The following is a 144,179-nucleotide window of genomic DNA, read 5'->3' on the forward strand; positions in this document are numbered from 1 at the left end:
TTGATCAAATGCTGCACTTGTTATTATCTGTTTACTTTGAATGATGTACTAATCAGTAGAAGATTTGTTTTTTCTCCTGTGTGTAGATAAAATATCTCCAGCCAAAAGAAAAGTTGAGAAATCAACTCAGGGTCATAGAGATAATAAAAAAGCTAGAGGGCAATCATCATTAGAGAATCTTGCTGATTTAGCAAAATCTATTGTTGAATCAGCAAATATAGAGGACAAAGACAGCCAAACTGACAATCAATCCTCAGAAAGAGAAGAAGTACAGAGCCAAGAAGGAGTAGATACAAATGAACAAAGTGAAGAAGAGTTAGAAGCTGAAGAAACTGCTGATGGAGTAGATGGATTGGATAAAGATGATGAAAAGGGCAGTGCTTCCGAAAATACAGTTCAATTGTCGACGTTCATAGCTGAATTAAGAACAAAGAAGAGAAATACTGTGAATGCCAATTTAATTGCAGAATCTTCTAGTAGATTGGACATAGATCATAACAGACCTTCCATTGCTGAGGTCATCAAGGTTTTCAGTATTGACAAGTATGCCGTGAGGATGCCATTGAATGAAAATAATGATTTGACCATTGATCTTACGGTCAAATCAGGCATGGGCAAGAACTTTGATGTGTTTAGGCTAATTCTTAAAAAGCAGGGGTTGGAGGATTTCTTTAGGAAAAGCTGTTTTGGGGTGTATTTGGATCTGCCTGAAGAGACCGGTGCACGGTTTCAAATGAAAATGGTATATGGGCTTATGAAGCGTAGAATTCTTTCGGATGCAAAGGATGAGCTTTGGATTAATTACTGTGGCATGCCGGTGTGCTTTGGCTTGAAAGAGTTTGCCATAGTTACTGGCCTTAGATGTTATCCTTGTGAGCTTCCTATTGTTGTATTGAATAAGCCAGCCCGGACTACCAAGACTGCCAAAGAAGCCAAGAAAGTAGGAAAGGGTGGAAAAGATAAGAATGAAACTGGTTTGGTGGAGTTAGTTGGAAAAAGCTACAAAGGAGATAAGTTGCTTGTAGATTTGCAGTCCAAAACCATGTCAAAAAAGCATAAGCAGTCCTTGTGTTTAGTTTGGTTTGTGCACTGTGTTCTTATGGCAAAAGATACAAGTCTGAACATACCACTTGGTTTGCTTAAACTTGCGGAGGACTATGTGGCATTCAACAACCATGGATGGGGCCGGGAAAGCTTCAAGTTGACTGTTGACTATTTATCGAAAGAGCTTAAGCCAACAGTGAAGACAGTCAATTTATATGGCTTCCCTTGGGCTTTCATGGTAAAGCATTTGCAATGTCAATTTCTTGTACTTTTTGTATTTATATCATCATTCTGATTTTGATGGTATCTTGTTTTCTAGGCTTGGGCATTTGAAGCCATTCCTCACCTCCGACAACAAGTGAAGGACTACCCTTCAGAAGTGTTTTTTCCAAGAATGCTTAGATGGCTGACTGCAAAGAGCAACACAAGATTGAGTGTTGATCTTTTTAACCCTCCTTTGGAAGTTACGCCTTAAGACATATATATAGAATAAACTTGATCATCTATTGGATAATGTCCAACAAGTATGACACTTGTTGCAACAAGTTACTAATCTGTTGGACAATGTCCAACAAGTATGACACCTGTTGCAACAAGTTACTAATCTGTTGAAAAATGTACAACAAGTATGACACTTGTTGCCGAGATTGACACCGAAATATCCGGTTGAGGACGGATATTTCGGTCTCCCGCTGATGGCAGTCAATCGCCCTTCCTTTATCGCCTCATCCCTGCCCGAACTCGAAGCCTCGTTCCCGGTGAGACGGTCGTATCGTGACCGAGCATAACCATAACAACGGGAAACCGAGCGTGCTTGTATCCTTGGTTTTATCCGTATACATGTATGTTAATGTAATTTGACTTAAGCAACAAACGAATGGCCCCGTCAATTTTTAGATTTAAGTCCCATAAATACAAAAATACAGTGAAAAATAAATTGTACAAAATTATACCCCAAACCCCTAGCAATTTCAAGGCAAATCAGTCCTTTTTCTGGAGCAACGACTTGACTTTTATGAGTTTGGGTTGCAATAATAATCAATATAAAATTTGGCTGAAGTTATGAAGGTTAACGTGGAGTTCTTATTCAAAATCATAAGTGCATATTAAATTAGTCAAGAAGAACTACAAAAGTACAAGTTTCTGTTTTATTCGCAATTTATAATCGATATTCCATTTGTTCATGCTAATAAAAGATATTTTTCATATAGATAAATGTTGATTCAGATCAATTTTGCGTTAATTTATTCAGATTATTATTGCACCCGCTATAATTTTTCTATCCTTTAGAAGAGCCAGTAAGAGGCACCTTCGTCGTCCGTCTGTAGGCCCAAAAAAATTTTGGGCCCACATATTTTTTAATCACCCGCTTTTTAAATAAACCCACTTCAGCTGTTTTCACTTCTAAAGGGTAGAATATTATAATACCTGCAAAATCAATCCAGAAACTTCTCAACCCACTTCAGCTGCTTTCACTTCTAAAGGATAGAAAAAAATCAAGAAGCTTCTCATCAATTTATACCACCAAAAATATAGTATAATTTTGCTCAGGCTGGTGCTGCTATTTTCAGATATCAGGTATTAATTTTTGAACTCTTCTAATTTGAGCATCGTTTCTTCTTTTGATAGCATTTTTTAAAGTTTCTTCAAGCTTCTTCACGATTTTTTGAAGCTTCTTCAACTTTCTAAGCTTCAACTTTCTAATGTAATAAAAACGAAATTATGAAAAAGAAATGATAGGGTACTTACAGTTACAGCTGAAGAGTTTGTTGGATTAATTTCTGAAGAAAAGAAAGTTTTAGGGCAGAAAGGAGATAAAGTAAAAATATAGATAAATCCAGCAGCTCCAAAAAGAAGAGAAAAAACTGCAATAGTAGATATAGAGTTCTTGGTCTATATATCCATTTTCATTTCTTTGGGAATATTGTTAGTTTAGTGGATTTTGAATCTTTCGCAAAAGTCCAATTTTTTTGGGGTTTTGCCTTTTTGTTGTTGATACAGGAGATTTGGGGGTGTGGTAGGTGAGGAAATTTTTTCTTCTATTTTGTTTTGTTTTATCTTTCGGACTTAGGAAGGTCATGTAATGGAAATGAAGTGGGAAAGATAAAAGGAACTAAGAGCCTGTTTGGAAAGCCGCCCAGGTAATTATAATTGGGTATAATTACATAGTTTGGCCTATTTTTTTTACTAAATAATTATACAGTTAGGTGGGAATTGAGTTTAATTAAGAGGGTGTAATTACACTCTTTAATACTCAAGGGGTGGTTGAGAATTTGGTGTGATTACACCATGTAATTATAGGGTTAAGAGCAAGGGTAGGGAAGACTAAGAGGGCTGCAGCATTTAAAGTGCCCACAAAACAGCAAAGTTGAAACAAAAAAAATGAACTCAATCGAATGAAAATTTGACAAAAGGCTGGAAATTGAAACGAAATCAAAGAGGAAAAGCAAGTAAGAAAGAAAAGAGATAGTGGGTACTTTATATAGCTTAGATTTCACTTCAGCCTTCCATGAAAAATGATAATAAAACAAAGCTCATTTTACAGAGCACCTTTTTTAGAAGCATTTAGATAGGGAATATGGGTAGAGAATAGAATCGAAGAAAGATTGAACAGTGATGAAACATAATAGTGTTAATGTTGTTTCAAGTACATAATAGTTTTAATGTTGTCTGATTTCTGCCATTACTATAAAGTTGGAACTTTCTTTATGTTATTGACAGAGTTGGTTGAATGTGTTGGTGAAATTTCTTGGTTGGATTTTAGGTAAATTTTTCATCTTAAGTTCTTTCTGCCTTTTAGAAAATAACAATAAGTTTTATATATTACTAATAGTTGGATTGCTATATTTTGTTTGATCTTATTTGCTGTAGGTTTAACTTTGTGTTGCGGTGATTGTGTACATATGTGTGTTCAGCCTCTTTAATTTAAGTAAGTGTCACTCTTCTGCATTGTTAGATTATTGTCAAATTGCTTCTTCAATTTATTTTGTCGTTACAGGATTTCAGTGTCTCTTTATTTGTTGTTTATCCAAATGCAGCCACAGGTACATTTTGTTTAAAACTTTAACACGCGGTGCAAAACTTTTACGGCTTTGACTGCAATTGCTTAAGATATTTATTTTCGTATGCCTTTTTCCTTCAGTTCTCAAAAGTGACAATTCTAAAGAAATTTGAGCCTGTCATTTTCTTGATTATGAAATATAGGAAGGAGAACATAATCTCTTCAAGTAAATGAATATGTACAATTTGCATACCCACTACTCCTTTGTATCACTTAACATATATAATACTGAAGCTTTCTAATCATGAAATGTGAAGGCGCCTTGTGCAAACACATATTTCTGTGTATGCACAGTGAGTGGCAGATGGTTTTCCATAGATCCCTGATCGAGCTGAATATATGGTCATCAACACTATTATATTTGTTTGGTTAACCACAGTTCGAAACTCAGCGGATAATAGGCCCAGGCCTTTACCCTTTTCCACTTAAATACCCGGGTTTTGTCTTGGCATGGTTTGAACCATGTCATGCGTCTACCCCTACATCATGCACTGCACTGTTAGAGCTACAACAAAGCCCCGAGGGCGGTCATCAACACTATATTGAAGCTAAACGCTCCAAATTCCAGCCTATCCTGCATAGCAGCTGATAATAACACATAACAATCTTCCAGCCTTTTTTATTTTTCAATGTAACTTTTGAGTTGCATTCTCAATAAATGCTTTTGCATCATATTTAGGTAAACGGCAGGCACATGTTTGCCTTAGTTGACATCTGTAACTGCAGAAAACCAGTCCAAGTTGGATTGTTGCAAGAACTTATTCTTTAGTCCTATATGTGTATTATTAGGGAGTCCAGGAGTTTTTTTAGCTTTCTAGAATGCTACATTGGAAAGTTCAAGTGGCTAATAAACCTTCTCCAACTTTATCTTCTTTACTTCTTCATGTATGTGACTGGGTGTTTGATGTTTGAGATTATGCTTAAAAGTTTCTAACATAGCTAAATCAATTTGTATAAAATAGTAGTGAAGTTCTTTGCAACTATTTTTTCACTCAACAAAAACTAAATCAATTTGTTAATTTACAGGGACAAATATTCTATATTGACGGTCAACTTTCACTGATAAATGAAGACCAACATTTCTGCTCCATGGTGTGCTCAGATTGTAAATTGCCATTTTTAAGAACTACTACACCAAGGCCAATCTACTGCATCCAGTGCGAAAGATCCATCCAACTTATTCCCAGGTATTACTGATAAACATTGTTGACACCTAATTTTGGCTCGACGTGCTTAAAATTAACATTTTGGGGGGCCCTGATTCGTTAAAGAGCACGAAATACATTTTTTACACATTTTTACACTTTTTCAACAATTTATTGATGATTATCATTATTTTAGGAATTTTCTCAATTTATTGTCATTTTTTTCAAGAATCATTATTTTGCACATGTACAGTGTAATATTACCATTTTTGTGCAATTAATAATTATTTCTTAATTTTATATATCAATACATTTTCATATCATAGACATTAATATTTATATTTTATTCTTGCGTTATTATTTATACATGTATTAATTGACTATATTTTAATATAGTCCGACAGTGCAGAGAAAATCGGAGTAATTAATTTTTTAAACGCAGAGTAAAATTTGGTCAAGTCAAGATCTCATCACTTTTTTTTTTTTTTAATTGAGATGATGGGTTGGGGACAAAGGGGTATGGTTTCATTATTTTTGGGCATAAAAAGGGGTGTTTGTTTATATTATAAGAAAAGGGGGGTTAATTTAATGATGGGGATCCAACACATATTTGCACAATACACAAGCATATTTTCAGATTTTTTCTCTCCCCTAAAACCCTAAAACATTTTCTTTCTCCCCTCACTTCTCTCTTAGCCGCCATCCTTCCACGTCGGAGCTCGGAGCTCCGGCGAACTCTTCGTCTCCCTCCCTCTCTTCCCGTCACTGATCAGCGCCACCACCGGCGAACCAAGAACGACCATCGCCGCCCCACCACTTCATCTTCCCCTCTCTCCATTAACGCCACCCCCACAACGTCGGAGCAGTCGACGAACCGCCATGAAACACTAGCCCACAACACCATTGTTTCCTTCTCTTCCCCCTGTTTTCTTGTCCATACTCTGTACCTAAGAAATGGGATTGTTGAAACCCAAAAACACTCACCATTCTCAACAATCTCTTGATGTGTTCAGTTCTCATTATTTTCGTCAGAATTTGGACCCCCATATTGCTTTTAATGTTATTCAACATATTAATACTAATTTGAATAACCCCAGATTGGCATTTCGTTTTTTTTTTTTTGAGTATTCCAGGATTAATTTGAATCTTATTCATGCTATTGGAATTTTTAATTTGCTTTTAAGGTCACTTTGTCAAATGGGGTTTCATGATTTGGCGGTATTAGTGTTCAAGTATATGAAAACTGATGGGTATTTATTGGAAAGTTCGATCTTGGAAAGTGTAGTTTTAGCACTTGCAAATTCGGGTAAGTTTGGGTTTGCTAAAGAAATTTTGATTTCTCAAGGTGGGTTAGGTAGTGAGGAAGATAATATTGTTAGGCCTTTTGTACATAATAGTCTTTTGAATTTGTTAATGAAGCGAAGTATGGTAGATGAGGCAGTTGATTTTTTTTAAAGATCATATTTTGTGGCCGATGAAGAAATTTCCGTCGATTTTCAAGGCCTTCCATGTATAAAGACGGATTTTTATTTTAAGTTTATTTATTATTTTTTAATTCATCCGATAATTATTTATTTTCTTACTAACATTTTTTATTAAGTCTCATGCAGGTATCTGAAGTTATTTTTTGGAAGATGACACTCAAAGAAGTTCAAATAGCTTCTTAAATTCTTTGTTTATATATATATATATATTTTTTTTTACATTCTTAAATTATGCAAGCATAAAATATAGTGAAACTTTACTTTTTAGGGTGTAGGCTAGTGATATTTATTTATGATCTGCTTAGGTGATTTAAATTTTATGTGTTTTAGATAAATTAATATTAGACAGTTATTATTTTTGTAGTTAATATTCTGATAGTTATCATGTTTCGCTAGAGTTTTAATTCAATAGCTTAGCACACTTAAGTGAATAAATAGGGTGATTTGCCTCAATATTTAGGCTTTAGAATGTACTCTCATAATTAATTGATTAGGCGTACATACTTAACTAGTTAAATTAGTTAACTCACTTCGAGTGCAAAATAATTTCATGTCCATTTTCTTTTTATACCTTTGTCACATACCCAAGTTTCTAAGTTGCACATAACCTTTTTTAAAAAAAGTAATTATTATATCACATATGTAAAAAATACATATTGCACGATTATTTATGTGAATAGTCATATTAGTTATTCTTTAGTCTAAATTCTACTAATTTTTGTAAGTAATAATCAAGCCTTTTTACACATCCCTCGAATAGTTAAATTGGTCCAGCCGGGAACCACATTTGTGGATTCTGAAGGATGCATAACACCTTCCCTTCGGAATAATTTGAACCCTTACCTAGAATCTCACTTATTTTCGTAGACCATGTTAAGCTGCATATATTAATAATTTATAGGTACCCTAGTATACCTTAAATGCTAGGTGGCGACTCTGTACATAATTAATTATTTTCAGAGCTCCATAAGTTGTGCTTTGTTTAGCCTTGGTAAAAATGAGGTGCAACAACATGGCGACTCCGCTGGGGACACTTAGGTTCTAACCATATGGACTCAATTTGTTATTCGAGGTATGTTGTCTTTATTTGAATTTTTCTTTATTTTACTTGCCTGTATTTATTCGTCATGTATATCTTTTCCCTTGTTCCCTTATTTGTTTACGTACATATCTGCTTTTAATTTCATACATTGTATTATTGCCTTTTTTACTAGCAAGTTTTATTACCATACTCATTTTTTACTTTATTGTAAATTATGCATCTTGCTTTTACTGTTTCTCTTTGATTGCTATTTTTTGGTGGTTTTATATTAATATTCATATGTGTTATCGGTTTATATAAAATGGCATGCCGTTCAAATTTCCTCCACTTCTGGAAAATTCACACTATCACACGTACACGCGAGGTGTGTTTTGCGCACCCGCGAATTTTTTTCATAGAATCCAAATTTTAGGAGAGTTGGCGTATGCGCGGGGTGCCCGAGTAACGGGGACCGCGTAACCTTCTCACTCGAGTAGTCCGCTCGGGAGCCTTGTGTCATAGGAAAACTAACTCTTAGAATTCCTAGGTTACTGTACATCCCATTTTTGCAGTTATTTTTAGCTAGGTTGAATTTTATCTTTTATTTCGAACATTTTTTTCATTTTTCACATACTCTTTATTTGTTACATGTTTTGTTTTTAAATAAATATTGTTGTTATTTGCTTTGCACTACCTTAGCACTTTATCTAACTATTTTTTAGTTGACTTGCGTTGAACCCTGCATTTTGTAAAATGTTTTTTCTTCAATCATGCATTTTATACCCTATTTGCAAGAACTACGCACACCTGATTCTCTTCTTTGATGAGATACGTAGGCAGCCCTTTTGGGTTCGGTATTCATTATTCATTATTCATTATTCAAAAAATCGCAAAAAAAAATTCTTTATTTTGAAAAATCACAAAAAATATTTTTTTTTCTCTTTCTATCCTATCTGAACGAACTACGCGCACCTGATTCTCATCAAAGATGAGATACGTAGGCAATCCTTTTTGGGTTCGGTACCCCTATTCAAAAAATACAAAAATATTTTTTTAGATTCATATCTTTAACTTGGTTGGTACCAACATAGTTAGGGTTGTGTATATGAAAGAAAGAAGTGATAATCAATATAATGGAGAGGACTGACTTCGTGGTAAAACTATAGATTCTTTTGGTACCTCTCATTCACACTTTAAGGGACACTTGAAAAATTCTCTTGCATGCTTGTAAGACAAGAACAAAACAAACCTCATTGTTTCATGTGCATTGTGTGGTGAGCTTTATATAGCGTTCAATTGCATTGCATTGTGATCTAGAACTTGGCCTGAATGTCTGTTGAGGCGAAATTATGAGTAACACTCAGCATAGAAAAGGATCGTAGGCCTTCCTTGACCCGTTTGAGCCTTTCTAGCCTACCAAATGACATTATCCTTAGCATTCCCCCTTTGAGCCTAAAGCCTTTTCTTTGACAACCACATCATAAGCCTATACCATTTCTGAGTGCTTACATGCACTATCTCTCTCTTGGCCCAACCTCCCTGAGCGCACTAAAAACGTGCAACCGCGGATAGAAATCTGAGCTGAAGCTTCCAAAAAAAAGGATTCGACCGTCCCAGAAAAACAAAGGCTAAGAACGACCTCCAAAGCAAGAAGGAGCCCACACAAAAAAAAACAAAAAAAACAAAAAAAAAAAACTCAGTCATTCGGGATCTCAGACATACAACCCGTTATTTCTTTTTATTTTCACACTCAGGCATACAACCCGAAATTAGTATCAAGACCTCGGGCATACAACCCAGGTCAATTCTCTTAATCCCCACAGAGTCTCGGGCATGTAACCCTAAACTCAAAAAAAAAAAAAAAAAAAAAAAAAAACGAAAAAAGGGCTTTAACTTGCAAAAGAGGTCGCACAAGTACAAAAGAAAGGGACAATAAAACAAAGTGTCAGAGCACACAAATACTGAGCACAGACATAGTGCAACGCTTAGGGAAGGATTAGTCACTCCTTACCCAAATAATATCCTACCCTTTTCCCAAGCCTACATTACAACACCATAACAAGCCCTACGTGATTCTATGCTAAGGTTTCTCTCATTAGTGGATACTTACATGACGGCCAAGCTTATGGTATTACAATTGCAAGCATTGAACATCTTTCTAAGTTTGAGTGTACTTCTCTAGATGTCCCAAAGTTCAAAAATACTGAATATGTGTGAAAAGTGACTTTCTTTCTGGTGAGGGCACTTGAAACATGAGACTAGGTATAGTTCATAATCCTTGTTTGAAGCAAAATGAACCAATCTTGTCGATCCTTAGATATGTCTGAGGTACCACTTGAAGCTATAGGAATTACCAATAAGTCGATCTTGGTTTGTTGGACGATAAATAATGGTGAATTCTTATGCAATACTAATTGTTGGTACCAACTGAAGTCGGGGCATGTTATATCAATCATTGTTATTATTAAAAAAAAAATTGCTGGATTTTTTTTTTTTTTCTTAATTTTGTTTTTTATCGTTGCACAGTAAATATAGTTCAATGTTGTTGTGTTGTTACTAACTCTACGAGGTATCGACATCTGGTCTTACCATGAAAGATCCTCGTATTTCTCCGCTGAAGCATGAAATTGGGAGAACATTTTTGAGTAGCTTAAAAAAAAAAAAAAAAAAAAAAAAAAAAAGCAAGTGCACATCACTTTCCGCTGGAAGTATGCGAATTTTTGTTTGTTTAAACTGGGACAGAATTTTTGAGGGGGCCCTCAAAAATTCCACCAATGGCACATTTTGAGAGAAAAGGCACGGGCTCATCCGGCCCCACAGTAGGACACTGCATTGGCTCGTCCAGCTCCACAATAGGACATCGAGGGCATCATAGTCTAAAGGCATCATTCTCATCGCCTAAAGGCACCATTTCATGGCCCAAGGACCTTACCTTCTGCACTTCATTCTCGCCGAAGCAAAGGCGTTACCCTCCACACCAGCATTGCTTTATTGTCTTTAAATGCCTCTGCGTATGCTCGCAGCCGCATTGCATTGCACCTGCATTGCTCACCGCCTTTTATTACTGCTTGGGCCATGCACCGCCCTTTTAAATTTCTGCATAAGGCTGTGCACCGCCTTTCATATGATGCATGGGCTGCGCACCGCCCTTTGCATCGCTTTCATATATTACATGGGCCATGCACCGCCCTTTGTAATTTCTGCATAAGGCAGAGCACCGCCTTTCATATATTACATGGGCCATGCACCGCCCTTTGTAATTTCTGCATAAGGCTGAGCATCGCCTTTCATGTTGTATGGGTTGCGCACCGTGATAAGTTGGTATTTTACCAATTTATCTCTTCTTTAATCTTATATTTTTGCTATATTTGCTTGATAAAATTGTGCATTTAGTATCCTTTACATCTATTTTACAGGTTTTATTTGATTTAGAAGTGATCGGAAGAAACCAAGTGAAAATTAAGTCAAAAAGAGGCCAAATGGGACAGTTTTGCAAAATTGTCCAAACTGGACAGTTTTGCAAAAACGGGCCAGATCTGCAATTCCGAAATTCAGTGGGTATTTGTCATTCTTTCAACTTGAAAGAATGAGGTTACTATAAGATGAAAACTAGGGCAAAACATTAATCATCTTTGGCTCTACACAAGTTCTTGGAGGCTAGGGTTTCACACCAACACATTGGAGGAGAAGATTGGAAGCACTTTAATGAGATATTCTTAATCCTTTCTTCAATTTCTTGTTTGGTATTGAATATTTATGTGTGTAGTATTTCATTTCAATACTTGAACCTTGTTTATGGAAGTATATATTGTTTAAGTTTGGATTGAATCTCTTGTTTTGCTTATGTGTTGAATGATTTTATTCCTAATGAAGCGAGTTATTGTTTCTTTAATTAATCTCATTTTGAATGATTCTTAAGGGAGTAGCTAACCCTAAGACTTGCCAATTTATTTCGGTTTAAACTTGAAAGAGGCAAACTCGGGATTGAGAAAGATTAATTAACAAGAATTTGGGGCGTTAACCCTCATCTAATGGAAATCGACCTAGGGATAGGCGACACCACTTGTAGCCATATTCGGGTGTTCTTAATGCTCCTAATTTCTTTAGGGATATTCAATTAGGTAGTCTAGTTAGTCTTCGGAAGAAGCTAATCTAGAGTCATTATCCGAGGCTAAGTAATATAAACTCACCATTATTTGTAAATCATGAAATACATTGGATCGTTACTTGAGCGTAGTTTCCCTTGTATCCATGCTTGTGGCCATTGATCATTTTACTTGCTTTCTAGGTTAGTTTACATTTTTGCATTAGCTATAATTTTCTCTCAAACAAAACCAAAATATTATCCATCGTTTGACTTAGCGTAGTTGGTGAAAATTCCTACTTTTCCTACTCGCCTACATATTGTTCTCTGTGGGATTCGACCCCGACTCATAGTTGGGTAAATATATTTGCATACGACCGTGCCCATTCTAATTAATAGGGTGGATTTGGACGTTATCAAAAATGGCGCCGTTGCCGGGGAACAATTTGGCGTATTTGGGTTAGTTTGGGATTTAATCTAATTTGCTTTGGTCCAAACTTTCTTTGCTTTATAACAACAAAAAAAAAAAAAAAAAAAAAAAAAAAAAAACTGTCCAGTTTCTGAAAAACTGTCCAGTTTCTGAAAAACTGTCCAGTTTTTGCACTTGCAGAAACTGTCCAGTTCTGAAAAACTGTCCAGTTTTTGCTTCTGCAAAACTGTCCAGTTTTTGTTTCTACAAAACTGTCCAGTTCTGAAAAACTGTCCAGTTTTTGCTTCTGCAAAACTGTCCAGTTTCTGAAAAACTGTCCAGTTTTTGTTTCTACAAAACTGTCCAGTTTTTGCTTTTGCTAAAAACAAAATGACATCATATAATGAAAATTGGTTGGATGGTAGTTGTTCATACTTTGATGACCCATGTCCATATTGTGGAGGACCTCACTTTTGGCAAGATTGTGTAAATGCTCCCGGGAGAGAGATGTGTGCACCGTCTCAATCCTATGATGGGAATATTTGTAATATATGTGGTGGTCAAAATGGACATTGGAGTGATTGTCCTAATTATTTTCCTTCCCCTCCCCCAAGTTATTCTAATGAAAATATTAGTTGTGTTTTTGAGTTTGATAGGAACAATGATATGGCAAACGAAGGGCAAAGTACCGGCTATGAAGGTATCATGGAATTGCTCCAAGCATACTTTGACCGGGAAAGGGAGGAGGAGCGAGAACTCGTCGGGCAATCCATTTTAGAAATGAACAAATCACTTGAGGATGAAAATTTTTCAATTTCCATGAATGTGCCTATTCCTCAAAATGAAGTAGTTAAAGAAGAGATTTCAAATTTACAAGATGAGCCCGAAAATTCTTGTGACCCCAACAAGAGTTGTGAAATTGAAGAAGTGGTTCAACTTGAAGAAAATGAGCCAAGTCATAAAGAAGAAATCTCCGATACTCGAAAAGAGGAAATTGAGGAAATGTTGAGTGGCATTATGGGGAGAAATGAAAAATATGGAAAAATTGTGGCCAAATGGTGGGAAGTAGTTCAATATGGAGATGATGAAATTATCCAAAACATGGATTTCACCACGTTAGGATTTTTACAAGCTTTGGACGATTCTCACCATGAAGACAAACTTGACAAAGTGGATATTGTGAGCCAAGATTGGCTAATGAATCAAGCTCAAAAACTTGAAATCTATGGGGATCACCGTGAAGGCTTTTCACGGATGATGAAAGAATATCTAAAAATGCATGTTGAGCAAAGTCAAGAAGTGGAGTTACTTGAAATTGCTATCAAAAAATTGGAGGCCGAATTGAATGCAAAGATTGAGGCATGTGACGCTCAACATCAAAAGGCCATGGATAGTAGTTTTAAGTTGATTTCCAATGAAGAAGTGGTCACTATTGATTTTCAAGAGCTAATGATCAATTACCAACCAACAAATCCAAAAATAGTGAATGATGTCGAGATTGAAGAAATGATACTAGAGTTGCATAAAAAAGTTCATGAAATCGTTTTTGAAGACTCTAGTTCATTTATGGGTAAGGATGTCAAAATTCATGCAAATTTGAAATTTGAGCGCGTTGGACCACATTCGAAACATTTTTCAACATTGTGCTTGGTTGATGATATGGAAGTTGAACCAAACAAGCCAATGGAGAATTTTGGATATGAAGAAGAAAACGTTTTTATTTTGAAGTTTGCTATGCCAAGAAGACAAAATGGCATGCCTCACTTAAGGGCCAAGAAGTGCAAAATGCGACACCCGAGAGTTGGCCTCTTTGCTTTCCTACCACCGCCTCATGAGCATCACCAGAATCTTGATTCAAAGTTGGGGCGCAAATTCATATCTTCCAAATGGAGGGAAGAGTGGTAAAAGGTAACCGTCGTGCCGCGACGTTAACTTAAGCGCTTGGTGGGAGGCAACCCATCGTTTTAAAAAATTTAAATTATTTTTGAAATTTGATTTTTTAGAATAGTTTTGTTTATGGTTTTTGACTAATCTGCAAAGTTTCAGAATTTTTGGAGTTGTTTTGAGCAGGTCGAATTTTCGGACAGCCCCAAACCAGTAGCTGCTGAAAATTGCAGAAATTGTTCAGTTTTTGCAAAACTGTCCAGTTTTTGCAAAACTGTCCAGTTCTGAAAAACTGTCCAGTTTTTGCTACTGCAAAACTGTCCAGTTTTTGCAAAACTGTCCAGTTTTTGCTTGTGCAGTGAGGACACTGCAATGTTTTTAGTTGGGGGTGGCATGTGGTAGCACGCTATATTTTGGTTATGCTTGATTGTGTGCCCTTGTCGGGCTTATTTTGTGACTGTTGGTGTGGCTGTGGATAAACGTTACAAATGGAACTTGCTCAAATTCTTGAAAATTTCGTTCGTTTTGCATGTTGTGAATTAGTCACTTTTGTTATTTTATTTCTGTTCTTAGTTAGGTAGTTTAGGAGTAAAAATGGTGTTGGGATGTGATTTTTTACCCCTTGGCTAATTTTTGGCTTGCTTGGTACTAACTTATTTAAACCTTAACATATGAACTCTTGATTGTTGAAAAAGAAAAATGATTGAAGTAAGGTTTCTTGTTGTGACTTTTAGATTTAATTTTTGGCTCTTACTTTCACTAATTAGTCTCTTTAGGCTATGAGTGACTTTTTGAGTTCATTTGTTTCAATTGGTTCTTGGATACATATTCTACTTGAGTTTTCATGTGCCATGTGTGATGAGGTTTATTTGTGAGTTCTTTTGCATTATTTGTGGTCTAGAACTTGCCCGGAATGTGTTTCAAGGCGAAATCCTAGACTACACTTGGTTTGAAAAATGATGTTAGGCCTTCCTTGAACCGCTTTTGTGCCTTAAATATCCTACCTTTGCATATTTTCCCTAGTCAACCCCTTTTGAGCCTTTAACCTTTTCTTTGGCAACCATGTTACAAGCTTTAACCTTTTGTTCTTCATTGATCCATCTTTTGGTACCCTACCTCCTTAAGTGCGTTGAAAGTGCAAACATAGGCGAAAAGCCTAAGTTTGGGGGTGATGGTTGGAAAAAGTTGTTATGTGGGAGTTACTTTAAAGGCGGAAAAAAAAATTGAACTGTTAAATGGTTCCGTCGTTCAGTGTTACGGACCGTAACGTGTGTTACGGACCGTAACACCCATCGCAACATCATTAAATTTCCAAGTAAACTCTCTGGAAATTTGGATGACGTTACGGTGAGGTGTTACGGACCGTAACGTGTGTTACGGACCGTAACACCCATCGTAACACCATTGATTTCCATGTAAAACTTTCTGGAAATTTGGGTGGTGTTACGGTGAGGTGTTACGGTCCGTCGAATGAGTTACGGTTCCTGTGCTATAAATGAATAACTTGAGTTACGGTTGGAGATATGGCCCGTAACACGATCGACGGTCCGTCGACGGTGTTACGGTGCACTGAAAAAAAAAAACTAGTGTGTGAATAATGGGAAGACTAAGTGGTGAAAGGAAAAATGAAGAAAGGGGTGGAAAAATTTGAAAGGAAGTATGCTTTGATTGTTGAAAATTGTAGTGCTTAGGGAGGTTTTTGAGTCACTATTTCCAAATTATGTTCCTACCTTAACCAAAAGCCTACATTACAACCCTTTAAGTCCTAATTGATTTTGAACCAAGTGTGTCTATATTAGTGGAGAAATACATGAAGGGCAAACTTATGGTACTACTTGTGCAATTGAACATCTTTGTGAGAGAAGAGAGTTAATTCTTTCTATTTAAATATCCCATTTGTGTTTTGAATTACATTTTCTAAGTGTGGGATTCTCTCTTGAGTGTGAGGGCACATGAGAATTTAAGTTGTGAACTTGTTCCATTTTCCAATTGAGAGGAATGAACAAAAGAAAGTTGTTTTGTGATAAGGAGACAAATTTTGAAGCTTTATTGTCATGACTTGATTGCTACTTTGATTAACTTGGTGTTTGAGCACTTGAAAAGAAAATGAAGTTTTTAAGAAGAAGTTGGTGATTCATATGTTTTGAATTAATTGTTGGTACCAATCAAAGTCATGTTTTTGTGCTTAAAGTAGACTTCTTAACTTGGTATGATGTTGGTGCACTATTGAGTAAATTCCTTAGAAAGAGATTTTATGTTTTGAATTGCTTGAGGACAAGCAATAGTTTAAGTTTGGGGGTTTGATAAGTTGTTATTTTACCAATTTATCTCTTCTTTAATCTTATATTTTTGCTATATTTGCTTGATAAAATTGTGCATTTAGTATCCTTTACATCTATTTTACAGGTTTTATTTGATTTAGAAGTGATCGGAAGAAACCAAGTGAAAATTAAGTCAAAAAGAGGCCAAATGGGACAGTTTTGCAAACTTGTCCAAACTGGACAATTTTGCAAAAACGGGCCAGATCTGCAATTCCGAAATTCAGTGGGTATTTGTCATTCTTTCAACTTGAAAGAATGAGGTTACTATAAGATGAAAACTAGGGCAAAACATTAATCATCTTTGGCTCTACACAAGTTCTTGGAGGCTAGGGTTTCACACCAACACATTGGAGGAGAAGATTGGAAGCACTTTAATGAGATATTCTTAATCCTTTCTTCAATTTCTTGTTTGGTATTGAATATTTATGTGTGTAGTATTTCATTTCAATACTTGAACCTTGTTTATGGAAGTATATATTGTTTAAGTTTGGATTGAATCTCTTGTTTTGCTTATGTGTTGAATGATTTTATTCCTAATGAAGCGAGTTATTGTTTCTTTAATTAATCTCATTTTGAATGATTCTTAAGGGAGTAGCTAACCCTAAGACTTGCCAATTTATTTCGGTTTAAACTTGGAAGAGGCAAACTCGGGATTGGGAAAGATTAATTAACAAGAATTTGGGGCGTTAACCCTCATCTAATGGAAATCGACCTAGGGATAGGCGACACCACTTGTAGCCATATTCGGGTGTTCTTAATGCTCCTAATTTCTTTAGGGATATTCAATTAGGTAGTCTAGTTAGTCTTCGGAAGAAGCTAATCTAGAGTCATTATCCGAGGCTAAGTAATATAAACTCACCATTATTTGTAAATCATGAAATACATTGGATCGTTACTTGAGCGTAGTTTCCCTTGTATCCATGCTTGTGGCCATTGATCATTTTACTTGCTTTCTAGGTTAGTTTACATTTTTGCATTAGCTATAATTTTCTCTCAAACAAAACCAAAATATTATCCATCGTTTGACTTAGCGTAGTTGGTGAAAATTCCTACTTTTCCTACTCGCCTACATATTGTTCTCTGTGGGATTCGACCCCGACTCATAGTTGGGTAAATATATTTGCATACGACCGTGCCCATTCTAATTAATAGGGTGGATTTGGACGTTATCACACCGCCCATTTAAATTTCTGCATAAGGTTGCTCACCGCCTTTCATATGTTACATGGGCCATGCACCGCCCTTTGTAATTTCTGCATAAGGCTGAGCACCGCCTTTCATATGATGCATGGGCTGCGCACCGCCCTTTTCATCGCTTTCATATATTACATGGGCCATGCACCGCCCTTTGTAATTTCTGCATAAGGCTGAGCACCGCCTTTCATGTTGCATGGGCTGCGCACCGCCCATTTAAATTTCTGCATAAGGTTGCTCACCGCCTTTCATATGTTACATGGGCCATGCACCGCCCTTTGTAATTTCTGCATAAGGCTGAGCACCGCCTTTCATATGATGCATGGGCTGCGCACCGCCCTTTGCATCGCTTTCATATGTTACATGGGCCATGCACCGCCCTTTGTAATTTCTGCATAAGGCTGAGCACCGCCTTTCATGTTGCATGGGTTGCGCACCGCCCATTTAAATTTCTGCATAAGGCTGAGCACCGCCTTTCATATGTTATATGGGCCATGCACCGCCCTTTGTAATTTCTGCATAAGGCTGAGCACCGCCTTTCATGTTGCATGGGTTGCGCACCGCCCATTTAAATTTCTGCATAAGGCTGAGCACCGCCTTTCATATGTTACATGGGTCATGCACCGCCCTTTGTAATTTCTGCATAAGGCTGAGCACCGCCTTTCACATGATGCATGGGCTGCGCACCGCCCTTTGCATCCCTTTCATATGTTACATGGGCCATGCACCGCCCTTTGTAATTTGCACCGCCTTTCATATGATGCACGGGTTGCGCACCGCCCTTCGCATCGCTTTCATATGTTACATGGGCCATGCACCGCCCTTTGTAATTTCTGCATAAGGCTGCGCACCGCCTTTTGCATCCCTTTCATATGTTACATGGGCCATGCACCGCCCTTTGTAATTTGCACCGCCTTTCATATATTACATGGGCCATGCACCGCCCTTTGTGATTTCTGCATAAGGCTGAGCACCGCCTTTCATGTTGCATGGGCTATGCACCGCCCTTTTAAGTTTCTGCATAAGGCTGAGCACCGTCTTTCATATATTACATGGGCCATGCACCGCCCTTTGTAATCTCTGTATAAAGGTGAGACCGTCTTTCATATGCTGCCTGGGCTGCGCACCGCCCTTTCAATTTTCTGCATAAGGCTGAGCACCGCCTTTCATATGTTGCATGGGCTGTGCACCGCCCTTTTGTAATTTTTGCATGGGCTGCGCACCGCCCTTTTGTAATTTCTGCATAAGGCTGAGCACCGCCTTTCATATGTTGCACGGGCCGCGCACCACCCCTTGAAAATTTCTGCATAAGGCATCGCGCTGCACCTGCATTGCTTTGTTATTGTCTTCAAATGCTCTGCGTAGGCTCGCAGACGCATTGCTCTGTACCTGCATTCTTCGCCGAAGCAAAGGCGTTACATAGCACGACCGTTCTTCGTCCTACACATGCTAGGACCATTCTAACAACACTGGGGCAAAATTTTGATTGGACGATCAAAATTTGCCACAACATCCATTAGTTATCACCATTTCGAACTACATTGACCTGATTCTCGTGATTGACGAGATATGTAGGAAGCTCTATGCAGAGTTCGGTCATATCGGGACGAGAATCATTCTTTCCCCATCAAGTATACAATCCTTCCCTTTTTATCATTTTTCTTTCTATCGCAACCCTGTCGACGGACTAAGAGTATTGTCAAAGCTCTACCAACGTCTGGCCTCTTTCCCCGTACATATCCTTTTAGCAATTTTTTGTCGAGCCAAAATAGGCTAAATGTCAACGTCTTCGTCCGAAAACTCTTTCATCGTCTCCGGTCGAAGAGGGACAAGTTGTTGACACCTAATTTTGGCTCGACGTGCTTAAAATTAACATTTTGGGGGGCCCTGATTCGTTAAAGAGCACGAAATACATTTTTTACACATTTTTACACTTTTTCAACAATTTATTGATGATTATCATTATTTTAGGAATTTTCTCAATTTATTGTCATTTTTTTCAAGAATCATTATTTTGCACATGTACAGTGTAATATTACCATTTTTGTGCAATTAATAATTATTTCTTAATTTTATATATCAATACATTTTCATATCATAGACATTAATATTTATATTTTATTCTTGCGTTATTATTTATACATGTATTAATTGACTATATTTTAATATAGTCCGACAGTGCAGAGAAAATCGGAGTAATTAATTTTTTAAACGCAGAGTAAAATTTGGTCAAGTCAAGATCTCATCACTTTTTTTTTTTTTTTAATTGAGATGATGGGTTGGGGACAAAGGGGTATGGTTTCATTATTTTTGGGCATAAAAAGGGGTGTTTGTTTATATTATAAGAAAAGGGGGGTTAATTTAATGATGGGGATCCAACACATATTTGCACAATACACAAGCATATTTTCAGATTTTTTCTCTCCCCTAAAACCCTAAAACATTTTCTTTCTCCCCTCACTTCTCTCTTAGCCGCCATCCTTCCACGTCGGAGCTCGGAGCTCCGGCGAACTCTTCGTCTCCCTCCCTCTCTTCCCGTCACTGATCAGCGCCACCACCGGCGAACCAAGAACGACCATCGCCGCCCCACCACTTCATCTTCCCCTCTCTCCATTAACGCCACCCCCACAACGTCGGAGCTGTCGACGAACCTCCATGAAACACTAGCCCACAACACCATTGTTTCTTTCTCTTCCCCCTGTTTTCTTGTCCATACTCTGTACCTAAGAAATGGGATTGTTGAAACCCAAAAACACTCACCATTCTCAACAATCTCTTGATGTGTTCAGTTCTCATTATTTTCGTCAGAATTTGGACCCCCATATTGCTTTTAATGTTATTCAACATATTAATACTAATTTGAATAACCCCAGATTGGCATTTCGTTTTTTTTTTTTTTTTGAGTATTCCAGGATTAATTTGAATCTTATTCATGCTATTGGAATTTTTAATTTGCTTTTAAGGTCACTTTGTCAAATGGGGTTTCATGATTTTGCGGTATTAGTGTTCAAGTATATGAAAACTGATGGGTATTTATTGGAAAGTTCGATCTTGGAAAGTGTAGTTTTAGCACTTGCAAATTCGGGTAAGTTTGGGTTTGCTAAAGAAATTTTGATTTCTCAAGGTGGGTTAGGTAGTGAGGAAGATAATATTGTTAGGCCTTTTGTACATAATAGTCTTTTGAATTTGTTAATGAAGCGAAGTATGGTAGATGAGGCAGTTGATTTTTTTAAAAGATCATATTTTGTGGCCGATGAAGAAATTTCCGTCGATTTCCAAGGCCTTCCATGTACAAAGACGGATTTTTATTTTAAGTTTATTTATTATTTTTTAATTCATCCGATAATTATTTATTTTCTTACTAACATTTTTTATTAAGTCTCATGCAGGTATCTGAAGTTATTTTTTGGAAGATGACACTCAAAGAAGTTCAAATAGCTTCTTAAATTCTTTGTTTATATATATATATATATTTGTTTTTACATTCTTAAATTATGCAAGCATAAAATATAGTGAAACTTTACTTTTTAGGGTGTAGGCTAGTGATATTTATTTATGATCTGCTTAGGTGATTTAAATTTTATGTGTTTTAGATAAATTAATATTAGACAGTTATTATTTTTGTAGTTAATATTCTGATAGTTATCATGCTTCGCTAGAGTTTTAATTCAATAGCTTAGCACACTTAAGTGAATAAATAGGGTGATTTGCCTCAATATTTAGGCTTTAGAATGTACTCTCATAATTAATTGATTAGGCGTACATACTTAACTAGTTAAATTAGTTAACTCACTTCGAGTGCAAAATAATTTCATGTCCATTTTCTTTTTATACCTTTGTCACATACCCAAGTTTCTAAGTTGCACATAACCTTTTTTAAAAAAAGTAATTATTATATCACATATGTAAAAAATACATATTGCACGATTATTTATGTGAATAGTCATATTAGTTATTCTTTAGTCTAAATTCTACTAATTTTTGTAAGTAATAATCAAGCCTTTTTACACATCCCTCGAATAGTTAAATTGGTCCAGCCGGGAACCACATTTGTGGATTCTGAAGGATGCATAACACCTTCCCTTCGGAATAATTTGAACCCTTACCTAGAATCTCACTTATTTTCGTAGACCATGTTAAGCTGCATATATTAATAATTTATAGGTACCCTAGTATACCTTAAATGCTAGGTGGCGACTCTGTACATAATTAATTATTTTCAGAGCTCCATAAGTTGTGCTTTGTTTAGCCTTGGTAAAAATGAGGTGCAACAAACATACCATCAACAAATATTCAACCTTTAAAGAAATAATAAAAGACGTTTACACTTACATTACTCAACTCAACTGGTGAAACTACTATAAAACTACTTTGTTCGCGTAAAAATAAAATAGGAGGAGCATCTTATGCCATAGATTATATCATACAATAAAGACATATCATTACCATTTATATATATGAAATTTTAAACACTATACTACTCTACGAACATTTTCCGAACTTCATTTATTATTTCCTAGAAATATTTTTAAGTTTATATATCTAAAGTTGTAAAGATTATCACGTTTTAGGCTTGGAATATGATCGTTCAAATGATGTTTACGCATGTTCGAAAAGTCTTATTAGTGCATAAAAATAAAATGATTAACATATTTTGGGCCCGTGGTGCCACTTATTAAACTTGAAATTGTTTTTTTAACTTTATGACAGAATCCAATTTGAAGTTATGGTCATGGATCACACTGGTAGCACAGTGGCCTCCATCTCAGATCAATCAGCAACGAAGATGTTGAACCTCAATGTACAAGAGATTTATGACATCTGCCATGCACAAGTATTTTATATCATCGAATTTATAAACTTATGACAATCATCATGACTAACTAAATTTTTCTCGCTGTAGAGAAAAGCACTACTTCTTGACAATGCACATAAACAATTAGGACGAAAGACTTTCAGAATCCAAATGAAAAGATTATTTTCCAAAAATCAAGATAGGTTAGCTATCATGAATTATGAGGAAAAAGAACCTACAAACCAACCATCACCGATTGCACCAATGACCAGCACTGCTGAAACAAGCAAGCACAAGGCTATGAAGATTAGCTTCGACCGAACAAATCAGCAGAACCTGCCCAAAGACAAACCTTCCAGCACTAGATAGAAAACAGAAACCAAGACTCCTCTCAAAAGGGAGTGAAAGCTACTAGAAATGTAAGTCTTAGAATTTCACACACAACTGAATCTTCTCCTTACTTATTACCATTATTAAAGTTACTATTATTAACATATGCTTTTCATTCACTAAAAAAAACACTCTAATTTAAAGCTGCAATTTGATGTGTTGATGCATATCTATGGTACATCTGGAACATATGTGCAAGATAGAAAACCTGTGGATAAGGAGCGATACTTTGTGTTGTTGTAGCTGCCATGTCGTTTATCTGGGTAATTAGTGTTGGCTCAAAAGGTTTTAGTATAAGGGCAGTGTACCATACATTTGCCATTTTTGAATTCCATATATTTTTATGAAAAACACACTGATATAAGTTCTGAATAGACGTAAAGAGACGTTCTTACACTATTGTTAAAACAACAACGTTTCTTCTAAGAAAAAAAATACTTTCTTTACATCCCTAAACCACTTTTGTATAATGCTGATCTATCAATTGTTCCTCTGCAGCTAGCTTTTACAATTTCAAGATCCTTTCTCTTAATATTTGCCCAAATTTCTTCCACTTCTCTTCATCTTCATTTTTTTTTTGTTCTTTCTAAATCTCTGTGTTAATTTGAGTTATGTTGTATCAGTTTGTTAACATTAGAAAGTTTGATGGATATATATTTGTTTTTTTTCTTCTTCTTCTTCTTCTTCTTCTTCTTCTTCTTCTTCTTCTTCTTCTTCTAATTATTTTTTACTCAATTAAGGTTCAAACTACCATGTTTTGCATTCTGATTCTCTTGATTGTTTTTTCTCCAAAGGTGCATGGACAAGATTCTCACTTTAAATTTTAAGGGATGTTTATGGTATCACAAGTAAATATGTCAGAAAAACAAGTTACACATGTACTGATCTAGCTGTGAGGTATAGGAATAGTGAGCTTAGAGTAAGTCCATTTCCAAAGATTCCATTTTTTTTTAGTTTAGTTGGATGTTGGTTTTGGTTTTTTGGGTACTTTTAGTTTGGTCCATATTTGCAAAGATTTCATTTTTAGTGTTAGAATATGCTTAGAGTTTGATTGGATTTTGGTTTCTTGCTTATTGGATACTTTGTTCAGTTTTGCTGAGTTTGGGGGTTGATTATGTCCATTTCCAAAGATTTGGTATTTGTAGTTTAGTCCATATTTGCAAAGATTCCATTTTTAGTGTTAGATTATGCTTAGAGTTCAATTGGATATTGGTTTTTTGGTTGTTAGTTACTTTGTTTAGTTTCTGATTTTGGGGGTTGATTATTGTGTAATACTGACTGGTTATTCTTTGCTTGGAGTTTAGTTGGATTTTGTTTTTTGTTTTTTGGGGTACTGTTATTTTGATCTATATTTGCAAAGATTGCATTTTTAGTGTGAAAGTTTGATGGATTTTGGTTTCTTTGTTGTATACTTTTTTCATTTTTGCTTAGTTTGGGGCTTGATTATGAGGATAATACTGATTGGTTATTCATTTTGGTGTCTGTTTGGTGGAAAAATATGATCTTGCAGTTGGTTTTTGGTGTCTGGTGGGATACATTTTTCTGTTGGACTAGAATAAGCCACTAGGTCAGCAATGTTGCATAATTGTCATAATTTACATATGATTATCCCAATTGATTGAGATACGATCAAGAATAATGTGAAACACATTGGCCTTATTTGTCTAGAGTGCAAGTATCAAATGTTACTCGTGTATTATTTACACTGGTTTCTGTGGGTAGAGTAGAGTGGCTGCATGTGAATTTATATACCTTAAGAATCACACCAGTCAGTTTTTTTTTTTTTACTTATAACATCTTCTAAAAGTTGAATCTTCATATTCATAGAAATGTTTGCTGCCATTGTTAACTTTGACGGTTTCTAGCTAAATCTCTTTGGATTCTAGCACTTCTCTTTTCTATGTTTTTTCTTTACCCTTTTCTATATTTGAAGGTGTAGCTGGCGTATTAAATTTCTCATAGGATCTTTAGCGAGTTAACTGTAATTGGTAGTTTTTTTTGGAGAAATGATGTTTCACTTTTTGAACTTTTAGGTTACTTTGAGTACATGGGTAATTTGTATACTTTCAACATCTACATTCCTAACCAAAGCTAGCATCATTTTGTTATCAGGTTTTGCCAACAAGTTTTTGGAGCACATCTTTTTGCCAATGCACTGTCAAGCTACTATCTTTTTGCCACAAGACTGCCTTTTTGAAAAGCTACATTACAATCATATGTGATGCCCCCTGCTTTAAAAAGGTACTACAACTACCTCTCTACATCCATCACTTGAAAACGTGTATTAATTTTAACAACAAATTTCTACAGGTATTTTGTCAACCATGGCGTTGCACAACTACAACTTGCAGGATTACTACTAAGAAAATGCTTTTTCTGTAAATATGTAGTATAAATGATGTATATATGACAATGCAATCATCAATGTAATAGACAAATGTATATATGCATAAACAGTGGAAACTTATTTTAGTTGTCTTATACTATCTTACCTCATTACTTACAATAATCTTCTTACTGTTGGATATTTTAAATCATCCCTAAATATTGTCAAAGTGAACGATTTTTACGTTGGTTTTGGGAAGAGCATAAATTGATCAAAGATTCGCTTGAACTTCTCATTTCTTTAAAAGATATCTTAAACCCGCTAAAAAAGTTTGTCCGAAGAACCTTGATTGGTGAGTTTGGCTGTAATATTATGTTTATCTAACTATCATTTCTCATTACATGCTTTACCTTCATATTTATTCACTTTCATCTTTTAGGATATCGTGTATCGAATTATGCATCACTGATGCATTAGTAAACCACTAGATATTCTCTTTTTCAGGATTTATTGTTACTTACAATATTGCCCGCGCTGCGCACGGATGCAACATTTATAAATGTGATACTAATTAATGTAGCTACCCTTTACTTGCACAATTTCATTCACCTAAGATGTGACTTAAATCCTAAATGGTAATAACTACTTCAACATTAACCATAATAACACTACCCAATAATAACACTATTCAATACATAAATTTTTATAATTGTACGCAATTACATATATATAAATACATTATAATTCAAAGTGTTGGGCCCGTGCGCAGCACGGGCATACACCCTCTAGTTATGACAATAACATTCTACACGACTACTTGTCAACCCAACGACTTCGTCGCGTTGGCTTTTTATTTTACTTCTTAAATATTAGTTGAAGAATTTATTCACTGTCGATCTCAACTATGCCCTAAGACATAAAAAATATCATAAACTGGAGATTGTAGGACCAAGTGAGGTGACATAGAAAGAATATTCCATGAGATACTGGGTCATCTTTTTCTCCCCTCCGATAGTAGAACTTATTAAGTGTCGCTAAGGGTACCATAAAATTCAATTATCAATGTGTCACTGGATTATGATATGAATTGATTGCCGAGTTCGACTTTGACTAGTAATTTTTTTAAATATAAAAATGTGATGCACGAATGTTTACACTAAATCAATAAATAGAAAATGTGTCCTTCATGTGTATTTGTAATTTAATCGTAGTTAAGTAATGTATGCTTACTTCATTTTCAAGTATTAAAATTAAATTTATTGATTTAGAGTAACTAGCGGGTAATAAAATTCTCGAACTTTCAACAAACAGAATTTTCATGCATGCAGTTAGGGGTGTACATGAACCGGTTTGGTTCGAATTTTTTAAACATCAAACCAAACCAATTGCGTCAGGTTTTAAAATTTATACACCAAATCAAACCAATAAAATTCGGGTTTTTCAACCTCGGGTTTTTCGGGTTTTTTTTGGAATAATCTTGATACAAAACATATAACTTTTACTTTAAATATTTCTTTAGTCCTAGTAAGATACAACTATATAATTAAGGTGTTTCTTAAGAAAATAATACAAAATGTGAGAAGAGTGATGACATTGTATTAAAATATTCAACAAAAGCTAATAAAATCGGTTAAAATAAATATTGCTAATTAACAAGCCATAAAGAAAATGACCATAATCTAAAAATACTAAGTCATGCTAAAATAAGTACGGCTAATAATTATTAATTACATGACAAAGAAAAAAAAAACTCAAGTCATGTATTTTCACTCTACAAATCAATTATGCAAAACTAAAGAATAGTATCCAAAATTATTGTCATTCCTAGTGGTAAATTGAATTTCTTTTGTTAGCATTAGTGTTGAGTTGGTTTTGGTTTGTACTTTATTTGAGTTACTAACATCCATAGGGTATAAAACTTATTGACATTCAAAATTCTAAGTTCAAGCTTGAATAATATGATAATAGATAAAAAAACTACTAAAAAATTTAAGAAATATTTATAAATTACATTACAAATAAATATTTTAAAAATTGAATACATGTAATGTCAGATTAGTTTGGTTCGGTTTAACTTTTTTTAGTTAAAACCAAACGAAACCAACTATGGTCGGGTTTTTTTTCAACACCAAATCAAGTCAAACCAAACCACTAGTCGGATTTTTTTCTCTGTTTATCGGTTTGGTGCGGTTTGTCGGTTTACTTTGTACACCCCTACATGCAGTCTTTCTCCTCCTCTCACAGCCTTCAACCATACTTTTTTTTTTTTTTATTTGGCGGTTTTTGTTAGGCATTTAGACTGTGTTTGGTACGAAGGAACATGCTTTCTTGAAAAATGTTTTTTAGGAAAATAAGTGGTTTCTTAATTATTTTTTTGTGTTTGTTGCGTAAATAAAAAAATTATCCTAAAAATATTTATATATAATTTAGACAAATACTATGAGAGGGGTGGAAGTGAGGTGAGTTCGAGGGTGTGGGGGCCACTTGTGGGGCTTGTTTTTCTTACTTTCATTAGAGAAGTCATTTTTCTCATTTTTAAGAAACTTAATTTAAAAAAAAAAAGTATTTTCTATAAATTTTAACCAGCGAACACAAAAAAATCCATACCGAACACACACTTAACCTCATCTTAGGTGCTAAGTGGTGTGTAAGGTTGGTTTTGCTATAGTGATATGGTCATGGAATTTTCTCAAATACGACATCATTTTTCAGTTATCAATCAACGTCAAACAAATAAGGGTGATCAATTACCATTCACCAGGCCCACTGGCATTGTTTAAATTTGTTGCATGATGCTGTATTGCTTTTAATGTCAAGATCTGATGCTCCTAATCCAAATAATGCTTTATCACAAACAATTAAAATAGGCATTTTTTATTTTTTTTTATATATTTCAGGTTTAATAGTCATGATCAAGTGACTAGTTCATCTTATTCTGTATAAAGCCTTAAAAAATCTATTTCGATTATTAAAAAAGTATTTGTCCATGTAAATATTTTACACTGGCAACATTCATCCGCCATAGTATAAAATTTAGAATTTTTGCTTGACATATATATGTATATTTAGCTTAATATATTGAAGTGACTAATAATGGACAATAGCTCCAAAGTCTATGGCTTCTTTTAGTTCATTTTCTGATCTTGAGTTAGTTTTCGCAAATGAATGAGTATATATTTTAAATGAGTTAATGTAACGCTTTTGATCGCTCAGTAATTAGTAAATTCTGATCTAGTACTTGTGATATCTGATTAAGCACATAACCTTCAATTTATTGAAATATAAACTTTGATCCCTTTATTTCTAATATTCGCAAATTTGCTATAGTTGTTAAGTATTTCATAACTTTATTATATAGTATATCCTACATTAAGTTTGTGTTACTCCGCATTTGGTAATATAACTCCAAGAATAATTTAAATATAACCTATTCTCTACACAAAATGACTGAAAACATAAAGTATAATAATTAATGATCAAATATGCCAAATCATATATCACAAGGACCAAATCAGAATTACCGAGCCATCAAAAGTAGATTATCCATAATTTAAATTGTCTGAACTAGACAGGCCTAAATTGATCAGATGAAATAACTGGGCCGAGCTTACGAGGCCCAAATTTATCAGTCCATCGTAGCCAAGAAGTTACTTTTTTTTTTTTGCGCAGATTGGCCTTCATTTGGGGTGGTCTTTAATTTTTGTCCTTCAAATTGGTGGTCTTTAATTTTTAGCCTTCGCCTAATATCCCGAGTTTCTGGGATCGAATCCCAGCTTAGTAAAAAATAAAAAAAATCGCAAGACAGATGTTTGGATTCGCAACTCTGCAAAACTTTGTCTCAAGGCAGAATTTTGGGCTGAAGGTAAAATTCAGCCTTAAGGCAGAGTGTTGAAGGCAAAACTCTGCCTTGCGAATTTTTTTAAAATTTTTGATTAAGGGTTCGAAACTGAAACCAAATTTTTTTTAACGAAGGCCAAAAATTAGAGACCACTCCCAGCGAAGGTTAATCCTGCAAATTGCCCCAGAAGTTACAGGATCGGCCCATTTTCCACAAAAGATTTGAAATTTTCCTATATAAACCCAGACTAGTCTCCCGCTGGATTATCAACGCAGATCACACCTTCCAACTGCTGAAAGTAACTTCAAAGCGCTCTGAGTAATTCAAATAAATTTACAAATCTGATTGATATTTTCATCAGTTAGGGTTCCAAATCGAAGCTTTTAAATTCTCGAAAATGAAGTTGAAGATGAACAAAGCATCGGATCTCAGCTCTATATCTGTTCTTCCTCCTCATGCAAGGTTTGATTCTATTTCTATTCTTTGCATTTTATATCAGTAAATTGCCTATCTCTTTCTGTTTCTGCGTTTTCTTCTCATGCATTATAATTTGAATGTTTTGTGTGCGATACACACATTGAGATAGAGAGAAAATTTCTGTTCTTCGTGAAAATTTCCTCTTTGAGAGAAATTTTCTGCAATATTTGAATGTTTTTGTGTTCTATAAACACATATGTATGCATGTATGTTGTGTAGATAAATAGATAGGTAGGAAATTTACCGTAATATTGATTTTTCTTATTGAGATGATATGAGAAGAAGGCCAGGTGCTGAGCCGATCCGTGTTTCTGCTTTTTTCCTCATACATTACAGCTATTTCAATGTTTATTATGTCTGATATACAGCATATATACACATACATTATGAGATTTTACCATAAATATTGAGCCTATTTTGATGATATGAGAAGGAAGCCAAGATTGGTACCGAGTGCAGCAGAGTCTTCCGTCTTCGGGAAAAGCCAAACGTCACAGATTCGGTCACAGCAGCAATCACAACAATCCTTATCACAGGGATTTTCGTCTCAGCAACCAATCTACTCTCAGCTATCACAGAGCTCTCTCGATGAATTTATCCCTAATGAGCAAGTAATTCCTCCATCTCGCTCCTATCTTTCACTTATACGAATAATAATTGTTAGTGAGATGACATTTTACTACACTTAGACTGCTAAATAATGGTAGTATACCAAGGAACTGATTCATTCGGTGTGGATATGACAATGATTGACTTCGCAAGCTGGCACGTATACCACGGTTATCAAAAAAAAAAAAAAGATACGATAATGATTGACTATAAAAACCATTTTGGTTAGCAACTTCTAAAGAATGCTTTAGATTTGTCTAAAATGTGTGTTGATGCTTAGCAAGACTTGAGTCTGTTATATTGCTTAGGTTACTTATTGACTGTAACTTTGCATTGGTATGCTTTGTGATTCTTGAAATAGATGAAGTTAGCTTCTGACTATGATTTACTTTGTTAGATGCTGTATCAATACACGACACTCACTTTATATGCCGTATTTGATTCAAGTATGATATTAGTGATAGTTGAAAAAATATTAGAGTTAAGTTTTAAATTTGAACAGCTTTGGAGGTTCTGAAAGTTGCATTAAAAATGAATGATGTCAATATTTTGGAAGGTGCTTAAATGGAAAAAGTGTAGGGATGGAGGGAGAAGTAGATATTATTTACAATCCTTACTGTATTGAACAATGAAATCATAAATTCTGTTGCCGCGTCTGTCAGAATGTTTCTTATTACTACATGACAGCACAGGGGATTGTCACAGTGCACTTTGAAGTGGTTGTCCACAATTAGGCTGTAGAGCTTCTCAGAGTTTATATGTTAATTGATGGAGTCTTGTCTTTTAAATTGAGCATATGCCTTCTTGGTTTCAATGCTGCCCAGGACACAGTTCTACAAAACTTTCTACTTTATACATGGGAAATTTTACTCATCTCATAGCAAACAAAATGCTGTTATGGGAATTTTACATCTTAAAGCAAACAAAATGCTGTAACTATTAATAAATTTTGTGCAGAGATTATGTTCTCAAGAAAGAGAAAATTCAGCAAAGAGGATGAGCTGTATGCCTCAGATCAACTACACACGAGAAGAAAGTAAACTGCAGTTATCAAAACCTTTGACCAATTATATGCGCAACTGGTCAGGTCCTGAAAATAAATGTAAGTCACAATTCTACCACCAGAAAATAAATGCTCTCAACTTCTGTTTAATATCTAAGGAAAATGTACTCCAGTTTGGCGGACCATTTGCAGCTTAATCATTGGATTAAACATGTTTATGAATTCTAATTTTTCTGAACAGGCGAGATTACTGAAGAACTTGAACACAAAATTGGAATGGTAGAGACTTCATTGAGCAGGCAAGGAATGATCTTAGATTCTATTCAGAATGATATTATGCAAGTTAACCGGGGAACAAAAGAGATTCTGATGGAGAGTAAGTATTCACTGCCCTTTTAATTTACAACGATGCGGCTAAATAATTAGGAACTCCAAAGAGCCCATCTCATCAGTTGAAGAGTGTGGAATTTTGTTCAGAGATGCCTGCTGGTCCTATTAAAATTTTCTTGCAAATATTTCTGGTGGATGTCCACAAAAAAAAAAAAAAAGGGCAGCAAAAACTAACACATTAGTTTTTCTTCTAAATTTTCTTTCAGTGGAAAGCTTACGGCCAAAGTTAGTTTCTCATGATGAACTGTTGCAATTACTGGTAACTATAGCTTAGCTGCTTGCTCAAGTCCAGAACTTAAGTTTCTGTTTGTTTTATAATACTTCCTAATCCATGTGGCATGCAATATCCAGAGCAAGGGGAGGGAAGATCTGAAAGCTAGCCTGGAGAGGACCTTCAAATCCATGTTTGAAGAGCTGAGGGAGAGTAAATATCAAGAGAACATCAGGGACCTTTTATCACTAGTTAGAGCTATGCCCAACAAAATTGACATGTCCATTTTGCAACTTCAAACTGATTTGAGCAAGACCTTGGCTAAAGAGGCATGTTGCATATTACAACTGCTTTTCTAGTTCATATTTAGGCTACCCTTTTAGTTGGGTTAATGCTGCTTCATCTATATTCCTATTGCTTGCAGATAATTGCCCTCCGCCCAGATTGTCAAGGACAAAAACATGAAACTGCTCCGGTTGATCCACCAAAAGTACGTTTACAAGAACTTTTTGCTCCTAATTCCATAAGATTTTTATGAGTATTGAGTGTAATGAAGAATGCAATCAGAAATCTTAGTGCATTTGAACATTTGTAGGGCATCAATGGTTGTATCCCTCCCCATGAAGTGAAGTTTCTAAAGAAGTAAGTTCTCAAACTCCCGTCATATGATCTTCCTTCCCATCGCCATCACTGCAGCCTTATTTTAAATCTTTAATTAGCAATGATTAATCAGTAGCTCTCCAGTATGAAAAATTCATAATCACTTGATGGTTTCTCTTACTATTTTCATCATTTCTTTGCAATATGCATAAGCTGTAGTCATTTCACAATCCCCCTTGAGATGTGTGTATTGACACTAGAGAACACTTCCGGCTGGGATACACTCTCTGTCATTATGAACTACTAGGTTATGAAGATTCACGGCATAGTCTTTTGATCCATATCATAGCCAGAAAGTGAGTATCCCCATTTCTCACATTAGCTATATGAAGGAAAAGGAAAGCAATCCCTTTCATCCTCAAAAGCTTTAATGCAAGTTAGCATTCATGATAAACCAAATGAAATAAGAAAAATTCTAAGAACTTTGCTATAGCTTCAAAAGAAATCTTAAAGATATTTTGTTTGCAAAATTTTTGCTGATATTTCTAACATTGAGGGACTTAATTCCTAATGGCTGTGCAATTGCAAGTCGCCAAGCATTTCTTTTCCCTTCTGGTTCAACAATGAATCTCAGAGATCAGAAAACAACTTTGCTGCCGAAGATTGAAAGGGGAAGCTGGACTACAGTAAAAAATACCCAAACTTGTATGAAGCAGAAAATTCCCAGCAGAAGTCACAAACAGAATGAAGCATTTCAACAGGTAATTTTCTCATTGCCCTTATGCAAACAAATGTTTGTTGAGTTCTGAGCAATAGTCGCTTCCTTTGTGTCATGAAAACATCCAAAATAGAAACAATGGGGTTTTAGATGTTATATTTATGATATGTCATAGTCCACTATCTCTGACGCTTTCATGTTGAAGTTCACAAAAAATGCTTTGTTCAGCACACCACATTTTTTATAACTTGAAACTGTATCACTCTATATTCTCAGAGCTGACACTGGCTATCCATTTCAGGAAAGGGAATGTAGAGTTACCATTGAATCTGATGAGGATATTGGCGCAGGCTTTTCCTGCTTGCTTGAAGAAAATGGAACAGGTAATTTGCACTTCTTTCCTGCTTCATTCATTTTGGAGGATTTCGCCATAATGCAGTTTGACAAGCAGTGATTTCTACATCCTGTAATTGATCATTGTGTTTATTGACCTAAAGGGAACATATCTATGTTGAACTTATCTAATGAACTTAGACAGATCTATTTAGATGTATATCAAATTATATCCTATAGCTCAAGACTCAGCACTGACAAGAATGACCTTCCCGTACTTTTAATCACGCAGAACGCCTAAGATTTATAATATGAATTATGAAATCAATAATCAAAGTAACAAGAAAGAACATGTTTAAAAGCCTGAAGCATCTTTGTCACACCCTATATTATTAAGTATTTCACAAACCAAAGAGAAACTGTTAACCATCTCTTCCCCTTGTCAGTTGGGGTACGGTAGGGAATTTGAACCTCTGAGGTTTTATTGTCCCAAGGAGTCGTTTTCATTTGATCTGAAATAATCACATTTCGAGTCTGTCCTGAAATAAGAAATGTTGAGCAATAACTGCAGCGACAGTGTTTTCTCAGACTGAAACAATACAATTTTTTGGGGTCGTTTGCTATAGATTTGAGTGCTTAAACTGTCCTTCCCTTAAAAGACACAGGAATTCATCCACTAGATGATGCAAAGGAAGAGACTGCACGCATATTGAGGAAAGCAAGGAGGCGGAAGAGAAAGCATTTTAACACTATCATTATAGATTGAAGGTACACTGTGACAATTTATAATCCGCTGAATTAAGGTCCTGTGATTTGATAAGCAGTAAAAAATGTATTATTGTTTCTTCTGTCTTTCCTTAGCCGATATAGGACATGTAGTTTGCAATTCGATGTTTCATTATTGTAAGAAAATCCCCGACTGGTTATTACATAGCAAGCAAAATCTGTGATGTTGCTGCAATATGCAGTCTTGAGGTGATTGTTACCTTTCCAAGGGGATATCAGCAGACTCATCACCCTTTATAATATGTGATGCACCGGGATTACGTAAGTAATTACTAGCAAAATGAGTATGATGTTTTCATTTTTGACTTGCATAAAGTTGGCTGGTTAGGTCGTCGCATCTTCTGCATTCGATGTTTTATTAGCTATTGAGAGTAAATATTATGCTAGGAGCAAAGTTTGAGTGGTATAGGTGCTTAACAGGAACAAATTTAAGTTAAAGTGTCAAAGTGAATTATTCCGACAAGTTTAGGGGGCTCCATATGTATTCACCCGATATTATAACATGATAAAAGTAGATAATATGGAAAAAAAGAATCATATCTCTACTGGTGGTGGTGAACTTAGAAACACCAAAGTCATTACTTTAATGCGAGAATGAAAGCATATTAAGCAGGGAGAAAAAGGAAGAATTCAAAGAGTCTTTACTAATTCTTGGATTTGGAGGGTCAGTTCTTTTTTGTTTACATCTTGTACTACACTTTATCAAGATCCTAAAGCCTAAATAAGAACCATTGGCCCCCGGTGAATCTATTCACAAAATTTTCTTTAGAGCATAAATATTGTGTAGAATTTGTGCTTGTTCTCTCTTAAGAATCTATACATCATCCGCCATGTTCCCTGCCTGTTGCTTTTGGTGTGTTAGGTTCCTTATTGACTTAGTAGAAGTTTAGCCTTAAAAAAATCAAAAACAAAAAAATGGCTTTAGTAGAAGTAGCAGGCAATTACTAGCCTCATTCGTGGTGTGTTTTTATATGATAAGAAGCGTGCTCACTCTTCTGCACAAATCCTCTAGAAGGGATGGATGCGTGCGTTGGTGGGTTTCTTCTCCTTTTTGAATATCATCCAATAGTCCGAACAAACTTTCACAGAAATTTCCTTCCTGCAATCACCTACTATGCTTCCATACATGGCTGTATAACTCCTTAAGTCCAAAACAGTCACTTTGTAAGTTGAACTTTTCTTTCAGGACCCACATTTTAATTGAGACAGATGAAGCTTTTAACTTTTAAGCATCACTAATTGTAGTTATACTAAAATAACAGTTAATGTAGTAATATAGTGAAGTTACTTTCTTACTCCTTCAGTTCCAACTTATGTGACATACTTTGAAGAGACACTAAATTTAAAAAGAAATATAGAATTTTGAAATGAGACCTAAAAAACTTCTCTCTCTGTGGCACCATTAGCGTATACAAGGCTTTAGCAGGTCTATTGATATTGTGGTCTTAAACATACCATAATATTTGTGCAACTTTAAAACTTTTGAAATTTGTGGCCTTCAACCATAATATTTGTACGACTATAGTTTTTCATTAAGGGTAAAATGGAGTTTTTCATTAAGGGTAAAATGAAAAGTGTAAAAGTTAATTGTTTTCAAATATAAAATTGTATCATTTTTTTTAGCATACTAATTACAAAATAGTGTCACGTAAACTGGAATTGGTGGAGTATATGGTTATTTATTAGTGCTTCATTTATTCTACTTTCTCTACTCTCATTTATCTAACTTGTGATGTGACTTGGATAGGCAAACAGCGGACTTTGAGTTAGATTACTTCCATTTTGAATAATAATATCTTTTTCATGAAAGGCTTAGGCTTTGCCAGTATTTATGCTGACTTTTCGACCATCTTGCCTAAATTCTTCGCTCGTTAGCCAGCCCATTATACTGGGGAGTCATGGCTCTTGCCAACTTTTCCTTTTTCCCAATCTAGTTAGTTTCCAATTGAATAATTGTTGGTTGAAATATTTGTTTTTTCCAATTGGTCAATCCCCGTCTTCTCATTGCTGTCACATGACAAACGACTAGGACTTGCTAGTCTTTTACATCTGTTACACATTAAAACTAAACGTTTTGATCTAAAAAAAAAAAAAAAAAAAAAAAGAAAACCAAATGAGGGAACAATGGTTTCCTTGTGGCGTGCAGAAAGGGAAAGTATAAGAGATGAGAATTTTTTATGATATCAGAACGCACGATGAACTTGTCGAAGCAATTCACTGCAGAAACTTTTCATTTTCCAAAATGCATGCTTAAATATTTTTTACACTGTACTGAAACTTTGTTAGGAACAGTAAAAACTTGAATAATTGAGGGGGGGAAAATAGATGAAGTGAGATGTTTTGTTAGTATTAGAACTCTAGATGTCCTCCAGTTTAGTAAGTAATAACATTGGCAGAAAACGAAAAAAATAAATTAAAAGAAGCATCTTTAAAAAAGAAAGGTTTAGGTCCAGAAGGACTGATCCTTTCACTTTTCTAAAGAATTGGATGCTTTTGATCTGTTCTACTGCATCATGCACTTTTTTGCCATATATATATATCTGCACATGCTTTGCTCCCCATGTGTAATATCTTTAGCGTGGTGAAATGATAAGTTTTTCTAAACTAGTCACATTTTAATCTTCATTTTTCTTAGCCAAAAGCCTAACCTTTTTGACATTTACATTGAATTTACCCCTTCTTAGATCCGTAAAACTCATTTTTAGGTCTAGAAAGTGTAAAGAAAAGAATAATTTTGTTGGCTTTGGGATATATATGGCCACTATGTAGGGTTGGTTAGTGGTGCGTTCCTGTGTTTGTCCTATTTTGTCCTCGTAGTGATGAGTTACGCAATGTCTCACTTCAAGTTCTCCATTCCCCATTATACACACTCTGTCAAATTAATGTAGGTACGCATAAATTGGTTCAAACACTACCATTCTTAAAAAAATACTCCATCCTATTTCAAATATTAATAGTTTTGGTTAATTAAATTTATCTCAAAAGTATTTGGCTTTATTTGTTTTGAATAGTAAAGTGTTAATTAAGTGAGATGTTTAAGAAGAAATAAAGGGTAATTTAGATACATACTCCTTAATTAAATGTCTTACTAAGGGGCGTACAAGAATTTTATTAAAAGACATATTATATTAGGGCATTAAAAGATTAAAATCTTGAACTACTTTATCCGTCGACTCCATGTTTTGGATGCTTGCTTTTTTCAATTTTTCTTTTTTTGCTATCGTTCGTGTATTTATAAATCCAAGTAGATACTCTAATCATTAATCAATGAAAATACAGGACAAATGATCACATTAGAAGAATTTGATTCTGGTGATTTTTTTAATTCCATCGATTCGCAACTACCATGTCCTACAAGCACACACAGGTACACACTTGTATTTCTATCATTTAACAACTTTGATTTGTCAATATTATCATCAAACCCTATATGGATAAAGAAACAAAAATCGAGGGTTTTTTATTGATTGTTTAATGACGTTACTTTGTCTTGTGTCCTTTTTATTTGTCAAATAACTCACACTTTGATCACTACTTTAACCTTGGATTCCTTTGCTTCGGAATATGTATTATAAGTTGATTTAATTTAAAATGTAAACATATCCGAACAGTAAAAGAATTTTTCTTAAATAGCCCCATTGATTAAGTTCTATTGACCTTCTCAAGATGTTGAGACGAAAATCAAAGATAAAAAGATGACATGAAGGCAAACACTTTGTGGGTGGCAGTTGTTAGGCTAATTAAGTTGATTTATTTTAAAAGAAATCATCATTCCATTGCATCTTTATACTTCCAACTCATAATATCTAATAAACTATTTTGATCAAGATTACACTTCAGAATCTTGCCCACTTTAGACGGTTTGACTGTTCTTCTTACGCACATGTCTCAATTGCCGTAGGATTGGAGTTAATAGTTTAAATCTCGCAACTTTAAACAAATCGGTTTTATTGCTTAAATAATCACTGAACTACTCGAATAGATCGAATATAATTACTATGATATTTTATCAGAAAAGTCCGTTATCTTTTATCTTTTACTATTTCGCTCAAGAAGTCACTTAAATAGAAAAATAATAGTATATCAAGCATTTTTTAATTATGTGTCACATAATTTCTTAAATCAAAAAATTAAAAACATTAAATTCAATACACCTAAAACCTTTAATCCGAATCGTAAAATTCTCATTCTTTTATATGCTAAACAATTGCCGAAAAGGTACAAATGCAAAAAGAATAAATTACGGTAAACAGTGGACTCAAATAGTAAAACTCAACATGAAATAGTTTGGATTTACTTATGTTGTCCATGGCATGGAACAACCCCACCTCAAAAGTATTTTAAGATAAAGTCTCAAATACGATGATATCATTAGATAGGGCCAATACCTTAGAAAATCGACTAAATGAGAATATCCGACAAAATTTTGAATAAAATGAAAACTCCAAAACATTTCTCCTTGGAAGAATTAGCCATCCACCCACCCACCTACAAGTCAAGACAAAGTTAAATAAATTATAAAAATAACTAGTTTGGTTTGTCACAAAGTTATTTATTATGATAGTAGTTCCCACAACATAAACTATGATTTCTTTTCGTGGAAAACCATAAAAAATTGGTTGGGAAATAACAGTACCAAGCAATTCTTTATAACATCATTTGAACAGCTTCCCAACGAAGAATCTGATGCTGCATTATATTAAATATTTTCCTTCTCACAATAAATAATTTGGCTACATCAATAAATAATCATAATAACGTCAAAAAACATGAAACTAACCAAAACATGATGCTGCACCTCTCTTATTCAATTGATTTCGGTATTAATTAGTTATTTCACCCAATCTGGTAAGCCACGGGACAATTTAGCCAGTAATCAACATCAATTAGTGTTTATCTATTTTGTTGGCATTTGTCTATTAGGTAAATCCACTACATTTTACTATCGAAAAATTCACATGCAAGTCATTTCTAAAATGTCAAACTCTTTAAAATTGCCATGAATTATAAATAGAAGAACTTATTTAACTGATCTTTTGGCAATTAGATAAAGTATTACAATGTCGTTGACCTATGGCTTGTATCTTTAATTTGATATAGTGGAACATTAATAAGGAAAGAATATATGAAACAAATTCGAACCTAGATTAATACCTATCTTGAACAAAATCATTTATCCAATTGAAAAGGGCTTGTTAGATGCCGATTTGGTAAGTTCAATAATTAGTCGCACCAAATTAATCATTTGTTGTAACAAAGTATTGGTTAGAGATGGAAGTGTTGAACCAACTGAAAGAATGTCCCGGTGCAGTTCAACATTGAAAGTTATAATGGCACGTTTTTGGATTAACAAGCTATGTATGGATTAACATATAGTACTATTAATTAAACTGATAAACTCACAACTAGTAGCACCAAAATGCTCAACATGTGTGCTTGTTACTTGTGGATGAAAAAGTTGGTGTGGAATCATTGAATTGGACAACGGGTACGTGAATAGGAATGAGTAGTTTTTGTTGTGGTCCTCTCAATTCCACTATTTGGCCTCACTTTAATTATGTTGAGTCTCTTCTAGGCCAAGCAACACACATCTCATTCTATCTAGGCATATATTGGCATGCCAAAAATATTCACCCCTCCCTCTTTTACCTGATAAAATCTTATCCGCACCTAATATTTATAAATCAATGTATTTTACCCATTACTAAGTATACGAGAATTTTTGACTGATCACATTCCCTACAAATTCGATCGGAAATCCGTCGAAACCAATATCAATGAGTTAAATTTCGTCATATCATTGGACGTCTATTGAAAATTACAGTTTTTAGTAGTGGTCATGTTTAAGTAATAGATTAAGTGAGAGTACACGTCGCTTAATCATTATTAGATGATAAAAGAATATATTGAAGATACAGATCATGCTATTATTTATTTGATGTAAATACTGAGTCTGAATTTTTTTTTATTCTCTTTACACCCCCGCGATGCTCCTCCAATTGCACCTTTAATGTGTCAAAATGAAGGAGGGACCAATATTAGGATCTCAAAAGGAGTTAAGTAAAAGTAAGGGTCACGATTCAATCTGTCTAAAATTTATTTTACTTATTAAAAGTTAGATATCTATAACTTGATTTCTTGTTACAATCGGATCAAAAAGATTTTTCTTTGCCATCTCACTTTTGTTTTTGTAGCTACACTACCTTAGTCCAAAATAATTGGTTAAGAATCAAATGTCTGTATTTTCAGCTCAAAAATTTAGCTGGCCGGTCAATTTAAGTTCATCAACTCATTTTAATCCGTTTAATTACATCGCTCTTCCAAGTCCCAGCTTATCAAATTTAAAGTAGTACTTAAGTAATATTTTAATATCTTTACGCTCCTTTATACATACTCAAATTAGAAATTTCAAAATTAATTGCATTTAAGTACAATCAAGAGTCACCAAGACTTTAAGTTGATTAAAACCTTTATCTTAGTCCATACTCAGGCTTAATTCTACAGTGTTATTTATATTTAATAAATTTAAGTCTAGATAGATCAAGAAGCAACCGCTGGCAATTTCTTAGCTAGAGATGTGACAACTGACAATTAAGTCAAAAAGGAGAAAGGGACGGAATAATTGAAAACATAGGCCATATCCAGTCAGTCCCCTACAGGTTTGCTAATTAATACTCATTGATTGGATGTAATTTAACCTAAGATGTCTATATTTGGATTCTGTTGATGGTCCCTCTTTGGTGTCGGACAAGGATTTATTTGCTAATTTCGAGTTAAAAATACTACTCCCTACCTTTTAATTAAGAGAAAGAGACCCATATTCATTTTACCGTAACAGATTCTCTTATATATTCTTTTTTTCTTTAAACAAAATGGACATGTAATTAAGAGGGAAATTAACTTGAAAAACTAGCTGTGCTGTGGATGTTTTGAATATGAACACGTAATACAAACGAGTTAGATTTTAATACCTCTTGGCAACCGAGTAATATATTGATTCTTCTTCTTTTTCCTGATTAAAAAAATAATATGTATATTATATAGTACTATTACATACTATTATATTGTTTGAAATTCCTTGAGTATGTTATAAATTGTCAGATGTATAAGTTTCGAATCATAAGAATAAAAAAAAATCCTTATAGGTAGCGCTTCTTCCAATTTGAATTAATCGGCATCAACCGAATACCAAATGTGAAAATAAAATAAAAATGTAATTTAGAAAATGTCAATGTTTGACCTCAACGGAAGGCATGAAACTTTAATTAATTAGAATTTCCATTCTTATTTTCCAATGTTTTGAGAGATAAATTAATTGAATAAAGGCTTCGGATTATAATTTTCTTCCTGTACGAAAATGTCAAGTCAAAATATGAATTTCTTTAATCGAGCACTCTACTTCAAGAATTTTCCTGGCATACCTTCATTTATTTTCTCTGGTAACTTGAATGTTTCATTTCCATTTGCAATTATTTTCTTTTTACGAATAAATTACAGATTGAAAAAGAGAAAAATTGTATAATCTTTTAATTTAGTGCGTGTACCTTGCACTTTAGAATGTACGATTGCAACTATCTTATAGAAATAATTAAGGAGTTGCTATACGATTCTATATATTAATACTAACAAAATTCAAAAACAAACTATAATAACAACTCGTATTAGGTAAGCCTCTAGATTCAAATCTCAACTTTCTAGTTTTTTCGAACATCAGCATGAGGGGAACAATCATAATTATTACCACCGTTATAAGTTATGATCTCCTGATTAATTTATCCAAAATTGTACTAAGTGTAAGTCAGAAATATCCAGTCCAAAAAACAAAAAAAGTGAATTAGAAAAAGTAGAGAGGTGGGGCTAGGGGGGAAACCAGAAAGAGGGGGGGGGGGGGGGGGGGGGTGAGAAATAAGCTGTTTGTCTCATATGGGCCTTCAAGTTTAGACAATTAAATTTACATCACTGTGGAAGTTGGAAGTAGGGAAATCATGGGGTCCAAACTGTTCAATTAATGTTTTGTGGGGCATTTCTGTAATATTGAATACTCACGTAACATCACTTCTGAATTAAGGTAACTGGTTTTGCACTATTAGTTGACACATGTTAGTTAGGACCATCCAGTTGTGATGTTTACATTCTTAATTAGAATTTTCGGACTCAAATTGTGGAATTAATTTATTTTTTTTAACTGTAAAGGGCATTTTATTCTCTCGTTAGTGAGCTTATCCAGTGCAAATTTGAATAATTCACGCTCAATAAATTTTGAATATGATTATATGAATGCTTAAAATGCTATACATAGAGTATCTACGTAGTTCAAAATTGTATTTTAATTTGCAACAAAGAAAAAAATCGTATCTTGTTATGAAATGATAGTGGATGTCCATGTAGTGGAGATAGTGGAGGAAGATAGTGGATGATCAATGTTATGATGACAAAGTCATGATGATGTTGCCATGTGAGCCCATATGACCATCATTATAGTAATATATCATTCTCAAGTAATGAGGTTATATATATCCATTCATTCTGTTCATGGATGGCAGAACAAAAATTAATAAAATAAAGTATTCTTCGTTTCTCTCTCTGTGTGTGAGTCATACTACTTACTTATTTTAGTGTTTAGTTTTATTTTATAACACGTTATCAGCACGAGACTCTACCGTCCCAAGGAATTTTTGAAGGTTAAGGTAATATTTTTATTCTCTCTATTTTATGGCTAACCTTACAAAACTCGAGTTCGTTGCCCTTGATATTTCGGGCAAGAACTACCTATCATGGGTGTTAGATGCTGAAATCCATCTTGATGCTATAGGTCTTGCAGACACCATTAAAGAAAATAATAAAGCATCCAACCAAGAAAATGATAAGGCTATGATATTCTTGCGTCATCATCTTGATGAGGACCTGAAAATTGAATATCTTACTATTAAGAATCCACTCGTTTTATGGATAAACTTGAAAGAAAGGTATGACCACCTGAAGATGGTCTTCCTCCCAAAAGCACGACATGAATGGATCAATCTAAGCCCTAAGGCTACAAGATTTCAAATCAGTTATGAAGTATAACTCTGAGATGTTCATAATTACTTCTATATTGACACTATGTGGAGAAAAGATTAGTGATTATGATAAGCTGGAAAAGACGTTCTCCACTTTTCATGCCTCGAATGTGCTCCTGCAGCAGCAATATCGAGAGAAAGGTTTCACAAAGTATTGTGATTTGATTGCTCATCTTCTTGTGGCTGAACAAAATAATGATTTGCTGATGAAAAATCACGAGAATCGACCTACTTGCGCTGCACCACTCCCCGAAGTAAATGAGGTGTATACCCACTACTCCAGGCGTGGAAAAGGTTGTGGCCCCGGTCGTGGTCATGATAATAGTCGTGGTCGTTATAACGGTCAAAGAAGAAATTATTTTCCTGGTGTTAATCACTCTTCAAAGAAAAATCACCACCAAAAGGGGAAAAAGAAGGATGATAGGCATGAAGTGCCAGAAGCACGTGGCTCATAAAACAAATGCTATCGATATGGTGGAAGTGGACACTGGTCACGTACCTGTCGTACGGCAAAGCACTTGGTTGAGCTTTATCAGGCATCAATTAAAGAAAAGAGAAAAATCTCGAAGCTAATTTTATCTCTGAAAATCAAATTAACATCACACACTTGGATGTAGCAGATTTCTTTGAGCACCCTGAAGGAAAGATAAATCACTTGATTGGTCATGGTTCTGTGGTTAGAGATGATTGAGTTGTTTATTTTAATCTTTACTAGTCGTAGTAGTTGATGAATAAAAGACCATGTGACAGTAGCTGTTTACATGAGTACTATTTTTAATTGGTTTAGATTTAGTCAGTTTGTTATAGTTAGTTATTAATAAAATTTTAATCTGATTTGTCGTGAGTAAATCATTAATGAAGGTGCAAATTCTATAACCAATTTGGTTAAACATTATAACTGCAACTGCATTGAGTTCTATTATATACATATAACTATTTAATTTCCATTTTTTTACTTGATATATATGGAAACGGAAGAATAGAGAAGTGGTTACAAAGTGATTGGGTTGGATTAAAAGTCAACCATGTTTTTCACCGCATATTGTTACTTCTTTACACCACAATATTTGTCGCAATTGTGATATGATGTCAATAGGAATTTAGTTTACAGTGAAAGAGATCCAAGGCAAATATAATTGATTAGCAAAGCAATATGTAGAAAGCTTTACAAATGATGTCAAGAGAGAGTGAGAGAAAAGAGGCTGAATGCGAACAGATTATTTTTGATAGTAGAAGAATTTAATATTTGTTATTCCCGTCTCTGCATATTGCTTTACGATTGATTCTCACGTGATTAAGGAATAGCATGTGTAATTTTTTTTTATTTTATGTACTTGCTTTACACCTCGTAAATGCTTATTTTTCCTAACTAAAGAAAAGGAAATTATGGGTACAGTACTATTTATAGCGATTGTTTACAGCAACTCTGTTAATCATAATTTTTAATTTCGAGTCCTTGTTTCGGTATAAGAAATTTTTGGTTATCCACAGAAATGTGTTATTAAATTAGTCTGTTGACTTAATAAGTTAAGTAAATATCCTAAATGATATATTGGCTTGGATTATTATATTGGAACGTTGTATTGGTATGTAGTTTCATTTGTTTGTACAACTTTGGTTTGTATTTAGTTTACTCGAATTTCTAATACTTAGTATTTATTTTGCTTTGTTTGTGTCATTTCATTCGAAGATATGGATAACTCTCAAAGTAAGTTTGGATTAAAATCCAATTATGAAGACATATGTTTGATTGATTCTGCTACCACACACACGATCTTCAAGGACAAGAAATATTTTTCTCATTTACTTATGGGTAAGGCAAATGTTAATACCATTTCTGCTAGTACTAATTTGATTGAAGGCTCTAGAAGAGCCGCCATAATTTTGCCTAAGGGAACAAAACTCATTATAAAGGATGCCATGTTCTCTCCTAAGTCCAGAAGGAACTTATTAAGTTTTAAAGATATCCGTCAAAATGGATACCATATTAAAACAATGGATGAGATGAATCTTGAATATATTGGTATCACCAAGTATGTCTCTGGCTAGAAAGTTGTTATAGAAAAGTTTCCTATTTTGTCTTCTGGCTTATAGTGGACAAAAATTGGAGTAATTGAGGCACATTCTGTCGTAAACCAGAAGTTTATGGACTCCAATACGTTTGTACTTTGGCATGATCGATTGGGACACCCTGGATCTATAATGATGAGACGAATTATAGAAAATTCAAATGGGCATCCATTAATGAACCTGAAGATTCTTTTAAACAATGAATTTTCTTGCCCTTCTTGTTATCAAGGCAAGTTAATTATTAGGCCATCACCTACAAAGGTTGAGTTTGAATCCCCTGAATTTTTGGAACGTATACATGGGGATATTTGTGGACCAATTCACCCCCCGAGTGGGTCATTTAGATATTTTATGGTCCTAATAGATGCTTCTTCTAGATGGTCTCATGTATGCCTACTGTCATCTCGCAACCTGGCGTTTGCGAAATTATTGGCACAAATAATTCGATTACGGGCACAATTTCCTGATAATCCGATAAAGTCTATTCGCCTTGATAATGCTGCAGAGTTTTCATCCCAAACATTTAATGATTATTGTTTATCAATTGGGATAAGAGTTGAACATCCTGTAGCTCATGTTCACACTCAAAATGGCCTTGCAGAGTCATTAATTAAACGTTTGCAGTGATTGCAAGACCATCACTCATGAAAACGAAGTTTCCCACGACTGTCTGGGTCACGCTATTTTGCATGCAGCAACACTCGTTCGTCTCAGACCAACAAACTATCATAAATTTCTCCATTGCAATTGGTTTTGGGTCAAGAACCTAATATATTCCATCTAAGAACTTTTGGATGTGCCGTATATGTGCCTGTAGCACCACCACATCGCACCAAGATGGGTCCCCAAAGAAGATTAGGAATACATGTTGGGTTTGAATAGCCCTCCATTATTCGCTACCTTGAACCATTAACCGGAGATTTGTTCACTGCTCGATTTGCAGATTGTCAATTTGATGAGACAATTTTCCCAAAATTAGGGGGAGAGAATAATGAAATAAAAAGGGAAATTTTGTGGAATAATTCATCATTGTCTCATCTTGATCCACGTGCTTCTATTTGTGAGCAAGAGGTTCAAAAGATTATTCACTTACAGAAAATAGCAAATCAAATGCCAGACACATTTACAGATTTGAAAAGGATTACCAAATCACATATCCCAGCAGAGAATGTCCCGATTCGGATTGATGTCCCTGTAGGACCATCTACTAGTGTCATAGCAAACGAGTCCAAAGCACGCCAGAAGCGTGGTATACCATTGGGTTCTAAGGATCGAAATCCTAGAAAAAGAAAAAGAAATGGTCAAGATGACACTACGAAAGAACCTCACAAAGAAATTCGAGATTTGAGCAATAGTGATATTCTTGAAGAAATCAATGAGCCTGAGACTCAAGAAAATGAGGAAATATCAATTAATCCAATTAATGTTGGGACTAATTTGAATAGATTGGAAATAAATGTGGATTATGTCTTTGCCTATAATGTTGCAACAAGAATTATGCAAGATAGTGAGGATCTTGAACCCCAATCTGTTAAAGAATGCCAAGAAAGACGTGATTGGCCAAAGTGGCAAGAGGCAATTCAATCAGAGTTAAACTCACTTACCAAACGGAAAGTTTTTGGACCTGTAGTCCAAACACCTAATGGCATTAAACCTGTTGGTTATAAATGGGTTTTTGTGCGAAAAAGAAATGAGAAAAATGAGATACAAAGATATAAGGTACGCCTTGTTGCACAAGGATTTTCACAAAGGCCTGGTGTTGATTATGAAGAGACATACTCCCCTGTTATGGATGCAATAACATTACGTTATCTCATTAGTTTCGTTGTCCATGAGAGACTTGAGATGCATTTGATGGATGTGGTTACAGCTTATCTATATGGATCACTTGAAAATGAAATATACATGAAAATCGCTGAAGGATTTAAGATGCCTGAAGCATGTAGTTCAAAGTCTCGGGAAATGTATTCAATCAGATTACAAAGATCATTGTATGGTTTGAAGCAATCCGGGCGCATGTGGTATAACCGCCTTAGTGAATATTTGTTAAAGGAAGGCTATACAAATGATGCAATTTGCCCATGTGTTTTTATAAAGAAAGTAATATCGGAGTTTGTTGTACTTGCTGTATATGTTGACGACATAAACCTTATTGGAACTCCTGCAGAGCTCAAAAAGGCAATTGATTATTTAAAGAAGAAATTTGAGATGAAAGATCTTGGAAAGACAAAATTATGTCTTGGTTTGCAAATTGAACATTTGACAAATGACATTTTTGTCCATCAATCTGCCTATACAGAGAAAGTGTTGAAACGATTTTATATGGATGAAGCACATCCATTAAGTACTCCGATGGTTGTTCGATCACTTGATGCGAATAAAGATCCGTTCCGACCTCAAGAAAAGAATGAGGAAATTCTTGGTCCAGAAGTACCATATCTTAGTGCAATTGGTGCACTAATGTATCTTGCCAATACCACAAGGCCTGACATAGCATTTTCAGTTAATGTGTTAGCGAGACATAGTTGTGCTCCTACAAGGAGACACTGGAACGGAATTAAACACATATTGAGGTATCTAAAGGGGACTATCGATTTGGGCTTATTTAATTGCAGTCCCGATCTTGTTGGTTATGCCGATGCAGGGTATTTATCTGACCCACATAAAGCTAGATCTCAAACAGGCTATGTATTTATTTGTGGGGGCGCTGCCATATCTTGGCGATCTACAAAGCAGTCTATTGTGGCTACCTCATCAAATCATGCTGAGCTAATAGCTATTCATGAAGCCAGCCGTGAAGTTGTGTGGCTGAGGTCAATGATACACCTCATTCGAGAAAAGTGTGATTTGAAATATGATAAAATACCCACAATCTTATATGAAGATAATGCAGCATGCATTGCCCAATTGAAATGAGGTTTCATAAAAGGAGATAGAACGAAGCATATTTCACCAAAGTTATTCTTCACACATGATCTTCAGAAGAATGGTGATATTGATGTGCAACAAATCCGTTCAAGTGACAATCCTGCAAATTTGTTCACCAAATCTTTACCAACTTCAACTCTTGAGAAGATGATATTCAAGATTGGAATGCGAAGACTCCGATATCTGAATTTTGGTCTTCGTCAGGGGAAGTGAAATACGTGTTGTACTTTTTTTCCCTTAACCAAGGTTTTGTCCCATTGGATTTTTCTTGGTAAGGTTTTTAATGAAGCAGCTCTCAAAGCGTATTACTAGATATGTGTACTTTTTTTCCTTCACTAGGACTTTTCCCACAGGTTTTTTTTTTCCTAATAAGGTTTTAACGAGGCACGTCATCTAATTAATGGACATCCAAGGGGGAGTGTTATGAAATGATAGTGGATGTCCATATAGTGGAGATAGTGGAGGGAGATAGTGGATGACCAATGTTATGATGACAAAGTCATGATGATGTTGCCAATGAAGCCCATATGACCATCATTGTAGTAATATATCATTCTCAAGTAATGAGGCTATATATATCCATTCATTCTGTTGATGGATGGCAGAACAAAAATTAGTAAAACAAAGTATTCTTCGTTTCTCTCTCTGTGTGTGAGTCATACTACTTACTTATTTTAGTGCTTAGTTTTATTTTATAACATATCTACTTTATAATATATTATGTCTATTGAATAAGAATAATAATAATGATGTCGTCATTTAGGAAGATATAGTGGAAATATGTATTACACTCAGAACTTTCTATGTTCTTTGCTTTTAAAAAAATAGGCGCATGCCTGTTTTTGGTAGATAATATATTGTACTCATGTTTGACTTTTGAATTTTAGATATTGGTCAAATGCTATCCATTTTTTTCCTTTTACTTACTTTGCTTAATTTGAGATCATAAAATGTTCTGTTGAAATTACGTTTCAACTCAAATTAATGAGATCGGATACATGAACTTTAAATATATGTTGTGTTCCATGTAAGTTGCTTATTGATCACATTCTTTCTTATTAAAAAATGTGATAGATAAAATGTATTTACTTTCTAAATGTAAAGGATCGATATGATTAATCAGAAAGCTTGCCAATTTTAAAGCAGAAAAATGGACTTTTTGTTACACTTAAAAATGAGGACGAATCATAAGTTAAATTTAGACTTCAAGGTGTAACTAATAACATTAAATTATTGAAGTTGATGTTCTAAACTTTGTTAATTGCTATGTGTTACAATAAAATTGTTTACATTTGCAATATATTTGTCCCTCCCTATTAACAATTACTTTGGTTTTTTTCTTTAACTCGACTCGGCTATTTCTTGGGTAGATGAAATTCTGATACATAGTCTTACGATTTTGTGGAAATTTGTATTTTTTGTTAAGAATTGTTGACTTTTTTCATTATGACTTTCTTTGTAAAAAACACTTTTTTTTTAAATTACGGACTATTTAACTGAGGTTCTCATAGAGTTATCTCGGCTCATGGTTGTACTCTACATAATATTTGATCCACTAAACTGACATCTCTAATCATTTTAAAATTTCTAGTTTTGTAATTTATCATTTTAAGAAAATCAAAATCTTACTCTTGTGTTCATACTGTTTTGGATTATAAAGACTTTCTTTTTCTCCAGATAATAAAGAAAATTTATTAAGTTAACATTTTTCTATTAAATTTTTACCGTGTTTACTCCCCCGAAAAAAAGTGTTCTAAACATATAAGACTATGTTCATTGCCTCCACAAGCTGGGTAAATCAGTTTGAATTCTAAGTTACTCATTCAACGTAATTATCATTATCATCATTGTCATCTCTAAATCAACTTTTTATAACAACTTTTTTCTTCCCTTTTCCTAACAAAATGATAATAAAGGTTGAAAAATTAAACAAAGTAGTATTCTTATCTTTGTTTCATGAAGATCTCTCTTCCTAGTTACGTTTCTTACTTTACTTCTCTCTAATGCAAAGTGAAATCTCTAAATTTGTTAGGATTTTGATAGTGATTTTCCTATCATATTTGAGTTTTACTTTTTTCTTGAAGGAAATTCAAAATATAACCATAATTGCTTTATTTTTCTGAAATTCTATTTCATATTTGGCTAGTCATTTTCTTGGAGGAAAATGTTTTGGACCTCTACTCATATAACAATAACACATAAAAGTAGTCCTTTGGAGAGTTTCGCTTGAGGGGAGATTTATTCTCTCAATAGTTCTAGAATATTTTTTTTTATTTGTTTTATCGGTCAATTGGCCAAACCAATATCATATTATCAAAGTCATTTTTATAAATTTTTTCATTGTTGTTTGATTCATTGTAGGTTTGTTTTGATAGCTTTCACATTACACCCTGTTATTTCGATCCCAACAGGTCTTTGTTTGGTAGATCTCCCTACTAATTTGAATGAAATATAGAGACTGTAACAACTCTAGAAAAGAATTTATGAAGTGACAAAATTAAATTATGAAAAATCTACTAGAAATAATTTCATTGTATTAATGAAATCCAGTACTAACTCTAATGGCTAAGGGTATTTAAATTAAACTGCAAAACCGAATTAAATTGATAAATCAAATAAAATTGGTAAGAAAAAGAAAATAAGTGTATAAAAAACGCTCATCCAAATTCTTACGTAACCACGGTACAAAAAGTCGCAGTTACTCTATTATATTCCCTCGGTCTCATACTTGTGGCTTTTCTCTTTTAGACAATCTGATAATCTTCGGAGTTAAATTGACTTAGATAATTTAATATTTTAAAGTTAAAATTTAAAAATATGTGAAAAATACTAGACATTGTAATTTTTTTTCATATTAATATGATGAAAAATAAATATTAATCAAAGTTTCTGTGATCTAACTCTTGAAGCGGAATGTGACAAATATTTCGAGACCAAGGAAATATTAGCTTAATAACGCTTGGATCAGATTTTTTATTTTATTTTATTTTGCTTAAAAGGAAAATATAACTATTTGCTGCTCAACAGTCAACACTATATTCCAGTGTTATCCTATTAGTTTTCACATAATTCCACATATATCCCCCTTTTGGCCTATGCCTATCATCTACAGCTACTACTATAGTACATGAAAACAGAACACAACAAGAAGTCAATTTCTACCAAAAAAAAGTGTAAAAAACGCTCACAATTTCTCTTTCTTTTTCTCAACGCGTATGTATCCAATGCTCATACATTTTTGTCTGATTATCCCATAATTTCTTTAAAAAAAAAAAAAAAAAAAAACCATTTTTTTGCATAGAAAGCTTGTGGGGGGTAAGCTGTCATAGTGACAGTGATGATGAAATCTATAAGTTGATGAACGTGGTGTACAAAATCTGATTTGAGAAAAAGATAGATTGAAAAAGAGAGAAAAAAAAAAAAAAAGAACCAACAAAATAAAAATGAAAAAATTCAAGAAGCAGAGAACTTTTTCCTTAGTGGGAAAAAGCTCCATTTGTGTTTGGGGTTGATTGGTCCACCATTAGAATCCCAGGTGTCGAGAACTCTTCTTTTTTTCTTTCTTCTTCTTTACTATATACATTATGGCATCATCAGCTAAATTAAACATCTCTTTCTTACATACACAAAGAAAAAAAAAAAGATAGCATCTTTACTTTCAAGTGACAACATTGTTTTTTTTTTTTTTGGCTACTTTGATTGGTCTTTAATGGCTGCCCTACAGACCACAGCTAATTTTCTTTGTGTAAGTACATGGGTCGGTGTTTTATTCATCTGGGGTTCTCTCTTTTAGTCTTTTTGGTCGGTATGGAATACTCTTATAGCTAAAGTAAAAAAAAAAAAAAAAAGTGAAAAAAGAAGAGTTCTAAGTATTGAATTATTTGTTAGGTGCTTCCTTTTTTTGACCCTCTCTGCTTGATAATACTGTTATTTAATATAAAAATGATTTTTTATTCTCTTCAAACGTGCCAAAGGGGAAGAGTTTTGTGTTTCTGATTGTTACCTGTTTAGTTTTGCTGTTAATTGCAAGATTCATGTGACAAGAAAGTTTTAATCTTGGTGAAGATCCCTCTTGTGGGTGCCTCTTAATTGATAAAAAAAGGTGTTTTTTTAATTTCATTAAATAAAAAAAAAGTGATTTTGGTTTTTCCTGTTTCTGCCGACAAAAAAAAGTCCAATGATGACTTGCTGATGCCACATTATGTGTCTGAAACAGTTTTCTCAATAGTTGAAGGGCCATTTTGTTGACAAAGTTGTTGGTTGGAGAAAAGTTGGATTTTTTTGGTCTTTGTATAGAAGGAAGTATTGGAGTTCTTTCTTCGTGAAAAACAAGGTTAAAAAAAGTTGATCCCTTTGAAGAATGGCTTAGTGGAGCTAAATTGCTTTTCTATGTAGTGTGTTTTTGGGGGAATTGCACTGTCCTTATTGGAAGTAGTGTTAAAGATTGTTCTTGAAAAGGGAAAAAGCCAATTTTTTGATTCGTTACCAACTAGGTAAGTCTTAACAGTTCCTTTAGCTTTACTCTGTTAGGAAACTTGTGGAGTTAAAGAAGAGGAAAAATGGTTTTCTTGCAAGTACACTTTGCTACATATTTTATGTCTTCTTCCTTGTTTGCTTGTGACGGTTCCAAAATATTGGTCAAAGTTTTCCATTGTTTTCATTATCAACGCCTTTTTATCGGTATGATCTTGGAAGCATCTCCGGTTAGCCCTAACCGAAATTCCACATTTTGTATATTAGTAAAGTTTCATGATCCTTCCATTCTGTTTGTTACAAACTTTTTATTGCTTTCACGGGAAACTATCTCAGTCCATTGGAAATAATAATTTTGATGTTTCTAACTAGATCTTTATTGGCTCTTTAGCAGCATTCATCTGGTTGGGAATTTATGGTGTTTCAATGCCTTTTTTGGATTCAGAAGCTTAATATATGTCCTTAATCCAAGTTCTTTTTTCTTCTTGAGCAGATAGGCTATTGTAGTATCAACAATTGAAGTTAATAAGTTGACGAACATGGCAAAGAGATCACAGCGACGCCCTCTGAGATATGAGAAGGATCGAACGGGCTGCATTTCGGGTTTGATTAGCATCTTTGACTTCCGTCATGGTCGAACCACTAGAAAGTTACTCTCAGATAGTAGAAAGCGAGGAAGCGAACTCGATGTTGGTAAGAAATCTAAATGTTCCTCACTCTTTAGAGATGAATCCGTTTTTGTTCTTTGCTTGCAGCTTTCTACTGCCCTTGTCCAACAAAATCACATTATTTTGTCTTCAACAGGTTCTGCTTGTTCAAGCTCTATGCAGGAATTACCGAATCCCAGTGATAATAGACTGACTATTGAGGTACGTTATCAGGCTACTTTTGATTGTATGTTGAAATATGATTCTTTTGGAACAAAAAGCTTTGAAGGGAAAAAACACAAGTTGCTTAAGAATTTAGGCTGATTTGTATTCATATGCCGGCATGATAAAATGTATGGCATTGATGAATTTAGGATAATGAAGGAAGTGAGGTAGCTGTACCTGATCCTAGAACAAGTGTAAAGAAGCTCATGGAAGAAGAAATGGTCAATGAGCAAAGCCTGAAAAATCAGGGCAATGACTCTGAAATAGACGCAGAAGAGTTTGATTCACAAAAATCATGGCGATCAAGAAAGAACAGCAGGCGAACACGCAGAGCAAGTAATACGCACTCTCATGATTTCGATTCTGAAGCACCTTGTCGTCAAGATTTTGGAGGGACGGCCCTTGAAGATCTGGACATTGTAATGGAAGAACTCCGCCAGATTCATCAGAAAAATCGCAAGTTTGTGAAGCTCCGCCAAGGTTTACATAATGATCATAACAAGCAGTCAGATCAGACTCACCCAGTTGTTGAAGAAAAGGTAAATGCAGCGATTGAGGTTTTTATCAATCAGAGATCAAGAAACAATAAACAATTGGGAGAAGATAACAAGACCCTCCAATCAAAAGAGTTCATGGATGCTCTCCAGACACTAAGTTCAAATAAGGACTTTATCTTGAGACTCCTACAAGATCCTAACTCAAGGCTGGTAAAGCAAATTGGAAGTTTGGACGAGGCTCAGTTTGAGGAAAAACGGAAACCTAACTTGATTTCACAGTCCAATATGTCAGAGGAAAATCGAGTTCATGCAAAAACAGATGATGTCATAAACCACAAACAACGTAAATTTTTCAGGAGGAGGAGCAAGTCTCAAGAAGTGTATCCTCCAATGGGAGATGAGACACCCCGACCTTCAAGTAAAATTGTTATTTTGAAGCCTGGACCAGCAGGCTTGCAATCATCCAGTGCTCAAATCAATGTCAACACTCCGGTGGAACGTACTATGCAGAATGAGAGAAACACATCCCAGTTCTCATTTACAGAAATTAAAAGAAAACTCAGGCATGCAATGGGAAAGGATCGTCATGGGATCTCTCCTGAAGGAACCATCCGCCGATTACCCTCTGAGCAGCTGAAGCGGAGTAACAGTGAGAGAGGGATCTCTGGAGAAAATTTAGGATGGAGTTCTCCTAATAGAGACCATTTTTATACTGAAAAATTTGCTAAATCCCCTCTGGGAATGAAGAGAGGGGATAAGATAGTCAAATCAAAAGGTGTTGAAGCAGTCACACCGACTGAGGCATCTGATTTTCCCAGGCCAGGAATGTCTAACATCTACATTGAGGCAAAGAAGCACCTTGTGGAGATGCTAGACAATGAAAATGAGACAACAGAGGTGAGTAGCCGACAGGTTCCTAAATCCTTGGGGAGGATACTTTCATTTGCCGAGTACAACAGTTCACCTGGCTGCAGCCCGAGAGAAAAAAGCAAGGATGGTATGGTACCTTCCCAAATGAGGGAGCCTCTTACTGGCCCTAAACAGGATGAGAATGATAACAGACTTCAACCTGTACAAGAAGACCATGCTATGGGTCCAAGTCCATCCAGCCAAGACTTAGAGATAGAATCTAGCTGTTCTGACAAGTATCCTAATGAGTGCACCAAGTCTGCCAGCACAGTTCTGGATGTTACATGTGAAAATGGGAACACACTGAATGAAAATGCGGCTACAACTGGTGATATAAGTCCTGAAGGTACATCTCTTGAATTTAGGGAACATTTCATTTGCAATTCACTGTTCACCGATTTCAAAATCTTTTATCATGTAATCAGTATCTAAATTATTGCAGGAGATCTAACTGAAGAAGCAATCAAAACCAGATGCCAGGAAGAATGTGAAATCTTGAGTGCTCCAATTGACAGAGAAATCCAAGTTGATCGTGATGCTATCAATGCAGTGGAAGATGGAAGCCCATCCCATGGATTTGAATTGTCATTTGACTGCTTAAAAGAAGTAAGTAGTGCTTACTTTTTGGTATTGCTATGTGCATGCATATGCATTGCAATAACTGAAAGTGTATCATCATTTTTTTTGTTCAGTTTTAATAAAGTGGAATATTACAGAAGAAAATGATTTATGAGAGCTTTCTTATCATCCAGTTCTGTTTTCTTCACCTCATAATCTTCCATTAGATTCTCATCATTTTACAAAATGAAAAGGTCGTAACATCTAATTGTATTTTTCATGATAACTCTTTTTTTTTTTTTATAAATCCCCGGTCAATATCCGGAGCATATTTCTTTATATGATAACAATTTATGGTCACAAATAAGATTCTAAAAAGAGAGTAAACACTATTGTTCTACTCTATCTGTGATTTCTTGCAGTAATTCCTTTTATATCTAGGTCATCAATTTTTATTTTGGTTGTTTACCTTTCTCTATGATTAATTTGTCTTAGGGTAAGATCTCTATCTTCGTGTGGTGGTGTTCATTATTTAAAAGACTAAAACAGTGTTATCCTAAAATAGGATCTACTTATTAAAGTCCCACTAATATGAGATGTGAACTTTAATAAGTAGCGAAAATAACATGAAGGAAGCTCGTGCAGAATCCTCACCCCTCCACCTTGAAAAATGATGAATAAAGGATGTGCCCTTTTCTGGTGCTACAATATCTAAATCTTGAGCTTTTTTATTTCAGCATCCATCTGGGAAGGATGAAAAAACTCTATCTTCTCCATCAGCCTCACCTGCAGACTCTTCAAGCCCCAGGAAAGTTGAAGATCCTGAGAGTGTTTCAGTTGATAGAAAGGAGCGACCTAGTCCTGTATCAGTACTTGAGCCATTATTCGCAGAGGATGATGTCAGTCCTTCAAGCACAATATGCCGACCAGGTTAAACTTGTCTTACCAAGATTTGCTTAAACCAAGATCTATCATTTGTTTGTATGTTCACCAACCTGAAATGTAGTTGTTCAATTGCATACAGTTGATCCAGAAATTCAACCACGGAAAATCCATTTTGAAGAACCAGTGTCTTCCATCAGTGAACAAGATTGTCCAACAGTTTGCTTTGAAAATGAAGAATCCGCTTTTGAATACGTAGAAGCAGTTCTTCTAGGTTCAGGATTAAGTTGGGATGAGTTTCTCTTGAGGTGGCTTTCTTCTGACCAGATTCTTGACCCATCTTTATTTGACGAGGTAGAGTTATTTTCAAGCCGTTCTTGTCATGATCAAAAGCTCCTTTTTGATTCTGCAAATGAATTTCTTAAGGCAGTATGTGACCGCTATTTTGGCTGCAACACCGGAGTGTTGCTCGGTAAACATAACATTCGACCTGTTCCAAAAGGGATGGACCTGATAAATGAAGTATGGGAGGGAGTAGAATGGTATATTCTCCAGTATTCAGCTCCTCATTCTTTGGACCAGCTTGTCAAAAAAGACATGGAAAGATCAGGGACATGGATGAATCTCCGATTGGATCTTGGACATATCGGTGTTGAGATGGGAGAGATTATTCTGGAAGAGTTGGTGGATGACACAATGTTGAGCATTTCTAGTGATAGTTTTGAGAGTGCAGAACATGTTCTCTTCCCAGCCAAGAGTGAAATTGAGATTAGCGGGGACCAATAATGAAGTAGACCATGCAGCTCTTGTGAATGAAAAATGGTCTAAAATCTTGACATCTCAACTAATCAATTCACCTCTCATCTAGCTTCTTGCTTGGAGTGCTTCAAATACGCTTTCTTCTCCTAGCAAAACTATATACTTTTATGACAATAGCATAACAAACTTCCATGCAAAAGCTAGGCCAATAAAGTTCAATGTGTGGCACCAGGGATCAGAGAACTCCCTCATTGATTCAATTGCTTTTTAAGAAATCAGAAGGTGCTAGTTCCTCCTGGGGAAAACCTCATGACATGTAGAATGTGTTTTTTGTGGTTTGTTAATGTGTGTTTTACCTACATATTTAGATTTTCTTCTTTTTCGTTTCGCGTGGCAGATTGGCTGTTGAGGCTTTGGGCGTTTGACATAGGTCATCCTTTTTTGGTCCCTTTTTTTTTTTCTTGGATAGATTTTTCTCTTGTAAGTACAAAGTGATTGTAACTGAAAATTACATCGAAGTAGAAAAGAAAGAAATAATATCTTGACATGGTTGTTTGCATCACTCTATGTTGGCTTATGTATATGTTTGAAGCTACTGCTGTCCTTCTGATAGTAAAAGAGCGAAGGAGATCTGATACGTTGATAGTACTTGGTTCTTAAATGATGGTACTTGTTGGACTTTCATTGCACTTACAGATGATGAAGTACCACATTCTGTTCCATTCCTTTAAAATCGAAAATAAATGAAATTCACTGTTGACATTTTTCAGGGTTGTGTTAATGTAGCACTTGAAATGAGAATATGATTACCATACCACGCATGAGAGGGTAAAACAAATGTTCCCTGAGTGCCATCTTCCTATTCCAACATTCACAAGCAAGTATTTGCAATGAAAAGTAAAACAAAATTTAAGCAGTCACTAGACTAATCATCACTCTTTGCCGGTTTTTATGCTCATCAGCATAAACTTCAAAATACCAAATATGATGTGTCCTCTGCATGTTTGAGCACAGTTACAGAAAAGATATCCTTTACCATCGACTCATTCAAGAGTGAGAACGAAAATAAGAGGATGACATGTTTTGTAAAATCATGTGTCGCCAAAGGCACAGGCCGGATGTGGAAAGTTGGGGAGAACATTGTTGAAAAATAATGTCCACGTACCTATTTCACTCTTGATATTAATCTAACAAAAATAATGCACTGAAGCCAAAAAAAAAAAAAAATATACTACTATTATTTCACTCATTATATGTGGTAAACATTATTTCACTCCAATACTATAAACTTAACAAAATTCTAAAACTCCAGGAATTGTTACAACCAACCTATTATGCTGGATTCCACTTATCAAAGCTTCAAACTCCGGCATCTTGTGTTGGAGTTGTTAGGTGTCTTAGCTAGGGATTTTCTTGTCAAAACATTACTCGCGCCTTAGAAAGTGACTTCTGAAAGGTCAACAGTTTAGGGTACTCATAATTCTGTTGGTTGACAAGGAACGCTAACAATGATGAGTAAGAAATTAACTCAATGGAAAATGACACCTTAAAAGAGGAAATCAGGTTGTCAATAATCACAAGGTGGTGATATAATCAATAATTTCATCCTATTTCAGTTTTGACATGATATCACAACTCCCACAAACCAGATGTAATCTCTTTAGGAAGATGAATAAAATGCGCAGTTACTTGTTCTTTTCCAAGAAAGAGAACTGAAACTCTAATTCACATACTCAGAACTCGAACATTTCTCAGAAATATACTGAAACCTCAAACGAACTGCACCTTGCAAAATGGCCATAAGAATATGAAGGCGAAGAATATTATACAAAAGGAGAGCTCTAGCACATATAAATATTCATTGCTAGATGACGCAACGTTATTTCTTCTTTTTTGCTTGCAAAGACAAGGGCAGAGCTGCAGCAGGCCTCTTCTTCGTAAACGCTTTTGTTTTGCTTTCTGATTCCTCCTCATCGCTTTCTTCATCAACTTTCCCATCATTGGCGGAAACTGTTGATGCTTCAGAGCTCTTCAATTTTCTTCTTTTCTCAGCATCCAATTTAGCACGTAATCTTCTTTCAGCAGGGTCATTTGAGAGTACAGTTTGTGATTGACGTGGAACTGCAGCACCAATTCCAAGCCTACGAGGACCAAAGATATTAACCCCAGAAATTTCATCAAAATCATAGCCATGTTAAAGAAGATTTTTACCTAGGCGGTCGACTCTCTAGAATAACTTCATTTGGTTTAACATCATCTGAAGTGTCGCCCATACTGCTCACCCATTGCTCAGCCTGCAAATGAATCAAGTCATCAACATATTCAAACAATAACAACAGTTTATAACCACTAATTATGCATAACAGTAACAATCAGTCAAGGTACCCAGACAACTTCAAGGATCTAGCTCTAGTATGTAAATACCAGGATATGAATACCAGTCATAAGCAAAGAAAACTGATGAGAAAATTCACTACTTCTGATTTAAAGAGGAAAAGATCTGACATAATGGAGTACCAAGTCAGCTTGAGCATATGAAAGCATCAATGGTCAGTAAAAGAAATATGAGGAGAAAAAATATGAGGGTTCCCAGTTTTTTTTTTTTTTTTTGGCTATACTAACCACCCTCTTTTTAAATAGAACACGATAATAGACACCATTGCCTCATTACCTGATAGCAGTCATTGTATCTCCTGCTTTAGATCAGGTAAAATCCAGGACCTTAAGGATGCTACAGAACAAAACTTCCTATCTTAAGTGCCTATGCATCTTACAGTTGAAAGAGCTACCCTCCAAAAAAGTTAAAACTGAACATATTCCACTCATAGCCAATTAAACATGTCTCATTTCAGAATGTATTCTCTATTAAGAACATGTACCAGAAGCTGAGAGGGGAATTTCAGAAAGTTCCTTGGAAGCAATTGGGTTGGGACAATCAGGGGTGCCCTAAGTGGAATTTTATGTTTACATTAGCTGCTCAACAGAGGATACACACCAAAGAAAAGCTGATGAGTTCGGGAACTATTGATGAACAAACATGCCCTTTGTGCAATAGAGATAATGAATAAAATAAATCACTTGTTTTTCAAATGTGAATGGTCATCAAGAGTATGAAGCAAGGTGATGAACTGGCAAGGTTTACAGAGGGGATGGATGGAGTGGGAACAAGATTTGGTATGGGCATATACTCGTATCCAGAGCAGCTATAGCCAGAATGTCACTATCCCGCACTGTATATCATGTATGGCTTGAGAGAAATAGGAGGATCATCCAGCAGAAAACAAGACCAACAGAGGTATTAATCAAGATGATTATCCAGGAGGTATGCTACAGAGAGCAATTGGATGTGAAGCTGAGGAGCAGGATTGAGCAGTTAACTTTTTATCCCTAGTAGAGTCTGGTGAGGATTTAGTTTGTTATTTGAATTCTGTGATCTGAGTGGATAGGAGTAGCTGGTGAGAATCTATGTGCTAAGCTTACAAAAGTTAGCATCTAAGTAAGTGTTGCAACTGGCACTAGGACTTGTCTAGTAGCTGGTTTTTTTGTGCTGTATAGTTTCCACTTGGTAATGAATATACATAGTTACCAAAAAAAAACATGTCTCCTTTCCATCTTAGACAGTCAAAGAAAGTAACTCTCACCAATTTGAACGCCCTGTTCAACACAACCAGTTGAGGACGTGAAGCTTTCTTTGATGGCTCTTCCAAACTCATTGTCATTTTAAACCACCTAATGATCAAATTAATCGTAACGACACCATATTAGACCAAATACTTTAATACAGAGTAGTTCTAACTTCTACCCAAACAGGAAGAGCAGAAGGAAACCATACCAGGTAAGATACAACAGCGAATGCCCTATAAGTTACTCTGCAATGGGTTCTAGACCACAACCAATAAAAGCTTTTCTTCGCCCTGTAAAATATGATAACATTCTCAATGGGATCAATAATACTCAAAGCAAATAGGTCATCAGCAAAAAAAGGTCATATACAGCAAATGCAGAATGCCTGGCCTCCTTCCCTCTCCGCTCCTTCTCCCCTACAAAATCTTCTATCTTTATTCTATGGTTTATAAAAGCAAAAAAAATTGTAGACGAGCGCAAAAGAGCCACAAACAAGAAGAAGGGTGATCCATTTGCCACAACAAGTGAATACCTAAGTAGCAGCTGTGCGGAGTGCGGACACAAGTTTGTCGGACATGGACATGCAGACACAAATTTTGAAATGAAGGGGAGAAACAAGCAGTGGATGATATCATGTAAGAATTTGTATAGCCTAAACATAAAGGAAATTGCACTCCCCCTAATAAATCTCCCCCCTCCATTATTCAAATGGACTTTAAGGCATCAGTGTGTTTATGTGATATCGTTAATAATTATATCAACTATTCACATAGCAAAGCATAGCACTCGTGTAAAATAAATAACTAATAAGACATAACATAGGAGAGAGCCAGCAGCAAGACATAGAAAAAGAAAAGGCTGATTCTGGAATATCATTAATCGCATATTTTCGATTGGATCTTCAGAATCGACATGTTTCTGCAATATATCACATAATATAAATCATTCACACAGCAAAAAGGTAGCATGCACGTTTACAATAAATAAAATAGCAGCATAGCAGCTGGCAGCAAGCCATGGGAAGGAGGAAAGGCTAATCAAGCAGACATCAGAGAAGTGATGAAGAAAAGAGAACCGGAAAAACAGAAGAACGAAGAACTGAAGAAGCAAGCAGTGAATGGAACTGAGATCAAATGAGTGATGCAGGTTCTCTACTTCTTTTTCTTATGGGCCAGATTCTCCTCTTCTTCTTCGAATCAGTCTTCAAATAGGGATTCTAGGATCTCAGGGTTGTTTCATCAAAGTTTTCTTTTCTTGCTTTAAGCCCCTAATTTTCTTCTAAAAGTTTAACTTGGCGTAATAAGTGTCCATTTGTTGTCCACAAAATAGAGAAAGATAAGAATACATGTTCAGAGTGTGTCCGATGCATGAACCTTGTCCAACTACACTGCCCTAGATCTGGTGTTCATGCTTCATAGGCGAACATAAGCACGAATTTTCCCTCACAATCCCAATTGTCCCGAGTCTGATATTACTGTAGTTGTCATAAATAATCCAGTGTACTTATTGGTTGGAAGCCACAGTGGTTAGGTGCATTTTCATAGAACGTTCATTTCGCACATAACTACTAAATGCAACCTAGATGCTAATGAATTGGCCCACAGCAGAAACAAAGCATACAGCCTGATGCTAATATCCTATGCCTACTCCTACGGTTGACTCTAGTTTATGTTTTGAAACCCAATATATGGCATAATTCTGACGTATTCCTTCTTCGTCTCTTCAGAGGAATCAAGTTAGGTTGAAACCTACTTTAAGCTCACAAGATGTTCTGAGATGAACTCCCAACATACACATCATTTTTCTTTTTTGGTCTAAACCTTTTATCTCTACCCAACTCCTTACTGCCCCGAAGTATGACTCTCTTCCATACAGTTTCTCTTTTCAGTAAGACTCCATCTGATACAGTTTTGTCGGGAAAAGATTTTATCCCTACCCTCTCCACCCCACCCCACCCCCTTTTTGTAGCTAGCACATTGATTCACGTTGAAGTATTATCAAATAGGTGATATGATCCGAAGACAGATCACAACTTAAAAGATCAAATCTTTAACGTGTATCAAACAGAAAATACATATCTAGATACAAAAATAAGAAGAAAAAAGTGAAGACTACAAGACTTAAGATGAAAATTCACAAAGTACAACGATCTAGATCACCAATGCAAAATCCGCTTCTATTCCCAGTGCTTGATAAAATATTAAGAAGTAATTAGATCAATCAACTATGCCTCATTCCAAAAGTAATTGGCTATATGAATCCTCTGTACCCATTACACAATGTTTTAGACCGAGGTGGGAACGTTCTAACGAGAAAAGTATCAAAGTATTCGTCATAGTTAGACTATTTTTCACACTAGCTGTATACCTCCTGCAGCCCTTTGTTACGTGAGTTTGGGACCGACTATACTTAATATAGGGGGTGCACTAACCACTTAAAGAAAAGAACAAGTAAACAAGAAGAATGAAAGCCTAACCCTAATTTACTAATAGAAACATTTAACCAACAATCAGGACATGTAAGGCAATATAAGAGAAAACATCAATTGCAGCCTAAACATAACAAAGATTGTGCAGTACCAATAAATCTTAACAATAAAGGTAGTAACTATAATTTGCGTTTTTTGAATCCTGGAACTCCCTGTATACAAAATAAAACACCACTTCTTGAATTCTTACAAGAACTTTGAGAATAATTTGCTTCTTTAGTTATACATATTGCACAACTTCTCTGACACACAAAAAAGAAACTTGCTTTTATATAGCCCTGCAACTTCAACTCAGATTGTTAAGATATGAAACAATTCACAAATTGATAGAGTGGGGTTTTGCCCATTTCAACCCAATGATTGTACAAAGCAAATAAATGGTTGATTTTACATTTTGGGGTTTGAACAAAAAACTCGAAATTTGATGAAGATTAAAAGATTTAAAAGAAGAAAAAAACAGAGTGACTTGAGCCTTGGGTGCTCCCCTTCAAGGTCTCAAGTTCGAAACCCGCTGGGTGCAAACAATTTCTGGGGGCCATCGGACTGGGGAAACCCTGAATTAACCGTGGTGCACTTGCGGGAAACTCCTTGCCGAGGGCCTGTGCACCCCGGGATTAGTCGGGGCTCAAAGAGACTCGGACACCCGGTGCTAGTCAAAAAAAAAAAAAAAAAAAAAAAAAAAAAAAAAAGAAAAAAACAGAGTGACTCAAAGTTGTAACCTGAGATACTGTGCTGCAAACACAACTGAGACAGTGAAAGTACTGAATGAGGTTTTATGAGATCGTAAAATCCGCTGTTTTGATGTTGAGGGGGCTTACATTATTTCCTTATTTTGTTATTTTATTTCTACTTTATCTCCTAGTTACCTTGTACCATTTATAGTGCTCCTAAACCTATTTTCTTATTAGTCCGTGTTAAAAAAAAAAACATCATTCAATGTTTGAATCAATTTACTTTATAACCACATAAAAATAGACAATTTCAATAATATACAATCCAACATAAAATAGTACATTCTTGTAGCCATATTTTTAATTTACACCCACATAGCCAATTTTTCACGGTATACAGCATTATAAAACAATATACAATTTTATACACTTATTGTAGACAATGTATCAACCTTGTATAAAAGTGTGAGTCCAGAACTTAAATGACCCAAAATACCTCAAAAAAAAAAAGTTACATTAGTACCTTTTGCACAGGAAATTCCTGCGCAAAAGGATTTAACAGTTAACGGTGTTGTGAAGTCCTTTTGCGCAGAAATTTCATGCGCAATAGGTCTTAGTATAAACCCTAACACTTCACCATTTTCACTCTTTCAACACACTTTAACCTCCCGAAAATCATGTCTCAAAGCTTCGAAACGTCAAACTTCACTATAAAACTTGATGTTTGTGAATGCGGTTATTATTATAAGCTGAGAACATCAAGGACCCAAGATAATCCGGGTTGTCGTTTTTGGCGTTATAAAGTGTCCGAAGTAAGTGTTTTTTCAAGTTTTTAGGGTTTAGATTTTTTTCACATTATCTACATATTTTACTTTCAAAAATTATTTTTCTTGTAATGTTTATAGGATATGAATGGTTGCAAACATTTTCGATGGGAAGATAGCATTCCCATAGATAAAACGATGGCAGCGAATTTTAAAAAGCCTCTGGTTGATAGAGATACCCCGATTTCACGTATCACTGGAGAAACTGTGAAGTTTGACTTGCAGTTTAAGCTTATGGAAGCTCAAGAAAAAATTGACCTTTTGGAGGTCTTGCTTAAAGAATCCAAAGAAAAACAAAGTTTTTTCAAGGCTAACCTTAGAGACACTCAACACTAGAAAAATGCTTTGAAAAAAAAAACTAAAATTTTGGAAGATTATTTGTGCTATCTTGTTATTGTTGTTGTTTATTTCTATGTATTTAGTTTATTAGTTCTATGTATTTTTTTGTTATTTTTATGTATTTTGTTTTTACTAGTCGTACGTTTTCATGTTTTTGTAATCAACACCTTTTATGTACTTATTTATTTGTGTTTTCTTTAAAATTGTGAATTGTTGAACTTTTTATGTATTATTAACTCTAAAAAGCTTATATAAATTAATAATTAATAATAAACTATAACAATCAAAGAAAATTAAAACATACTAATTTTCTTCAAATTGATGACTTCATCGTAAATTAAAAATACAAACTAAATCATGAGTCCGGAACTTAAATGACCCAAATACTAAGCAAGTGAACCAAAATGACCCCTAATCATCATCAGAATAGAAGTTCTCAATATCGTCATCAGAACAATATTTTGGGTTTCTTAAGACATACCTTCTTTCTGTAGATGTTAGTTCTCTACCAATTGATGATGCTTGTTCTTCAGCTAATTTTAGCATGTAAAATCTACAAAGTCTTGCTAGCATTCTGTTATTTTCTTTTCTAATCCTTTGTACGACAACCTCGCAAGAATGTGGATCAGTTTGAGGCATGGTCCTTGAGAACCTTGTTGGGATTTGAGCGATGAGATTTTCCAAGTCACGAACAAGACGTCCTGATTCGGCATGTCGATATGCCCATTCTCGACGTAACCCGTGTTGACACCCAATTTTGTCTCGCCTTCCTTCCAAAAATATTTATTGGCATTTTTAATAGCTTAAGAATAGTCATTTATACTTTACCGCAATTTTAATTAGCCTTTTATTAATACCTCCGTTTATTATCCAATTATAGCCATTGCCTATTATCATTATTATTACTGTTATTATCATTATTATTATTATTATTATTATTATTATTATTATTATTATTCTATTATTATTATTATTATTATTATTATTATATTTGCCATTATTATGATTTGCATTACGATCACTTTTAACATTTTCTATTTACCGTCTTATGCACACACGCATCGCATTTTATTTTACGCAATTAAGCAATAGTATTTACTTACTGTTAAACTTTAAAATATTATCACACGGCTATTACGACATCGTATAATTTTATTTGAGTAATAATAAATATATTTTATAGTAAATAGTATTTTAGCACACGTTAATATGTAATTAATTGAAGAAGGTCTTTTATTTAAATTTAGAGGCCCAAAGCAGTATAAGAAAATATATTTTTTAGCCCATCCGCCCAAATCAACTTACAAACGTTTCGGACTAGCCCATTGTAATTAGCCCACTACCCGTTTTGAAATAACCCGACCCGGCCCATTTTTTATTCGCTCATCATCTAAACCCTAAAGAAAACAGACCCGCCGCACCCCTTCTTTTCCTTTCCCCTTCCTCTCCTCTCTCCATTTGTGGCAAAACCCTAATCCTCTTTAGTCGTGAACAGTCTTGCCTATTCCATTTCCACGCAAAAATCGTCTCTACGTCTGCTTTACCTGAGCATTCTGTCGTTGACAGGGAAAGACTTTCCATTTCTTGCTTCAAGCGCGCGTTGATCCTCAAAGACCATAAATGGTCGAACCATTTGCAGATAATATCTAAGTCAAACCACGTGAAATCTGTTCGAAAACACTTTCAACACTCAGATTTAAACGGGTCCATTTTGACTCATTTTTGAAAACCCTAGACGATGAAATCCGGCCCAAAAAAAAAAAAACTTCGAATCTGAAAAACCCTATCTGGTATCCTATAAATATTGGCATTCGAGAATCCATTAAAAAAAAAGGGAAGCCGCCTCAATTCCCCCTAGAAAATATTAGCTTTTTTTCAGTCTCAATATTTCTTGATATTCATTCGAAATACCAAATCATTTTTATTCTCTTTGGCCCCTGTTACTGTTTCCAATCTGAGCACATGCAAATTCGGAGATTGTAGTGTTTCGAGTGTATATCGTAGACTCAAAGCCCTGTTCGCTACACCCGAAGAAGGCAATCTTCATCTCCTTTTTAATTCTTCTTGTTTTATTGTTTACTTATGTATGTTTCAATTCCTGTTCGTTTGTTTTGATTTCTTGTTTAAGTACAGTGGTTAGTATTTAGTAGTATGATCTTATGTTAGCTGCTTAGTGATTTGCCTCTGTGTTTGGGTTTGATGTTTAAGGTGGTTTGAAGTGTTAGTTTCATGTATATTTAGGTGCTATTCTTTATCCCATTGTGCCTATGATTCAAATATAGTAGTATAGTTTAGAGCAGCTTGAAGTATTAATCTATTATTTGCTTAACATGCCTAATTATCATCCTGCAATCTTGATATATACCTTGAGTTTAATTCAATGATCACTTGAATTGAGTGCTAGTACGGTGTTAGCTCTATTTATGTGTTAATCCTGTGTCTTTGTTATGGCTTAAGTTCAGTATTAGGTTGGATTAGTTAGTGTTAACATGTACTTGACTTCATAGTTCTTCCTGAAATGAAGAATATTAATCTATGCCTAGATAACTGGATTATTGACTGATTGCTTATGTTTATATAGCTTGTTTAAGGATCAAAATGTTAAGTGTTAACTGCTTAAGCTAGTTTTTTTTCTTGATTTGTTAAGAGGATCTAGGCTTATCTGTTTCACAATGTGATTAAATGAAATGTCAACATGATTATTTGCCTAAGTTAGTTGTCAAATTTTGCCTTTGGTTCTGAGATGGCTCTATGTTTGTCTTTGTATGTTTTAGCAGAAATAACATGTTCCATGAGTTACTTTAAATGTTAGTCACTGCTTAATCTATCTGAACATGCTGTCAGCCCTGGTTCCAAATGTGAATGCCAATGGATTTGACATGTAGCTGATTAGGAAGTAGATCTGTGTAGCGTGTTCTGTGTCTATCGTATGCTAGTTACTGTATGTGATAGGAATAATCTAATGCATTTAGTGTTAATAGTTAATGCATGGTGAAGTAAAGATTAAAGCCACGAACATTGTTGTTGTTAAGTGTATGCTAAGCTTAAACCCTTTCTCTCATTTCTAACTAAATAATTTAAGAATTGGGGCAGTCCCCTTTCCCTTTCCTTGTGTTTCTAATTTGAGGATCCTTCCTGATTTCCATACAGTTTGCCATTTTTAGAAGCATGTTAGGAAGGTTTGAGATCTGTTGTAATTTTAGTTGTATCTTCAGTTCATTATGTGCTTTTCTCAATTTTTTTGTTTAAACCTGAAATAATTCAATTTCAATGTTTGGATTGTCCTGCATATTCAACCAGTTGGTGTACAAAATTTATGAAAACAACTTTCTGTTGAATTGTGGGATTAGCTCAGGATATGTGTTTGTTCAGATATTAATATGTTCAGCTACTGGTTTCTGCCCTTTTGTGGTGTGCTCAGTTTCTCTAAAACATCAGCCAACTATTTGATTTAAAACTTCATGCAGGCCTAAAAGCATAGTACCTTTTCTCTTATAATTAAAACCTCAACCTTGAGGAGATTAGTTTATTGAAATTCGAAAATATTGAAACTAGGTCTATGATTTTCTGAACTGGAATATGAAGCTGATCTTCGAAAGACTTTGTTCAAAACTGTTTTTTTTTTTACTTGTCTTCAGTTAGTTGTATTGTGCTGTTTGTGGGATAGAATGTCTCCCACTTGGTTTTTACTCCATCTAAAGGTAACTTAGTCTAAAACTGAAGGGAGAAGGGATTTTGGAAGGGATAAAGTACTGTTTTGCACTGCTTGGTTTGAGAAAATTGCTCACTTGTCTGATCATTTACTGAACTTGCCTGCTTGCCTTTAAACTGCACTATTTCCAATTCGCTTGATATCGATTTCTAGAAAAACTTGGTTGGTCCTGTATATGCATGAATATTCCCGTATACATCATTTGAGTTTTGTATATGGTGTACACTTGCATGCTTATTTGTGTTGTTCTATGTGTACCTGAATACTACAAAAAATGTTCTTACTAAGTTCCGTATGTGTTTGTATATGGCAAATATGTTGTGTTTGTATATGGAAAATATGTCGTGTTTGGGCTCGGTATGTTTCTGTATGTGGTCAGTATGTCTTATTACATTCAGTAGGTGTTCGTATATGTGAAGTATGTATATGAGTGTATATTATAAGTAGGTTGTGGTTAGCACATTGATAGGGAGGTTAGTTGGTCATTATGGATTAAGCTTGAACCCTCCCCGGTGTTAGCCATGCCTGGGATTCATGAAATCCCTTGGAACTTGTGCAACATTGGGAAGACAGGAGCAAAAGTTTTCCAATATTAACCTTCTAAGCATCTTTATGAATGTGTATACACGAGGTATACTTAAATATACATAATGTATACATAAATCACTTGTTTGTTGAGATTGCTCTATTAAGTTGGCATGTCAAAGTTCTGCTCTTGTTTATTTACTTACGTGATGTTCTTATTTTGTTTTCGGCCATTGCTTTCTTTTTACTTGAAGTATAGGTCTTGTAAATCCTCACTGTACTAATCATTTTCTTTCATTTTTATGCATAGCCCTCTCGTATGAGTCCAAGGGGTTCGTCTTTTTCCCGCATTCGATGTTGGGCTAAAGCCCAACGTGATATCCTTCTTGAGTCAACTCCTATTCGCAGTGTAGAAAAAGGATTTTGGGCCAAAGCCCATATGGCAGAAACAGATCGCAGCAGTGGCCTAAAATGGGCCAGATCCATTTGATAATATTTGTCCCCACTATTTTATTATCTTTTGTGTATTTGATTCGCATTGCTTGACTAACATTTTACCTTTTTTTTTTTTTTTTTTTTGTTTTCTTAGCTTAGATGAATCCTAGCGGAATTAGTGGGGATAGTTTTAGTGATAATGGGTAGTTAGAGTTTGAGTTTGCCTTCGAAATAACGTATTTGAAGGTTCAATAATTCAACCTATTTCCTCGGTTCAAGGTTTCTTTTAATTACTCTTTTATAAGTTTAAAATGGGTTGAGTGATCCAATTAAGAATTAAATCCGATTTCAAATTATCCACCTACTTCAAATTATAGCCTAACGTCATCTTATAAGCCCTTTTTTTAGTTTTATGGTTAATTCTATATATAAAGGCAATAAATGATCATTTCTAGTAGTGATTGGAGATGAATCTTTTCCCAAATTTGATTTAAATCGTTACTTTTCAAACAAGGCCCAATTTTTCATAAAAGAGGATAGTTATATTTTTAAACTAATTTTCACAAAATAGTAGGGAGCTAATAAATTTAAACTGATTTTCACAAAATAGTAGGGAACTAATTTGTTTATTGCCTTCTTGATCTTATTTTGTCACTTAATAAATTTAAGCTGTTAAAATCAATTGATACTCAATCATTGAATTGTTTCAAATGCCTATTAGTATATTGACTAATCCAGCACATTTTTTAGTATAATATGGCTAAAGTCTTTTCTATAAATTACTACCTTATTTAATTTAAATAGCAGTCTTATATTCTCCATTTTTTGAAATCTTGATAATATTTACAAACTATTTTCCTAAACATTTAAAATGTTATATTTGTATTTCTTTAGTCTTAATTAAATAACCTAAGTTTGACCGGTTAATCGTAGTTAGAGAATCTTAAAGGATGCCTAACCCCTTCCCTTTAGGATAACCAAGAACCCTTACCTAGAATCACTTTAATTAAGCAGACCATTAACGGAGGTTTAGTTTAGCTTGCCTTAGTTAATACCTAGGTGTTCTAATTCACCATTAAAATAATTAGGTGGCGACTCCTTAAAATTAAATAATTTGGGAATCACCAATATGTTGTACTCCGATTTGACCCATTTAAAATGGGGTATAACAGCTTGGCGACTCCGCTGGGGAAATTTAGGTTTTTAACCATAACAAACTTAGGTTAATTAATTTGTTGGATGTTTTGGGTGTTTTCTTTAGTTTTGCCTTTATTGTTGCTTTTATTTGTTTCTCTTATGTGCTTTTAAGTGATTGTTTTATCTTGTGAAACTTTCTATGTATGTTCCTGCTTTCCTTAACTGGCATTCCGTTCATATTTTCTCCATTTCTGGAAAACTCACACTATCACACGTACACGCGAGGTGTGTTTTGCGCACCCGCAAAAATTTTCAAAAATCCTAAAATTTAGGAGAGTTGGCATATGCGCGGGGTGTCCGAATTTACGGTGACCGTAGCCTTCTCACTCGAGTAGTCCGCTCGGGAATCTTGTGTCTAGTAAGCCAAATCTTAGAAAAGTCAGGATAGAGCTATGCCACCAATTCAATTAAATCATGCATGCATCAACCTTAGGTGGGTCGGTCCTAGGTATCGACTCTACAATTAGGAAACCTACCAAATTGTCGACGGGTTTCATAACCCAACTACCAACAAGCATATTATGTGTAACGTGATGATGACAGAACGATCCAAGCCCAATCATGACAAGTCGAGTTTGGAAAATCGTTTCTTTTTCTTTTTTTGTAGGATGGATTTCGTCCCGCAGATCCCCAAAATTAAGATGGTCAGTGGCGTCCCGAGCAAGATGAGGGTATAGTGGGAAGATTTGGACTTGGGTAGTAGATTGGCGGTCACGAGGATGTTGAAGTTCCTCCCTTCGCTATTTTAGATCACTCCCGACAAACACGTAGTTAGAGCTTTACTCCAATTTTGGGATCCCAACCGAGTGGTCTTCAAATTTAAGGACTTTGAACTCACACCCACGTTGGAAGAAATAAGCTATTTCACGAACTTAAAATACCAAGGGAGGGGTCAGATTATCCCGCACAGTCAATCGGGAAAGAAATTTCTCCGCTATTTGGGTTTGAAAAGCACTAAGGAACTCCGATGCTTCGAGAATAACTGGGTATCGTTGGATTATCTATATGGGAGGTATGGTCGTCAGGACGGGTACAAGCTGTTCAAGAAGGAATTTTCATGCACTCCCACTCATTGGCAAGCTAGACGACCCATTGTATTCGCCGTCGCCTTACTTGGGATTTTGGTATTCCCACGAGAATACGGCAAGATCAGCACTTGCATATGTTCTGTGGCTCGAGCACTCTTTGAAGGAGTTGATGGCGCGCAACTCACTTTGGTTCCCATGATTTTGGCAGAAATACTCCGGGCTTTGGGAAAGTGTAAACGGGGAGAAACGAGTTTCTTTGAAGGTTGCAATCTTCTCCTCCAAATATGGACAATGGAGCATTTTTACCAACGCCCGAATATGACAGACATATGCTTTAGTGAATCAAACAAAATTGGTAGTTTTTATGAAAGGACGAAACCGTTTGTATCTCCAGTTGGCACGCATGATTAGTATGAGTTCTTGGCTTCCCGAACTGGTGATCAAATTCAATGGAAGTACCTCTTGCTATCACGTACCATGCCTACATCAGAGGTAGGAGGCTTTACTATATCGAGCTTATTGGGTTGAAAGGCCTCCAGCCATATGCTCCAGTGCGCGTACTTCGACAGTTCGGTATAGATCAAATAATCCCTCTCCAAGCTAATATGAGTGGTTTTGAAATCCTTTTTGGGCCAGACTTCAAAGTTCCTAGAGCTGGCCAAATTCTCAATGAATGGCTTAATATTGATCCGATAAGTATTGGGGGCGGACCGGCAGGAGGTATCCCAGAATATCATGCATGGCTGCAAGAAGACTATGGTAGCATAGGGCCTAGCCCAGCAGGTGAATCGGGCTTCGAAGATAAAGTGAAGACAATTTGGATAAAACATTCTCGCTAGGGGGCCATGGTTGTCACTCCCGAGATGTGGGCTCAAATGGGGAATATAATGCAGTATTTGGGGAATACGGGAGCAGGGCCTAGCAATGATGGAGCATCATCTTCAGCTCAGCCACCAGCATGATCAAATGCAAAAATTTTAGGCCAAATTTTAGGATTGTCTTTGATGTATTTTAGTTTATTGTCTCATTAATGTACTCGTTTTTTTTTTATATTTCAATGAAACTTGGCCTCTTTATTTCCAAACTCAAGTGTCTCAATTAAATGGCTTGGATCACTCTATCATAATCCCGAATATTTTGCGTTAGGCTTACCTCTGGCACAAAAGAGGTCCCGTGCATAATAGGTCGCGCTATGATTGTTAGAATTCTCTTTTACTATTTGATTTGTTTGCTATATGTTTCTTTCAGCATTATTTGTCAAATGTTCGCATTATTTTATTTAAAGCAGCAATCATTCGCACTATACTAACGTAGTATTCTTCACTTTTGAAGGTTTTCTTTTATTTTGATTATTTCCCCCCAAAGGTTGATTCGTGTTGACTGCGAACCGGCGGATCACGCATACTTCACAAGATCAAAGGCACGAGCATCCAACAATATGAATGATTCAGGTGCATCCGAACACACTGGCTTGGGACTTATCACCGTTCCAAGAGACGAACCTGAGGCTTCGGGAGGAGGGAATGATGAACTCATCGCCCAATTGATGCAGCAAATGGCCAACATACAAAGTGAAATTGAGCGACTACGAAATCTCACCAACCTGTCCATTACCCTCAACACTCCTCATCATGAAAAAATAACAAGTGCGACAATCCCCCTATCCTTTTCGCATGTTGACTCGCCCTCTCCCTCAAACCCTCCACTTCACACAGTTAATCCAAGCACTACCAATTCACCCCCCCCCCCCCCCCTGTCCCAAAACAAACTAGCCTCCAACAAACCATCTCACAATAATCAAATCCACAACAAGCCATCCCACCACCGAGTAATTCCCAACAAACCATCCCGTAACAAATTAACCTATAGCAAACCATCCCGCAACAAAATGACCCGCAACAAGCCAACCCCCAACAAGTTAACTTCCAACAAGTCAACCCGTTACCTTTCACCACTCCATATATTCCTCAGCCTTCAGTTATCCAAACTACCCCACTTACCCAAAGCTACCAAACAACCCAACACATACCATTGGCATACACCGCTAACCATAACACGCAGTATGTGCCACCGGTATATGTAGCGAAAGCTCAACCTTTCACTACCCAATTGCAGGTCGTGCAGTATCCAGAGGTTGATCCTTATGAGGAGATGGAAAGGGAAGCCAGGGCGAAAGCAGACGAGAATGTGGCAAAGGAGATTCGTAGTCTGAATGAAGCATTTAGAAGCATCCAAACCCACAATGGATGTGAAGGACTTGAGTACGAGGATCTGTGTATTCATCCAGTCATCGAGTTACCTGCTGGATATAAGGTGCCAAAATTTGACATGTTTGATGGAAAAGGAAATCCTCGGGCTCACTTGAGATCGTACTGTGATAAGCTTGTTGGAGTAGGGAAAGATCAAGCCATTAGGATAAAGCTGTTTATAAGGAGCCTGACGGGAGAAGCGCTTGATTGGTACACATGCCAAGATCCGCAGAAATGGCATAGTTGGGGACAGATGGCGTAAGAATTCATGGATAGGTTCAGGTTCAACACTGAGACTGTCCTGGACAGATTCAATCTGATGAAGTTGGAAAGGAAGTGAACAGAAACTTTCAGAGAATATGCTATGCGTTAGAGAGCAGAGGCCGCAAAAGTCTAGCCCCCAATGGCGGAAAGTGAGATGACAACGCTCTTTGTACAATCTTTGAAAGAAGCCACATATTATGAAAGGTTGATAAGTGTTATTGGGCAAAAGTTTTCTGAAGTTATTAGGATGGAAATTTCATAGAAGAAGGTATCAAGACAGGAAGAATCACAAATTTGGCAGCCTTGCAAGCAACAAATAAGGCAATTCAACTAAGAAGAAGAGGGACAGAGTGTCCGCGGTCATGACCATCCAGGAACGTAGGCAAAACCAGATGTTAACCTACCAATACCCTTCATCCCAGCCTTCATATTACAGCCAATATGCCCAAGACCCTCAGCCTTATTATCAACCTCCACCCACTCCCCATCCTGTTTACCATACCCAGCCAGCATATTACCCACCTCGAGCACCTGCCCACCAAAGCCCATCACAATACCAGCCAACCTACTCGCCTCAACCCCAATACCAACCACAAAACCATGCACAAAATGCACCCAGACCTCGCCCAAACTTTGAAAGAAAACCAACCAAAACTTACACACCGTTAGCCGAACCCTTAGCCCAGTTCTATGAAAGGTTGAGAACCGCAGGGATACTCCAACCAATTCAGGGAAGAGTTCCTAATCCCCTTCCTAGATGGTATGACGGGACTAAACGTTTTGTGTATCACTCAGGAGTTACCGGACATGATACTGAAAATTGCCTTACTCTCAAAGATAAAATCGAGGCATTAATCAAAGAAGGAGTCATCCAGCTCAAAGGAGCTCCCCCAAATATAAACAATAATTCGCTGCCCAATCATGGTGATGCAAATGTGAACATGATTATCATTGATGAAGATTGTGACTTGGAAGGGATCATTGTATCCGCCAAAAAAGGGGAAAAGGTTGAATCGTCAGCCTTTATTGCTCCCGTAATTACAGTCCAAACGAGGGCGCCAATCGAAGTGGAAGTGCTTACTCCAAGGCCTAGGATCACGGCCTTAGTTGCTCAGGCACCTTCTTTCAACACCAAAGCAGTTCCTTGGAATTATCAGTCTGATGAAAGGAACAAAGCAAAGGGAAAATTGGTTGTAGAAACTGTTGCTGCTGGATTGACTAGATCTGGGCGGTGTTATGCCCCCGAGGAGGTAGCACGAGGAGCACCGAGTAAAGAAAACTTCCAATAGAAGGCTGTGACTGAGGCTGAAGTTGAAGAATTCTGGTGGAAAATGCCGACTAAAGAATATTCTGTGGTCGAACAATTAAAGAAAACACCAGCCCAAATTTCTTTATTGGCATTGTTGGTGAATTCGGAGACTCATAGGAACGCTTTAGTGAAGGTACTAAATGAAGCTTATATTCCTGCTGAGACCTCTAGTGAGAAATTTTCAGCCATGATTGGAGAAGTCCTCGAAGCCCACAAAGTCTCTTTTTCATGACGATGAGTTGCCACCTGAAGGTTTGGGACACAACAAGGGATTGAACATTACAGTCAGATGCAGGGACAAATTCATTTCCAAGGTGTTGATTGATGGAGGTTCAGCTGTTAACATATGTCCTGTCACTACTCTCCGAGCCTTAGGAATTGGTGTCGGGAAACTTCGCGACAGTCACGTGAGAGTTAAAGGTTTTGATGGAGCTCAAAGAGGCGTTGTAGGAGAAATCGATTTAGCATTGGAAATTGGACCCGTGGAGTTCACGGTGGAATTTCAAGTGATGGATATATCCGCTAGTTACAATTTGCTGATAGGAAGACCATGGATCCACATGGCGGGTGCAGTCCCTTCTACCCTGCATCAAAATTTGAAATTTGTCTGGAATCATCAGAAAATTGTGATTCATGGAGAAGGCAACAACTCGATCTATCCCGAAAACTCAATTCCTGTTATTGAAAGTGTGGAAAGGCTAGATGGATCTGTTTTTCCATATCAAGGAAACCATGTGCACTACTCAAGCTGAAAGGGTAAAATTGCCACGTGTGCTTATGATGGTAGCTTGGGAGATGTTGAAGAATGGTTTCAAGCCTGGTCGAGATCTCGGGACGAACTTGGACGGAATAGTGGAACCAATTCAGTTACCCGGTCAGAAGGATACTTTTGGTCTTGGATACGAACCCACTCTTGAAGAAATCTCATTGGCAAGTCTCAAAAGAAAAAGTGATATTCCCTTGCCAAAGCCTGTTCCTCTCCTGAATCAGTCATTTTTCAAGGCATCGGTCACCCAAGTATCAGAGGAAGTAGCTGAAGACAACCTCGTGGAAGTACTCAAGAATCTATTAATTGCCGAGGAGGAAGCTGAATGCAACGTGGTTCTGGATGAATGCCCGAAAACCCCAACTATCTGGGATGCTGAGCCTGGAGATGTTTTGAACAATTGGACTTGTACCCCGCCCCCGGTTCTCTAGGAGTCTTGGTAGATGATTTGTATTAGCATTTGATGAAACAACACGATTCAAAATTGTGGCCTGAATCGTGTTTATGCTTTTGTTGTGTTTTGCCTCCAAACGTTTGAAAGCTTAAATGCCAAATCCAAACTATGCTTTTTTATTTCTTATTCCGTCTTTATTTAATTAATTTTTCTTTTATTTTTCAGCAATCAAACTAGTAAATCTGTTGATACTGTGAATGTGACACGTAATGAAACAAGCGAGCCCATAGTAAATGCCGAACAAGACTCTGAAGAATATGAAGAGGATATGCAACCTGAAGAATTAACTAAGGATTTTGAATATTTTGAGAATAAGACAAAACCAAATTTGGATGAAACAGAAACCATAAACTTGGGAGATTCAGAAACCGTGAGGAAAACAAGAATTAGCGTCCATTTAACTCCGTCACAAAGGGAATTGATAAACCTTTTGAGACAATATATAGACGTGTTCGCATGGTCTTATGATGATATGCCGGGTCTGAGCACAGACATTGTTTCGCATAAGTTGCCTATTGATCCATCTTGTCCTCCGGTGAAACAAAAAAAAAGAGACATTAAACCGGATTTGAGTTTAAAAGTCAAGGAAGAAGTCTCCAAGAAATTTGATGCAAAGGTCATTCGAGCTGCAAGGTACCCTACTTGGCTAGCCAATATCGTGCCTGTACCAAAGAAGGATGGCAAAGTCAGGGTATGCGTGGATTATCGGGATCTCAACAAGGCTAGCCCGAAAGATGATTTCTCCCTCCCAAATATTCACATACTTATTGATAACTGTGCGAAGCATGAGTTGCAGTCATTCGTTGATTGCTTCGCCGGATATCACCAAATTCTGATGGACGAAGAAAATGCTGAAAAAACGGCATTCATCACACCTTGGGGAGCATACTATTATCGAGTAATGCCTTTTGGACTCAAGAATGCAAGTGCCACCTATATGAGAGCCATAACTACCAGTTTTCATGACATGATCCACAAGGAGATTGAAGTCTACGTGGATGATATCATCGTCAAGTCACGGAAGAGTTCAGATCACCTGACGGATTTGAAGAAGTTCATTGACATGTTGAGACAATACAATCTGAAATTAAATCCCGCTAAGTACGCATTTGGTGTTCCTGCTGGAAAGTTGTTGGGTTTTATTGTGAGTAGGAGGGGCATATAATTGGATCCTTCAAAGATAAAGGCTATTCAATACTTGCCTGCCCCAAAGAGTCGTAAGGACGTGATGAGCTTCCTCAGTCGTCTCAACTACATTAGTCGGTTCATAGCACAATCGACAGTAATATGTGAGCCAATAATCAAGTTACTGAGGAATGATGCTGCTACCAAATGGTTAGAAGATTGCCAACGAGCCTTTGAGAGAATAAAAAAGTATTTGTCTAATTTGCCTGTTTTGGTGCCTCCAGAAGCAGGAAGACCTTTGTTATTGTATTTGTCCGTGTCAGCGAATGCATTCGGATATGTGTTGGGACAACATGATGAAACGGGAAAGAAGGAGCAAGTGATATACTATTTGAGCAAGAAGTTCACGCCTTACGAGGCCCGATATACTTTGTTGGAACGCACCTGTTGTGCCTTGACTTGGGTTGCACAGAAGCTGAGACATTACCTGTCTGCATATACTACTTATCTCATCTCAATGATGGATCCACTCAAGTATATCTTTCAAATGCCTATTCCTACAGGGAAGTTAGCCAAATGGCAAATTTTGCTAAGTAAGTTTGATATTGTATATGTTACCCAAAAGACTGTCAAAGGGCAGGCAATAGCCGATCATCTTGCTGAAAATCCCGTAAATGAAGAATACATGCCCCTTAAGACTTATTTCCCGGATGAAGAGGTGTTGTTTGTCGGAGAAGATATCTTAGAAGAATATCCAGGGTGGAGAATGTTCTTTGATGGGGTTGCAAACTCCAAAGGAGTCGGCGTTGGAGCAGTCTTAATTTCGGAGTCGGGACAACATTATCCAATTTTAGCAAAGCTCAGGTTTCCGTGCATCAACAATATGGCAGAATATGAGGCTTGTATTCTTGGACTCAGAATGGCCGTTGATATGAACATACAAGAATTATTGGTTATAGGTGATTCTAACTTATTGGTTCATCAAGTACAAGGCGAATGGACCACTAATAACGTGAAGATACTTCCATACCTACATTGTGTGAAAGATCTGTGTAAGAGATTTATCAAGGTGGAATTCAAACATGTCCCAAGGGCTCAAAATGAGTTCGCTGATGCTTTGGCAACCTTGTCCTCTATGATTCAGCACCCGGACAAGAATTACATAGATCCTATCAAGGTGAATGTGCATGATAAGCAAGCTTATTGTTTCTATGTAGATGAAGAGCTTGATGGAAAACCTTGGTATTATAACATTAAGAAGTATCTCAAGGCAGGGGACTTCCCAGAAGGCATAACCAGTGTTCAGAAGAGAACACTTCGAAGATTAGCAAACCACTTTTTCCCAAATGGAGAAATCCTGTATAGGAGGACTCCAGATTTAGGATTGTTTAGGTGTGTTGATACCAAAGAAGCGATCAGGTTGATTGAAGAAGTGCATGGCGGTACATGTGGGCCTCATATGAATAGTTTTACTCTGGCTAAGAAAATTCTATGAGCTGGCTATTTCTGGATGACTATGGAATCATACTGTATTCGTTTTGTGCAAAAGTGTCATCAATGTCAGATTCATGGCGATTTGATTCGAGTTCCACCAAATGAGTTAAATGTGACGAGTTTTCCATGGCCGTTCGTAGCTTGGGGCATGAATGTCATTGGTCCTATCGAGCCAGCCGCGCCAAATGGACATAGGTTTATTTTGGTGGCCATCGACTGCTTCACAAAATGGGTAGAAGCATCTTCGCACAAGTCAGTGACGAAGAAGGTGGTTGTAGACTTTGTTCGCAATAACATCATCTGTCGATTTGGAATCCCTAAGTCAATTATAACAGATAATGGAGCTAATCTTAATAGTGGCCTGATGTGTGAGATTTGCGAAACATTTAAGATCACTCACCGCAATTCCACTCCATACAAACCTCAGATGAATGGAGCAGTTGAAGCAGCCAACAAAAACATCAAGAGAATACTGCGGAAGATGATTGATAATTACAGGCATTGGCACGAAAAATTGCCATTGGCCCTTCTCAGTTATCGCATCACTGTAAGGACTTCAACTGGGGAAACACCTTATCTCTTGGTCTATGGAATAGAGGCTGCGTTACCTGCAGAGGTAGAGATACCATCTTTGAGAATTATCCAAGAAGTTGAGTTGAGTGATGCCAAGTGGATACAAAATCAATATGAACAATTGATGCTCATTGATGAAAAGAGGATGAATGCCGTTTTTCATGGACAACTATATCAGAACAGAATGCCAAAGCTTTCAATAAGAAGGTAAGACCGAGACAGTTCAAATTGAAGCGCCTATTCCCATGCCAAAATGAAGCTAAGGAAAAATTTGCACTTAACTGGCAAAGGCCTTACATGGTTCATCGAGTACTGACTGGAGGAGCATTAATTCTAGCAGAAATGGATGGCGAAGTTTTGCCGAAAGCTATCAATGCAGATGCCGCTAAAAGATACTACATTTAGGAGCTCTTCATTTATTTTATATGTAATATCTTGTAATGTCTTTCTATGTAATGAAAGTTGCGTTCCCCCGGCGGGATACGTAAGAAACCTATATCGGGTTTGGGCTTTTAAGACAGAAAATTCCAGAAAATTTCCATTTGTTTGTAACATGAACTACGCCTGACCTGATTCCCGCGGTGGGATACGTAGGCGGCCTACATAGGCTTCGGTCACATTATTAGAAAACCTCAATTTTATTCTGCCTTGTATGTTTTGAACTACGCTTGACCTGATTCTCTTAGTGGGATACGTAGGAAGCCTATATCAGGCTCGGTCTCATCATTTTAAAAGATCAATATCCTCCTATGCCGGAAACTGGAACAAATTTTAAGGGCATCATTGCAAGACGACATCGAGAGACAAGGAAGAGTATATGGTCAACAGAGTCATCAGGCAAAGGAAAGACTTTGGAGAAAGGGCGCTCGCTTTGTTTCACAATGTGTCACAGTTCCAAGTTCAGCAGAAATTATTTATCACTATATACATATTTACCATAATTTATGTATATTTCCTTTTGAAATAATATTTTTAATCAAATAGTTTTGTTAATTGGCCAAGACTTAGAAATAAGCGGAGGTTACAAGTCCAGACAAAGCTGGAAGCATGAAGCATCAACAGTTGGATCTTCAAAGTCAACGCGAATCAACCCCCCTCCCCCCCAAAAAAAAAAAACTTACAAATTTTCTTTGAGTGCAGGTTTCCAAATTGCGGAAGTTGAAAATATGTAACGTTTACAGCTTTGCAAGGGCTATGTGCTGAACGGTTTGAGTTTTCTTATAACATTTAGGAGAAATTATGTGTCTCAAGTGTCAATGATTTTCGAATTTACGATAAATTAATGCTTAAGTCTTACAAATGATTTTTCAAATGTATCAACGCACAAATATTTTCTACTGCTTTCCAAATGCTTCGCATAAATGCTTCCAAATGCACTGCACATGCACTATTGCTTTCAAATGCCCTGCATAAATGCTTTCAAACGCACTGCACATGCATTGCACTATTACTTTCAAATGCCCTGCAAACGCACTGCATAAATGCTCTCGAACGCACCGCACACAAATCGCACTACTATTTTCAAATGCACTGCACATGCATAGCACTGCAGCTTTCAAATGCTCTGCACATACATTGCACCACATGCCTTCAAATGATCTGCATAAATGCTTGCAAATACACTGCACACACATTGCAATACTGCTTTCAAATATACTGCACATGCATCGCACCACTGCTTTCAAATGCTTTGCATAAATGCTTTCAATACGCTGCACATATCTTGCAATACTGCTTCCAAATACACTGCGCATACATTGCATAACCGCCTTAAAAAATGCTTTGCATGCCTGGTTTGAGAAACATTGCACACGCACTGCACAAATGCTTTCAGCCGCTTTGCATAAATGCTTTCAAGCGCACACGCACCGCACAAAATGCTGTAAAATTCACTGCATAAATGCTTTATACCATGAATCATGTTGGTTTAAAAACCTCAATTTCATCAACCATTGGGTTTTAATGAAAACCTCATTATGTCGGCTTAGAAATCCCCATTTTCATAAATCATTCGGTTTAAATAACCTCATCTTCATATCTGGTTTAAGGCCTCATTTTCATTAACCATCGCCAAAGGCATCATTCTCATGACTCATCGGCCTAAAACCTCATTGGCATTAGCTTCAGCTTAGGCTATTTCACATCGCTTTACTTTCGATATTTATTTACTAACTATTTTATCTAGTTAAGTTTCGCAGGAACTTTAGCGCAACATGGAACTATTTCTTCGGCAGCGAACTGGGGCAATTTGTTGGGAAGGATAATCAGACTTCCCGACAAGGGTCAAGGGTCTGTCTCGAACGCTCGTCTCTAACCCCGAATACTCCGCTTACATCCATAATCCGATCATCGAGTTCACGCATATTCATTATTTCCGAATTCTCAAGTTCGATCATAATACCCAGCGTCATCATAATTCGACATTGGGACAATATTTTTCAAAAATTCGCACCAATTGGGACTCGGTATTCATAGGTGTCGTGGTTATCCCATAACTACACACGGCCTGATTCTCGTGCAACCCGAGATATGTAGGCAACTCGGAGACCGGAGTTCGGCCATAATCCTCTCAAATTTTCTTTACCCTTAGTCCTCCAAAATCCTTTAGTCGGGACAATATAGGCTACTGAGTCAACGTCTTTGCCCGAAAATTCTTTCATCATTACAGGTCAAAGAGGGACAAGTTGTTGACACCCAATTTTGTCCCGCCTTCCTTCCAAAAATATTTATTGGCATTTCTAATATTTTTAATAGCTTAAGAATAGTCATTTATACTTTACCGCAATTTTAATTAGCCTTCTATTAATACCGCCGTTTATTATCCAATTATAGCCATTGCCTATTATCATTATTATTAGTGTTATTATCGTTATTATTATTATTATTATTATTATTATTATACTTGTCATTATTATTGTATTCTTGATTGTATCTGTGGTTCAAGTTATTTGAGCATTTAAAATCATCCTCATCTAATTCCCATGTCCTACTCATTGCTTCGAATATGTTTGCTGGGGTAAAACATATAATAGAACCAATATCAGAAAATTGGTTCCAAATTGACATAATAACTCGTTTTAATGTGAATATTAGTTGTTCGTCATTCATGTTATATATTACTCCATGATTTGACAACACTATGCTTGCTTTTGACCGCTTTATATGACACACTTTTTATACGTGTGGTAATAGTAATGTTATTTTGTATCTTTTTAGGGGTTATACACCTGATGATATGAGTGGGCAATCCTCTCAGTTCGGTGCTGCTGATTATTATCGGTAGGTATACTTTTTATTAATTAAATAATAAATAAGTGTTTTGATGTTTAGTATTTACAATACTTGAACTGCCTCTGTAGTGAAAATTATTCACAAAACTCGCCAGTAGTACCAAACGTTGATTTTGGTGCAGTTAATCTATCTTCAAACCCTCACAATATTAATCATTATCGGTAGGTTCATTGATAAGTCGTGAATTTCCGGCTTTTACGACCACTACTTATCTCTTTGTGAGAGTCTTTTTAAGCGTTTGTTTGTATTTCTACTAGGTTGTTCATGATTTCACAGTTCCAAGTTCAGCAGAAATTATTTATCACTATATACATATTTACCATAATTTATGTATATTTCCTTTTGAAATAATATTTTTAATCAAATAGTTTTGTTAATTGGCCAAGACTTAGAAATAAGCGGAGGTTACAAGTCCAGACAAAGCTGGAAGCATGAAGCATCAACAGTTGGATCTTCAAAGTCAACGCGAATCAACCCCCCTCCCCCCCCCCCCCCCCCAAAAAAAAAAAAACTTACAAATTTTCTTTGAGTGCAGGTTTCCAAATTGCGGATGTTGAAAATATGTAACGTTTACAGCTTTGCAAGGGCTATGTGCTGAACGGTTTGAGTTTTCTTATAACATTTAGGAGAAATTATGTGTCTCAAGTGTCAATGATTTTTGAATTTACGATAAATTAATGCTTAAGTCTTACAAATGATTTTTCAAATGTATCAACGCACAAATATTTTCTACTGCTTTCCAAATGCTTCGCATAAATGCTTCCAAATGCACTGCACATGCACTATTGCTTTCAAATGCCCTGCATAAATGCTTTCAAACGCACTGCACATGCATTGCACTATTACTTTCAAATGCCCTGCAAACGCACTGCATAAATGCTCTCGAACGCACCGCACACAAATCGCACTACTATTTTCAAATGCACTGCACATGCATAGCACTGCAGCTTTCAAATGCTCTGCACATACATTGCACCACATGCCTTCAAATGATCTGCATAAATGCTTGCAAATACACTGCACACACATTGCAATACTGCTTTCAAATATACTGCACATGCATCGCACCACTGCTTTCAAATGCTTTGCATAAATGCTTTCAATACGCTGCACATATCTTGCAATACTGCTTCCAAATACACTGCGCATACATTGCATAACCGCCTTAAAAAATGCTTTGCATGCCTGGTTTGAGAAACATTGCACACGCACTGCACAAATGCTTTCAGCCGCTTTGCATAAATGCTTTCAAGCGCACACACACCGCACAAAATGCTGTAAAATTCACTGCATAAATGCTTTATACCATGAATCATGTTGGTTTAAAAACCTCAATTTCATCAACCATTGGGTTTTAATGAAAACCTCATTATGTCGGCTTAGAAAGCCCCATTTTCATAAATCATTCGGTTTAAATAACCTCATCTTCATATCTGGTTTAAGGCCTCATTTTCATTAACCATCGCCAAAGGCATCATTCTCATGACTCATCGGCCTAAAACCTCATTGGCATTAGCTTCAGCTTAGGCTATTTCACATCGCTTTACTTTCGATATTTATTTACTAACTATTTTATCTAGTTAAGTTTCGCAGGAACTTTAGCGCAACATGGAACTATTTCTTCGGCAGCGAACTGGGGCAATTTGTTGGGAAGGATAATCAGACTTCCCGACAAGGGTCAAGGGTCTGTCTCGAACGCTCGTCTCTAACCCCGAATACTCCGCTTACATCCATAATCCGATCATCGAGTTCACGCATATTCATTATTTCAGAATTCTCAAGTTCGATCATAATACCCAGCGTCATCATAATTCGACATTGGGACAATATTTTTCAAAAATTCGCACCAATTGGGACTCGGTATTCATAGGTGTCGTGGTTATCCCATAACTACACACGGCCTGATTCTCGTGCAACCCGAGATATGTAGGCAACTCGGAGACCGGAGTTCGGCCATAATCCTCTCAAATTTTCTTTACCCTTAGTCCTCCAAAATCCTTTAGTTGGGACAATATAGGCTACTGAGTCAACGTCTTTGCCCGAAAATTCTTTCATCATTACAGGTCAAAGAGGGACAAGTTGTTGACACCCAATTTTGTCCCGCCTTCCTTCCAAAAATAATTATTGGCATTTCTAATATTTTTAATAGCTTAAGAATAGTCATTTATACTTTACCGCAATTTTAATTAGCCTTCTATTAATACCGCCGTTTATTATCCAATTATAGCCATTGCCTATTATCATTATTATTAGTGTTATTATCGTTATTATTATTATTATTATTATTATTATTATTATTATTATTATTATTATTATTATACTTGCCATTATTATTGTATTCTTGATTGTATTTGTGGTTCAAGTTATTTGAGCATTTAAAATCATCCTCATCTAATTCCCATGTCCTACTCATTGCTTCGAATATGTTTGCTGGGGTAAAACATATAATAGAACCAATATCAGAAAATTGGTTCCAAATTGACATAATAACTCGTTTTAATGTGAATATTAGTTGTTCGTCATTCATGTTATATATTACTCCATGATTTGACAACACTATGCTTGCTTTTGACCTCTTTATATGACACACTTTTTATACGTGTGGTAATAGTAATGTTATTTTGTATCTTTTTAGGGGTTATACACCTGATGATATGAGTGGGCAATCCTCTCAGTTCGGTGCTGCTGATTATTATCGGTAGGTATACTTTTTATTAATTAAATAATAAATAAGTGTTTTGATGTTTAGTATTTACAATACTTGAACTGCCTCTGTAGTGAAAATTATTCACAAAACTCGCCAGTAGTACCAAACGTTGATTTTGGTGCAGTTGATCTGTCTTCAAACCCTCACAATATTAATCATTATCGGTAGGTTCATTGATAAGTCGTGAATTTCCGGCTTTTACGACCACTACTTATCTCTTTGTGAGAGTCTTTTTAAGCGTTTGTTTGTATTTCTACTAGGTTGTTCATGATTTCAAGTTTTTGAGTCAAGGACACCAAAAGGACAAAACGATGAGAAAAAAAAAGGTTGACATGCGATGAGTATACTCTCGCACACTCTGTAATGTGTCCGCATACTCGTCATCAGAAGAACCAGTAAACAACACAGTTTTCACAAGTATGCGACGAATATGCTGGACCGCAAACTTGATGTGCGGTCGCATATTCGTCCTTCCACAAGCCAGTGAGTGGAGTGAACTGAGCAAGAGTGCAAAGAGTATGCATATTCGTCCTTCCACAAGCCAGTGAGTGGAGTGAACTGAGCAAGAGTGCAAAGAGTATGCGGCTTCGCAACTAAATTGGCGATCGCATAATCCCATGGAAGACAGCAAAGGTGCGGCGATCAACAGAGAGTATGCGGGCTCACACTCAGTATGCTGTCGCATACTTGCCCCGCACGAGTGCATTAAAAGCCATTTTTTGTCCCCCATCTATACATACTAGTCCTTGGTTGTTGTGTAAAGCTTTAATTATTCCCCACTTTTCAGTTGAGATTGTCTATTAGCTTTAAAAGTGGAGCTTTGGACTGTCATTTATTGTGAAGCTTTTAAGAAGATTCTCCACCTTTTTGTCATCTTCTCCATTACCATTATTGTAAGTCCCATGAATACTCTTTTGGATACTACTTTATATTTAATGGGTATGAATAGCTAACTCATTTATCTAAGGTTGTGGGACCAAATGTATTAGTTATGTGATTGGGTTTCATATTTATACTTCATCTATTTGCCAAATGTGTTTTCTATTAACTTTTCATGCTTCAATGTCTTGTGAAGGTGTATAACATTAATTGTGTCTTATTAAAATTACTTTGCTTGGAAAAGAAAGTATAGGTTAGGAAAGGAGTTAATAGCAACAATTTGAGGCATAACCCTCATCTAATAGCTTGAGCTAGGAATAGAAAAGTTAGTTGAGACTAAATGTGTGTTCAATTTTAAGGCTTGGAAAAGCTTAGAATGAGCTTTGCTAATTTGGTTGGAAAACGTCTGGCAAGAGTTAAGTGCCCCATGGTCTACTACATTTATGCATAGAAATAAGTTGAAGTGAAACCCAAGCGCAATACGTTCCATTGGAACCGCAACCTTAGTGCATTTAGTAATTGTTAATTCAAAACCAAGCATTCTCTCACTAATTATCACGATAAATATTAAAACCAAACACTTTGTACATTCCCGTCCCTTGAAATATTGACTACTAGTCAAGCGTTACACTTAACAAGTTTATTTCTTCATTGTATTCTCTGTGGGATTCGACCCCAACCTTGTTGGGTTTTATATTTGACAACGACCGCTTACTTCTAATTTAGAGGTGTAATTTGGGCGTATCATTCATCACCTTGACATTAAATAATCCATATATATTTTGTTGTTGATATTTAAAATATGTTACCTATTTTGCGTGTAGGAAGAGGCATCTACTAGATGGTGATGATTATCCAAATCATATAGAAACATCATCGAGTGATAGCGATGATATACCGAAGGCAGAGCTATCCGATGATGATGATGATGAAGAGGAGGTTAATGTTGATCCTCATATGCAGGAACAACATTTAGTAGAAATGATGCAAAGTTGGCCAAATCAGCAAGAACCGTTGGCAGGAAGCCTAATTCACCAGCACGTACCGATGGCCGAAAGCCCAATTCAGTGGCATTCTGACGTGATTCCATATCTTGACAATCTTCAAGGTCCTGTTGATGCCTTTGTCTTCACCAGAGAAGATGATCCAATTCGCCAAAAATTGTGGAAAGAACCGGTCGATCTTGTAAGGGATGAAGTTCATCTTGCAAAAGGCATGATGTTCGAATCCAAAAAGGCATTGCAAAGGGCAGTCAAAATTTATAGCTACAAGGGAATGAGGGAGTTTCAGGTTGATGATTCAACCCGAAAGATATGGACACTGGTTTGCAAACGACAGTATCAAGGTTGTAAATGGATGCTACGGGGTATTGTTATGTATGATAATATGTGGATTATCACAAAATTCCACCCACGTCACACTTGTGATATGGAAGAGAATCAAGCAAATCATTTTAATTTAGATACAAATATGATTGCTCAAGTGTTACTTGTTGACGTTGCCGAAACCTTAAGGTAACCTATTCGATCAAATTCATTATAATTTTGACATCAATCAAATTATCACTGCTAATGTTGTTTGTTTAAACTTGTCCAGAATCCCCATCAAAGATTGCATTAGAAACGTTGAGGGAGTATATCGTAAAACGATAAGCAAGAGAAAGGGATATCTCGGGTGTAGGCGCGCTTTTGAGATGATTTATGGTACATGGGAGGGCTCTTTCAAGCAGTTGCCGAGGCTACAAAAATTCAATCCTGGTACTGTTGTAGAGTGAAAGCTCCAGACTCAACCTTGTGTGGCTAGTAATATTTTCAATTTTGTGTGTTTGGACATTCAAACCATGCATTGATGGTTTTGCTCATTGCCAGCCAGTTATATCCATAGATGGCACGCATGTGTATGGGATATACAACATCAAGCTACTGATTGCAGTAGAAATGGATGCCAATGGGTCGATATTCCCTCTTGCTTTCGCCATTTCCGCTAACGAGAGCAACGACACATAGGGGATATTTTTGACACATTTGAGGCAATATGTTATTAAGGATCATATGGGCATATGCGTGCTATCTGATATACATCACGGCATATTGCACAATATGTTTCATTTGATGGGGTGGAAGCCTCCCTTTGCTTACCATCGCTTTTGTTTAAGGCACATAAAGGCAAATTTTCAAACGACATTTGGAAACAGCACACTAAACAAATTGATGTGGGCGGCTGCACTAGAGCATAAAGAAAAAAAGTTTCTTATGCTGATGGAGATGATCAAGGCAGTGAGGCTTGAAGCATATGATTAGTTGAAGGAAATCGACATTGACAAATGGACATTACATGCGGAGGAAGTCAGGAGATAGGGGATGCTAACAACAAACAGCTCGGAGTCATTCAATGTTTTGCTAAAATCTGCTCGGGGATTGCCCATTACTGCAATAGTGAGAATGACTTACAAGCAAGTTATGGAGTGATTTGTGATTAGAACAAGACATGAAAAATACATATTAGCATATGGTAGGAAATGGATGCCAAATTCTGCAAAAATGTTCGAGCATCATAGGAAAAAATGTGAGCTACACAAGATGGTAGAGTATAACTATGTTGAACGTGTGTATGAAGTCAGGACAGGTTATTACCAAGGTAGGGGAGGAAACATTCATATTGTTTATAAGAGGACGAGAACGTGTAGTTAAGGTAAGTGGCAATCATACCACATGTCGTGTTCTCATGCCATCAAGTGTTTCGAGGCAATGGGGAAAACGACATCAGATTATGTGGCATCGGAATACAACGTCAAAAGTTATCTTAAAGCATATGCCGGTAGTTTCTACCCACTTGGTGATCAGCCTTATTGGCCAAACGATCCATTTTCAATGATTGCTAACAAGGAGTATATCCGTAAAAATGCGTGTTAACGCACGAACTCGGATTCACAATCAAATGGATGTTCTGGATAGGATACTCTCGAAGGTGCTCGACGTGTAAGAAGTTTGGCCATGATAAGCGTTTGTGTAACCTATGAGGTTGTGGTGGTGCAAGTACCTCTCGTAGTGGATGCGCCTCCCGTGATTGAAGAACCTCATGATTTTATGAATGTATTTTAATTCTTCTTGATATATTCGAATTGTCTTGAATTATGAATCTTAAGTATTTTGTTATTGTAATGAATGATGTATTTTTTTTTTTTAATAAAGCATCTTGAATTAGGCATTTTTAATATGTGAGTTTTTTTAACCAAATGAGATATATAAAAGTTCTTAACTAAAAGAGTTATATAAACGTTCTATTATATAGGTGTGCATATTTTGCGGTGAAAATGTTGCGCAATATAAGTGTGTTATATCAAGCGGTCAAAAGCGAGCATAGTGTTGTAAATAGTAAATAATTAACCCCTATTGCGCATGAAATTCCTGCGCAAAAGGACTTAACAGTGGCGTTAACTGTTAAGTCTTTTTGCGCAGAAAAAGTACTATTTTTTTTGTGTGGATATTTTGGTTCACTTGCTTAGTTTTTGGGTCATTTAAGTTCCGGACTCATAAAAGTGTACAATAATTGCACCTCTATGAAGTTAATTCCCTAAATAGTCATCCAAGTTTGGACAATTTCCTACAAATATCACTTTGTTTCTTTTGGGACAACAAAGTCATTCAACTATCCCTATTTTCCTCAAAATATACTAAGTACTTTAAAACCCTCCTTCTCTCCTAGTTGACATCCCATATATTAAATCTCATTTTTTTTAAATTACAAATCTATTTAATTCTTTAAATCCGTTTAACCAAATTCATGTCTTACCCAATCAAACATGACCCGATTAAAAAAGCGCCATATAAGTTTAAGTTTTTACAAAATCTTACTTCTCCGCATTTCTAACTTCAAGTTGACTGATTTGCTATTTCATCACTTTACGCGACACCAATATCATCTAGTGATTCTTGAAAATACTTATTTTGATGGTTAATATTCAACATTAATTAATGAGTTGCTAACGACCTTAAGATATTTGAAACTACCCTTTTGGTCTCAATTTAAATGTTTTTTTTTCTTTTTTCTCTCTTTTGAATTTGTTAATTTTCTAATATTTCTTAAGCTTTATTTAACCCTTATAGAAAAATAGATCAGTGTTTATCTTACACAGTAAATTGTCTAGATTAACTATCAAAAGAATGAACTAGAGCATTTATACAAAATCTAATTTTTCCTTTGTATTTTGAGTTTTATCCTAATACATAGTGTGTGATTTTTGGTATTTTGATTGCCATAGCATCAAGTTTTTTTTATTTCTCATGCAGAAGGTATAGAATTTTCATTACTATAATAATTATTTTAAAGGATTATATTATTACGCTTATATTTTATCTATTATTTTACTATTCTTATATGAAATATAATATATTCTTAGTTTATTTCATGTTAAGATATATATATTTCAACTTCTCATGTTAATATCTAGCAATATATTAAACTAAATCCCGAAAGTAACTCAAATTAATTTTTTTTAAATTAAAATTTTGATTTTAAAACTTAATCTATAAATTAAATACTTTAATCGGGTCATGTTTGATTGGTATAAGACGTGAATTTGGTTAAATGGTGAGTTAAATAGGTTTATAGTAAGAAAATAAGCTTTAATGACATGGCATGCCAATTAGGAGAGAAGGAGGTTTTTGAGGTGTTTAGTATATTTTGAGGAAAATAGGAATAGTTGAGTGACTTGTTGTCCTGAAAGAAACAAAAATGATATTTGTAGGCAATTGCCCAAACTTGAGTGACATTAACTCCACCTCTATGAATACAATAACTGAAAAAAAGAACGCGTACTTAATTTTCCTGATTACAGCAGCTTTCAATACCTCAATTCTATCTTTCTATATATATACTAGTAATGTTAAGCCCGTGTTGAGCATGGACCCAATTCTTATACTAAAATCCAAATGGATAATTATATGTAGATATAATTTCAAAAATAATATTTTGGTTTGAAATACTACAATTACCTACTTGTTCCTAGTCTTGTAAGTGATAAATTTACTATGACATTTCGTAATTACTTTCCTTGATATATCTTTCTTTATAAAGTAGAAGAGGCTGCTATGTTGGAATATATTGATTAATGTTTCTAATCTTCTTAAAAATAAAATTTAATTATTTATAAAATCAATTCGATAAAAAGGAAAATAAACGAAAGATTCACAACTCTGCATTTGAATGTATTTAAAGCGAACGTCTATGTAGATTAAAGCATGTAAATTTGTTAGTAATATATAAACCAGGCATGTGCTTATCATTAGTTTTACTTCATTGTCCTTTTTTTTTTATCTCTATTTCTTTAGAGTGCAACTCAATATCTTTTCTTCTTCGTTTCTTTTCCCAGTTGGATGTACTTCAATTATTCGTTATGAAATACATATAATTAACATTTCAAACCAAAAGGTAGGTAAATTTTATAATGACAAACATGGTTAGAGATTTTTGAAATTACCCTATTTATTTTCTTGTCTGCTCTTAACTTTTATTACTCCCTCCATCTCAATTTATATGAGGATATGTGTTTAATAATGAAAGAAAGACTTTCAAAATTTGTGGTCCAAAATAAGTTACTCCCTCTGTTTCAATTTATGTGAACCTATTACTATTTGGGGAGTCTACGATGTGGTTCTTTAACCACATTTTCCTTACACTTTTTCGAAATTATTTGAATTATAAATTATCATGACTTATAGTACTTCTTATATAGTTTCTAAATATATAAATTTTATTTTTTCAAACTTGAAAGATCTATGTCAAAATTTATGATCAAAGTTATAAAGTTTAACCCTCGTACTCCGAAAAGGTTCACATAAATTGAAACGGAGGGAGTATATAAATTTGTCTGGCTAGAAAGCATTTCATTAAGGGAAAATAGAAGTTTAAACTAAATTAAAAATGTGTCATTTTTTTGGGACTGACCAAAAAGGAAATGACAAAATAAATTGGGACGGGGGAGTATGTGTATTAATTATAAAAAAGGAAGTTTGACATGTATAAAGGACTTTCTAGAAATTTAAATTGTACAAAAGTATTAAAAAAATGAACAAAGAGTTTTTTTTGTACTTTTAGTTACACGTGTTTTTATTAGTTGGTGACATTAGGTTCATAGTACATATCTTCTCCATCAAAAAGTTAGTCAAATATGTCACATTACCAAAAAGGGCATGAAAGTGCCTTTATTCATGTGTAGTACCCTTTAATAGAAGAAACAATAAAGGATAAAAATAGGGGCGAATTTGGAAAAAGAAACTTTAGTTGGAAAGCCTAGTTATAACTTATAATCTAACTGAGGACGACAAAACCTGTTAGATTGGCCTTTATATATATTTATATTTATAATAAGGGATGGTTTCGACGTGTATGCTTAATGGCATAAAATTTAGATTTAAGGGCAATTTCGTCATTGCACAATTTCATATGAAACGTGGCTTTCAATCTACAACTAAAACAACCACGTATCATTGTTCCTGTTTTTTTTTTTTTTTTTTTGCTTTCTTTCGGACATTTTCGCTTAGTTTCAACATGTTAGATTATTGTCAATAAAATTAACTATAAGGGTAATTTGGTCCGTGAAACATGTTGCAAAATGACCTTGCTTAGGAAGGTTGTCCCCTCTATTTCTTTGCTTGAACCTTATCAGCAACCCAAAAAAAAGTCCATTGTTTTCTGTTAAATTATAAGTCATGCCTTACATTGTAAGGTGATTGAATATGGTGGGCCATAAGCCATTAAAACTTTTCAAATCACGTGCTCAGTATTTGCCCTTATATTTCCCACTAGTTATGTGAGGCCCGTGCTAAGTCCAGACCCAAATTCAAAATATAAAAGTAAATATTTTAATTAAAGAAATATAATTTGGGTTAGTACAAGTGTACAACAACAACCATATACTCATTGTAGTCCCACAAGTGGGTAATTACGTTAGTAATAATTAAATTTCATATAAGTATATTTTCAATATATGAAAGCAAAACTTTTCATTCAACTCCTTTAATGTTTTAACTTCCATTTTGATGAAATTATTTACTTGAAATTAAATGCGGAGCCAAAATTTGATATTTATAAGTTATGTATCCTAATTTTCTGAAGTTATTTAGTTCTAAATAAATAATCTATACATAGTTAATGAACTTTTAAGACAAATACATAATTTAACTTGTGCAGCGAATGGAGCTGCTCCTCCCTTAATTAGGGATTAGGGGTTCGAACATGGATATGGAATTTTTTTTTGGAGGGAACGCTTCCCCCGAATGGGCGCAATACAGTGCGAATTATCTGGATTAATTGGGCTCAAATGCGAAATATCGAGCACCAAATAGAAAACCAAAGAACATGAAAAATGAGGTACGAGGTTCGATAGCTTTTGAAAAGTAGACCTTGAAAATAAAAAAATAAAAATTGACTTAAATAAATAAGATTAGGACCTAAAAGTAATTAATTAAAAAGTTTTAAAAAAAAATGGAAATTCTTGTGAGGACTACAAAAGTCCCTAAGTTTGCCCTTAATTAGGGATTAAGGGTTTGAACATGAATATGGAAAAAACCTTTGGAGGGAACGCTTCCCCCGAATGAGCGCGATACAGTGCGAATTATCTGGATTAATTGGGCTCAAATGTGGATATCGAGCACCAAACAGAAAACCAAAGAACATGAAAAATGAGGTAAGAGGTCCGATAGCTTTTGAAAAGTAGACCTTGAAAAAAAAATTGACTTAAATAAATAAGATTAGGACCTAAAAGTAATTAATTAAAAAGTTTTAAAAAAAATAGAAATTCTTGTGAGGACTACAAAAGTCCCTAGTTTGCTAATTTGAATATGGTGAAGGGTAAATTACTTATATATACCCAAGTTTATATAAAAGTGTGTAAATTATCTTATTAATTATTCTTTGAAATCTAAGTTTCATTATTTGTTTTTATGTAGTTACTTAATGATACGAGTAATATTGAAAGAAAATAATAAATCTCTCTTAATTTACTAAAATGGTCAAGTAAAAAGAATAATCTATTTTTAGTACAAGGTGATAAGGATATATGACATGTATTTAAACATAAATTTTTAGTATTTGATAGTAATAAATAAATAAATATAAATTATCACCTTATTAAACAACATAACTACAATAAATATACAAGTAATTTACCCTTCACCATATTCAAATGGGAAATACAAGGGCCAATACTGAGCACGTGATTTGAAAAGTTTAATGGCTTATGGCCCACCATACTCAATCACCTTACAATGTAGGGCATGACGTATAATTTAACAGATATCAACGGACTTTTTTTTTAGTTGCTGATACTTTTTTTTGCGCGGAGTGCCCTTCTTTTGGGCTGGTCTTTATATTTTGCCCCTCATTTATGCCTTCTTTAATTTTTGCCCCTGCCGCCTGTTTAGTGAAAGTTTTTTGACGAAATTACCCTTACCCTATTAAAACCCTTTCTATTTCGTCATTTGCCCTTTTCTTTTCTTTTTTTGCTTCTTCGTTCCTCCTCTGTTTTGTGTTTGTCTTATCTGTTCTAAAATTTAGGTACAAATTTGGATCTTTTGCTCGTTTCAATATTTGTTTTTATGTTAAATTGTTGTTTATTGAATTGATATCTTTGTCTTCGTCATTTTTTTATATTTAATTGATCATTTTTTATTTAAAATTATAGTGTTTTGTTAAAGTGTCTGTATGATTTTTTGAACTTTAGTTTCGTTCCCCATGTATATATTTTGGTTTTTTGAATGTCGTATTATGAATGTCGTAGTATATTTTAGTTGATTTTGATATGCGTTTTGGTTTTCTCTTTGTTGAATCTTTGAAGTTTTGCCTGTGAATATCTGTTTTATGTTATTGCTGTTGTTTTTGTTTAATAATCTGGTTTTTGTGAAGAATGTGTTTGTGTGAGGCAGCATATGCCTGTTCCGGCAGAATTTTTGTTTTTTGAAACTGAATTAATGCCTACTCCGGCATAATTTCGTGATTTAAGTTAATTTGTATGTGTTTTGATTTTTTGGTGTTTTTTTTTTGTTAATAATGTTGGTTTTTATGAAAGTTTATATGTTTTCCTCATTATAAACTTTAGTTTAAGATTTTTGGTGTTTTTTTTTGTTTAGTAACCTGTGTTTTCATGAAGACTGTGTTTGTCTGAGGCAACATATGCCGGGTCCGGCAGAGTTCTTGGTTTTTGAAACTGAAGTTATGCCGATTCCGGCATAAAGTTATGCCTGTTCCGGCATAACTTCATGAATTAAGTTAATTTATGTGTGTCTTGGTTTTTTGGTGTTGTCTTGTTAATAATTTTGGTTTTTATGCAATCTTATGTGTTTTTGGTGTTGTTTTGTTAATAATGTTGGCTTTTTATGCAATCTTATGTGTTTTGGTTCTTTCTTCTATTATGCAGGTATTTGTGTACCAGTCTAGGGGCTGATTTTTTATTATGGTATATGTTAATTATTTTCATTCTCATTTTTGGTTTATTCTTATGTAAATTCTTGGTTTCTGTTGACATTAATTTTTCTTTTATAGGAGGAACATCCCTTGGTTATGTTTGAACACTGGGTTGAAGGAGGTGGCATGTGGAGTGGTGATTTTCATTTTCGGAGTTTGATTTTATCCTTTTTGAGTGTCTCTCAATTGGACTTGTTGAAAAAGGGTGTGTTTGGACAGTTTATGGATTTGGTTGATGTCCACCTGAGTGATAGTATTTTCCATTGCTTGATCTTATCGCAACTTTCATCTAGTAATGATAGTGCGTTAAAGTTTAAGATATTTGATCGCGTGTGTGTATTTGATTCTGAGTCTTTCCGTATTATTACTGGTTTGGATTCTTGTGTTGGCGATTTTAGTGTTGTGACTAGCAGACCAAATAGATTGTTGAGACTTTATTTTCCAAATCAGGATAGAATAAGGTTGTGTGATCTCAAGAGTTTCTTACAGATCAAGTCAAGTAATCGTACTGGTGGTTTTTGGGAAAGATCTAGTGATCCTGTTAGACTTGCTGAGGTCTATATAATGGAGAGGGTTTTGTTGGGTCGTAACGAGAAATGTGTTGTTAAAGGTCATCTAATGAAGATAATTGATGGTGACAGTCTTCGAGTGTCTTATCCTTGGGGCTCTCTTAGTTTTAATTGGTTGGTACGGTCGATTCGTGGTTGTGTGAAGACTTTCAAGAGCATGTCATCTACACGTTATATGATTAGTGGTTTCCCTTACGCTTTAAATATGTGGCTGTTGGAGGTTTTCCCTATCTTTCGAGGGTTTTCAAGTTTTCATGGTCTGAAGTCTCCTCGTATGTTGTCGTGGGGTCCTTCAAATCAAGTTGATTATAAAGTTATTACTGATAATTTCTTCCATGCTGAAAAAGTATGTGTTTCCCTTTTGTTGATGCTTCTTTTTCTTGGTTCTTTTTCCCTCTTGTTATTTTTTGTGTTTTTGTCTAATTGATGTATTTATATTGTGTTATAGAGATTCAAGAAATTTATTGTCCATGCTGTTGTTGTTGGTACGGAACAAGAGATGCTGGATTATCCAGTTGCACTTAAATTTCCTGATGATTCAGGCCCTTGTTCTTCCTGTGCGGTTTTGCCATCTCAACTTACTTCTCAGATAGTTGATGTAAGTTGTACTTTGCCTTTTGTGTTTTTGGTTGTTTAACTGAATTCTGAGTTAGAGGCCTTCTGGTAGAGTATTTTAGTAGGAGACATTTTTGTAGTCTTTTCTGTTTTGGTTATGAAAATGAAAGTTTATGCCCCTTGAGGCATACTTTTTGGTTTTGCAAACGTAGAATCTGCCCCTTCCGGCATACATTTCTCCTTTCATATTTCGATTCTGCCCCTACCGGCATACTGTTCTCATTTTGAGACTTATTTTAGTAGGTGACACATTTTGCAGTCTTCTCTGTTTTGGTTTTGGAAATGAAAGTTTATGCCCCTTGAGGCATACTTTTTGGTTTTGCAAACTTAAAATCTGCCCCTTCCGGCATACATTTCTCCTTTCATATTTGAATTATGCCCCTACCGGCAAACTGTTTTCATTTTCAGACTTCAGTTCTGCCGGGTCCGGCATACTTGTTCAACATTAATTTAATGGCATCAAAAGTAATGTGTTGTTTTATTGATCTGTTAAAGAGGGTGTTTTGTCTAGTGTGAAGAAGCAACTTGATGATGAACGATCTACAATTGTCAATCAAGTAAAGGTATGACTTTTTATTTTTTTATTTTTGAGTTTGTTAATATGTATACTTTGCATGCTGCATTCGTTGTTTTTGTTTATTCTCATTTTCTTTTCTTCTTTGTTTAAAATTTTTTTTCCTTGTTTTGTAGTCTTTGGATAGCCGTTTCGAAGAATTGGATAAAAAAATTGTTGGTACGATTAATGTTGTGGATAGCTTAGTTCGTGTACATGATGAAACAAAGTCATGTGTAGCAGCTTCTGAAAGTGCTAAAAGAACTTGTTTAGAAAGTAGACTTGACAGTTTGGAAAGTAAATTTGATTAAGTGATGCATTGTGTTGAAAGTTTAGTTCGACTGCATAGCGAAAACAAATGTTGTAAAGCTTGTGCATCCGGTAAAAGACAACCTGATTTGGGTTATTCAGTGAATGATGAGGTGAAGTTAGATGCACATCTTGGAAAAGATTTGCAGGAATGTATGGAGAATATGCTTTGTAAAGCAAGGTCTACAAAAAATGAGACCTCTCCCATGCTCGATATGCTCTGTGATGCTGTTGTTTCTTCATCAAGTCAATTGTCTGATAAAACTCAAACTCTTTCTCAGTTTGAAAAGGAATTTGTGAAAGAAAATGAAGATCGCGCAAAAAAAGAAGCACTTAAAGAAGTTGCTGCAATTAATGATGCTTTTCAATGCGGAGATTATGTGTTTTCTTCTAATGAAGCATCACAAAATGTAAATGAAGTAGCAGTTGCTGTTAAAGATAGTAGAAAACGTCTAAGATGCGAAGATGGAAACAAAGAAGATGATGGTTATCCTAATTGGTATTTGCTTACACCGAGCAGTACTCCAGTTGAGAAACGGTTGAGTTCTAGGACTGATATATATTGTACTGCAGAAGAGTTAGGAAAGTGAATTGATTTTTTTGTTGTTATTTATGGCAAGCGTTATGTTATTATGTTTCCCCCTTTTTCGAATGATGTATATGTAAATTGGTTTTTCATTTCTGTACATATAATGAAGTTTCACTTTTTCACATTGTACTCTATTGTAGTCTGCCTTAACTGCATACTTTTGCCATTTTTGTGAACAGATGTTCTGCCCCTTCCGGCATACTTCTAAGATGGAAGTAACTGTTTTTTCCTAAAAATAAAAAAGATAATTAAAAAGTGACTCTTGTTCCAAAACATCTCGAATAAGTGCTACAGTTACTTCCAATTAATGTATTAATTATTTTGTTTTTAAAAAAAATAAAAATGGAAAGAAAAACTGAAAAATTCTTTGTATTTTTGTTAATAGTTGCAACAATTACTCCAATTTAAATTTCAATAACTGTTTTTGGTTTTTAAAAAAAAACTGCAAAACTTGTTGTATCCTCATCCAATTGAAATCCAAAGAGCTGAATATGCAAAAGTCAAGCCAAATAAGCTTGCCGCCTCCGGCATAAGTTTGCCCGTTGGGAACAGAAGTTCTACCCCTTCCGGCATACTTCTAAATTCGTAGTAACAGTTTTTTTTTTCCGCTAGAAATAAAAAAGATAATGAAAAAGTGACTCTTATTCCCAATATCTCTAATAGGTATTGCTACATTTACTTGCAATTGAAAATGTATTAATTCTTTTTTTTAAATGAAAAAAGAAAAAATTGAAAAACTCTTTGTATTTTTGTCAATAATTGCAACAGTTACTTCAATTCAAATTTCACTAACTGTTTTTTTTTTTTTTTTTTTTAGAAAAAACTGCAAAACTCCCTGTATCCTCATTCAATTGAAATCCAATCGTTTCAACAGTTATTCCAATTTAAAATCGACTAATTTGAACTTCTATATAAAGCCACACAGTTATGCCCACAACGACAAACTTTTATTCTTAGCACACTTACATTATGCCTCGTTCGACATAAGTTTTGTCACGTGGTTAGCACGTGTGCAGTTTTAAAAAAAAAATTGTTCAATATATATTTGCCCGCTCTTCCTGTAATTTACTTTTTATTTTCATTTGTTCATTTTAAAGCTGAAGAAGGCAGTTGCTTTGTCACGTTTCCTATATCATCTTTATCAGTTTTTTGATTGATTTCTCTTAGTCGGGTTTCAATTTCATCTGTAAGTTATTAGTTACTATTTTATTACTTGTTGATAAGTTATTTCCTTCAATTGTTTGTGTCTGTATTTTATTTGAATAGGTTTTCTGTTTTTTTTTTTTTTTTTTTACGTTTTTCGTAATGCATTGTGGTAATGTATTTTTGTTGGTAATGTTTTTTATGTGTTTTTTTTCCTTTTTTTTTTCCTGATTGAATTTTATGTTTTGCTCATGTCAGTGTGCAGACGTCAATTTGGACAAGTTGCTGACTATTATATTCCTCCGGAAGAGTGGACAGACACGCGCACAGTGCAGTATGGTGAGGGGATGAAAAGTTTGTTAAATTTGTTGAGAAATTTCTTACAAAAGAACAGTTGGTAATTTTGAAGGATCGTCCTTTTGGGAAATTTATGCAATTACATAATATAAAAATGTCGGGTATCTTGGTGAATTTTATGTTGTTGTCGGAAGTTCAGTGTTCTGAAACAAATGAAATGCATTTTAATATACAAGATAAACTTGTGACATTTACAGACCAATCATTTAAAAGAGTCATTGGGTTATCAATTACTGAACCTCCTAGATCTTTCTATGCTAAATATAACAAAACCAATAGCAGTCGTCTTTTGAGAAGATATTTTGGTGTTGAAGATGGTAAAAGGAATTTGGAAATGAGGGATTTGAAGAATGTGATGAGTGCTGAAAATGTAGATTTTGAAGATGACCTTGATGCGGTGATGCTAGCAGAGGTATATATTCTTGGTCGTGTTTTATTGGGCGGTAGAATTGATAAGAAGGTATTGTGGCAGCATATTGTATACATAGAGGACAGTGAATTATTTGAGCAGTTTAATTGGGGGTCTTTGTGTTTTGTTGAACTCCTGAGGTGTTTCAAATCAATATATAAGCAAGGGATGAACAGACATACCATTGATTATGGTGTTGTTGGTTTTGTTTATGACTTTAGCGTTTGAGTTTGGTCTAGGTTCAATGACTATCGCAGACAATATATTAAAATTATTGGCGATTGTCGTGAACCTATGATGTTGTCATATGTCAGTAATAAATCTCCACATTTCAATGATGTCAAGAAATTGCTTGTATCCGAAGAGTACACGAGAGGAAAGGTAATGGTGTTTATTGCCCTTTACTTTTCGTGTTAACTTTTAATGTGATTTTCTTTTTCTGTTTTGATGTAATTATTATTTATTGTTGTATGGATTTTATTTCAATAGCGAGGTAAAGGGGTGGTTGATGAATCTCCGGACAATTCAAGTGGTGATGGAAGTGAATCTGAAGATGCCAATATTGCTGGCAAATCCACTGAAAGCTCTTCTCTAGAGCGTCGCATTGAGGTATTTCTCATCGTTCCTGTCTGTTTTTCCTCTAAAAGTTTTTTTTTTCTCTTGAGTTTAACACTTTGCTATATTTGTTTTTTTTCACAGTTCCTGGAAAATGTTTGTGATGTTAAGTTGGATAGGATTTTGAATAATCAACAACAGGAGAAGGTCCGGATGGATCAGCTAATTTCTGCTCTGCAAAAAGCAGGATTAAATTTTGAATCCCAAACTGCTCTTGATGCTGAAAATGTTCGTCGACATGTTGATTCTCCTTGTCATGTTGAAAAAGGTAGACGCAAGAGTACGAGATCTGTTCGTAAAAGTGCTGCTGCTAAAAGGAAAACTAAACAAGCCAGGTCTCGTAAAAATGTTGAGCAATCTTCCATTGGCCAACGAAGAAGATCAGTGCAGTCTCATGTCGGTCAAGATATTGCTGATATTGAACATGCATTTTGGGATGTTGAAACTGCCACCGGAGACGAGGGGGCAACTCGTTTGGTGTTGATTTGTCTAATGTTGAGGCTGAAAGTAATCAAGAAATTCAGATGGAAGATGTGCAAGCCCTTTCTAGTGAAAGAACCTTTGATGAGACAGAGTTGGGAGGTAAAATCCGGTTTTACGAGAGAAGAAAATTACACAAGACAGTACAAGATGTAGATGTTTCTCCTAATCCATGGCTTCCGGATGTTCCTCAATCTACAAATGTGGCAGCTGATAGGGACAATGCATTTGAACATGTTTTTGGAGAAGGCCAAGCAAATGTGACATGTCCTATGGAGACAGATGTTGAACAAGTTCAATCTCTAAATGCAACTTAAAATGTTGAGGCTGAATTGCCTTCGGTAATTTTACATTTATACTTTGTTGTTTTCGAAACCTAAGTTGCCTGGCATACTTTTCTGGCAGTTAACACTTTGTGTGCTCTTTTTTTGTTTTGCTTATGCAAATGATAGTTTTGCCCCTCCTGGCATAATCCCCCCTTTTATTTCAAACTCATGTTCTGCCTACTCCAGCATACTACCTTTTTTGCAAAGTTACATTTCTGCCTACACGGGCATAATTTTACTTTTTGAAACTTAGCTCTTGCCCCTTCCGGCATACTTTCACATTTTATTTTGCAAACTCATGTTCTGCCTCCTCCGGCATACTCATCTCTTTTAGAAAGTTATTTTCTGCCCACTCCGGCATAACTTTACTTTTTGAAACTTAAATCTTGCCCCTTCCGGCATACTTTTCCCTTTTTCAAGCATAAGGTTTGCCCCTCCGGCATACTTTTCAAAACTTGTTAATAAAATTTCCTTTTTGTGAACCTAACTTCTGCCTGTTTTGACATAATTCTCAATCTTTTACCACTTGCAGAATTTGTTAATTTTTTATTTTAATATTTTTGCTTCGATGATAGATGTTGTGTTTCTTAATTTGTTACTTTATTTAGGTTGTTGTGGAGGAACAATTAGGCGGTGAACAGCTTCGTGACGCCAATCATGAAGAATCCAATGTATCTCCACCAAAAGGAGATATGCCTCAAAATCTTGAGCAAACAAGAGTTGAAAATCTTGAGCCTATAAGATGTGAAACACCTGAAGCTCAAGTTTCTAAAGAGGGTGATGAACGCGCTGTTGTTCCTCATATTGGTGTTATGCCCGAGCCTATTAAAAAGGTTGAGCCATTGAGGACCGAACCTGCTAATGCAGACGCGGTTCAAGTCACCACTCCAAGGGAGTCTACTGTTGTTGATGGAAAGGGTGATAACTCTCAAGGAATGGAGGACAATTTTCGATATGTGTCCTTTGAAGATATTGCAAATGTCGCTTCTTCCGCTGTCAAAGAGCGTACTGTTATTCAAACCCATCCTCTTGCCGAAGAAAAACCTATTGTTGAAGTGACGGAAGTGCTACCTTCCTTGAAAACAAGGCGCCAGAGGAAAAGAAAAGCAGTGGGTGATACCCCGGCGCCCGGATGGATTCTATATTCTGCACGTAGTGATCTTTCTTTTGGGTCACGGAAGGACGAAAGTGACTGCAATGAAGAGTACAAAAGCCATTCCATTACATCAAAAGCAAAGTTGCTGTGAACTTTTGGAAAAAATTTATCAATCCTCGAAATCTTTCACCAAGTAACTTTCGACCTACTGGGTAAGTCGTTAGTTATGTGTGTGCTTTCTTGCATTTTTCTTCCTTATTTTGGGTTTATGTTTTTTTCTTTTTCAGTCTTTTTAGTACAATCTCTGTATTTTTGCCCCTTCCGGCATACTTTTCCCTTTTTCAAGCATAAGGTTTGCCCCTTCCAGCATATTGTTCATAAATTTCCCTTTCTGTGAACCAAACTTCTGCCTGTATTTTTGTAATTTTTGTTCCCTTTTCTTTAATAAGGGCTGAAGACGAAGTAATGTATCCTGCAAAGTTGAACCAACTCAGTGAAGTTTATCAGTTAAGTGATTTTAAGCCAAAGCATAGGATTTTTTTTTTTTAGCTGTACCATGATGTCTATGCGCTTAATGATGAGGTTCGTGATTGTCTTTTCCTTTTTCTTTTCTTATTTTTCTATTAGTTATTGCTTCTTGCTTCCTTTTTTTTTTTTTTGTTTATCGCTGAATCGCTATTTTTTTCCCCCTTAACACAACATATTGATGTGATGCTATATTATGATTGAGTGAGTTATAAACTACCAATTTACGCTCATCAATCATGAAAACAACCAGTACATAGTGAGAAATTGCTTTAGGATCATCATATCCTGGGTGAATAGGAATTAATACCCTACCGACATTCTCCCATGATATACCACATTTTCCTCTTCGCCCATACACAATAATACTCAACAAAAATGCATCATCACTGCCGCCAGCAAACCAGTGGTAATTAACCGGGTCAATGTAGTATCTATTGATGTTTGATCAACTCCAGCAAACTCGTCAACTACTAGCTTTGTCGTCACCTATAGTATCTGCATGGACATGCAGGTAAGGAGTGAGCTATATGTAAATACCCCTGGAACAAGTGTTAGAAAATACAAACACACAACAAGCACAAAAATATTATGCACATGAGTATATCATTATATAATAGCAACAACCAAGGTCCAAACCACTGTTTATCAAATATATTATATATCTCAACACAATTTACACTACAAACCGTCACAAGTGGCAGTTAAAGAATTAGTCAACACTATGAATCCACGGCAACATACACAATGTGCCAAATATGTCAGGAAGCATACACCATGCTAAGGGAAGCATACACAATGCTAAGGGAAGCATACACAATGCCCCAATATCATCAGAAAGCATACACAATGCTAAGGGAAGCAAACACAATGCCCCAATATCATCAGAAAGCATACACAATGCTAAGGGAAGCATACACAATGCCCCAATATCATCAAGCATACACAATGCTAAGGGAAGCATACACAATGCCCCAATATAATCAAGAAGCATACACAATGCTAATGCAAGTATACACAATGCCCCAATATCATGGCTCACAGCTATATCACATCACAAAATAATTTATAAAGAGAGTTTTGGATTATTTGAAAATAAAGTATATGCGGTTGGCCTTAAGGACCACCGATTCTGCCAAGCACACGCTCGCCCCAACACATGGACCAGGCAGACAAAGCATATTTTTAAAATGAGTTTTGAAAAGCAAGTACTCAAAGCTTAAAGTCTCACTTACCTCAAATTCACAATTCAAGCACACTTCCCAATAAATCAAAACTGCGTTCTCGAGTCTCCAGATTGCCTCAAACTACACAAAAACGAATTTAGAATGGTCAAAACCCTTAGGGTAAACCACTTCTATATTTTTAGAGGCTTAAACGGTTAAAGTCAAATTTTAAAGGACGAAAACGCCCTCCGGTCAATGTGTTCAAAACCCGACAAGACATATGTTTTAGGGAAGTTTTCGACAAAACGATTCCAACAATATATATAAGTCTAAAATTTGATGTTGTTTGCCCCTTCAAATCAATAATTTAGGTTGAAGAACCCAGGGTTAAACTTTCTCAATTCCTCAAAATTTCCCCATGTTTTCACCATAAAAATTCACCCATAATTACATAATAAACTTAAATAAAAGATCAGAGGCATTACCTTGATGATTTGGGTTGAAAATCCTTATTTTTCTCCCCTCTTTTTCTTCCCTTCTTTTCTTTTCTTGCACTGTGTTTCCCTTTTTGCGTTCTATCTCAGTTTTCTGATTTTTGTTCCTCACGTTTAGACCATCAGACTTTAAACTCTTTTTTTTCCCCCCTTGTTGGGCTTGGCCCATTTCTTTCTTTTCCTTTTCTTTTCAATAATACTTAATTCCCTTTTGATAAATTATAAATTAACCCCCCATTAAAATTGGGGTTGTTACATTCTTTCCCACTTAAAATAACTTTCGTCCTCGAACGTGTCCAACACTCTTTTGGAAGTGTCAAGATATGAATATTCACTACGCATGTCCTGCTTGTACTTTCAAGTAGTCTTTTCTTGTAGATAGTTCTACTATAATACTTTGACCGCAAAATACTTCTTTGTCCATAGCTAACAAAGTCATATGTTCAAATATAGAATAACAACTTAAAAAAAAACGATTCTCATTTACTGGCACTATTTCAATCTCAATAACATGGATCAGACCATTAATGTACTCTCAGAACGTATTCGCATAATATAACATGCACCTCTTGTAGCATAACAAGTCTCTTAGCTACGACCACAACCTGTTGCCCAAAATCTTATCAGCGATATGCTTGCACCCAACTTATCCTTCTTTCAGTATATCACATAATACCATTAGTGTCAAAAGAAACTTCTATAAACACACGATCACTAAATGAAAAAGCCTTTAACTGCTTTGAGTTGTATTTAAAGTGTTTTGCTTCAAATTGGCCTTATCCAAGGCATATCACACTAATTTTTTTTTTGTACATTAGCTTTACTTTCTCGAGTTCAAACTAATCAACTAGAGGACGACATTGATATTCTCATAAAGGCTCAAAAGACATGATTTGCACACTATACTTCCACTTAAGCAACCTTCCTCGAGCTCAATTGTCACACTTGTCTATTAGCAATAGATATTGAACCTTCCTTGTAAGTCAAATTTTCATCTGGCTCCACTTTTTTTTTTTTTCGGACTGAATCGTGGCAATCATTATGAATATATCATCTAAGTATGGACACGTGAAACACAAGATATGAACAACAGACAATCACAAAGCTAAAGCAAGTCCATATGCCACCAACCTGATTCGATCCAAGAGCCAACAAGAATCAACATTTACCTAGGACTTTGCTTACCCTTCCAATTGAATCCCATGACTCATTTCATGTTGAAAACTTTCAAAAGACGCCCTTCATAAGCTCCAAATCACAATCTCGTTTATCACTATAAGACTTTCGTCTACTCCATGCTATCCAAAATCGTTCCCGCATTTAATGCAATTTTCTTCAAGGCTTGCTAATCTAAGTCTAAACCTAACAACTCTGACTTATAGTGTTCAACCAACCTGATAGAGTAAGACTCCAACATCCACATAAAATCTAAAATGACAAGATCTGCATGCTGAATTAGTAAACTATTATCATACACGAGCTCGGTCAAAAGCAACTGATCATTAACCACTTATCAGGTAATATCCATCTGACTAGTGTTAAGACTGGGCACCCAAGGATGGCACAATCCAAGTGCCACAACCACGATCCTATGGCGAAACATATCCACCAATCTTACATACAGTAGAGCTGAAACACCTCCAAGCACTCCTACATAATGCTCTCACGTACAACAATGTTAGAAATACATCCTTATGCTTCTGCATATCTCTCACATGTACAGTGGTGTTGGAACACATCCATACACTCCTACATAACACTTTCACATGTAGCGATGCTGGAACACATCCACATGCTCCTACATAAACGTTCCATGCACTGTTACTCTTGTCACACATGACAATATTGACATCTCATGCCATTGCACTATCTCTGACACATAACACCATATAAGCTAGTATGATATTTAAAAAAAAAAAGTTCAGCTTAAATCAGGTACACAATCTCGCTAAGTCAATCAATATCACCCAAGCCACGATCACGATTTTCTGAATGAACATATAGACCAGCTACAAAGTCTACATTGATCTATTTTTACTTTCTATCGGAGACAACCATGCATCGGAAATTTCGAGTCTCTAACACTTGTATTTAATATATTAACGATTTAAACACAAGAACAACATTTATGTACCCCAAATAACTTTTGTCAATTTTAACTCTCTTCCTGCAGCCCCAATGCATATTTGTGAATCTAAAAAGTAATAAATATAATAAACGTTGTATCTTTTTGAGTAAAAATCTCCTTAAGTCAACCACCATAGGTGTACACACATTCAACTCTTTAATTAGAATGTTCCCTTCTTTTTTTCCACTATCAAGTAGCCTCGTCTTTAGAGACTATCAATAATCCCCAATAAGGTCAAGACTCTCGTATCGATCAATTGTGTATGCTCAAACAAAAACAATTGTAGCATAACACATGATAGAGCCTTAGTGTGTGTATTAAACTCAACCTTCCATCCTTTTACTAGACACCACAAGGCTCATAACGCCATGATGTAAAAATTAAACTTCACACTTTTAACCTCAGTTGTTTAATCAATATTATCCCGGCATCTTTTTCAACCACAGCATATGCTTCTATCAACTGAGAAGATATTCGTATATGTCATTAATGAACATAACAAATAGAGAGCTAAGGAACGTTTTTGAATACCCCAATCCTCTAGTGCATGGCAATCACTAATGCATTCTCTATCCAAAAGATATCACCAGAAATATACACTGACCAAAATAAAGTCTTGGTACATGTCTTCAGATTATCCAACCCTTAGCCTACTACTCAACGTATCCTGATCACAAGTCTATCTTAGAATAGCATATAACACCCGGTAACTGAAGCCACATATCATGTAATTTAGGAAAAGACAAAAAGATACTTGCCCATCATATGATAAAAATTAAGTCATTTTTCTCTTAGTGATAAAAATCTGCATAGATTCAATGTTCTCCCCAACAGACAGAAATTAAGCACCTCCGGGCTCTATACTTGATATAGTGACCTCCCAATCACGAAATCTTGTACCTTATAATTTACTTCCTTTGACTTTGCAGTCATTCTATAATTAAAATAAAAATATACCAGATTAATGACAACATATCAATACCAAGTTTTAGTCGACCTCCCCATTATATGGTATAATTAGTAGGTTCGCTGAAAGAATAGTCAAAAACTTATTACCAACTCATATTCAAAAACATATTAACTACTCACACTAACCCACTAGTTAGTTATTCAACTTAGGTGCCTCAAGTTAAAGTTAAATACGACCTATATTATCGACGAGGTTGCTTTGTCTGTGGACATACCAATTGAATCCTTTAAACTCATTACAAACCCAATATTAAGCTCTATCGAAATGGAAAATGGAACGGTCTTTTATGGAAATCAAGCTTAAGGAAAGACGAAGTTATTCAATCTGAATCAAAGATAACCTCAAGGTCAATAACGCCATGTTTTTTTTCCCAGCACATAAACGTATCATGACTCTGAACTGTGTCTATCACACCCCTTTTTTTTTAGGCCCCGCGCGCAGGTACATAGATTTTATTATTAAAGGGTTTTTCCAACTGAAGTGACGGTTTTGAGTAGGGATTAGTTATTTTACAGAGTCGCTACTTGGAATTGAGTTTTGGTGTTCCAAGCCACCTTATGAATCCCTAATCAAAAGGAAATGACTCTTTTATTATGGTCCGCGAAAATAAAAGACCGGGTAAGGAATTCTGTTGACCGGGGAGAAGGTGTTAGGCATTCCCCGAGTCCCGTGGTTCTATCACGGTCGCTTTATCGACTTATACTTAGCTTAAATTAATCTTTGAATATATTATGTATCTGAGCCTTGATTTGCTCATACTTTTATTGTTGAACATTTATTAATCTTAACTCGGATGCGTAACCGCATTCCGAATCTTTTAAGCGTTTCAAAGTAAGATGCATAACTGCATTCTTATTCGAAACAAAATTAATTATTAAAAACGAGTTCGGCCAAGGTGCGAAACCGCATCCTTGAGTTAAAAAAACGCCTCGAAATAAGATGCGTAACCGCATTCTTAATCGAGACAAACGTCTTGAAACGTGCCTAAAGCTCATCTAGAGTTAAAGGCGGGTTATTTGTCTCCAAAATCCGAGACTTATTATTATTTGGTTAAACGTTCACTCTTTTGACAACAGGTTTTGAATAACTTCGCAACCCAACCCATCTCGCTCCCTTATAATTGGTTTTACCACTCTTTTTTATACTTGACAACGGGATTTGAAATAATTCGCATCCCATCTCGCTCATCTCACAATTAGTATTCAATTAATCGGTGCCTTAAAGGATAGGCCACAATTATTTCTTAAAATATATTAGACAGCCGAACGGTAACCCGATAACTTATCAAACATTATCTCAGAGACGTTAATGAGTAACAAAACTAAAACGGAAATGTAACAACAAAATCACAATATTTGGCATCCCAAATAAAGCATCAATAATGAAAGGATACTAACAGAAGTATATTTTCTCTTTTTATTCTTTTCAAAGAAACAGAGACTTTAACTATCCAAAATTAAAAGGAAGGTTCATCACGCAACTCCAGTGGACAATAAGTGTAAGAAATAGAAATATTAGAAAAATAAGCTAATGTATATTCCTACTAAAAAAAACGTGTCATTTGTTAGATAATAAAAGAAAAACCAGTAAAGAAGTGCACTTTTTTTCTTCAAACGAATTTTAACAAGCCAAAACCCACAGTGATAAATTTAACCCATACATGTTTATCCACTCGTTTTCATTAAATTGAACCCCATTAACTTACACTCACATAATGCTAAATAGAATTAAAAGGGACTTATCAAATTACATTCTTAGGGGAGTAATAATTAAAGATTGTTTCCTTTTCCTAATAGTTATTTTACCCATTGTTCTAATTATGGAAATACACCCATTTGAAACCAGACAAAGCAGCGAATCTTAAAATAAACGAAAGACTTAAATAAAATCAAAAGTTTTTTCCTCTCTATTTCTATTTTCTCTCTCTATTCATATCCCCCCTTTCTCCTTGTGTATCTGTGTTGCCAATCTATATAAAAGAGAAATGGAGAAGGAGCATGTGTGCTGTTACCGTGCAAAACAGAAAGATGCTCCCCCTCTTTTCACGTGTTCTGCCCCTCTTTCTCTCATTTTCATTTTTTTTAATTGTGTGGGCCCCACTCCTAACAATAATATTTTCCTAAAAAACGTGAACCCCCTCCCCTTTTGTGATAAGGTTTGTTACAACTTTTGTCATTTTGTGTGATGTGTGTATATATATTGTGAAGTAGTGAGCAAGAAAATGGAGTGCGAGAAATTAGTTTGTTCGAAAAAATCTTATGAGGTGGAACTTTTTGGTTGGTCCTCCTTTTTTTTTTTTTTTTTTTAATAAAAATTTGAATACACTTATAAGTATTTTAGCCACCTAATTTTAGACGAAGAAAAAATAAAACTTATACATTTAAATCCGGTTAAAAGAAAAATATTTTTTGAAAATTTTCTCTTTATCTTAACTACGACTCTATTTTTGTTTTATATTTTTTATTTCCACAACAAAATCACTAAAATGAGATAAAATTCGGAAAAAAAAACAAGATTAAGCCAAAAAGAAATATTTAGTGTTAAAATCGTGTAAAACAACTTAGGGAGGGTCAAAAATTATGTGTCTACAGCCTGTCCCTCTTTGGTTGGGGACGCGAAGCGTTCTCAGACAAAGACGTAGACAACGAGACAAGTTTGGACCCGACCATTATTTGGAGGAAGAGAACGGAACGAAACAAAAAAGCATGACCTAGCCCTGGTCTTGGGCATCCTATATATCTCGGGTTGTAAGGGAATTAGGTCTCGTGTAGTTCAAGAGGTAAGAAGGGTGACGATACATACTGAGTTGCGGAGTCGAGCGAGGTCCTGTCGAGGTTTCGGTCCGCGGCTCCTGTTATTACATCAAAAATGAAAAATACAAGTTAAAAAGAAAATACAAGTACAAGACTCTATCTATGAAGCTTCTCTTGAATCTTGACCCGAATCTTCACGGTTTCCCAAGTGTGAGATAAACACTTCGATCTCGAATTGAATTTGAAAGTAAACTCCATGCTTCAGGCGGGATCCTGATCTTGAAATTTAAAAGCAGTTGAATGTTGACCCTATTGTTCAGGCGGGCTCCTGCTACTTCTAACTGAAAGTACACCCTATTCTTCAGGCGAGCTCCTGAACTTGAAATTGAAAGATGTCCCTATTATCCAGGCGGGTTCCTGAACTTGAAATTGAAGGTGGCCCTATTCTCCAGGCGGGTTCCTGATCATCCCCTTCTTCAGGTGAGTCCTGACTTGCTCCCATTTTTCAGGCGGGTCCTGATTTGCTCCCATTCTTCAGGCGGGTCCTGACTTTCTTCCCATTCTTCAGGTGGGTCCTGACTTTCTTCCCATTGTTCAGGCAGGTCCCGAATTCTTCCCATTCTTCAGGCTGGTCCTGACTTGCTTCCCATTCTTCAGGCGGGTCCTGTAAATTATCAAGACAAATAACACGAACGAAATTTTTTGTCCCAGTTTGTACCAGGAAATTTTTGGTGAGTGTTAGTAAAATTATAAACTATAAAATAATTTAATTATGGAAGTAAAATCAAATGTACTAACTAGAGAGTGCGTCCCCTAACTACACCCCATTTTCCAGTAGGGTCCTGATAAACTAAATCTCATTTTCCAGGAGGGTCCTGATAAACTACATCCCATTAGGAGGAGGGCCCTGCTAAACTAAATCCCATTTTCCAGGAGGATCCTGCTAACTAAATCCCATTTCCCAGGAGGGTCCTGATAAACTAAATCTCATTCTCCAGAAGGGTCCTGATAAACTAAATCCCATTTTCCAGGAGGGTCCTGATGACTAAATCCCATTATCCAAGAGGGTCTTGCTAAACTAAATCCTATTTTCCAGGAGGGTCCTGATAAACTAAATCCCATTATCCAGGAGGGTCCTCATAAACTAAATCCCATTTTCTAGGAGGGTCCTGATGACTAAATCCCATTTTCCAGGAGGGTCCTGCTAAACTAAATCCCATTTTCCAGGAAGGTCCTGCTAAACTAAATCCCATTTTCTAGGAGGGTCCTGATGACTAAATCTCATTTTCCAGGAGGGTCCTGATAAACTAAATCCCATGTTCCAGGAGGGTCCTGATGACTAAATCCCATTATCCAGGAGGGTTCTGATAAACTAAATCTCATTTTCCAGGAGGGTCCTGATAAACTAAATCCCATTATCCAGGAGGGTCCTGATAAACTAAATCCCATTATCCAGGAGGGTCCTGATAAACTAAATCCCAATTTCCAGGAGGGTCCTGATGACTAAATCCCATTATCCAGGAGGGTCCTGCTAAACTAAATCCCATTTTCCAGGAGGGTCCTGATGACTAAATCCCATTATCCAGGAGGGTCCTGCTAAACTAAATCCCATTTTCCAGGAGGGTCCTGATGACTAAATCCCATTATCTAGGAGGGTCCTGCTAAACTAAATCCCATTTTCCAGGAGGGTCCTGCTAAACTAAATCCCATTTTCCAGGAGGGTCCTGATGACTAAATCTCATTTTTCCAGGAGGGTCATGATAAAATAAATCCCATTTTCTAGGAGGGTCCTGATGACTAAATCCCATTATCCAGGAGGGTCCTGATAAACTAAATCCCATTTTCCAGGAGGGTCCTGATAAACTAAATCTCATTTTCCAGGAGGGTCTTGATAAACTAAATCCCATTTTCTAGGAGGTTCCTGATGACTAAATCCCATTATCCAGGAGGGTCCTGATAAACTAAATCCCATTTTCCAGGAGAGTCCTGATAAACTAAATCTCATTTTCCAGGAGGGTCCTGATAAACTAAATCTCATTTTCCAGGAGGGTCCTGATAAACTAAATCCCATTTTCCAGGAGGGTCCTGATAACTAAATCCCATTTTCCAGGAGGGTCCTGCTAAACTAAATCCCATTTTCCAGGAGGGTCCTGCTAAACTAAATCCCATTTTCCAGGAGGGTCCTGATGACTAAATCCCATTTTCCAGGAGGGTCCTGATAAACTAAATCCTATTATCCAGGAGGGTCCTGATAAACTAAATCTCATTTTCCAGGAGGGTCCTGATAAACTAAATCTCATTTTCCAGGAGGGTCTTGATAAACTAAATCCCATTTTCTAGGAGGTTCCTGATGACTAAATCCCATTATCCAGGAGGGTCCTGATAAACTAAATCCCATTTTCCAGGAGGGTCCTGATAAACTAAATCTCATTTTCCAGGAGGGTCCTGATAAACTAAATCCCATTTTCCAGGAGGGTCCTGCTGAACTAAATCCCATTATCCAGAAGGGTCTTGATAAACTAAATCCCATTTTCCGTTCAAACTCATTCTGCTGCTGGTGCATGTCCTCTTCAAGGATGCTCAATCTCTCTTGCAAACCTTGTCTGATAATTTTAGTACGTTCCGCTATCTGTGACCCCCTAGTCGTGGCAAGTTGAAGCTTTCCCTGTAGTGCGGCTGTTTTGGCCCTTTCCTCGGTAATTTCTACATCCCGCTGCTGAATTATTGCCCTAGCGTACTCCAAGTCTGTGTTTATGGTTTGCAGTTTGGATTGATAATCTGCTCCTACTTCTAAACGGGCTTGTCTGATCTTTTCCTCATACTCCATCTGTTGTTGGGCCAAGCTTGCTCTAGCACGCTCTAAATCTGCTTTTATGTCCATTTCGGCTTCATAATCTACTGGCCTTTTTGTGGATCTCTTGGGCTGAACTTTCACAACTGGTTGGTTCTCGAGCCATATAGGATATCCCGGATGCACTTCCCCCGAATGACGCTCGGTAACCATTGTATCGAATGTCATAACCCGACAGCCATTCCAAATCTCCACAACTAATCCTTCAGGCAAGGGGATTTCTGGTCTTACCTCAAATACAAAATTCGTCATGTCTTCTACTACAGGTATTATCTGGCGCCGACCCAATTGTCATAAAACTCGTAATGGTACGTACGGTTGAACACCCAAAATACCCATCAATAAGAGAAATGGGTGATGCGTAGATGTGTATATGACTTCTCTCCAAGGGAACTAAGGGAAGTTCCAAGTGATCTTATCTGACGTTAATGAACGAAATTCTCCAATCCATGCCTCCACACCGTCCGGTTGCTTATAATCCTTTACCCTAGTTTCATAGCTTGAAATGTAATCACTCCGATCATAAACAAATCTTGCCACGTGACGGGGTCGGAAGAGATGCTTCACTATCCACATTTGCAATAATATGTTACACCCTTCAAAGTAACCTTTTCCCTTTTGGCAAACCGTCAGGGCCCGATAAATATCCGCTAAGATCATTGGCACAATGGTATGATCTTTCTTTGTGGTCAAGACGTCTACTATCCCGGCTAAACGGATGTTGATTTTCTGCCCCCTTCTTGGGAAGACCATTATTCCTAAAAATGCCACCATGAAGGCAAAACGACTGTGGTCTTTCCAAATTTCAAACTTTCCTTTATTACTGAGCCTTTTTCCAAACCTCTCAAACCCGTCTTTTCTCCCGTACCTCTCATACAAGAATTCTAAAGAAACTCAACCTTTGTCCAGGGATTCCCAAAGCCTCATCCAGAAATTCTTCCTTTCCCTTTTTCTTCTCACCCTCTTTGCGCTTAGCGATGTTCATTTTTGTGAGGAAACTGTTCACAGAAATAGGTCTTGGGGCTACAAGCTTCTGGCGGTGTAGGTTCTCTCCAAGTCCGGTATAGCCAGCAATTTCCTCTAAGGTAGGGGTCAGCTTGAAGTCTGAAAATCGGAACACATTCTTTGTAGGGTCCCAAAAGGATAGCAAAGCATCAATCACGTCCCTCCTAGGGTCGATTTTCATAATGTTGGTCAAGAACCCTATATGCTTAAAGATCTTTGTGTGTTCTAGCACATCCATTTCATTCCACCAAGTCCAAAGTTTCCAAGGGACCTCATGAACAACCTGAAGTGGTATACTCCCAACTCGCTTCCTCTTTTGACACTTCCCACGGCCCGGATAAAACATGTTGTACCTATGGATGTAAATACATGGTTAAGACTCATCTAGACCTGTTGGATATTAAAGTAATGACCTTTTTAGACTTGGACTCATGAATGCACGTGGATGACAAATAAACTTATAGAAAAATATGTGGTTTTAAAAGCTAAGGCAAAAAAAATCACAGTCAATCTCCGTATTTTTTTTTTATGACAGCAGTCTATTGTGACCCAGATAGCAAAACTCAACAAATTTGCCCAACATTGGACTTGAAAAACCAAACTTAGAGTGAATTGTCTAAATACCCTGTCACCGATTCGTGGGTATGTTTAATTTATGAAAAGGACTCTGCAAAGTGACTTAGTATCTTTATTGTTTTGACAACTAACCTGACACAAATGGACAAAAGCACTACACAAATGACACAAATGAACCTCTCCAACCTGAGAAGGTGGGGCCTAACTCGAGCAGAGTTGCCTACGTATCTCACGAACGGTGAGAATCAGGCTCGCGTAGTTCGTATAAACTCAAAAAAAATGCGGATGATATTTGACTCTTCTTTTTCTTTTCAAAAAGGGTAGGGACAAACAGGTTTTTTTTTTTTAAATGGCCCAAAAGTCAGTGATATTTATCTCTCTCGAACCCCCTTGGTTATCCTAATGCCGGTCAACAATCAGGCACCTTCCAAGTATATTACAATTAGCACATTGGATGCACATGTTGGTCTGATAAAAAGGTCACCTGTCCTAGTCAGACCCGGCCCCTGTGCCGAGTCCCACTAAGTCAAATGCACGTGATGCAGATAAGCAGCGAATCTTAAAATAAACGAAAGACTTAAATAAAATCAAAAGTTTAACAGTGCGGTCAACTTAAACAGAATACCCAAGATAAATATGCTAATAACACGTATTGATATAACTATTTAAAACAAAATATCATTAATGCCTCAATATATTACACAAAGCAGAAGATCGAATTCCACGTGTTAATCATGAACAAGGTAAAGAATGGACCTTTAAGAGCTTTCAACAAATTTGAAACCGCAAGTTTGGACCGGAAACCTCGATTCTGCAACCTTGCCGAAAATGGTGGTTTTGATGGTGTGTTTGTGAGCTGATTTTAATGGTGTTAAAGGTGAGTGTTTAGGCAGTGGTTTAATGGAGCAGTGGTTTAACTTCTTCTTTTTTCGATCTGTGTGTGATATATATTTATGTGTTGGTGGTCTGTGGTGGAGAAAAGAAAAAAAAAAGAGGTGGTGATGGGTGGTTTTCGGTGAGAGAAAAAAAATGGAGAAGATGATATATATTCTTTGTGTTTTTTCCTCTCTATTTATATTTTCTCTCTCTATTCATATCCCCCTTTCTCCCTGTGTATCTGTGTTGCCTATCTATGTAAAAGAAAAATGGAGAAGGAGCATGTGTGTTGTTACCGTGCAAAACAGAAAGATGCTCCCCCTTTTTTCACGTGTTCTGCCCCTCTTTCTCTCATTTTCATTTTTTTTAATTGTGTGGGCCCCACCCCTAACAATAATATTTTCCTAAAAAACGTGAACCCCCTCCCCTTTTGTGATAAGGTTTGTTACAACTTTTGTCATTTTGTGTGATGTGTGTATACATATTGTGAAGTAGTGAGCAAGAAAATGGTGTGGGAGAAATTAGTTTGTTGGAAAGAATCTTATGAGGTGGAACTTTTTGGTTGGTCCTCCTTTTTTTTTTTTTTTTTTTTTTTGTTTTAATAAAAATCTGAATACACTTATAAGTATTTTAGCCACCTAATTTTAGACTAAGAAAAACTAAAACTTATACATTTAAATCTGGTTCACAGAAAAAATATTTTTTGAAAATTTTCTCTTTATCTTAACTACGACTCTATTTTTTTTTAATATTTTTTATTTCCACAACAAAATCACTAAAATGAGATAAAATTCGAAAAAAAAAAAAAACAATATTAAGCCAAAAAGAAATATTTAGTGTTAAAATCGTGTAAAACAACTTAGGGAGGGTCAAAATTACGTGTCTACAGTGTCCACACATGTTCGATAGACCGGCCAATAATAGTAGACTCCACCGCGAAATCACAAAGGGTACATCTAAGTATCAACTTTTCTCTTTATCCTCATCTATACTATCATCTCATTAACGTGTTTCTCATCTTCCTCAAGCTTGTGCTTTATCGAAAACAACGTATATTAACAAAACTGTGTGAACTGGTTATATGTGGCAATCATGTCATTTCTTATTTACTCCAACTTCTTTTATGGTTCATTTATTTTCTTAGTGCGTGATAGTCTTTAATATTCCACGTCTTTCCCTTCAACAACTAATCAAGCCACTATAGACTGAGTTTCATGCTAAACATCTTACTATCTTGTTTCAATAATTCTTATACTTAAGTCTTATTCTCGCTCACAATCTGGAATTCACCCAGGGACCTACTCCACGAACAAGTTGTGCATCTCATAGGGACATTATCATGCTCATACTTAATACACTTAAGATATGTATCTGCATGGACATGCAGGTAAGGAGTGAGCTATATGTAAATATAACCCAGTAAGATCCTCGACCCGCCACTTTAAATACCTCTGGAACAAGTGTTAGAAAATACAAACACACAACAAGCACAAAAATATTATGCACATGAGTATATCATTATATAATAGCAACAACCAAGGTCCAAACCACTGTTTGTCAAATATATTATATATCTCAACACAATTTACACTACGAACCGTCACAAGTGGCAGTTAAAGAACTAGTCAACACTATGAATCCACGGCAACATACACAATGTGCCAAATATGTCAGGAAGCATACACAATGCTAAGGGAAGCATACACAATGCTAAGGGAAGCATACACAATGCCCCAATATCATCAGAAAGCATACACAATGCTAAGAGAAGCATACACAATGCCCCAATATCATCAGAAAGCATACACAATGCTAAGGGAAGCATACACAATGCCCCAATATCATCAGAAAGCATACACAATGCTAAGGGAAGCATACACAATGCCCCAATATAATCAAGAAGCATACATAATGCTAAGGGAAGCATACACAATGCCCCAATATCATGGCTCACAGCTATATCACATCACAAAATAATTTATAAAGAGAGTTTTGGATTATTTGAAAATAAAGTATATGCGGTTGGCCTTAAGGACCACCGATTCTGCCAAGCACACGCTCGCCCCAACACATGGACCAGACAGACAAAACATATTCTTAAAATGAGTTTTGAAAAGCAAGTACTCAAAGCTTAAAGTCTCACTTACCTCAAATTTACAATTCAAGCACACTTCCCAATAAATCAAAACTGCGTTCTCGAGTCTCCAGATTGCCTCAAACTACACAAAAACGAATTTAGAATGGTCAAAACCCTTAGGGTAAACCACTTCTATATTTTTAAAGGCTTAAACGGTTAAAGTCAAATTTTAAAGGACGAAAACGCCCTCTGGTCAATGTGTTCAAAACCCGACAAGACATATGTTTTAGGGAAGCTTTCGACAAGACGATTCCAACAATATATAGAAGTCTAAAATTTGATGTTGTTTGCCCCTTCAAATCAATAATTTAGGTTGAAGAACCCAGGGTTAAACTTTCTCAATTCCTCAAAATTTCCCCATGTTTTCACCATAAAAATTCACCCATAATTACATAATAAACTTAAATAAAAGATCAGAGGCATTACCTTGATGATTTGGGTTGAAAATCCTTATTTTTCTCCCCTCTTTTTCTTCCCTTCTTTTCTTTTCTTGCACTGTGTTTCCCTTTTTGCGTTCTATCTCTGTTTTCTGATTTTTGTTCCTCACGTTTAGACCATCAGACTTTAAACTCCTTTTTTTCCCCCCTTGTTGGGCTTGGCCCATTTCTTTCTTTTCCTTTTCTTTTCAATAATACTTAATTCCCTTTTGATAAATTATAAATTAACCCCCCATTAAAATTGGGGTTGTTACACGAATTCCAATTACCAGGTGGCTTTCCAAACAGGCCCTTGGGGTTTTTAAGACATTCACAGCCCACATTCCTTATTTTGCACATAAGACCTAAATATTCAAACCTGACAAATAACATGGAAATTTCCACTTTACGCATAGTAGGCATAACATTAAATTTATCATATTATATTTTTCACAAAAAATAGTTTATATATATAAAAAAATCAATTGTTAAAAATTGATATGAAAATAATTTTCATGTTTTAAGTTTATAACTAACTTAGCTGTCCCGTGTTATATTTTTTCTGTTTTTCATGTGTTTTTCAGTTATATTTGCGCCTATTTTGTTAGTAAAACACGCGTGCATTGTTATACATTAAAGGGAAAAGGTGCAAATATACCCCTCAACTTTGCGATTTAGATCAGATATATCCCCGTTATAAAAGTGGTGTAAATATACTCCTGTCGTTATAAAATGGTACAAATATACCCTTTATGCTGACGTATTTTTTTAAAAATCATTTTTTTTATTTTTTTAATTAAAAAAATACCACGTGGCTTTAAAAATAAAGTCTACCCATTTTTTTTGAGTAGACGTATTTTTCTAAAGCCACATGATAATTTATTTTCCTGGTGGATTGAATCTGGTTCGTTTAAAAAAATGGGTAGACTTATTTTTTAAAGCCACGGAGATATTTTTTTAAACTAACCATACCTGACCCACTAGAAAAAAAAATTATCATGTGGCGTTAGAAAATATGTCTACTCAAAAAAAATGAGTAGACTGTTTTTTAAAGCCACATGCCATTTTTTTTAATTAAAAATAAGCTAAATGATTTAAAAAAAAAACGTTAGCGAAAAGGGTATATTTGCACTATTTGTGTAAGGGCATGGGTATATTTGGACCATTTTGTAACGGCAAGGGTATAAATACATCACTTTTTTAACGGGGGATATATCTGCTATAAATTGCAAAGTTAAGGGGTATATTTGCACCTTTGCCCTACATTAAAAATACATAGGTTATAATCCTTCTTCTTTACGTTGTTAAAATATCAAAATTAGATTATATCGTACTTCATCCAAGGAAAAATTGATATGGATTTTTTTCTTCGTGTTTTAAGTTCTTGACTAACTTAGTTGTCTCGTGCTATACTTTTCGTTTTTCATGCATTTTGATAAGTTATATTCACGTCAATAAACAAGCTCGAACGTTATACGATGAAAACTCTCAGATCATGATCCTTTTTTTCAAGTTGTTCGAATATCAAAATTAGATTATATCGTACTTTATGCAAAAAAAAATTCTATCTCGTCTCAAGAATTCCAATCACTTTAAAATTTTGTTATAGTAATATTCTTGACATTTTTAACTAACTTAGCTTTCTTGACATTTTTAACTAACTTAGCTTTCTCTTGCTATATATTTTTTTGTTTTCATGCATTTTCAGTCATATTCACATGCGCGAATGTTATATTTTAAAAACTCTCAGATCATGATCCTTTTTTTTTATTTTTTTTTATGTTGTTAGAATATCAAAATTGGATTAGATCATATCTAAATAAAAATTATGTCTCGTCTCAAGAATTCCAACATTTTTCATTTTTCATGCATTTTCAGTTATATTCGCGCCTATTTTGTTAGCAAAACACGCGCGAACGTTATACATTATAAAACTCTCAGATCTTGATCCTTCTTTTTATGTTGTTAGAATATAAAAAATTAGGAGGAAATTAGTTAAAAGGAGTCTTTACAAAATAAATAGAGGTATATGACCCTATAATGGCCCTTTGTATACATGGTCGATTCTGATATAACACAAAGGCGATCTGGTATATTTTGTAGAGGGTAATTTAATCAATTCACCCTCAAAATTAGATTATATCATACTTTATTCAAAGAAAAATTATGTCTCGTCTCAAGAATTCCAACAATTTTTGTTTTTATGTATTTTCAGTTGTATTCATGCCAATTTTGTTAGTAAAACACGCGTGAACATTATACACTAAAAACTCTGATCCTCTTTTTTACGTTGTTAGAATATCAAAATTAGATTATATCGTACTTTAGTTAGAGAAAATTCTGTCCCGTCTCAAGAATTTCAACATTTAAATTTTTTGTTATGACAATATTCTTGATAAGTTTTACACAAGTTATAATTCTTAAAATAAATGAGCAAGCCAAAAACACAAGTATACACCATCTAGTGTAAAAACTAACATGGAAATATTCATATTTTAGTTTTTTAACTAAATTAGCCGTCTCGTGCGATATTTTTTTCGTTTTCCATGCATTTCCAGTTATATTCGCGCCAATTCTGTTAGTAAAACACGCGCAAGCATTGCGTTGTTAGAATATCAAAATTAGATTATGTCGTAATTTATCCGGAGAAAAATTCTATCTCGTCTCAAGGATTCCAACATTTAAACAGATAAGATTGACATGAAAATATTTTTCATGTTTTAAGTTTTTAGCTAAATTAGCTATCTCGTGTTATATTTTTCATGCATTTTCAGCTATATTCGCGCCAATTTTGTCAGTAAAACATGTGCGATTGTTATACGTTAATAACTCTCAGATCACGATCCTTCTTTTTTACGTTGTCAGAATATCAAACTAGATTATATCGTACTTTATCCAAAGAAAGATTCGATCTCGTCACAAGAATTCCCTAGCTGTCTCGTGCTATGAGCTTTCGTTTTTCATGCATTTTTTCGTTATGTTCACGCCAGTTCTATTAGTAAAACAGGCGCGAACGTTATACAGTAAAAAATTCTCAGATCACGATCCTTCTTCTTTCCCGTTATTAGAACATCAAAGTTAAATCATATCGTACTGTATCCAGAGAAAAATCCTATCTCGTCTCAAGAATTCCAACATTCAAAAAAATTATCATAGTAATATTCTTGATACATATTTTGACACAAGTTACAGTAATTCTTAAAATTACCAATAATAGAACACAAAGTGTGTGTACGCACCATCGTCATCAATCAAACTTAAAAAGAGTCAAAACCCCCCTCACCCCCACGCTTTCCACAAATCTAAAGAGCCTGTCTTTCTCTCACTAGAAAAACACACACATTTTAACTCAAATCTTGTTCCTTTCTCTCTCTATAGCTATACATATCAAAACCTATACGTACAAAATACTACTCGACATCTTGTATACGATTCGCTTCTATAAAAATTCAATCCCTAAAATTTTCAAAAGCCTCTATCTTTTCACTTGAAATCTGAATCTTTTGCTTCGAATTTTGAGTTGGGGACCAAAACCCTAGCTTTCACTTTCAGTTTAAAAAAAAAACCCTTTTCAAACCCTCAGTAATTTTTGAGAATTACAAGTGATTGGCTGTGGTAGATTCCACCGTTTTACGGTGTTTCTTGATTTAATTCAGGTGATCTAATTTGTGTAATTGAATAACTGGTTGAAGTTTCAATTTTTTGGAGCTTTGTTTATTTTATTCTGGGTATGGTTAATTGAGTTTGTTTTTTTGTGAAATTATGGAAATTTGTGCATTTTAGTAGATATGGGTAGTTGTATATTCAGCTAATAATGCTACTTGGAGGGTTGGGCATTGATTTTAATCTGAAAAAAGTTAGTTACTCTTTTGGTTGTGTTTTAATTTAAGGGTATTGATTTTCTTGGGCGTTGGATTATTGTAACACTGGTTGTCGTTTGTACGACTTGTATGTAAGCGTACGTCTACGTGTATGTGTGCTATTTAAAGAACCTCTCATTAAATTTGCCTTGAAAAGATATGGAGTGTCAATTGGATTCGGAATGAAATGGGCCCAAATAAAGTGGCATAGATATAAAGGATTCATATAGTCAGTCGCGACTAGTTTGGGATTGAGTCCTAGTGGATTGATTACTGTAATACTGGTGGTCGTTTGTACGATTTGTCTGTACGTGTGCTATTTAGAGAACCTCTTATTAATTTGCCTTAAAAAGTATGGAGTTTTATTAGAGTTGGAATGAATGGGCCCAAATAGAGTGGCATAGATATAAAAGAGTCGTATAGTCAATCGCGACTAGTTTGTGATTGAGGCCTAGTTGTAATACTGGTGGTCGTTTGTACGATTTGTGTGTAAATGTACGTGTGCGTGCGCTATTTAGAGAACCTCTTATTAATTTGCCTTTAAAAGACATGGACTATTATTTAGAGTTGGAATGAAATGTTCCCAAATAGAGTCACATAGATATAAAGGATTCATATTTTCAATCACGACTAGTTTGGGTTGAGGCCTAGTTGATTGATTAAATGAGATTACTGTAATAGTGATGGTCGTTTGTACGACTTGTATGTAAGTATACATGTGCTATTTAGAGAACCTCTTATTAATTGCCTTTAAAATATATGGAGTATTATTTAGAGTTGGAATGAAATGGGCCCAACTAGAGTAGCATAGATATAAAGGATTCATATAGTCAATCGCGACTAGTTTGGGATTGAGGCCTAGTTGATTGATTGATTGAGATTACTGTAATAGTGCGTTTTGACACAACTAGTTTGGGATTGAGGCCTAGTTGATTCATTAATTGAGATTACTGTAATAGTGCGTTTTGATGCGACTAGTTTGGCATTGACGCCTAATTGATTGATTAATTGAGATTACTGTAATAGTGCGTAATTATTTTGGACGTTCTGTTATTTATACACGATCGTTTGGCATGGAAAGAAATGTTTGACCAGTTTGGGAAGAGGATCTCATTGGTGATTTAGAATCTGTAGGGGTTTTTCTTTAGTCAAAACCCTTGAAGTCAACCGCTGGTGGATCTAGTTCCTTCGCTTACTTTTCCTGACTATCAATGGTGGCTAATCGGCTCATTCTGTATCCTTTGGTCGCAAAATGTGCAATGTGGTGTAGTTGGATTTGTTACTATCTTAGGATTGTTGAGAAATGGTCGAAAAAATGTCGCAAGATTCGCTCTGCTTGCATTAGTTGTGGGATTTCTAAGTAAGTTAGTTCCTTGGGCTTTTGTTGAAGATTTTTTTAATTATTATATTGCAAATTTTCTATTTTAGGAGATTATTGACTAACATTCTTTGACGTTGTTGTTTCGATATTGTCTATGCTAAATTTTGGGTGCACATTTAAGAAGTCAAATTTACTAGTTACTACGCTTGCTCCAATTTCTGGTATCTATGAACTTTTCATGTAAGCCCAAAACCTAAGGTACTATACTTAAGGGTACTCTAGTGGATTTTCAAACCCTAGTTTCCATTTGAAGCCTAGATTGAAGCCTGTTGCTGAATGTACTGCAATACGTGATTGCTTGTAAGTGGTTGCCATCTTGAGTTAAGAACAACAATATCGTCTCTTTGAGTCCCACGTTGCTAATTAGTTTAGCTAGAGCAATCAGCTTCATTGTTCTCTTGCTACCTTTGTATGGTCATGTTTCAAACTTCTTGATGATGCCGTAGGAGCCCTTAGAAATCTATTAGGGTGCATTTCGTAGTTTTGTATCCCCCTGGGTCCAGCAGGTTAGGGTGGTGCATTTTTACTTATTAATCATGCAAGTATACGGAGTTACAAATAACTTATCGTTAGCATTACAAATGAAAAGATAGAAACAAGATTGTGGTTATGTTACTTCTGTACATAGCTTGTATGTGTACTTGTGTATACATCTTGCTTTTTTGTTGGAGAAAATGTCTGAATTCAGTTCAAAGATTCTAGAGAAGGTCAATTAGGTGGATGCACTTAGACGTTGCCTAAGCAGAAGGTTTTGTAGCTATTTCAATCCGAATGACTTATTTTATTGCTTTCAAGGTCTATCTTTGAAGTGACATTTTATAGTTAATTAACAGATACTTTTTGTAATTCTTGTTGTCCAGGTGTTTATTAGTTGAATAGTTAGTAATCATGTGGCGATTCCTTGTAGAACACCTCTTGTAGACCTATACAAGGAAATTGATGTTCACTTTAAGGTGTAAATGGTTTTGGAATCACCTGGTGGACCATCGTGTCTACAAGGTTTCCAAGTCAAAGTTAGTAAACGTGGCAAAACTTAAGCTTGCGAAAGCACATAGAGAAATTTGCGGTTCTTTTAACAATAGCAGAATTTATGTATGTGCATAATTATAATTAATCTAGGAAATAGGATTCAACGATATAAGATGTAAGGTTATAATATTAGAAGTAAATGTTCATTATCTTCTGCTAATATGCTTTATAGGTAGCAACTGCAGATAACTTTTAAATTCCGAATTTACATTGGAATAGGAGTTGAATGCCCTTTTTTTTTTTTTTTTTTTTGAACAGGTAATAATTGTAGACCAGTAGTTAGGTAGTACTGAAAATCCCTTTACAAAAGAAAAAGAAAACTAAGAAGCTAAGAAAGTAAAATCCAACATGAGTCAAGAACTTCTAGGATTGATGCTGCATCTACAGAGGGATTCTTTGTACACCAAAAACAAAATAGCAACATACAGTCTTGCTTGATCTTCTGTAGAGTGCTACTTCTATCCTCAAAACATCTGGAGTTCCTTTTTTTCCAGATTGTCGACCATATGCAAGCTGGAATGATCCTCCAATTGCTTCTATTCCTTGCCCCAATCAAGAGTGTCAACAATCTTGCTGGGCATTGTCCAAGATATGCCTCTGAGATTGATAAAAATCTTCCATAGGAGTTGAATACTCTTTTGCTTTTGATTTGTTATTTTTATGTGATCTGTAATATAGGACAAACACTACCCTTTGAAGGCAATTTTTTTGAAGATTGGATTCAATTGTATAGGACAGGCAGCAGTCTGTTCAAAGTATTTGGAGTTATAACCATACGATTTGTAATCATTCATGCATCTTCTTGATGCTTTTTTAATGCAACAACGCACTTCATCAAAAAAAAAAAAAAAGAAGAAGTCTGTTCAAAGTGTTGATACTTTACAGGAAGCTGCGAATAACATAGTACTGCTATAGATGTATATATATGTTATGTATACACACACACGCGCGCTCAGATGCCAGTATATGTGCATACACACATACTTCTGTATGTGTACACACATTGTTCTAAATATATATTTTCTGCACAAACACACATGCATATATTTATTTATATGTATGTTTTTACACAATAGTGCATTTCTTTAACAGTGATTATTGCCTTATTTGAAATCTAGCTTTTGTAGTAGTAGTAGTAGTAGTTGTTGTTGTTGTTCTTCTTCTTCTTCTTCTTATTATTATTACATTTTTTTTGTAATTACTGTTGTAACAGTTCTTGCAGGTCCACTAGAATACATCCTACTGTTGTCCGATGCTGGAGGCAGCATGCAGGTGATAGTTTGCAGAGATGCAAAGGTATCATGGTGGTAGCTGCACTAGTGCAGTTAATAACAGCAATATTGGGGGCCCGTCAGCCAGGGATTCATCTCGGGGGGAATCAGCCTCCCTTCCGCCTAATTTCTCCAGGTAATATCTCCGGTAACGTGGAATTCATCAGGAATAATTGTATGGGGCATGCTTTTAATAGCATGCCAGAAGCTTGTTTGTTATTTCAGTAGTACTTTTGGAGAAAGTTAACACAGGTCTTTCCCTTCTGCTCGAGGCATAACATGACTATAAACCAGATTTACTTAATAAAATGATTGCCGGTTTCAACTATCTGTGGATGTGTCAGCCTTACATGTAAAAAAATCTGGTAGTGTGTGCATTGGACATACTGATCATTGTGACCTTATATTTGTTTATGAATTCATCAAGGCAGGATAAATTGCAGTTGAAGTCAACGAATACATGATCCTGAATTTGGTCACTTCATTTTTGTCTATGTATTCATCAAGTTGGTAGGAATTGTAGGTGAAATCACTGGTAAAAGGGAGCATTTGGTGGGGAATTCAAAATCATGTAGTGCAGACAATGATAATTAATAGAAGCCGACATGTATGTTGGTTTCTCCTCCATTAGTTCTATCACTTATTTTATAAAGTGACCAGAACGGATCATAAGTGTGAGTTGAATTACCTTTTTCCAGGTGTACTTGGGATGCAGTGTTCGATTGCATTTTAATTATGAGAGTACAGTGATCGAATTGTAGAATTTTTCTGTATCTTGTCTCTTGGCATTAGAATCCCGAGAAAATGGTGTATTATTTTTTTTTTTTTTTGATTAAGCACCGGGTGTCTGGGTCTCTTTGAGCCCCGACTAATCCCGGGGGTGCACAGGCCCTCGGCAAGGAGTTTCCCGCAAGTGAACCACGGGTAATTCAAGGTTTTACCCCAGTCCGATGGCCCTCAGAAATTGTTTGCACCCAGTGGGTTTCGAACTTGAGACCTTGAAAGGGAGCAAACCCCAAGGCTCAAGCCAATTACCACCAGGCCAATCCCTGCGGAGGGAGAAAATGGTGTATTATGACGGGTTACTAGTAGGTTTACTAGCCAGTTTAGCCTGAAAAGAAATGTCTTACAGTTGGCATAATGGAACAACAATGGGATCTCCCCCAACCCTTAAATCAAATTGATGTTTGATAGTCATTGGATTGTTCAACTGTTTTAACTGCATCATAATCATCACGTGTGTAAAAAATATTTGTTGGTCATCTTTCCCGGTGTACAGGCACTGGCACAAGCAATAATGGCACACCACATTGCAAATATGAAAAAAGAAATCTTTTCTTTAGAAAGGAAAAAAGGAAGAAACACAGACCGTGTCTATGTAAGACCTAAGTTTTTCTTTCAAATTTTAGGTTATATGGATTCCATGCATCCGTAGTTCATCTTTGTCTGGTGGTTCTTTGAATAGCTTATTTGCACTTTATGTTTTAAGCACAAAAGGATTGGGTTGGACTTTCCAGGAGAATCCAACCCAATCTATGTGAACTCTTCCCTTTTTCTTGCTTAATTTTCCCTTAAGTGGTAGACTAAGGTGAAGATGTTGAGATGCTACTTTGTACAATTGAGGAATAGCCTCTTATCCCTTTTCTTTTTGTAGGACCTGTGAGGTTCCTTTATGTATAATATGATTAGGTGCATATACATTTTTTTTTAGGTTTTCTGATTTTTGCTATGCTTCTTGTATACAGGAGTTTTATGCCCCTAATTTTAATAAAATTATTACTTTATCAAAAAAAGAACGAAGCTGACATGATCTGTTCTTGCAGACGGCCAGTACAGCTGACCCCATACAAATTGAAGTGTGATAAGGAACATCTTAATTCCAGGTAACTGGCGAACTTAAATCGTGAAAACTGAGCACTGGTAGGTTTAGATGGGACCATTTTGCTAACTTTGTAGTTCCTTTTCAGACTTGGACCACCTGATTTTCTCCCTCAGACTCCTAATTGCCCTGAGGAGACATTGACCAAAGAATATGTCCAATCCGGTTACCGGGAGACTGTCGAAGGTCTTGAGGTATTCTTTCTGTGCTGCTCAATTTTTTTTTTTGGGTACTTGCATGAGTATAACTTTTCTACTTGTTCCCATATGCTTATCTTTGTTTAAGCTAACTGCTTTATTATTAAAACAATATTAAGGTGCTTCACCGTAACAATTTTACTGCTTATCCTCTCTTTCTTCTTCCTGCCCCCAAATATATAAATATCTGCAGTATGGCGTCTTTCAAGAATTTAAAAAGTTTAACATTTAGGTTTTTCTTGGTCCACTAGTAAAAGAATACATGAGTTGTACTGTCTAATGAATTTGTAATAGCGGGACTAGAATGAGGCATAACCTTATGCATAGTAGAGAATTAGAAATATGATCTTCCAGTGGCATTAGTCACCCTAAATTTTTGCGATAGTACTAGTCAGCTGATCCACTGTTTAGCCTGATAACCATGATGAAAAAGAGCTCCTTGCCTATTTGCAACCAAGCGTTAAGACTTTATGTTGACTGATTACTGTGTGATCTAGTTCCCCATTTGGGTAATACTATCGGCAGACCTAATTGTTAGGAGAGTTTTTCCTGTGGTGCTTTATGTTCCTGGCCCCTTCCCAAGCCTGTATAGAAAGCGGCACAGTTATGAATGCTCTTTTGTATAGCTTCAGCAAAAAAAGAATCTTCTTAATATATATTAGCGACATGATCTGTTTTTTCTTCTGGAATAGGAGAACTATGCATCTATTGTGCAGAGTAGGTGATTATAAATCCAATAATTTTTCACTCTATTTTTCTATAAACTAGAAAACCCACTCTTTTTTCGTCACCATTATCCTCGTCTGTTTTCTTGTTTATTGAATTTTCTCCTTGTTCTTTTCTTCTCCTGTACTTTTCCGTATCTTCATTTCTCCTCTATCTCTTATTTTGTGGCCTTATATCTCTTCTGCTTCCTCGACTCTTCCGGCTCGTTTGGTTGGTAGAGACTAATTATCTAATTGGTTTTTGACTGTCATGTTACCAGGAATCCAGAGAGATATCATTATCTCAGGTTCAGGCTTTTACGAAGCCTGTTATCTTTAAGTGCAAGGAGGTAAACTCTTGAGAATATGTATTTGGACTGTCAATTGCCTTATGTGTTCAATTTAGACTGTTCTAGTGTATATATGTGTTATTTTCCATTTCAGGAAGTGTATATATCCCATTATGGTTTTTCGTTCCTTGTTTGTTGAAGTTGTTAAGTCTGCCATTTTTAAATTACTGACTAGCTGTTTCTCTGTCTCTCTGCAGGCAATTAGAAAATGTCACAGGGCTATCAATGAGTCTCGAGCTCAAAAGAGAAAGGTAATATGTTTTGTTTTGATGGTATTTATTTTGCTCTGGAGCTTATGCCACCAGCGATCAATGAATTATATGGCAATCTTTTACAACGGATCTGGTCTTTTGCTTGAATTCTCTTGAGTCTTGACTACTTCAGGACTTCATGAATTAAAGTTTGTCTTTTCCATGTAATGTAACATGTATTTTCAAAAAACATGACACTAACCTGGTGATTGCATGAATTTATTCACGTTACAGGCAGGTCAGGTTTATGGAGTTCCTCTTGAGGGCTTACAGTTGACGAAACCTGGTATCTTTCCTGATCAAAGATCATGTGGAGAAGAGTTCAGGAAGAAGTGGATTGAGGTTAGCCTTCCATCTCGTCAGGAACCCGTGAAATGGCTTTCTGACAAAAAATGACATCTGAATGTCCTTATTGATTGCAAACATGCAGTTGTTAGCCTTGAATCCGAAAAAAAAAAAAACAGTATGTAGTTGCTCAGCATGATACAGCATTAAAGAGAAACTAGTTGGTCTTGTTCTGATTTAAGCTAGTTCGTAGTTGGGTGGAGTGCGTATATGAATGAATGTGGATCCCTGGCCCATCTTATTTTTCTTTCTTTCTACTTCCTTTCCCATAGGGATTAGAGTTTCTAGTGAAGTTTCTGGGTTTGGAATTTTGAAAGATATCTAGGCCTTTCTTGCTTGAGAAGATCTCCCCCACATATTTAACATCTAATCCCATGCAGTCAGCATTCTTACTCTACTCGATTAAGTTTCTCTTCTCTGAAGACTGGAAAAGGACATGCTTTTAGCTTTCGGCAGCCAGAGGAAAATACTTAAATCTGAGTCTCTCCATTTTGTTATTATTCATCATTTCTTTGTGTATTGGATGCAATATTTTTGATGTGGTGACTTAGTTTAGGCAATGTGGATGCAACAACACTTACCTTACATCCTTGGCCAAGAAAGAAAAAAGTATGTGAGAGATTGAGTACAGATTCATACATTAGCAGTCAAGTTAATATTGTATCACTTGTGTTTACTTGCTCATGTTGCTCAACTTCTAGGTGAATGCACCAACTAGAAGTTACTAGAAAATATTGCTAAGTATTGACTTGGATCTGGCTGTTAGTTTAGGCATTCTATTGCTGTTATTGCACTTACGATATTCACTTCATCTACAATGGCTTCTGCAGCCATAGGCAAGACACTTCGCCTATTTTAAGGTTTAGCTTGAAGGAAAGTGTGTATATTGTTGATGTAGAAGCTCAGTGGTACTCCTCTTTCTGTTGTTTTGTCTGATGTTACTTGATAGCTTTTATGATATAATATTTGATGCACTATTTGCACCAACAATTTTTTTGATAAATTTAACCGGAATTGACTATGAAATTTGCACTTATTCCCAGGGATTATCCCAACAACATAAAAGGCTAAAGTCTTTGGCTGATCATGTTCCTCACGGTTATAGGAAAAAGTCACTCTTTGAAGTCCTTATCAGAAATAACGTGCCATTACTAAGAGCAACATGGTTTGTCAAAGTAACTTATCTCAATCAGGTAACAATATTGGATGATAGCCGATGCTAGATTTGAACTAATTTGAATAAGTGTACCATTAGAAGGATCAGATTGTACTTTATTCTTGCAGGTTCGCCCTGGCTCTTCCAGTATATCATCTGGGGTGCCAGACAAAACACATATTTCCCGCTCTGAGCATTGGACAAAAGATGTTATCGATTACTTGCAATATTTATTGGATGAATTTATTTCAAGAAATGGTGTCCATTCTGCTTTACATATCAGAGATCGGTCGCCACAAATGGTTTATGCAGGACCAATTCAGCTCAAGAGCGAGCCAACCTTGGGGACCATTGATTGTGAGGAGCCTTCGCTGCATTTTAAATGGTGGTATGTTGTGCGCATTTTACATTGGCATCACAGAGAAGGGTTGCTTATCCCATCACTCGTTATTGATTGGGTGCTCAGCCAACTAAAGGTATTGTCTGCTTAAATACGTGTTTCAATCTGGACAGAAATGTTAAATGGTTGGCCAGTTATTTTCAGTCTTTTTGTTTTTCTGAGATCGTGATATGTCCTATCTTGTGCTCTTCAGGAAAAGGAATTGCTTGGGGTTCTGCAGTTGTTATTACCTGTAATTTATGGTTTCATAGACACAGTTGTATTATCTCAGTCCTATGTGCGCACTCTAGTGGGAATAGCTATTCGTTTCATCCAAGAACCTTCTCCCGGCGGATCTGATCTTGTTGACAATTCTCGTAGGGCTTATACTATGGCTGCTCTTGTTGAGATGCTTCGATATCTGATGCTGGCTGTGCCTGATACTTTTGTCGCGTTGGATTGTTTTCCTATGCCACCATGTGTGATGACCAATGTGGTGACTGATGGGAGTCTCTACTCGAAGGTAACTGAGGATACTAGAAAGGTTAAAAATGGCCCGTTTGAAGTTGCTTATTTTCTTAGAGATAAAGGCCCGGAGATTCGGTCTGATTCTTATTCCATCAGTCATGTTGTATCTTCAATTCAGAAGCGAGCGCAGCATCTTGCAACAGCTGCACGACCTGGCCATCCTGGGCAAAGTGTTGTCAAAGCTTTACATGCCTTGGATAAGGCTCTTGCGCATGGGGATTTGAGAGAAGCATATAAGTTGCTTTTTGAGAATGTTCATGAGAGTTCTATTGATGATTGTTGGTTTGCAGAAGTCAGTTCCTGTTTGCGTTCTTCGCTTAAGTATATCCGGGGTGTTACTTTGTCATCTATTTGTTCTGTTTTCTTCATCTGTGAGTGGGCAACGTGTGATTTCAGGGATTTCCGTTATGCCCCACCACGAGGAATGAAGTTCACTGGGAGGAAAGATTTTTCTGCTATATATGTTGCTGTAAGGCTTTTGAAACTGAAGATGAGAGAGGCAGGAGTTTCATCAAGGCTCAGGGACCACAAAATTGTAAAGAATGACTATCTTCGAAAAGATCCTGGCCAGCTGACTAACTATGCTGGTAGGAGTCTTGGTGCTTCTGAATCTCTCTGTAATTCAAGGCGTGCCCGTGAAAAATGTGGTGATTTCCTAGGTATGTTTGATAGCCCAAGCCCTTTGCATGATATTCTTGTGTGCTGGATAGATCAGCATGAAGTGCAAAATACAGAAGGTTTCAAGCGTCTTCAACTACTGATTGTCGAACTTATCCGAGCTGGAATTTTTTACCCACAAGCATATGTGAGGCAGCTGATTGTTAGTGGAATAATGGATGGGGATGGACCTCTTTCCGATCCCATGAAACAAAAAAGACACTGTAAAATCTTGAAGCATCTACCTGGTCCTTATGTCCATGATGCTTTAGAAGAAGCTCGAATTGCTGCATCCTCTGTACTTTCAGAGGTAATGAATGTCTACTGCAATGAACGTAAGCTAGTACTTCATGGGATGATTGATAGCTACAACACTGCTTGTGGCAGTTCTTACCATAAGCATAAGCCTCGTTCTAACTCTGGTGAGAGTCTATCTGCAACCTCCATTAATCAGTTGAGATCTGAATCTGGATCCTTTCCTTTGTCCAAAGATGTTGGCAGAGGTGTTGAGCTTGAAGAGTTAAAAGGGTCAATAACAGCATTGCTGCAATTTCCAAGCTCTTCGTCAGCAGATACTGGAGTTGATGAGTCTCACGTAAGTATTAAGAAGGGTGTTGTTTATGGTAGCAACGGGATGGATAACAGTGAAGGAACACCGGGGTGTGAAGAATGCAGTAGGGCAAAGAAACAAAAATTAAGCGAAGAGAAAAGCTCTTACAGTCAGATCTACGCACAAAATCCATCAGATGATGAGGAGACTTGGTGGATGCGGAAAGGCCAGAAGTCCATCGAGTCTTTTAGAGCAGAACCACCTCCTAAACCAGCCAAGACAGCTTCAAGAGGTCGGCAAAAAATTGTCCGTAAAACTCAGAGTCTTGCACAGTTGGCTGCAGCCAGGATCGAAGGTAGTCAGGGAGCATCCACAAGCCATGTTTGTGATAGTAAGGTTAGTTGCCCACATCACAGGCCTGGCATTGAAGGCAGTATTCCCAAGTCAGCAGATGGTACCAGAATGCCTAATGGAGATATTGTTTCCATTGGGAAAGTTTTGAAGCGGATACGTTTTGTAGATAAAAGGACTATGACCGTGTGGTTGATAGGTATTGTAAAGCAGCTAGTGGAAGAGTCCGAGAAGACTGTGACTAAGGTTGGCCAATATGGTCGACCATTCTCTGCTGCTGATGAACGGGGTTGTGTGCGATGGAAGCTTGGTGAAGATGAATTATCAAGAGTGTTATATCTGATTGATGCTTGTGATGAATTAGTTTTGGCAGCCAGGTTTCTTCTGTGGTTGTTACCCAAGGTTCTTGGCAGCTGCAGTGCTACAGTTCATGGTAATAGGAACATTCTAACAATTCCTAAGAAAACAGAAAACAATGTCTGTGAAGTAGGTGAAGCATATCTTCTATCATCTATGCGGAGGTGAGCTCTCTATTTTTGTCATTTAAGATAGTGACATTTGTTGTTTTTCTGCAGTTGTTTTGTGATCAGGTTTTGAACATGTTGCCATTGTCAGTTCTAGTTGATTGGTTATGAACATGTGTACTGTAGCTCTGGCTGCATCTTTGGTAGAGGCTAGAAATTACATTGTGAAGGGTCAATTAGAAAAAAATGACCGCAATAAATTAATTCTCTTAATTTCATGGGTACAATGCTTTCAAATTCTTTTGACAATATCATTTATGAAGTTCCTTGAGTATTATTGGTAGATCAATTTGGATGGTGGAGTCCAGTATGTGCAAATAAAACTTGTTTTCTTCTTGTTACTGACTTTGATACGAGATGAATGCATCTCCCTAGATTCTTAGAATGATAAGTTTGTGCTGTCATGTACACAGCAAATCATGAGGTGCAAGTTTGCGTGTACTTGAGGCAAAAATAAATGATCCTTTATAGTTGCTATACATGGATCTAAATTAGTGTCGTCTTACATTCTGCTTTTGTCTTAATTTTTGAAAAGCTTTCTTCGTTCCTTTATGTTCTATATCACTTAGGTTGTTTTATGCCTTCAGATAGTTTACATTCTTCTATAAGCACTGTTATTGCATTGAACTGACCAAAACAATTTTTCCCTATTTCCTGTCAAAGAAACAGAGATGCATATCCCAAAGTTGTCTTAGTTCCCATCAGTCTGGCCTTGCATAAGCTTATGGTTTTGTTCTTAATACATTTATATGTGGATGTTCATGTAATTTGTTTTATTTTACTGTGTCGTGGCCTTTAAATGTTATTCATGTTTCTGACGTATGAGCTGGAACTTTTGTAATTATTAATCTGCTTTAGTATCTACTTTATGAGTGGAGTCAGATTTAGGGTAAATGTCACAAGATATTTGGTTCTCTTCTGTCTGCTGTTTGAATGATTATGTGGTTTGTTCTGTTCAGTTAACGGCTGTAATGCATCCTTAGGTAATTTAACTGGCTTGAAACTATTGGACTATCTCTTGTAACTGTCACAAGATTTTTTGATTCTCTTCTGCTGTCTGGTTGAATTACTGTGTGGTTTCTCTTATTTAGTCAACTGTCGAACTGCACTCTTGGGATATAGGGTTGAACTATTGGACCATCTTTATCCTTACCTCCTGTTATGTCTTTGGTTCAGGTATGAAGGTATTATAGTCGCTGCAGACCTTATTCCTGAAACATTGTCAGTGGTAATGCATCGTGCTCAAGCTATTCTGACATCAAATGGAAGAGTTTCAGGCTCACCAGCCATAATCTATGCACGTTACCTCTTGAAGAAGTATGGCAGTGTTGGGAGTGTTACTGAATGGGAAAAGAACGTCAAGTCAACCTTCGACAAGAGACTTGCTTCTGAAGTTGAATCTGGAAGACTGGTGGATGGAGAGTTTGGATTTCCTCTTGGTGTCCCAGTGGGAGTGCAGGATCCTGATGATTACTTCCGGCAGAAGATAACTGGTATTCGGGTATCTAGGGTTGGTTTGAGCATGAGAGACATTGTGCAGAAAAAAGTTGATGAGGCTGTCAATTATTTCTATGGCAAAGACAGAAAGCTTTTTGGGCCTAACTATGGAAAAATTCCTGGATCCCAAAAATGGGAAGATGTGTATCAGATCGGTCAGCAGATTGTAATGGGATTAATGGATTGCATGAGGCAGACAGGTGGTGCCGCTCAAGAAGGAGACCCGACATTGGTTTCCTCTGCTATAGCTGCAATTATTTGTAATGTTGGGCAGGTCATAGCAAAAATTCCTGATCTGACTGCCAGTAATAATCACCTGAATTCATCCACTTCTGCTGCGTTGCAGTTTGCGCGTTGCATCTTACGCATTCATGTCATATGTCTTTGTATACTTAAGGAAGCTCTTGGAGAGCGTCAAAGTCGTGTCTTTGAAGTTGCTCTTGCTACAGAAACATCCTCTGCCCTTGCACAACTTTCTGCTCCTGGAAAAGCTCCTAGGTCTCAGTTTCAGATGTCTCCGGAATCGAATGATTGTAATCTGCCCAGTGTAACCATTGGGCGGGCTGCAAAAATATCTGCAGCTGTGTCTGCACTTGTTATTGCGGCAATTCTTCAGGGAGTTTCTAGCCTGGAGAGGATGGTCTCCCTCTTCAGATTGAAGGATGGGTTGGATATTGTCCATTTTGTGAGGAGTATGAGGTCCAATTTGAATGGGAATGCCCGTTCGGTTGGGACATTGAAAGCAGATAGTTTGGCTGAAGTTTCCATCCACTGGTTTAGGGTGCTTGTGGGGAACTGTAGAACAGTTTCGGATGGATTTATTGTAGAACTTCTGGGTGAAGCTTCTATTCTGGCCCTATGTAGAATGCAGCGGATGCTACCTTTGAACTTGGTCTTCCCTCCTGCATATTCAATGTTTGCATTTGTGCTATGGAGGCCATTGATTTTCAATGCAAGTTCTGGGACACGTGATGAGGGTCAGCACTTGCATCACTCTTTAATGTTGGCTTTTGGTGATGTTATAAAGCACTTGCCTTTTCGTGAAGTATGTTTGAGAGACACACATAGCCTTTATGACCTCATAGCTGCTGATACTGTTGATTCTGATTTTGCATCCCTGTTAGAAGCTAGTGGTGTTGACTTGCGCTCGAAGGCTTCTGCCTTTGTGCCACTCCGCGCACGGCTTTTCCTGAATGCCCTTATTGATTGTAGAATACCTCAGCCAATCGCTAAACAGAATGATGGAAATCAGGTGTCTGTACAAGGGGAGTCAAAGTTCCATTGTGCTGAAAACGAGACAAAGCTTCTTGATAAGCTTGTATACATTTTGGATACCTTGCAGCCTGCCAAGTTTCATTGGCAATGGGTTGAGCTTAGGCTCCTTTTGAACGAGCAAGCTGTAATTGAGAAGCTGGAGGCCCATGATCTATCTTTAGTTGAAGCTTTAAGATCTCTCTCGCCCAACACTGATAAAGCATCAGTCTCAGAGAACGAGAGCAACATTATTGAAATGATCCTTACCAGGTTGCTTGTTAGACCTGATGCTGCTCCGCTTTTTTCTGAAGTTGTACATCTTTTGGGGAGGTCGCTCGAGGATTCTATGCTATTACAGGCTAAATGGTTTCTAGGAGGCCAGGATGTTCTTTTTGGAAGGAAATCTGTTCGTCAACGGCTCAATAATATTGCTGTAAGTAAAGGTCTCTCAACTAGAGCTCAATATTGGAAGCCGTGGGGATGGTGTACCTCCAACTCTGATCCTGCAACGAGCAAGAGAGAAAAGTTCAAATCTGAAGTTTCCTCTATAGAAGAAGGAGAAGTGGTGGATGAAGGGACTATCTTGAAGCGGCCTGTGAAGGGGTCTGGTCATACTGTTGATGTTGAAGGGCTCATTGTCAGTCAGCAGCATGTCACTGAGAGAGCCCTTGTCGATCTAATTCTCCCTTGTCTGGATCAAGCTTCAGATGATTCACGAAGCACATTTGCTACTGATATGATCAAACAGATGAACCACATTGAGCAACAGATCAATGCAGTTACTCGTGAAGCAAGCAAGCCTGCTGGAACAGTTGCTTCCGGAATTGAAAGTCCACCAACTAAAAGCCGCAAGGGCACGAGAGGTAGCAGTCCTGGGTTAACCAGACGAGCCACCGGTCCAGCAGAAACAGTACCACCTTCACCCGCGGCGTTGCGTGCGTCGTTGTCACTGCGCCTGCAGTTCATCCTGAGACTATTCCCTATAATATATGCAGATAGGTAAGAATACACCATTGGCTGGGTTTTTGCCATTGCTCAAACATACCACTACTATATAATACTTGTGTATGTCACGACCTGAAAAATTAACATAGTGATTAGTTGATATGCAACTGTAGTTTTATGCAATTAAATAAAGTTTCTATGGTGATGAGTTAATTTTATGCAACTCGCATAATTGCTTGCCATTAATTGCTGATTTTAGGGAATATATCCATTGTGGTATGCAGATTATATCTTCTGAAGTAACAGGAGGTTTGTCTATATAATGCTAATCGTCATATTTTGCTGTGACAGGGAACCATCAGCGCGTAATATGAGATACATGCTTGCCTCAGTTATATTACATATCCTTGGAAGTAGGGTTGTGCATGAAGATTCAAGCCACTCCTCTAAGCAAGCTTATAGTTCGAAGAGAGAAGTAGATTCACTTGTGGAGGCTTCTGCTACTGCTTCTGTGGTTATGTCCTTAGAAAGTCTCTTTGATCGTTTATTACTGTTATTGCATGGTTTGCTGAGTAGCCACCAACCACGCTGGCTCAAGTGGAAATCTAGCTCTAAGTCACCCAGTGAATCTGGCAAGGACTACTCTGCGTTTGAACGTGAAGCAGCCGAGTGTCTTCAGGTCTGATTCTTGTTTGGCCTTTAATATGCAGATAGAATTACATAGTACTTCGGTATCTGGAGTTAGTAACCTTGTGATAAAGGTAATATTTTAAATGGAAAGCGGTAAATTTCCAGGTCCAACTTCATGTTGTGGTGCAAAAGCATTTAAATAATATTATTGTCTTTCCTCTCCATATTAAGCAGCCGTTACATATTTTTTGAAACTACATCTGTAGTATAAATAATAGTACAATGAATGTGTATATGAGGGCTTTTTTTATCTATAGGGTTTACTCGTTGACATGCTTTATACACAACCTTGGATGCAGCCACCATGAGCGTATACTTGAATCAACCCTTAAAGCCATTTGCCTGATTAAAGATTCTTTCCATCTCTCTTGCTCTCATTATCTCTTTTTGAATGTAAAATTAACCGCTGTTTTATAATGTATTTATTTTATAAGTTATCCATTCTTTGGCTGCTTCTGAAGTATTGTCAATAAGTTACATGACGGTGCTTCATTACTATTCTTGATTGGTGCAGAATGAATTGGATCGGATGCAGCTGCCTGAGACAGTCAGATGGCGCATCCAAAGTGCCATGCCAATTCTTTTCCCTTCTGCTCGGTGGTCAATATCTTGTCAGCCCCCATCAGTAGCACCTGCTGCTCTCAGTTCGCTTCTACCCAGCAACCCAATATCTGTATTGCACTCTTCTAATGGTTCAAACCAAACTCAGAGGAATCCAGCTTCATTATTACGAACTGCCACGAGTGTGGCTGGGAAGGCGAAGCATGTATCATCACAGCAAGAGAATGATCTTGAGGTGGACCCATGGATTCTTTTAGAGGACGGGGCAGGGTCAAGCCACTCATCAAGTAACTCTCCCTTGGTGGGTGGAGGTGATCATGCCAATTTGAAGGCCTCCAACTGGCTTAAAGGCACTGTAAGGGTGAGAAGGACAGATCTCACATACGTAGGTGCAGTAGATGATGACAGCTGATTTGAGTTGCATAAGACGCAGAGCCGAGACAGGTCTTTCATTAACTAACCCCACACACCTGTTTGGTGTCTGGAATCACCATGTCAGAGCGTTGCTCTCTTTGCCTTTGGCGGCATATGAAACTGCCAGGAGGCACATTCTTTTCTGGGGCATTGGGTTGCAGACAAACCGCAAAGCAGCTTTTCTCTAGCCTCCCATCCAACTGCTCTAGAACCCAGCTCGACTACTAACTTGTTCGTTAAGCCCCTTACTAGACTTGTCCAAATCTTGGCGCTGTCCAGTGGTTGTTGTACATATTGGAACTATTGTTTCCATGACGTTGAGCTGATTAGAATATTCAAAGGAACTATATGTAGCTGTTTCATGATATGCAAAAGTCATTTTGTATCCTCAAAATTAGAGTAAAATTCCTTGCGAACTATCTGTATGCTCTCATTAATTTATCTTCTTGTTCCGACTCGCCCCACCCCCCACACCTCCCCCCCAACCCCCAAAAAAAAAAAAACCCACCCCCAAACACACACACGCAAGGGCGAAAGAGGGTTTTGATGCTGTTAATTAGCATTTGCATTTCCAAATGCTAGCACTATGGAATATATTCAACCCCAAATGCTTATGTAAGTTCATTGTGGCTAAGATATTATGTTTTGTATGCCAGAGGTTGTCTAAAGGGTCGATATTGCTTGTGAGTTTGAGATTTCTGATTTTGCACTTTTGTTACTAGGTTAGTGCACGACTAATAGTATTTTCTCTGGAGATTATACAGGGCTTTTCTATTAGTTACTGCCAAATATGAACGTGCAAGAGAAGTTGCTTTGTTAGTTTATAAGTTTTCACTTCCTAATGTTTTTCTTTATTTTGATTTTTCTAGGAATTGTTGTTTGGGGTTTCATGATTCTTTTGGGTGGCAAGGTAGGACGGAAGGAAACATTGCCAGTTAATGCATGATACATGTCTTCTTTACTGCTTAAAGTTCTTCATTTGACTCTGGTTAAGTCACATTAATTTTGCAGATTATCTCCAAGTTAAATCTTAGCCGAGAGACCTTAAAGCTGATTAATCCTGTAGTCCTTGTGAAAATAATGACGTCACATACTTTTTACTTTACGGAGGTGAAAATGCCAATCTCAATCGTGGATGTTCAAAATAAAGATTCATCGCCAGAAAAAGTGATGTTAATCAACTTCAAGTTGTATTAAAGCTCTTTCTTACTAATACTTGTTGCATGCACTTTTCAGTTTTCACTTAGTACGGGTATAAAAAGATTCTGTGTAGTTACTCTTTGTCAGCACACCTCTAATCTGTTCTTGAGTTTAACTAAAATAGGTTTAAGAAGAGGTGAATGCTTATTTTATATATATATTCTTCTCTTAGATTTCACGACTTGTCAGGGACTGAGGAATAATTGTTTGATATTCTTCTCTTAGATTGTAATGTCTAAACTTGACATGAGCTTTTTACAAGCGAGTTCCGAGCAGGAATCTCATGCTTTTAAATTTCTTAAAACTCTGTTCTAAATATAAGTAGATTTTACGTTATTTGCATGATGGTGGTTAAAATTATTAAATCGTTGTGGATTACAATCACTATTAGAAAATCGTTAACTTTCGATGAACTTTCGGAAATTCCCGTAGGAAGATTGTGCTAATAACGATTTATAGGGTGATGAAATTTAAGTCCAGTGCTTAATTTAGGTGATCCATACATAATTGATGGAGTTTTTGACGTGTGTAACAAAATTTGGTCGTAATAGTGTAGTTACTAACTCGTGGACTCATGATGGATGTGTTTAGAAGTGTTCAAGAGTTGGTTTTGGTCGGTTTTAATTAAATCCAAAGTCAAATCAATTTAATTGGCTTTTAATTAGTAAAATCTAACCAATTTAAATAGAGTATATGTTTATCGGTTTGATTTGGATTTTAAGAAACATAATGGTAGTTATCTCTTCTTCTTTCTTTCATGCAATCAGAAAATATTTATTTATTTTTTTGATAGCCAATAATCCTTTATTACCTTCTATTGCGGTGTCTGTAATTTTCCTTGATTATGAAGAAAATGTCTTGAGATCAAGAAATTCTAATCAGGTGAATAAAGTTTGTAAAAATTAAAAAAACAAATGTAGGTAAAATTTCATAGTTGTACTTTACATATATGGTTTTGGATTCAAGGCTTTCTTTTTGAAAAATAAGGTTAGGCATTAAGTCCATTAGCCTATTAGAGATAGAACTAACGGTAAACATGCTATTTTGATTAAAAAGTACATAAAGTATTTAAAATTATTTATAAAAATTAATAAATCGTATAAATAAACATACGGAAATTGTATGTATAATTTCTTGGTTTGGTTTTCGGTTTATTCTTTATAAAACCACACCAAACCAAAACAAATGTTATCAGATTTTTAAAACTTAAAATCAAATCCACAACAATATCAATTATTTGATCGATTTGGTTCGATTTTCAATTTACATTGTTTTTTCACCTATCCATGAATACCCCTATATGTGTTAATAGAGTTATCCTTACTTATTTAGATTCGGATTGGACACCTTTACTTATGTATCGCTTGTCAATGATATAAATTTTGAGAGTAAGAAATATTAAAAGAAGTCTTAAATCTTTCAGAATTCTTACACAGTCGGTCCCAAAGCAGGTATACTCTTGCATATCACTGAATTTCATAGAGGAGAATTCAGGGCAAAAAAAATCTATCATGTCTTCATAAGTATCTCTTCGTGTACTAATTTCATCTAACAAACAAAAAGGTGTTTCTCTATTTTCTTGCTTTCCTGGTGTTCTTTAACATAACATTCTTCTTTTAGATTATACCATCTATCTTGGCTATTTAACTTTTCCATTTAGTTCTAAGCTGGATATATATCATGTTTATAATACTTCTTAAATATTATTGTCAAAACAAAAGTAGATTTAACTAAGCTACTCGATACTCTCGTGTTAACAAGTAGTAAAAGAATTCATATGAGAGATGAGAAGCAGAATCTGCAAGTGCCACAAAAGGAGAACAAAAGACAAATATGTTTTAACGTGTTACTACAAAACAGTAACTGAAATTGTGAAACTGATCAAAACAAAGCCAAAAGTGGTTTTATATGGATTCTTGTGGGAGCAAGAAAACACACCCTACATCCTGTTGGACTAAATGATGGTTCCACAACCCCCACCCCCACCCCCACCTCCAAACCTTTTTTTTGTAGTCGTGAAATTCGGTTACTGAATAATTAAGGAAAATAATAAATTTGTATTTTTCTAACATGGAACCATGTGACAATAAGTTACATGCAAATACAAATAAATAAAAAGATTGTAGAATTATATCTTTGCTTATAATTTTTAGATTTTCACGAAAGGATTTTTCTTAATTCAAAAATTTAATTATGTAAATGCAACGTGGGATATTGTTATGCTCCAATATTATTGTGACCGCCGATTTATAAGTTTGATTTGTTAAAAGGAACTGTTTTTTTTATTAATCTTAAATCTGCAATAGTTCTTGAAAAGGTACATTAATCGTTGAAGCAGGGTTAGTTAAGATTACCTACAATAAAAATGTAACTGTTTATGATAATCTCAATTTAATAACATCAATTATATTGATAATGCAAAAAATGTTTACACTGCTGTATAACTTAAATTACTGTAAATTGTTATAAAATAATATATTCGTGAATGTCCATCCCTTTTATGATTAAATCTAGCAAAGAATAATTTTCCTAGAAGGAAAGTTGTTGTATTATAACTTGAAAACCCCACCTAAAGTTAACGCCTTTTCTTTGTCGAATAAGGTTTTCTTATCCTATAAATAGGATGCTGCCATACTCTAATTATATCAATATTAACATATTATTGAGAGTAAGAATCTCTACCATTCTCTCAGTTTCTTATT

General features: G+C 35.9%; 4 protein-coding genes and 1 long non-coding RNA gene across 18 annotated transcripts; 4 read left to right on the plus strand and 1 right to left on the minus strand.

Annotated features, from left to right (window-relative positions):
- Window positions 1-2,372: 2,372 nt before the first annotated feature.
- On the plus strand, window positions 2,373-25,434 carry LOC132645573 (uncharacterized). 4 transcript variants are annotated; one of them, XR_009584132.1, is made up of 7 exons: window positions 2,373-2,622; window positions 3,766-3,808; window positions 3,916-3,973; window positions 5,132-5,292; window positions 22,358-22,861; window positions 24,945-25,073; window positions 25,143-25,434. It is a non-coding gene; the product is annotated as an uncharacterized LOC132645573 (long non-coding RNA). The 4 variants fall into 4 exon arrangements; XR_009584133.1 differs by lacking the exon at window positions 2,373-2,622 and having other exon boundaries at window positions 2,649-3,808; window positions 22,358-22,448; window positions 22,551-22,861; XR_009584134.1 differs by lacking the exon at window positions 3,766-3,808.
- Window positions 25,435-29,230: 3,796 nt separating this feature from the next.
- On the plus strand, window positions 29,231-34,185 carry LOC132599991 (putative recombination initiation defects 3). Its single transcript, XM_060313130.1, has 11 exons — window positions 29,231-29,458; window positions 29,907-30,084; window positions 31,040-31,184; window positions 31,327-31,461; window positions 31,682-31,734; window positions 31,827-32,015; window positions 32,111-32,176; window positions 32,282-32,328; window positions 32,876-33,047; window positions 33,306-33,387; window positions 33,997-34,185. The coding sequence occupies exons 1-11, from the start codon at window positions 29,394-29,396 to the stop codon at window positions 34,101-34,103; spliced, it is 1,239 nt and encodes a 412-aa protein (XP_060169113.1). The 5' UTR covers window positions 29,231-29,393; the 3' UTR covers window positions 34,104-34,185.
- Window positions 34,186-51,478: 17,293 nt separating this feature from the next.
- Window positions 51,479-57,692, plus strand: LOC132645574 (uncharacterized). 6 transcript variants are annotated; one of them, XM_060362624.1, is made up of 8 exons: window positions 52,087-52,282; window positions 52,397-52,673; window positions 53,147-53,346; window positions 53,458-53,522; window positions 53,675-55,277; window positions 55,374-55,537; window positions 56,227-56,419; window positions 56,514-57,692. In XM_060362624.1, exons 3-8 carry the CDS (start codon window positions 53,193-53,195, stop codon window positions 57,155-57,157), a joined length of 2,823 nt encoding a protein of 940 aa, XP_060218607.1. In that variant the 5' UTR covers window positions 52,087-52,282; window positions 52,397-52,673; window positions 53,147-53,192; the 3' UTR covers window positions 57,158-57,692. The 6 variants fall into 6 exon arrangements, with proteins under 6 accessions (XP_060218605.1, XP_060218604.1, XP_060218609.1 ...); XM_060362622.1 differs by lacking the exons at window positions 52,087-52,282; window positions 52,397-52,673 and adding an exon at window positions 51,479-51,715; XM_060362621.1 differs by lacking the exons at window positions 52,087-52,282; window positions 52,397-52,673 and adding an exon at window positions 51,768-51,925.
- A 989-nt stretch (window positions 57,693-58,681) lies between these two features.
- LOC132645575 (uncharacterized) lies at window positions 58,682-64,109 on the minus strand. 3 transcript variants are annotated; one of them, XM_060362627.1, is made up of 5 exons: window positions 63,962-64,109; window positions 60,963-61,044; window positions 60,772-60,859; window positions 59,342-59,424; window positions 58,682-59,271 (listed from the first exon to the last, which is right to left on the minus strand). In XM_060362627.1, the coding sequence occupies exons 3-5, from the start codon at window positions 60,847-60,849 to the stop codon at window positions 59,010-59,012; spliced, it is 423 nt and encodes a 140-aa protein (XP_060218610.1). In that variant the 5' UTR covers window positions 60,850-60,859; window positions 60,963-61,044; window positions 63,962-64,109; the 3' UTR covers window positions 58,682-59,009. The 3 variants fall into 3 exon arrangements, with proteins under 3 accessions (XP_060218610.1, XP_060218612.1, XP_060218611.1); XM_060362629.1 differs by lacking the exon at window positions 63,962-64,109 and adding an exon at window positions 63,433-63,855; XM_060362628.1 differs by lacking the exon at window positions 63,962-64,109 and adding an exon at window positions 63,334-63,855.
- Window positions 64,110-122,782: 58,673 nt separating this feature from the next.
- LOC132645577 (mediator of RNA polymerase II transcription subunit 12) lies at window positions 122,783-140,682 on the plus strand. Of its 4 annotated transcripts, none has more exons than XM_060362630.1 (13): window positions 122,783-123,160; window positions 126,988-127,181; window positions 128,869-128,928; window positions 129,013-129,118; window positions 130,107-130,175; window positions 130,373-130,426; window positions 130,661-130,768; window positions 131,815-131,964; window positions 132,056-132,403; window positions 132,521-134,913; window positions 136,093-138,666; window positions 138,964-139,291; window positions 139,817-140,682. In XM_060362630.1, exons 2-13 carry the CDS (start codon window positions 127,063-127,065, stop codon window positions 140,273-140,275), a joined length of 6,768 nt encoding a protein of 2,255 aa, XP_060218613.1. In that variant the 5' UTR covers window positions 122,783-123,160; window positions 126,988-127,062; the 3' UTR covers window positions 140,276-140,682. The 4 variants fall into 4 exon arrangements, with proteins under 4 accessions (XP_060218613.1, XP_060218614.1, XP_060218615.1 ...); XM_060362631.1 differs by having other exon boundaries at window positions 126,997-127,181; XM_060362632.1 differs by lacking the exon at window positions 122,783-123,160 and adding an exon at window positions 123,241-124,724.
- The last annotated feature ends 3,497 nt before the right edge of the window (window positions 140,683-144,179 follow it).

The sequence above is a fragment of the Lycium barbarum genome, chromosome 6 (assembly GCF_019175385.1).
Source record: "Lycium barbarum isolate Lr01 chromosome 6, ASM1917538v2, whole genome shotgun sequence".
In the NCBI taxonomy this organism is placed as follows: domain Eukaryota; kingdom Viridiplantae; phylum Streptophyta; class Magnoliopsida; order Solanales; family Solanaceae; genus Lycium; species Lycium barbarum.

Excerpts from the sequence above, each read along its gene's own strand:
- LOC132599991 (XM_060313130.1), top strand. The coding sequence starts at position 29,394 with ATGAAGTTGAAGATGAACAAAGCATCGGATCTCAGCTCTATATCTGTT. Across the intron at positions 30,085-31,039 it reads AATTTATCCCTAATGAGCAA|AGATTATGTTCTCAAGAAAG; the intron begins GTAATTCCTCCA and ends AATTTTGTGCAG. Across the intron at positions 33,388-33,996 it reads GCTTGAAGAAAATGGAACAG|ACACAGGAATTCATCCACTA; the intron begins GTAATTTGCACT and ends TTCCCTTAAAAG.
- LOC132645574 (XM_060362622.1), top strand. The coding sequence starts at position 53,193 with ATGGCAAAGAGATCACAGCGACGCCCTCTGAGATATGAGAAGGATCGA. Across the intron at positions 53,523-53,674 it reads ATAATAGACTGACTATTGAG|GATAATGAAGGAAGTGAGGT; the intron begins GTACGTTATCAG and ends TGATGAATTTAG. Across the intron at positions 56,420-56,513 it reads AAGCACAATATGCCGACCAG|TTGATCCAGAAATTCAACCA; the intron begins GTTAAACTTGTC and ends AATTGCATACAG.
- LOC132645575 (XM_060362627.1), bottom strand. The coding sequence starts at position 60,849 with ATGACAATGAGTTTGGAAGAGCCATCAAAGAAAGCTTCACGTCCTCAA. Across the intron at positions 59,425-60,771 it reads TGAACAGGGCGTTCAAATTG|GCTGAGCAATGGGTGAGCAG; the intron begins GTGAGAGTTACT and ends ATTCATTTGCAG. Across the intron at positions 59,272-59,341 it reads CTAGAGAGTCGACCGCCTAG|GCTTGGAATTGGTGCTGCAG; the intron begins GTAAAAATCTTC and ends TGGTCCTCGTAG.
- LOC132645577 (XM_060362630.1), top strand. The coding sequence starts at position 127,063 with ATGCAAAGGTATCATGGTGGTAGCTGCACTAGTGCAGTTAATAACAGC. Across the intron at positions 128,929-129,012 it reads AAGGAACATCTTAATTCCAG|ACTTGGACCACCTGATTTTC; the intron begins GTAACTGGCGAA and ends GTTCCTTTTCAG. Across the intron at positions 131,965-132,055 it reads AAGTAACTTATCTCAATCAG|GTTCGCCCTGGCTCTTCCAG; the intron begins GTAACAATATTG and ends TTATTCTTGCAG.